At 36.3% G+C, this 104144-nt stretch overlaps 2 protein-coding genes and 1 long non-coding RNA gene across 5 annotated transcripts; 2 read left to right on the forward strand and 1 right to left on the reverse strand.

Moving 5' to 3' along the window:
- Positions 1-7387: 7387 nt before the first annotated feature.
- LOC109112372 (serine-rich coiled-coil domain-containing protein 2-like) lies at positions 7388-70903 on the reverse strand. 3 transcript variants are annotated; one of them, XM_042767366.1, is made up of 12 exons: positions 70482-70902; positions 52425-53819; positions 51815-51999; positions 36445-36544; positions 34821-34932; positions 33566-33722; positions 28774-28854; positions 26701-26787; positions 22245-22355; positions 16411-16498; positions 14704-14743; positions 8565-9117 (listed from the first exon to the last, which is right to left on the reverse strand). In XM_042767366.1, the coding sequence occupies exons 2-12, from the start codon at positions 53782-53784 to the stop codon at positions 8991-8993; spliced, it is 2448 nt and encodes an 815-aa protein (XP_042623300.1). In that variant the 5' UTR covers positions 53785-53819; positions 70482-70902; the 3' UTR covers positions 8565-8990. The 3 variants fall into 3 exon arrangements, with proteins under 3 accessions (XP_042623299.1, XP_042623298.1, XP_042623300.1); XM_042767365.1 differs by lacking the exons at positions 14704-14743; positions 16411-16498 and having other exon boundaries at positions 7388-9117; positions 51815-51915; positions 51997-51999; positions 70482-70903; XM_042767364.1 differs by lacking the exons at positions 14704-14743; positions 16411-16498 and having other exon boundaries at positions 7388-9117; positions 70482-70901.
- A 1005-nt stretch (positions 70904-71908) lies between these two features.
- LOC109064447 (protein PAT1 homolog 2-like) lies at positions 71909-85325 on the forward strand. The gene is made up of 19 exons (XM_042767367.1): positions 71909-72065; positions 72957-73113; positions 73380-73645; positions 73728-73793; positions 73868-73921; positions 74005-74164; positions 74273-74349; positions 74462-74607; positions 74871-74945; positions 75018-75141; positions 75376-75496; positions 75595-75692; positions 75770-75823; positions 78194-78336; positions 78420-78576; positions 78651-78791; positions 78917-79014; positions 79486-79626; positions 84707-85325. The coding sequence occupies exons 1-19, from the start codon at positions 72045-72047 to the stop codon at positions 84738-84740; spliced, it is 2133 nt and encodes a 710-aa protein (XP_042623301.1). The 5' UTR covers positions 71909-72044; the 3' UTR covers positions 84741-85325.
- A 16381-nt stretch (positions 85326-101706) lies between these two features.
- Positions 101707-103249, forward strand: LOC122147104. The gene is made up of 3 exons (XR_006161419.1): positions 101707-102675; positions 102770-102808; positions 102911-103249. It is a non-coding gene; the product is annotated as an uncharacterized LOC122147104 (long non-coding RNA).
- Positions 103250-104144: the final 895 nt, after the last annotated feature.

The raw sequence follows: 104144 nt of genomic DNA on the forward strand, positions 1-104144 counted from the left end.
GACAGCTGTTGGAAAACTCGCATTGAAATTCAGATATCAATTTCATGCCATTTGAATTTCTCTTTTATAATATTACAAATGGCATGAGAGGCATGCTATGTCGAATTGCATGGGACAGGCTTGCCTTTTGATGTAAATGTTCACAGTAAACTGCAACAGGTGGTAAGTCTGGCTTCAGCATGTGTATGAATTTTCAGAACAGTGTCATATAACCATATAAAAGCACCACAGCTTGGAGAACCCCCTTCACTCTCTAAGGCGTACTATTTGAGAATTAGTCTGCACTTTGAAATTTTTTTTTTTTTTTTTACCTATATTTTGAATTATGCATTGTGTTATGATTTAAAGTTAAAGAAAATGTCCATCAACTTAGTGTTAGTCCATAAAAAGTTGCCTAATGAATGTGCTTTCCAGTTATGCATACTGCTTTTTTCCAAGTCATTCAAATAAAAGTAATGATATCCCTATTTTTCTAAGCCTGATTTAGAATGCATTCAGATTTCTGTAAAACCCATACAATTTAAGAAAACTTAACAAAAGTAAAGCAAGTGATCATTTGTATAATTTAGATACCATCAGGGAGGTTCTTTGCCTCCATGTTGTGCATAAAATAAATAAATAATAATAAATAAATAAATCTAATCTGGTATTAGGCACAAGTGGTTGAATATTTGCTCATTTGAAAAGAAGGGGGAAAAAAACATAATTCAGGGGAAAATGCCATTATCGCGTGTTGTTTTGTTGTAAATAAATTGGTAATTTTATCAGAATCAGAATCAGAATTTTTTGCCAAGGGATTATTTTTTTTTTTTAGGAGCTCTTGGAATAAACAAAAATACAGACATATATGACATGAGAACAGAAAGCACGTTTAAATAAGTAAGACTAGGGGAAAAAACAAACAATAAATAAATAAATAAATAAATAAATAAATAATGTGGTATACATCTGGACCAGAAGATTTATATAGAGATTTGTGGGATTTACTGTATATACAGCTGTATTAATAAAAATATGTATATGTATTTATATGTACCATATATATGTCTTAATTTTACTTTACTAATGTTACTTTATTGACTTCTAGTTACTGTTATACAAAAGCAATATCACTTTGGCAATTGTGCTGTTGGTCCCAATAAAAGCACTGCATTGATTGCCTAGGGCTGAATCACACCCATTGGTAATCTTTTGTCATTTTGGGGTGAACTATCCCTTTAAAAACATACAGGGCAAGTAGTGTAGTCCTATTCTGAAGGAAATGTGTGCCATTGATACACTGGTGATTTTTTTTTCTATTTCAATACTCACTTTATCTTTCCCCACTAACTTGATTTTCTCTTTGTATTTGTTGTTCAATTCTGTTCCAGACAGAGGCAGAAGATGAATGGAAAGGAAATTATGATGCTTTAATAGCAACTTCTAGCTATATATATATATATATATATATATATATATATATATATATATATATATATATATATATATATATATATATATATATATATATATATATGCAAATTATTATTAATATTATTTTTTTATTTATTTTTTTTACTTTAGCTGTCTTGCTTGCTTTGGTCATTTTAGTTGAATTCAAGCAGAAGTATGGTTTCCTTATTAAGCATTATATGTGAAACCATGAGCCCCTGTCATACTCCCTTTTCTCTACCGTAACTCCACACTCCTGTGTTAGATGCCCTGAGTCGGCAAATGGGTGTGAGAGCAGTTTCAAAGATTGAATATGCAAATGCTAATGCCAGAAATGGCTTTGGTATGCACCAGATTGAGTGGGTGGAACTCGACACCAGACAGCTGCAACAGTTCTTCCTCCACCTACAAATGAAATTGTATATGCTTTATATGTTTGTCATTTTGCAGTGCTTAGGAAGGACAAAAGACACCATCTGCATGCACTTCAGCAAACAATATGGAATAAAGGTCTGTGATGTGAGCTACTGTATGTGAATGCTTGACAAATGCTTGAGATTAATTCAGATTTATTTTCTTGAATTTAATATTGTAAGAAGGGCTGTGGAACATAGGAGGAATCTCCATTTTCATGTAGATGGGTTTAAGATAATAATGCCAGCAAACACAGAGATATGAAGCTTCACTGGCTTTTATTTGTCAGATCTCATGCTTTTAGGAGCACCATGCTTTACAGCTTGCTTTCCCATCTTGTGCACAATTTGCTCACTTCTTACACATACTCACGCCTTATAAATAATTTCACAGTTACATCACCCAAAACAACACATATGAACAATAACAAATTTACCCAATTTATATAAACATAAATTAATCATACACAAATCAATCTCAGAATATTATAGGCATTATCAAAAGTCGAGAATTTTGAGATCTCAAAGTCGGGTTAAATAGAAAATTCACCCTATTTAATAAATGCATGTGTGATGTTATTTTGACATGTTAACGTGTTTCATTAAAGACCTTGTAAAGTAAAATAATCTGGTACACTCTGATGAAAAGATGTTGCTCTGTTTCATTGTGACTTTAAAGAGCATGACAAATTGATACAAGACTAACTAGCAATTTGTTTGTTTTTCTTAATAATCACACCAAGGATAATAACTATAAAGTTATAATCATTCCAATTCTGTGAGAATATGGATGTTTACACCACTATAACAAATAAAACCAGAGAGAATATTGTTGTAATCAATTACAAAATTATATTTTTTTTTCCTGGTGATGAACAATAAAAACAATGACAACCAATCAGACTTCAAAGAACTCAGGCAATTAAAGCAGCAGAAGCCATGACTAACGTGCATGCTCATAATAAGCCAAACATTAGCAAGCATTGATGTGGGCATTAATATATAATTGTCGTTTTAGTTTTTTTATAGTTATCTTTCTTGGAGTAAACGTCTGCCTTCACTTGTAACTTTGAATCGCTCTGTGCTTGGTTGATAGTTGTGATACACATTCATTGTTTGATTAATAAAACTAATATTCAGTCCTCCAGATATTGGAACATACTCTGCATTGATCATAGTTCTGTGAAGTGCTATTTGAAACCAGGAAACACAGATATAAACACATATTTGGACAAAAAAAGATTGCAGTAGCTTTTGATGCTGTCTTTATTTAGAGCTCTTGGAGCGATGTAAGCACATGAAAACATCTCTCATTTCTACATTTAAAGTGCATATTTGAACAAGGGGTTTTCTTTTAGCAGTAACATACACACACACTTGAAACTACACAAATAAATAAGTTTGAACAGAGGTTTACATTAAAAGGCAGTGCAGTTTTTCATACAGTTACAGTGTTGCACAAATTAAGTAAACAGATGGTATACAACATAAAGAACAATAAAACATTACTAAAAGATCAAATAAATGTTTTCATTATGCATTAATATGTTGCTGCATCTGATACTATATATCTGATACTAAAGGAGGACATACAGTAATGACACAGTGATATTGTTCCTTAAATGTTTGCATGCGTCAGCTGAGACAAAAGAAATCAGAATTTGAAACCCTCATCTCCCCATTAAACTAGTTTATTATAGGTGCAGGTACCGCCACAAAAGACAAAAAACAAGTATTATATAGCTACAAATCAAAGTTTCAAGTAATCTACATATTCAAAAGATGGTGAGGCCACAGAAGCACTTTAACGTTTTTGCACTTTAAGACATAAAATATATTGTCAGCCATAGACATTAGTCTCTAGTTCCTAAACCTTTATACCGATGTAAAGACAGTAGTGTACCACATAACATTTCTTGGATTTGTTTCAGACCTGCTCCAGCTTGTTCCTGTGAGATTCTGGCCCACTCCTGCAAAGCTGATGTAAAATTTTGACCTGCTCCCACCCGTAAAAGCCTGCAGGCAGAGGTGGGATTTTTCAGTCCAGCTCCTGCCCGCTTTGGCTTAGCTGGATGAAACTATTCTCTGAACACACACAGCATCACACCGTGTTGCATTCAACCTGTTTATCTACTGTTAGATGCAAAAATTAACTGGAGTATTAGGAGTGGAGACAAGAAAAGAGGATGGACATAAGAGTGAGTCAAACTCTGGTTGTTTGCGTATTGAGCCTTCCTTTACCCACCACATCACCACAGCAATGTAACTGAAAATTCCTAAACGAAATTTCTATAGTTCCAGCAGACTATTGGAGTGCAAACACTCTTCAAAAAGTATTTGGGGACTTGAGCCACATTTAAAAATGTATGAATGTCATTGCATTAGGTTATAAAATATTTGCACAAGTATACAATCCAAGCAAAATGTTCAAAATATATATAAGAGGTTTTAAATGAAAAGACAATAGACAGTTTTACAAAATTAAAATGGCTGGCAAACTTTGGAACAATGTACCACACTTGCATTACACACTTCACTAAGACACTTGTGTGAACATTAATTGTGTAGAAAAGAAAAGCACAACATTGCAAATTATACCAGTCAGTCATTTTAGGTTCAATAACATTTATCCATTATACTTTAATGATATTCATAATCAACGAAGCTTTGCAGCTACTTGCTTCCTGTTTATGTAGGAAAAGACTGCTATGTATATTGCTGGATGCTTTTTGTATATGAAACTACAAGAAGCTAGAGTGTTTGCTTGAGCCTTCAGTAAGAGCTCTACTCTCCTCCATCAACAGAGACTCCGATCATCTTCACTCCAAAGCACTCCAACGAAAACCTCATCTCAGGCAGGGTTCGTCAGAAGAGATATTGTCTACTCGCTCAAATATATACTCTCTCCAGCAATAGCTGAGACCTTGAGCAATGGGACAGTTTTGTGAGGTTGAGTGTACATTGAAGAGGATTTAGAGATTAGGGTGAGGGTTTGGCGTTAAACTAGCTATTGCGTCAGGTTTCTCTTTTAAGGATTTGTATCATTAAAACCCTTTTAACATCAACAGTATCTAATGCAATGTGGATGCCATCTCGGCAGCTTCATTAAATTACATCTGCAAGCATGTTGAAGTGGCAAAGGATGGATGAGATAAATGAAATAAGATGAACTGAGATGCAGGGATAAACAGTTTGACTTGTGTAGAAAGCTGTCGCACCGATTGAAGGGCCTGACGGATTCAAACCAGATAAGTCAGCGTATGCGCTAACCATATCTTGCAATGTTTGCTAAGGAAATCAGACAACATGAATCTTGTTGTGAATAGATGTAGGAAAAAAGTAGGGACATTTTATCTATCAGAAGATTGAACTACAAGAGTAGAGAAGGTGGGGGATGTTTCCCCTTTCCAAACTGTGTGGAAGTAGATACTGTGAGGAAAGGGGAATTGCTCAGTTGAACCTAGCTAAACAATTACTTTTAAAATAAATTCTATAAATAATTATTTTTCCTAATTTTTAAAAAAAAAAAAAAAAAAAAAAAAAAAAAGGCTTAAAAGAAACTGATGAGTGTAGTACTGAATTATAATCAGGTATGGCCTGGATGTAACAAGAGGCCAGGTAGTATGAGCTGCGCACCTAAACCTGGCCTCAAGAGGCGCACTAGTGACTGACGATAGAGGCTGCAATCTTCAGGGTCCTGGTTATCGCGTCCACCTCCTGTGTTGGCTGTTGCCGGTTCAAGCTCCACTCAGAGTGGGTGAAGAAGAACTGGTTGCATTGGTGCCATGACCCGGATGGGAGTGAAGTTTAGTGTAACAGAGGCCAGCTAGTAAGAGCTGCACCTCATAATAAATTAGGTTCTTGGTTCTATTATTTGCAATCAGGCACTGCTCTTGAATCACTATGTGTAACTGTGCGTTTTATTTTGCCAAAATGCAAAAATGTGCACAAAATATTCTTTGATTCCTGCGAGTCACGATCAAGCACAGTTCACATTGACTATACCAAGTAGGACATATATATATATATATATATATATATATATATATATATATATATATATATATATATATATAATACAGAAGAAAAACAGGGATCTTGCAAAATGTTATTACAATATAAAATAAAGGTTTCTATTTTAATATCCTTTAAAATATAATTTATTTCTGTGATGCAAAGCTGAATTTCCATCAGCCATTACTCCAGTATAAAGTGTCACATGATCCTTAAGAAATCATTTTAATATGCTGATTTATTATTAGAATTATCAATGTTGTCAGCAGTTGTGCTGCCAAATATTTTTCTGAAAACTGCAATACTTTTTTCAGGATTCTTTGATCAATAAAAAGTTAAAAATAACAGCATTTATTCAAACTATAAATATTTTCTAACAATATAAATCTTTGCTATCACTTCTTAAAAATTTAACACATCCTTGCTGAATAAAAGTTTTAATTTCTTAAAAAAAAAAAAAAAAAAAAGAAAGAATAAAAATTTACTGACCCCAAACTTTTGAACGGTATTGTATATTGTTAGAAAAGATTTCTATTTGAAATAAATGCTCTTCTTTATAACTTTTTATTCATCAAAGAATCCTGAAAAAAGTATCACAGGTTCCAAAAAAACATTAAAGGGTTAGTTCAGCCAAAAATTAAAATTATGTCATTAATGACTCACCCTCATGTCGTTCCAAACCCGTAAGACATCCGTTCATCTTCGGAACACAGTTTAAGATATTTTAGATTTAGTCCAAGAGCTTTCTGTCCCTCCATTGAGAATGTATGTACGGTATACTGTCCATGTCCAGAAAGGTAATAAAAACATCATCAAAGTAGTCCATGTGACATCAGAGGGTCCGTTAGAATTTATTGAAGCATCCATCAAAGTAGTCTTTTTTTCATAAGATGGTAAGTTATATTTTTTTGAAGCATCCAACAACATTTTGGTCTGTTGTGAACGTGACTGCTGTGACAGTTGACGTACGACGCTGCTGACGTGTTTTCCGGTGCGCCCAATAACAAAGAAAACACGTCAGCAGCGTCGTACGTCAGCGGCGTCACTACAGTGTTGTGAACGCGCTCACAAAAGACCCGGAAGAGAAGAAAAAGCAGAATAAAGTCGTAATTTTTGTTATTTTTGGACCAAAATGTATTTTCGATGCTTCTATAAATTCCAACGAACCCTCTGATGTCACATGGACTACTTTGATGATGTTTTTATTACCTTTCTGGACATGGACAGTATACCGTACATACATTTTCAATGGAGGTTCTGAAGATGAACGGAGGTCTTACGGGTTTGGAACGACATGAGGGTGAGTCATTAATGACATAATTTTAATTTTTGGCTGAACTAACCCTTTAAGCAACACAACAGTTTCCAGCACTGATAATAAATCAGCATATTAGAATAATTTCTGAAGGATCATGCGACACTGAAGACTGGATTAATGATGCTGAAAATTCAGCTTTGCATCACAGGAATATATTAGATTTTAATGTATATTAAAATAGATTTTTATTTTACATCATAATAATATTTCACAATATTGCATTTTTTCCTGTATTCCTGTACCAAATATATGCAGCCTTGATGAGCATAAGAAACTCCTTTAAAAAACATTAAAAATCGTTCTGATTCCAAACTTTTGAACGGTAGTGTATTCATTCCTTTCAAACAATGCTAGTCCTAACGATGTCCCTGTCCCTTATAGGTCTCTCTTCCTAACACTTAAATCTAAAGAATGTTGTCCAGAACCAACAATAAAAAAACATCCTACTTAGTGAAATCACTCTTATTGTAAAGTAACCATGTCAATCACTTTAAACTTCCTCACTGTATAGGCCAATGTTCCTCACAGCCAGGTTTTTTTTTTGTTTTTTTTTCATTTTACAGTATGTTCACAGTCTTACAACTTTCTGGTGTTAAGACTGACTTGGCTTCCAGAACTTGCTTTTATTAGGTATGGTGTTGGGAGGCCAATTCAAACAGGTCACAACTGTCATGCTATTGGCAAAGAACAAAGGTACAAAGAGAGATGGGTAGAGAAGCAATTGGAAGAGATGACTCCTCTGAAAATCTCAGTGGGCACCCTTTATAATGGCCTATGTGGTGCACATAATGTGGTAGTAGTTAAGAAAGGAAAATGCAAGTCTCTCTCAACAGGATCAATGAGAGCAATACAAAAAAATTATGTGGGAGTAATAACAATACTCTGCTTGGTTTTGGTCATTATCCTAGAGAAGTGGTGCCTTGCTAACTATCAAAGGAGTAATATCTTATGCAAGATGCATAGGTACAAGGTAGACAATAGTGTCTCTTACAACTTAAGTGCATTATGTTGTGTTTTGTTTTGTACATGGTAAGCATAACTGGCAAAATACTTGACTGGTGCCTTACAAGCAGGGCCTTAAGGAGCAGCTTTTCTACACTCTGGTGGGATGCCCCCAAGCCCTGCTTAACTAATCTAGAATTGTGGAAGCATACGAGAAGGCAGAGAGGGGGAGGTTGTTGTTTGACCTTGTTGAGTAGCAGGGTTTGTGAGAGAAGAAAGTGTCTTTGGCTTAGGAAGGCGGGAATGTTTGGGCTGGAGGGGGGCACTGGTTCTGGGCAAATTGCTCTGTATCTTTCTGAGCAATAAAGACTGTCTGCACCCTTGATTTTGTTGGTTAAATATTGGTGCAGTAGTGCTGTGCATGGTAGTTTCTCGGGCTGGGTTGTTGCAAGGTATTCCAGGAGCTGTTAAAGGTTGATGTCTTGTTCTGGATAGACCTGGGGCTCCAAACCTACCCAGGGCTACTTTGAACATACTGACCTGCTGTACTTCCTGGGGCTTGATGAATGTTGAAGCTCTCTTAACATAAGTTTGTGGCTGTAAGGTTGAAAAATTGCTTCTTCTCAAAGGAATTTTTTGTATACCTTTCTCTAGCTTACAGTAAAAGCTAGCAGAAACTGGTGGACTTGCTGGCTCATTGATTTTAAGCTGGCTTCGAATGAGACCAAGCTCAGCAGGATCAGTGCTTTGAAAAGTTCTTGAAGAGGAGGCAGAAGAGCTATCAGCAGATATAGTTACTGTCGGTACAGAACAGTTTGGGGCAGATTCAACAGCGATGGAACATTGTAGGTCTGGGAAGCAGGACCGGGGCGTCAGTGGGTGGTGACTAGGCTCGGCATCCAAACCGTCACAAGGGGCCTCTGAAGAGGTTGGACTTGACAGTCCTTCATGATTGTGGAGCTTGTTTGGTAAGAATCTGGGAGTCTGAGGTATTTGAAGCTATTGGAGAAAAAAAAGTAATTATTAAACATTTGTTTGCTCTCATTTCAGAATGATCATGTTTGGGTGATTTTTCAATTACTGGATTGATCTGTTTGATAAAAAAAAAAAAAAAAAAAAAAAAAAAAAAGAAATTGTGTCTGGGTATACAAGACACTAGAGGTCAACCTATTTTTCCTGATACCAATAACTAAAATTGCTAAATTAATCAAAAGAAAATGTTTAATTAAATCAATAATATAAACAAAAGCTTTCCACTTAATGAAAAATGGTGTTGAACTTTATCAGACAATTAAAAGTAATGCCTTTACCATGAGAACGTTTAGTAATTATTAACTAAATTAAAAATTAATTAAAAAGCTATGCTTCATCACTCATCATTCATATATATAAGAAAGGAATTGCAAAAAGAGGAGAGAGGGGGAAATGGATAGAAATAAAATTAACTCAAGTATTGTCTTATTAAATGGCCTTCCTACCAAAAACTATATATATTTATAATATATATATATATAGTTTTTGGTTCCTTGCCACAGTCACCACTGGGTTGCTCACTGGGGGATTTAAGCATTATGAACTGATTTATAGCAGCTCTTTGATTAAACTACTTAGAGGTGGGCAATATAGCCAAAATCTTTACCACAGTATCTTACTATATACATGCCTTGGCTTTTCTCTGCTGATGTTTTAAATCCACTTTTTTTTGTGTACAAAACAAGTCATAAATCACAATTCATTGCAGACTCTGTAATCAGTTTTATTTTACCCCCAGAGGTAGAACCCACCAGTGCCGATGCACATAGGATATAAAAAGGGATATGAAGGATTATAAAGAAAAACTATAAACACTGATACTGATAATAAGAGTACAAAAAAGCAACTACAAGTGTTGATTAATCGTAAAAACCAATATATCGGTTGTGCTCTAATAGACACTATCCCCAGCAGCAGCCACACAACTTCAGACGAACCTGCTCTGGATGTTAACTCAGACTTGAGTGAGACTGAGTGAAGCATCCACACATGACAAGCTGTCTGAGAGGGCTTTGATCCTTACTGTTCTTGGCGAAGTGGAGCTCAGCCTCTCCACACTAATTAGCAATGATGCGGACTTACACGTGTGGTGGTGAGGTCACCGCCAAAGCAGTACATGTACTCAAGCACACTCTCAGACTGACAAACAAGAATGCAATTCAAGTTAACAACCTACGACTGGCACCAAAAAGTGTCTAGAATAGAGAAGCTTGCACTGTCACAAAGCAAAACATCCAAAATGGGACAAAGGCGTTTTTCTAAGGATGGTACATAGACAAATTTCTGCCTGCTTTTAATATTTCAAATTCAAGATCACAAGAAATGCACATGATATTGCTAGAGAAGCCAACCTATATATCTCAAAGTGAATTATTCTATGTGATGCAAGGCTTTGTGGTATGCAGGACACTGAGGTGTTGTAATATTGTTAGTAGCTCTGCCATTTCATTGGCCCTGGTAGATGATTTCCAGTGGGTGGCATTTACAGTATTTCATGTAAACAGAGCTTTAGGAATAGTCACCCGTGTCCCTTTATGTTATCCTCACACAAATACCTAGCAAAAGTTACCAGGATTGCATATTTTAAAAGACTGAAAGTATGATGTGAGTTAAAAGATTGCATATACTTTTATTTACACAAGGTTGGATCACACTAGTTTCACGTTAGCATGTAAGAGTTTTGGCTATTCTTTTGGAATACTGTGAGAGTTCAATATTTTATTTATTATTTGTTTATTCCGTGACCTGTGATCTGAAGGATGACTCAAAATCATTGTCTGAGGTAAATTATAGCATGCAATAGACTTTAATTTATGTATTCATTCTGATATACTGTTTTGGGGCTCAAGAAACATTTCCTATTATTATCAATGTTAAAAAAAAAAAAAAACAGATATGCTGCTTAATATGTTTTGTGGAAACCATGATACATTTTTTTATTTTTTTATTTTTTTTAATTTTTGTAACAATTTTACCCATGTATGACTCACTGACAATCTTCCCCTCTTGTGAGATGTTAATTATGGTCATCACACTGAGTTTAACTAGATCAGTCCATTCAAAAACAAATCATTAAGACTGGTTTTATGAACTGAATTAACTGATCCGCTAAAAAGATCTGACTCGGAAGAATGATTTGTTCACACAAAGCTATCATATAGGAACAGCATGAGGGTGAGTTAACAATGACAAAATGTACATTACTGGTCTAAAAAATGCTCACAGCAAATATCCATTATCTTCCCTACTTCATAAATGTCTGTATGCTAACTGCAACTTCATTTCCTGGTCCACAGCACCCTCTAATGGATATCACCTTCCATACAATGCAGTGTTGTGTGCTTGTTTTATTGACTGAGTCTCTCTCTTTGTTTGGTGCCAATTCCAAGCCCCAGACTTGGAAAATATAATCCTTTGAAGTTTTATCCAGAGCCTGTGGTTCAGAATGGACAAGACAAGACAGTGAGGGTTTTGTCTAGAGAGGTGAAGTCTCAGTCGGGCTAACCTGAGACCACCTGCAACCCCGTCAAAACTACAGAGAAAGTCTTAGCGGAGATGTGTGGGGCGCTCAGCTGTTCATACATAATTTATGACAGCTCAACAAGAATTAAAATAAAGCAGCTAAAAAAAGGTGACTTCTGGAGCAGAAGGAAGATGTGGAGGGAGGGATAAGGTAGACAGACAAAAGACAAAGAAGTAAAGAAAGAAGAGCAGAGAAGAGAAAAATGTAAGCACCTTTCAAAACTGATGCTAGGGGTGCTGTTGTGTCATGTACTTGCACCTACATTGACTCCAAATATGCATTTTAATAATAACCTATTACCACCTCCAGCTACATCAAGCATTTCAACTTATTATCTGAATTACAATAATGACTCTTTCTAAAGGTAGGGAGTCATGAGAAGCGTTAGTTTTATGTGACCGTTTGGTCTAAAAGAGGTTTTTACATTGCAATGAGGTGTGAAGAACAAACTGCAGAACATAAAAGCACATCACATAATTATGCCTAAAGGCCCATGTACTCTATGTTCCCTACTAAACAAAAAGAATGAGGGATGTGAGGGAAGATGTTGTATAATCAGGTATACAGTATTTATTACAATATGACCACTACCTGAAAAATGAAGAACTAAGTACTACATGAAGACAGAAGGGCTTTGATAAAAGTAATAAAGTTTTTATTAGGCAAAAAAACATGCCCCTTTAAAGTGGGATTTCAGCATATGGCAATATTTGAAAGTAAAATATGACATATATTTAATAAGGATTAATTTAGACTTTTCATATTTTACGTTCTTTTTTTTTTTTTTTTTTGGAAAGTCTATGTTCTTGCTGTTACTTTTGTTGGTTGCTCTGATTGGAACAATAACTTATCATTGTACCAGTCAATCTTAGCTGACTCGTAAGATGACAGAAAATTATTGTCCTACATAAAATCGTGTAGATACAAAAGTGTGTTGCTTATTTTGTAAGCATTTTAACATAATTAACACTTCAACTTAGAAATCTAAGCACAGCATTTTGTTTGATTTGTGTACCAGTGGTGTCAACAGGTCAACAGTACTCAAATAGTGAACAACTAGTGAGTGAAAATTATACAAAGACTTTAATAATTTTGCTGAAAATGTAATTTGTAAACTTGTCAGTGGCTGAGGTCCTCTTAATTTGGGAACGGCACAGGACAGTTGGTAAGCAAGGTTTGATATGTTGCCCCTTGAAGCGGCATGTCTTGTGGCATTGTTTGCAGACTGATAGGTTTGCAAGTTAACATTTTTTTTCTCTGAATCCCAAGTAATTTTATATTTTGCTTCAGTGCTGAATTTGCTACAGCATTGCTCTTTTTAGTGAGTTGAGGGCAAAGATATTGAAATCCACATCTTTTGTTGTGTCTACCATTTCTCATCACAGCTGGCTCACTGATTGTAACACTAGCCGAACTTCTGACATTTTGCACAATGCCTGCATCAAAATATTTTTTTTTGTATTATTATATTTTTTTTTTTACATTTTTTCCTAGTGCATTTTTCAGTACCTTGCTTTCCCAATTCACCCTTCGGTGGGAGTTTGATTGACAGACTATCTGACCAATCATGTCATACCTTGAGGTCTGACAGTCTAGGTGCAATGTTTGAAATGAATGTTGGAATTAATTCAGCATTTTCTTCACTTCTCCATTTATAATGGACATTCTGGTTCTTGGGCATACAGATCTTGGTCTGGATCTAGGCCTCAGGAGTTAAGGCCAATATTTGCTTCAGGTATTCATTAGGCACTGCATCTTGCACACAGTGTGCATGCTGTGAATTTCACTATAGCAAAAAGTTGGGCCGTTTCTTTAAAACCACTATAAGAAGAAGACGAAAATGTCAATAAAAACAACAGGAGACAAAGTTTGAAAACAACAAAAATGGACATGCCAGGAATTCAGAAGGTATCTTGATTAGTTCAAGTTTGAAACAAGTCTGAAAGAGTATAAATCAGCGATGGGCAACTCTGGTGCTGAAGGGACACTGTCCTGCAGAGTTTAGCTCCATTCTTTATCAAACACACTTGGCTGTACTTTTCAAATAATCCTGAAGATTATGGTTAGATGTTTCAGGTGTGTTTGAATAAGGATGAAGCTAACCTCTGCAGGACAATGTACAGTGGCAGAGTTGCCCATCCCTGGTATAAAGCAACTCACGACTGTCCTCTGCAGGGCACAAGTTCACGTTCAGTGAAGTATACTCAGATTATAATGCTTGACTGTGCATGAGATAGCAGATGTAAACACAAAGCATACCCCACATCATGTTAACATGACTTCACTTAAAAGTGAATAAAATTTTTGTAACTGTTTAACTATTATGTAATATTTATTTTGACTGCCGTGGGTGAAAATATATATTTTCTTTATATGCTCAATCAAAAAAAAAAAAAATAATAATAATAATGGTATATTGAAACTAAAATTTAATTGTACATGTTTCTGCCCATTACATTTTATATATTTATATTTTTTTAATGTGTCTATGAAAATGGTTATGTTTAGGTTTGGGGCTACAGTTAAGAATATAAAATATATTTATAAAAACGTAACTATACCAAAATATTTATGATAAAAAAAGATTTGTATATTTGTAAGATGTGTAATTTTTTACATTTCTATAGCTGCAAATATCTATCCAAATGTACAAAAAGTCTAAATGTTACATACTAAAACACCAGGCTGGGGACTCTAATATTGGTCTGGACCTTAGGGGTCTGGTACTGGTCTTGACTCCAACTCTTGAAGTAACAAAGGAAACTTGCAATACACAGATTTCACAAAGTTATAGGGGTTAGTCAAACAGTTAAAAGAAAATGAAAAACTGAGAGGACTTGAAAACGAAAGAGCATAAAAGAGAATAAAAGACAGAGAGAGGTTTAAAGAAACAATGAATGAAAAGATGAAAGTAGTGTGAACCTGTATGATGCAGATGGACAGTCCTCACTGTACAGAATAAGAGACCATGCAAACAGAAAGAAAAGAGGAAGGACTTTAGAGGATTTTAAAGACAGGCAGTACTATACCACGCAGTGTCTCTGAAGTAATGTACTAGATGCTCCACTCCTTTTGCCAGAGTTTGGGCAGTTTGGGAGAGGCAGAGGGAGAGAAACAATAAGGAAAAATCAGTCAGTGAAAGATTTAAACAGATCGCAGGGGCAGAACAGGAAGCTACCTCAACACACAAGACAACACAAAAGCATTTTTTTTTTTTACTATAACATTTATAAAAAAAAAAAAAAAAAATCTGAAACAGAATAACTGAACAGCCCCTAAAGCCATGACAATAATCTAAGCTTTGTCCATCACATGACATGAATTAAAGCAAAAATAAACATAAATAAATAAATAATAATAAATGCATTCAGGTCCATGCTCATTAGCATAACTAAAAACAGGCAGAATTTAGGTTCTATCTGGACAGCTCGATCTAAGCACAATGCCAAAGACAGACTGAATATGTGTCTTAAAGTCGAAGGGTTGACACCGCTCTCTGAGGGATCCCACATTAGATCCCACAGAGATCAAAAGCAGTCCTGTAATGCACTAACAGCTCTCTTTCCTAATACCAGTCTCCCACAGCTGCCTTCTGACAGTATAAGCAGTCATCCTGGCTGGACCACAGGTCACATGGACATTCACCAAAAAGCTTTGTGGGTAAGGACTTTAAAGTCAAATCTTGTTTATTAGATGATTAGTCTCAATGATGGCAGCTACTGTATGGTGGGTTACTATACAGCTGATCCTTTACTCATCCTCATGTTGTTCCAAAAAATAAATGCTTCCAAATCATTTATTTTTTCTGTTAGGCACAAAAGTAGATGTTTAGCAGAATGTCCAAGTTAAATGAGTACTGGGGCTGTCAAAATACAAAAAGCACAATAAAAGTATCACAAAAGTAGTCTATTTGACTCTACTCTTCTGAAGCCATGCCATGTATTTTATGAGGAACAGAGATTGAAGGTTTTTTTTTTATTTATTTTTTAACGAAAATTAATAGAAAATCTGCTGTAGCTCTCAAATCACAATTGTATTTGTGTACATTCAAACTTGATGTCTAAAGGTGAGTTTCATCAAGTTACATAATTGGTTTTCATGTCTCATGATCAAACATCTTGTGTCTAATGGATGCTATCGTCATCTAAATTTGACAGCAGCAGATGGCAACATTTTCAACAAATAAACACTTATGAACACTGTTCCTCAAAAAAAAAAAGCTATTGCATGACGGAAGGAAAATAGTGGAACGACATAAGGGAGAGTAAATGATGAGTTTTCAATTTTTGAGACAACTATTTATTCCTTACACCCACAGGATCTGACTCACAACTGCATATTTTCAATGAAAAAAAAAAAGGTGACAAAACTGGAAGACTCTATTGCTCTATTGAAATCAAATAGCTCAGATGTTCTAGGAAATTCGGCTGAGGGACAAAAACTACAGGAAAAATATTTATTTAATGTGAGTATGATGACTGTCTGGCTTTACAGAGAGTCATCATGAGAACAATACAGAAGAAAAACTAGAGGTCAGACTGTAAAACAAACAGACAGACAGGGCACATAAGGATGGTGAAACTAAAAGGAGTGGAAATGATGGACTGATTCTTCACTAGAATGTGATTGGATGGTGGATTTATGTTCATGACTCGGGGGCACAAGGGAGAGGCAGGCAGACATGCAGCAAGCACTGGGGCTAGTGCACAGACTGGTTCGCTTGGTTAAAGACTCACTCCGTCTGTGGTGACGTGGCGCGCATGGCCGCACACTCCCCCGCTGTGAGTGTTGCCAAGAGGAGAGGATAGGGCCAAGCAAAATGCCCTGTACAGAGGAAGAGAAAGAGAAAGGCTGATCCCACAGCACCACACACACACACACACACACACAAACGATACACACAATTAGATGGTCATTAATCTCTCAGTTCAAAATCTTTTAAAAAGTTGGAGCCACAATTACTCAGTAAGTTTGGTACATTTATGAAAAATCTGTTCTGTCAAATTAAGGGAATACTAGTCCCACATGGCCAGACTTTTAATTTTAGCATCCAAGCAAGGTCTACTTCTCAAATGATGACATATAAAGCCACCAACCACAACTACATTTGCATTTTTTTGAGACCTGCGGATGGTGCATGTACAACAGCGCATGCACGAGGTGAATGTTGAGACAGAGCGCAAGTAAAGTGGGTGGTTTTGCGCATGTGAAAAGATCATCCTTCCGCACTCATCCGCAGTTGAGTATATTTTAAAAGCTGTGCGGACGTGGCTGTGTGCGAGATGGAATGGTACACGGAAAGTGAAGTATACCTTGGCCTTTATTCCATGGTCATTTGTTACAGACAAGTTAAAACTAGCACAATATTTGACAGAATGGGAAAAAATTACGGTTATTTTGGTCAGTTACGGAATTATAGAATTACAGAATTATAAAATTTATTTTAATTAATTATCGATCGTTTGTTCGAGAGAGAGAAAAATTACAGTTGTGTGTGTGTGAATTACCTGCGTCTGTGCGTCTCTCTCTACAAACAATTAAGTTGTGAGTTTAGTTACTAAAACAGAGATTTTACCTCCTCGTTGCTGAGGAATATAACGCAGTGATCCAGTATCTAAGCCATTTTATTAATAAAAGGGGCAGCGTTGACAAGTTTATGTTGGCCTACTCCTCAACGTTTCTGTATTCTGCACAGTGGGATATCGCTCTCTCTCTTGCTCTCTGTGTGAGTGTTTGTGTGTGTCAATTAAAGCAGCGGTGCATTAATAAAGAACGGTAATCAAACTGGTTTGGAACTACCTGAGCATTAAACGGTTTTAATGCATACCTGCCAGCCAATCAGAATCAAGAATTCCAACAGACCATGGAATAAATGAAAGTAAAATATTCTAAGAACACAGCAGTGCATAGTATACCTGTTGTAGCGCATTGTTTACTTTAAGAGTACGTTATGTTTAATTTAAATGTAACACTTTTATTTTAATGAAAGACTACTGTATGTTTTATTTATTTTAAATTTAACAGTAATTTACTTTCAAATGCCCCAGTTTCTGAAGGGTTCAAGTTCAAGTTGCATTCTTCAAAATACCTGTAGTAGCACAGCAGTGCATACCTATTTACATTTAATTAAGATGTACTAGACTAGACTGTAATAAAAATAGTTGAGTTGGCCAGGTGCATACAATATTTATGGCAGGTTTTCATGAAAGTGTTGGTCAGTTTGTCTGCTTGACAATCACATTTTGCACTGCAGCAATAAAATTGAAGTGAGATAAACAAACTGAGAAATGTTTCTTTTTAGTTAAAACAGATGTTGCCAAAGTTCTCGTTTGGGGACATAATTTGAAGTTGGAAAAAGGTAATAAATTGCAATATATCCCAGAATATCGCAATATATTTAAAATCAGAATAATATTGTATCATAACACAAGTATCGTGATAACATCGTATCGTGGGGCCTCTGGTGATTTTCACCCCTACTGTGTATATGTAAATATAACTCTGCCAGTCCCAAGTAGTGTTGCTTTCGTCAACGAAAATTATGACTAAATATCGTCGTCAACGAACCTTTATCATGTGAAGAAAATGAGATGAGAAGCAATGTAAATGCTGGTCATGTGATGATGACTATAATTAAATGTATAATGCAATATCGTTGACGAATAAAAACGAGACTAACTGTGGTTTACAAAATAAAAACTATGCTAAAATGTATCTTCATTTTCGTTGACCAAAACAAGATGAAACTAAATGTTTTAACGTTATTACGTCTTGTTTAGTCGTTATTATTATTATTTTGCAGTATTTCTGTTTCCTGTGTCTCACTGCACAGACACGACCGACGTCACTTCCTCAAGTCCCACTGGCACCATTATTTAGAAGATGACTGGCTCCGCTGACTGCAAGCGCACCTTCCCAAACGGACGAGGCTTTTCTACTTGTTGCATTCGCCGTTGTACAATTCTTTGAAACGACAGGGGAGCGACGAGGAGTAATTGTCCTCTAAAATCGTCGGGAACCACCAGTGAGAAGTCATTTGCCAGTACAAGTTTTGTGATGAATGAGTTGATGAATTAATAATTTCTTTATGCACAAACAATCTTAAACTATTGGCTGTATTACGCATCAAACACAAGACAACTTTAAGCAAATAGTGTATAATTAATATCTAAATAAATTCTAATTCTATTTTATACAATAAAAATAAAACATACTTCAAATAAGAAGCCTTGGACAAACTATGCAAACATTTTTTTTCCAAAAAAAGCATTTTCTGTCAAAAAGCACCTGATGGAGTTTGAACTTCACATTAAACTGCCTCTGTTTCACACAAACGCCGACACAGACGTGCATGTTCGGCTAGAATCGCCCTGAACTCGTGCATGTTCGGATGCGGAGCTATGCGGAAAGTTACAAAAAATGCCGTGCACTCCGCCATGCAAATAGTTTGCGCGCACTCAAAGCGAACTTCCAGCAACACCACGATGACGTCATATTTTCTGCGCTCACCCAAGCGAAATTGCGGACGCATCGAGTATAAATCAGTCTTGACACAGAGAAAGGGACCAATGGCCGGCCAGCCGGGGTTCGTCTTTGGGAGAAAAATTAGCAGATTATTATTATTATTATTATTATTATTATTATTTTATTGTTTTAATTTATTTTATTAAAATTTGTGTGTACTTCTAACATGTTTGGTTGGTAAAATAAATGTTGTAAATTCAAATCAGAGAGTCTTCCGTGTCTGTGTCCGTATATTATATTACAATAATATAATAAGATAACCTTGTTTGAAATGGGTTTGGTTAAAAGAAAATGTTGGTTTCGTCTATATTTCTAGGTACTTGTAAAAGTACCTAGAGTACAGCAAATTGGCGCAACTCCTGGGAGAATTCAATCATTATCATCTTGACATCCTCGGCATAAGTGAGGCCTGTTGGATGGCCAGTGGGAAGTTGATAACTGATGATAAGACCTATATATATCCTGACCATGCCCGCGACCATCTCCACATTGTGGGGATCGTCCTATCCCGCTGAGCAGCATCGAGCCTACTCTGTTGGCAAACCATCTTGGACAGATTCCACACAGCTGCAAGGCACGTATGTGAAGCTGACCTTCATCTATGTGCCAGCAGAAGATGCTCCATTGCAAATAATGACTCTTTTTACGATGACTTTCCTCATCATTGCAGGTGATCTCAACATTCAGATCAGCAAGGCAAGCCAAGCGTTCGATCATGTGATTGGCCCCCATGGTTTGGTGACCGAAACCAATGACAAGGGTATGAGACTCCTGACTTTTGTGCTGCACAAGGACTCGTGGCCAGGAACACATACTATCCTCACAAGCGGATCTACAAAGTTAAGTGAAAAGCCCCGGGTGCCCAAGAGGTGTGCAACGAGATCGACTATGTCTCCATCTCTAAGCGTTGGCACTTGTCCATCCTCCATGGACAAGTCCATGATGTGCGAAGTTATCGCGGTGCCGATGTTGCTACTGACTCCTGCTCGTCGCAACCTGCTGACTCTGATTAAAATGCTTGCCAGCCCATGGCTAGCAGCCTCAACTGTTTGATGTCATATGACTCCAAAACCTGGTTGTATTGCAGCAGTACAATGTCACCGTCCAGAATCGTTTCGACCTGGATTCCCACTGGGACTAATTCCGAGATGGTAACCGTTCCATCACTAATAGGTACAGGTAGGAGAAATGGGTCGATTTCCAACAGAAGATGACTGAAGACAGGACATCAACAGGTAGGCTAAGTATCACCAGTAGGTAGTTTGGTAGATAGCTCAGAAGGGAACAACAAGACCTGACAATGGGGAAGGGGTGAATGCTTAAATAGGAGTCTTTGAGTGGCTGGTGCAGGTGCGTATGATTAGAATTCGGGTGATTGAGAACAAGTGGGTGGAGCTGAGATGTCTGGTACAGAGGATGTGACTGACTCTGTGACACTTGTGTTGCTTGGTACCAACTACTGAAATGCTGGTATTGTGGCAATACTACTCTCAACAGACAATGTAAACATTCACAGCATAGCAATTCTCATTTTGCCTTATTTCAAAAACTTGTTTTATTTTGTTTAAAAAATGTAAAATCTCCTATAATGAATGAAAAATAAAACAACACATAGTATTTAGAATGACAACCAGAGGTTGACAATCAACATTTTCTGGAGGTTAAGCATGTCTTTTTCACTGACAATTTATTAAGAAAAAAGTTTTAGGCCTTATTTTGCATCCTCTTCGTTAAAAGTACCAACTATTACAAACACAAAGGAAATTAATTTACACTCATCACTGTGCCCATTGGGCTGTTTAGTTTGTCAGACGTCAATATTTTCCTTTGTCTTTGATCTGGGCCATCTGAAGGGTCTTTTCTGATGAATAAATGCATTTTTTCCCCGTTTTCCATGACCCTGTCAGTACAGAATCACAACCCACCAACTGAGATCCATTTAACTAGATGGATTTCCTCCAGAGCCAGCAAGAAATGTGTCACATCCTTCACACAATTCTGTTACCAAGACCACTGGCAGACTTTCTTAAGAGCCGTTGAAACAATAAGCACTTTTCCATCATCCAATGGTATTACCAATGGCACTTCTATTAGAACACATTTTGGTGCAGAACAAATACAAACTGTTCCATGCCTGGATTTTTCAGTATGGTCGACTAACCAGGAGAACCATGCTGGTGAACACAACAACCTTCCAATGGTCACTTTTCAGTTGCTAATATAACTTTCAAAAAGAAGTGATTATCAGTAGCATTCTGGAAACAAGTATATTTTTTGCAATTTGTTGCAATGATGCAGAAATCACACACCACAGCATTACAAGGATAGTTCACCCAAAAAATCTTCTTTCATGTTCCACTGAAGAAAGAGAGTCTTTCAGATTTAAAATGACATAAAGGTGAATAAATGATGACAGAATTCTCATATTTGAATGGAATATGACATTAGGAAAACCCTTCCATTACAGGCATGTGATCATTACATGATCATCATCATTATTAAAAATAGATATTTTAGCACATTAAAATATATATCTTATATTGTAAAAACACATACTGTCCTGTAAAAAATAAAAAGCAGCATTTAATAATCATGACAACAATATAATAATATATTATAATAAAGTACTATAGTATATTATAGTAAAGTATCAGGCATGTGATCAGCTAGAGACAAAAAAGAAGGAAAATCTGACCACGCCCAAAGCCACGCCCACAAGCCACACCCCCAGCACTCATTATTAAAAATATATATTTTAGCACATTAAAAGATATATCATATATTGTAAAAACATACTGTCCTGTAAAAAAAAGTAAAAAGCAACATTTAATAATCATGACTTTAATATTATTAAAGTACCTGCCAAAAGTTTGGAAATTACAATTATTAATGATTTTGAAGTAACCATCTTCTGCACATCAAGGCTGAATTTATTTGATCAAAAAAATAAAAAAAACAGTTACATGATACAAACATCACAATGTACCCAACTCTATAGTGATGAAACTGCCCTGAACATGTTTTCTATCTCTGTATATATACTCACATTATGTGCCTTCCACAAGGTTTGAGTATCCTTGTCTTGGTGCTCCAGTGACTCCTTGTTAACCTCTGAATCCTGCAAGCAGTGGAACTGCATATCCTCTTTTGGAGAAGACTATGAAAAATGTAAATAAAAATAAAATGCTGAAGTAATGCTATACTGTATATACAATTAATAGGGTAAACACTTTATAATAACTTTCATTAATAAATCGTTAATAAACATTATATAATATTTAATGGATCATTTGTTAATATATATTCAACATTTGTGAGATAATGTGTTTGTTAATGTTTGCTAATAAACTTATTAAACATTAGATAATGTTCAAACAAATCATTATTTCATGTAAGTTAAAATTAGGGCTGCCCTCGACTAAAGATTTGTCTGGTCGACTAGTAGTCGTACATTTTAAGCATTATACTGCGTTCCAAATTATTATGCAAGTGACATATCAATAGGATTTTGGTACAATAAAGAGTCAGATTTTTGTTTGTGTTGTTTTTCACATCTTTTTAGATAACTGGTATAAATCTCAGACGGATTACACAGTCCAAGAATATTTTTTATTATTATTATTATTTTTCAGATTTGAATTGTTTCATTTGAAAGTAGACATTTCACTCTCTATAGATATATTTTTCATGTCTGTAAGGCAATTTTACATGGAGTTTCGCGCTCAAGTTCACAGAGGCCGAGATGGCAGAAAGCGCATCCTGTCACTTTCATTATTTTACAAAAGCACAATATTTTGTTGTTACAGTGAGTGCACACAAATAAAAGTAGAGGCTTTACAGATTCAAAATATGTATTACTCTTCTCTGTATGATGGAGTATTTTGAGAGCAAGTGACTGCACCGGCACCTCCATTTATCATGCTGTGAGCATGCTACTGTTCAGACACTTTAACAGCGCACATTTTTCTAGGTTAACATTAGATTGAGCAGCCATGTGAAGTTGCTAATACTTACATATTTCAGACGATAAGCCTTTTGAGGTTGATGAATGATAGGTTTGCGTTTGTATGTAGGTTACTGTATTACCACAAAATCCAGCCATTAACGATCTGTCCGTCACAGACTGCGTTACCTCACCACTTCCTGTGGATTTTTTTTTTCTGCGACTAAGCAACTAATACAATTTTGGTCGACCAAGCTTCTTCTCGTCGACTAAAGGTTAGTCGACTATTAGGGGCAGCCCTAGTTAAAATGCTTACAAAAGTCAATAAATTTTTTATAAAAAAAATATTTTTTAAAAAATATTTGTTTTCCCTATTTATTTATGATTCAAGGAATATCCTGTTCAATGATATACTGAAGAGTAGTGTACTCTGAGTGTTTAGACAATAAAAACATTTTATTTTTTGCACCAAAATGACAATCTGTTGTCTTTAGCAAGCATTTAGCTGAACTTAACCAGCCACAATTTACACAAACCATGTTATAATTAGCTGGTTCAAACCCCATAAAGGTATTAGATGATTAGTAATGTTTTATAAACATTTAAAAATTATGAATAGTTTCAACTTTTGGCTACTGCAAAAACATGAACAAATGATTAATAAATGATTAGTAAAGGTGTGAATAGGGTAAATTCAGGTCTTTCAGGACACATTTTGGCATTGAGATGACTTTTCATAAAGGTACTAATGATTAGTAAACATTTATAAACATTCGCAAATGATGAATAGTTTCCACTTTATATTGGGTATTGCAAAAACATGAACAAACGACTAATAGATTATTTGTTAAGATGTGTAAATAGAGGTCTACACAACAAACAAAGACCAACAAATGAAGATCATATAAACATTTAAATTTACATTAAATAATCATATGTTAATCATTAAGTAATGTTGGGTAAGTTCATTAGTAAACATTAACAAGAACATTATCACATATTTCTAGCTATGTGAATATATATTAACTATTAATCTGTTAAGAATTATATGATGTTTGCTAATGATTTATAATTGAAAGTTATTATAAAGTGTCACAATTAACAGTATAATTAACAGCATACAAATGAAATACAGGTCTCATCACATCTGTTTGTTTTTCCAGGAACTTTCACAATAGATTACAACAACATTACAATACCCCAAAATCAAAATAAATAATTTTTTCTATTTAAGAAAATGAATCCTATTTTAACACAATTAAGCTGTTTTTGTATTGTGACAGCATGATTATTGCAACAATTATGGCAGTTAAACAAAAATGATGTAGCATTTAATCCTCTGGAGTCTAAGGGTATTTTTGGGGCCTGGAGAAGTTTTGTCATGCCCTGACATTTGTGCTTTTTTCAGTTTCTTATAAATATCTAAATGGCTAAAGTCTAATCTCACTGTAATCAGCACAAACTGGGCTATAATAATATGTGAGCAGCATGTATGTACATGATTGTGTTTTTGAGAAAAAAAAAATGTTATGCGTGGTTAGTGAAAAACTAAAAATGTTAAATCACTTGAATAAGGCAATAAAACACATACAGAAAATTGGTTCCCGGGACTTTTGAGAACTGGAGCTTGTAACCTTGAATTTTTTTTTCTAAATGATGTGAAAATCATCTTGTTTACTCACTTACAGAAAACAATATATTGATTTAAATTTTCTAAGACACTTTTTGTTGGTAAAAGTCATATGCGAGTAGGCGTCAACTATCATGAATTCACACCTGAGAAGACAAAGGCCTGCATAATGAGCTACATAATGAGCCATTCAGTCAGCTGTGTCACTGAGAGGGATGAGTTACAAGAAAGAATGTGAGGACAAAATAAATGTATATAATTTTATGTTTGTAGTTTATTTAGAATATATTTAATTATCCCACAACATAATTTAATACTCACTTGTGAGTGCAGTTAAACAGTTTATTAGGAACAATCAAAGCTGACTTTCAAACTGAATTTTTTGCATCATTACTCCAGTCACACAATCCTTCAGAAATCCTTTTAACAATCTGATTTTCTACAAAAAAACATTTATTATTATTATTATTATCATTATTATTATTATTATTATTAATGTTGAAAAGAGCTGAGAATATTTTTTTTCAGGTTTTTTAGGGGGGATAAATTGAAAGAATAGCATTGTTTGTTACATTTGGTACAGTTACATTTATTGGTACATTTATATTATTTACATCAAGCTTTTGAATGGTATAGTAGTGTATAATTGTTATTGAAACTTCATGATATTTCATTTGATTGTACATTTAGTGAGGAATTATAGTTTGGAAAAAGTCTTTGTAAAAAGTCTAACTAGTAAAATGTTTACACGTTATGTGAAAACTAGTACAAGTATATAAATAAATAAGAGACTTATTCATGTTTATGATCTCTGCTGAATAAAGTGCTTCATTCTTTTTTCTGAGGAAATCCAAATCTCAAATCCTCAACCACATCACATCTTTCTGGGGTGAATTATGTCTTATTCCTCTCATCGCGAAGCAAACAGTAAAATAAAAAAAAACTTGAAGAACAGTCTCGCTGCATTGTCTTCTGTTGTGTGGGCATATTCAAGCCGCGCGCTTCAGTGAAACATTATAATTTGAATAGCGCGCTCGGCGCGGGGCGTGGTCGCATTAGAAGATAATGAAGGGAGACGTGAAAAACGGACATCGCGTTGTTTTTATATGGATTACTTTATCACAGAATATTTGTTTACGGCAGCACTTGTTTAGTTTAAAAGTAGACATGTCAGGCTTTCTACAGATACCTCTCTCATGTCTCTGTGTTGAGTATTCACGGAGTTACAGTTCATTTTAATGACGTGTTTGTAAATGAAGATAAGCGCAGACCAAGGCTGCAGACAGCACTCCTGGTTTGTTATCTTTATTTTATAAGTGCACAAAGTTTTGTTGTTATTATGTCTGTATACAAAAAAAGTAGACCCTTTACAGATTCGATTGATGTATTGCTCTTATCTGTACGATCCAAACTGAAAGTGTAATTTAAGTTCTTTTTGGGGTTATCAGGAGAAAATACCCCAAAACGCGTATACGCGTTAATCGACTCCAGAGGGTTAAATACTATTAATATTAATAGATTATTTGTGGAGTATATGTGGTAGAATCTAATATCAATATGTGGTAAAATCTCTGACAATAATAGGAATTACAAAATAAAAATAAATAGAATAAAAGTGTGTTTAATGAAAATGTCACAATGCAAATAAATAATATTAATAATAATAATAATAATAATAATAATAATAATAATAATAATAATAATAATAATAATAATAATAATAATAATAATAATAATAATTACTTAAAAAAATAATAATAAATAAAAAATATTGGCCTAAAATATTGGCCCCATTTTACCACTTTTTTTCAAAACTACAGTTTTCTGAGTGATTTTTTTCTGCAGTGACTTTAGACTGGTGTCTTTGTGAATTTTGGTTGATGTTTGAAGTCATTTCTCTTAAGCAAATATTTAGACTATAATACATACGAGCTGCTGGGAAAGTTCAGCGATCATCCTGTCTTTGCTTCTGAGCTCATTTTTCAGTTCTTGAACCTCTTTCAGGAGAAGTGCCACCTAGAAAATAACAGAAGACAAGATGAACCTGTATCTTTTTTGCTCAATCAAAAGCGTTTTGCTTAGTCATATGCGGTCAGTTATTAGCCTAACATGGTTATTTAATATTACTATTTGTTTTTGTTTTGAGGTGAGTTGGCTCTGCTGTTGGTGCATTAAACTCAATTCAGGTTTATAATGTCATGTTAATAACGCATAACATACATATGTCAGCTCATTTAAATAAAGCTCTTGCTTATGTCAGAGCTGTTGGCATAAATGATTTTGCCTAATCAGATGTCCCAATTCTCATAAACATGGCCTCACTGTTACAAACAATGTTTCAAAACAGTTATCATTAACCTATACACATATTTGTTAATTGAAATAAAGCAAAAAAAAAGGAAATAAAGAAATAAAATACACAGATGAAAAACATAAATTAGAAATATTTACTAACTGAAATTAGTTTAAGTTAAAGCACTAAAATCACTAAATGTAAATAACAATAAAATTAAAAAAACACATAACAAATTTACAAAAAAATTAAAGATCAAAATGAAAACATAAATGAAAAATAAAAAAATTATCCTTCAAAATATTAAGAAAAACTAGAATAGCATATAAATAATACTAAAAACAACACTTTTATAATAAAATAAAATAGTTCTGTGCTAAATATGCGGAAAAGCCGATATGCTAATATCCATCTAAAACTACTTTATTAAATAATAACTCTCTTATTATTTAATATTTAGACTGAGAGAGTTAAAAATTGGATTACACATTGTGGAAAAAAAAGAAACAGTGACCAGATAAAATAATTTCCTTTCCAAAATGAATACATTTTAATATAAATATATGTTAATGAAAGCATATGTCCATTTGACAACTATCTTTCTCCATGTGTTTAAAAAAAAAAAAAAAGGTCCCTTTTATATTAGATGTCTAACTACTATGTATACAGTATTATTGTGTACAGCTTATTATGTTGTATTGCAAATCACTCTTGCGTCTATTGAAATGGGATACAGGTAAGGTTAAGGACACCTTTAGTTGGATAGTCAGGATTAAGGGTGGGTTACAGGGTAAAAATTGGTTCAAAACTGTAATTACATGCAGATATTTAAAAAATGTACAATATAAAAACAAGTATGTATGTAATAAGTACTTTGTATCAAATGATTAATGCCAATGTTAGTACATTATAGTAAAAGACAATATAAAGTGGGATATAAACTTTTTTTTTCCTGAAACACAGAATTAATGTGACAGAGTCATGTCTTTCAAAAAACTGAGCAGCATCTCACATGAACCAGGTTTAAAAAGATTCAAACCACATAATTAGATTGGGTCCCACTTTATATTAAGTCGCCTTAACTACTATTTACTTATACTTATACTTTTGTACTTATATTTTAAAAATACCTCCATGTAATTACATCTGTAATTAATTTCTGTAATTACATTTATAATTACACTGTTGACCCATTCCTTACACCTTAACGCACCCTTACCATACCACCAAACCTGTCCCTAACCTTGCCCGTATTCCACCTTAGTAGCAGCAAAAGTGTTTGCAATACAATGTGAACACAATAAGTATATTGTACTTATTTTTTTATGTAAGTACATAGTAGTTAAGGCCACTTAATATAAAGTGGGACCTTAGATTGCACTCCACAGGCTTGCATGATGACAGAACATCATAGTTTATTTCCGCTATCTTCAAAATCTTACAGGGACAGTGTGAAATACCCTAAGTATCATTCTTCATATTTTCTCTAATAAATTGAATAAGAAGTACTGCTTTGCATTTTTGTGGATGAAAAGATAATATAACAGAGCTAGACGGACCTGGACAATTATTATTATGCTCAAAAATGTAAATATGAAATATGGCTTCAAACACATTGTTACCCTTTTACAAACCCCACTTGAAAAAGTAAAATGTCTGAGATATAAGGAAGAACAAGAACTTTAAATAAGACAGTCACAATCTCTTACCTTCTGATCAAGTAAAGACTGGTCATTGGATTGTGGTGTATGAGCCTCTAAAGTATCTTCAACTGAACCATCTGTCTCCATCTAGAACAAACCACATAACAAAATCAATCTTGTAGTTCTGCAGTTGAGCCATATGTTATATTGTTAAAGTTCCTCAGGGTATAGAGAAGGTTACACCTTTTTTGCTCCACTGACTGCCATTCATTTGTATGTGAATAATTGAAGTCCAGAAATACAAGCTAATACAAAGTTCTGCACTCTCACCTGCATCTCTGCACCCCCTGAATTAGACACTGTGACACAGAATAGCAAACCAGCCAGAAGTTAACAAGAGCAGGATACAGCTCCATAAGATGCATTTACTCTAACAGCAGTTTTATCACTGGAGACACAGTGTCATTGTGCTGCTGGCTGCTACTAGTCGTTCTACACTCCCTTTGCCATTCACCAACTCCACCAATGAGTGTAAATGCCCTTTAGATAGCATGCTGGGCCATGCAGATCCATGCCCTAGCAATTAGCGCACATGTTCCGCCATACTGTGATGCCTGTATCATTTGTAGGCCCCATTACTCCATGATTTTCTCACCAATTATTTCCTTTCTTCTCTCTATTACCCTCTCATTTCAAGTCAACATGAAATCATAAGGCCAAAAAATATATGCATGCATACATTTTTTATCTACCAATAAAAGAGACACAAATGGTCCATTATTACTCTGTTTCATTGTAATGCAGCTCTTGAGAGAAACATTGAAAAGTTCTTTGAAAAGAGAAACCCAAGAAATGAGCTGTATTGTAATATGAATATATTATCAGGGTCTTTTTCTTACACTGGACTGCTGTATTTTTATCCAACAATCAAACAAAAACTAAGGAACTTACTTGTTTGGAAAAAATCTCAGATTATTATTATAATTTTTTTTAATCATGTAGTATACATACAGTATAGCACTGATGTCCCTCGGATGACCCGAGTTCAAGTAAGAGCTTGAGATCCTTTCCCTCTCCAATTGATTTCTGTCTCTATCTATCTCTATCCATTGTCACTCTCAAAGTATTTAAATACAAAATAAAATAGTATTTAAAAAAAATTGTAAAAGTTAAATTGAGTGCAACAGAATGGAAAATAACTCGGGGGAATCAAGACACCAAAAGTTGACACATCATCTTAAAAATGCAGTGTTTGTGGAGCAATACCCTGAATAAACACATGCAGACGTTATATCTGCATTTGTACATAGACCAACAAGTACTACATATTGGGATTTTCCAATTTTAGAGTGCTGACATTCAAACAGTTGCTAGTTAGTAGACTTACAACTTAACCTCAATAATTGACTAGTAGGTTGTTGGACAGTATTCAGATAACACCAAAGCTTTTAGGAAAGCAAGTCTAAGAATACAGGTCTTAGAAAGCGATTGAAAATTGATTGAAAAATGTGTTGAAAAACACAAGACGCTGGCAGTGGAATGGAGAAAAAAAAAACAATGTTATAAGACACAAGTCAAACTTCTTTAAACTTAAGAGCCATGTTTTATAATGTTGTTTCATGTGTGAGACACTACAGTCAGATGCATTCACATGTTTACATAGAAAAAAAGAATGTAAATGCAGCATAGTGGATTGCAAAAACCTGTAAAGAACTATTACTGCTTGTCTGATATCTCATGTTTGGATGATGGTGACAAGCTGAAAGATGCTGAAATTTTCTTTATTTTTTAGAAAAAGCATTTAATAATACTACTGGTGTTATATGTTTTGTCATTTTGACAAATTGATAGTCTACATTTTGGCTTAGAAATATTTAGCATTTTTCTTATTTTATTTTATTTCTGAACAAAGGTTTAAGACAAGTTTGTACAATAGTTACCTACATAATTCATGTATCTTTCCCGCAAAGTGAAGTAGCTTTACATTTAAACAGTGTCGACCACTTTCATGTGTGGTGCACTTGGAATAGGACATTAAACAGATGGTTTTGCAAGTTTTTAATAAAGAGAATGTTACTTGAATCATGTTGTGGTCACGTTTTTAAGTTGACTAGTTAAAAAGGTTGCCTGGCTTTTTCTTGTAGCATTTTCTTGTTGCTATTTGCACTAACTGCACTAATTTAAATGGTTAGCTAGGCATGGTTAGCTAACCCCTCCTCATCCTGATTTTTAGAGATGACAAGAGGGACTATGACTGGAACTCGAGGGTCTTGGTTACTTGTGTTCAAACACAAGTTTACAAAAAGTGTTCCTGTCGCTTCATATAACCCAGATTGCACGTCTGATGGCAGATGGAGTATTCTGACGACGACTTTCATACCTTTTATGGACCTTGACACTGCTATTTACTTGGCAGTCTATGGGACAGTCTCAAGCCTCCAAGTTTTCATCTAAAATATCTTAAATTGTGTTCCGAAGACAAACAAAGCTTTTACAGGTTTGGAACGACATGGGGGTAAAGTGATTAATGACAAAATTTTCATTTTGGGGTGGAGTATCCCTTTAATACTGCTTCTACTGGAGCATACAAAAGATTACGGCTTTTGAGATTGTATATTGACTTCGGTTCCTGTCATCACACTTTTTAATCACTCAAATAATAAAGCAGCAGAAAATCAATAAATTTTTCTATAATAACAGGGGACCATTATCTTGTTTAGCATCAAACCAATTATCACCCATTGAAGAAAAAAAAAGAAAAGAAAAAAAAGATTGTTTTTCTGTCTTGACGCAGATCATATGAAAAAATCGATGCTGTAGACACTGATATTGATATTTGTCAGCAAAGAAGAATAATTGTGCTGGGGGAATGATGTTTTGTTTTGTTTTTTTGTTTTTTTATATTGCATGAAAATTGCATTTCTGAACACAACATACACAGCATTCATCCAGACCATCAAGTCAAATATTATTTGTGCATTCCTGAAAAATGATGAGGATCTGAGCTCATAAATCATAAGAGTCACATTACACTCGCATTAATTTAGAGCATGACTTGACTGTGTAATTAAAACCTGTTGATGGCTCAGGCGAAGTTAATCACAGCAGCTAAATAAATGTGCTGACAATTAAAAGTAGATGATCAAATAAGTTACATTACATTACAGCACACTGGAAAAGATTCAATTACAATTTAATTGGGAAAGTTTAAATTATCTTATCTTAAATTTTCCTTTAAATTAAGGTAATATGAGCTGAACTGACAAGATTTATAATGAAATAACAGAATGACTAAGTTTGTACTTCTGTTCTCTTGCGATGTTACACTTAAGGAGACACAAGGTTATTTGCATTATAGTGTTTTCTTAGACAAAATTAGTTCACTTGATTTAATGTGAGGTGCAAAGATCATGACTGTTCTAATGAAGGTTCTAATCAGACCCTTGGGCCCCTTGCTTCTCACGCTGTGATAAAAAGCTAGTGACATTTTGGTAAATAATTCTGTTTTAAAACACATGACTATCATCATATGACACTATTGAAATCAGATTGTACTGTCCCTAGCCTCCACAATGTCAGTTGTGTTTTGATTGATATTGTGTGTGTTAGCCATGTTTTGGCATTTTGCCGCTTAGAACAAGAAAACAGTTTAACCTGGTTGATAAAAGCTATTTTTGACAAAGTAATATTATCAACCAAAGACGCATTATGTTCAACAATTTTAACTAAACCAAATTGTTTATGCTTGTAAAGCTGCTCTCTTACAGTATTGTCATTTCCACTTATATAGTAATAGCATAAGAATCACTGGGCTTATTTCTTTTCCACTTTTCTAAGCCAATTTATGCAGTTAATAAAGCTGAAAGTTGTAGGGTTGCTTTTGTTTTGCTGTTTTTCCTAGCAAGATCTGGCAACACTGTCTCTTTAGACGCTCAACCACTGATCAAACTCACCTGCCTGTAACTTTCTAGAAAGCCATAAACACCTTGATTAGCTTTGGTGTTTGAGGCTAGAGCTGCCCACCCTTGCTTTAGACATAAGACTACAGGGCTGAAGAAAGGCAATGAATAATGTGCAAAATATGAGAGACACATCTCTAATATGCATGTAAATATATGTCATGTCCTGAGATGTATTACTGCACCTGGTGATGTCTGAGTTTCTGGTGTTATTGTTTCTCTCTGTTTCCATGGTTTTCAGTGTGCTACCGCTTGTACAGACACTGATTGTTGACCTGCTACTAAATTGTTCACCTCCTGCGCATGTATGACCAAAATAAAAAATGCACTGGGTAAATACGTTTATTTGCACACCGACATGGTTGACAGCTGTCAATGCACAATCACCTTTTTAGATTGGCAAGCTGTAATACTGTATTGGATTTTCATTCATACTGAAAGCACAAATCTAGGCTATGCACTACTAGATTCAGAGCAAGATGGAAAACTGTGACATTTCATTCATTAATGCACTTCACTTGGCAACACTAAAACCTGCAGCACACATAGTTACTTGCTCGCAACCCACCAAAATAACAGCTTGCTGAGTTTAGATTTGAAAATGATTAAAATTAATAAAAATATTGAAAGAAAAAAGAAACGGAAGAAAATGACGATTTACACTGTATTTTTATGTGTACCATAAAATAATTGTATTTTTATTTATCACTCATATTTATTTTAAAATAGAATAGTATTATTGCACTTTATTTATTATTTAATTTATTATTTAAATAAACAAATTGTAATAAAGTGCAGTTAGAGCAACAAACCAAATCTCCAGGTGCTCTCATGAGAACCAGCCTTAAAACCTATGTGCATCCCTGGTTATATATGCAAAGCATTCGTTTGTGTCTGACCTGAAACAGTGTCTTCAGTTGAAGCAGCTGTTCTTTGACAGAAGAGCAGTCTTGAGCCATGTTTTTCAGAGTCAAATCATCCAGTGTCACATGGTTTGACTTTGACCTCTCCAGTCCCTGTTCCTTACTCCCGTCAAACGACTGCAAAATGCCACTTCTGTAGGTCAGACAGAAAGAAAGCGATCATAGAACATGTACCAGGTCAGCCAGAGGCCTGCAGAATAAAACTTTAGACAGGTCAACAATACTGAGTTGTCCAATGACAGCAATGTAATCCAGAATCCACCTCGATATATATAGGAGGTCTGCCAACATGGCTTTGAGAATGAAGCGATAGAGACAAAGGACAGTTGTGTTCAGTCAAGTTTAAAGTTCTCATGTGCAATGACTTTTCGGTGTCTATGATTATTCATGTTCGGATTTGATACAATATGTCAATTTAGACATGCAGCAAAGAGACAAATCTGCCTTTTAAATCATATGAAACAGACACAGATGCACTTCTGGAGACTAAAGGCTGAAAACTGGAAAAATGTCAGAACAAAGACAGTTAAAAACTGCCTTCAGAATATGGGTATTCATTCTAAAAAAACATTTGATTATCTTTTTTAAGGTTAACTTTAGCCACAATCTGTTTATCTGCATATTGGACTCAAAAATGGAAAGAGCTGACTAACGTTACGCAATGCATAGGGTCGGTGCATTGGTTTTTGTCAAACCCATACTCATTGAAAAAGCGTGCCTTTAGTGACAAGTTCTGCAAAATGATATTCTGTTGATTCTTGCTGATGAATATGCTGACTATGTGATGCAAACGTCAAAATATATTAGTCATACATTATGGTAAAAGTGTTTTGTGGTCATAACATAGGAGCTATGCAAAAATAAGTCTTTATTGATCCATAATAAATAATCCGTGTGAAAAGGAAAGAATGTTGTTGGTGTTTTACTACTACTACTTCAACTGGAAACTGCAGTGAATTGTTTATATAGGTATGTTTTAAAAGGCACATTTTGCCAATCCCTAAACACTCATTTCCAGGGTAAGTAGATTTCGCACAAAAAAAAAAAAAAAAAAAAAAAGCTGTGAAGTCGACCAGATTTTATGATAAACACATTAGTCCAGCTCTGTGGGACTAAGGGTAGCACTACCCTGAAAAATATGACAATGTATTGGTCTTACAAACTGCAATGAGCACTGACAAAATGTACAAAAATTTCACCAAATGTCAATATGCATGAACAAAAAGGTCACCTGTTTTCACAGCGGAACTGATCATGGCTGCCCCAGTATTGCTGTCGTCTCCTCCTCTGAGTTGGCCAGCTGTCTTTTTCAGAGCATTCATAAGGTGATGTCCAGTCAGTGTCTACAACAGATAAGTATATCAGGAACCAGTTTGTTAGAGTTTTTGTGAGGTTGCTTACTGGCCCATGTCAAACCCCCCTCTCTATGATATTCAGGTCTCATATGTATTGTGCCCTTCCTGTGATACAAGACTAAGGAATTTATTTGATTGTTTTATCATTAACCAAGTCTAAGTCTAAGACAACAATAATAATGACAAACAGCAGAATAAATAAGACATTCTATAAGGAAATACTGTACTGTATGGCATTCATTGGGTCAAACTATCAATGGTACAGACATAATTTGATATAATTTATTAACTTAAAAAATAACCTTAAAGGGACAGTTCAGCCGTCAAGTTGTTACTAATCTGTATGCATTTCTTCCTCTGCTAAATACAAATAAATATTTTCTCAAAATATGTGTAACCAAACAGTTGATGGTCCCTGCTGACCTCCATATATTACTTATTTTGTTTCATATAATGGAAGTCAATGGGAGCCATTAACTGTTTGGTCACCCATATTCTTCAAAATATCTTCTTTTAAGTTCTTCTTTTATGAAATGCATACAGGTTTGGAACAAATTGAGGGTGAGTAAATGATGACAGAATTTTTTTCATTTCTGGCTAAACTATCCCTTTTAGGAGAAAATAAGGACAGATTCACAAGTGAATTTACACTCCTACACCGTCAGAACTTCTGACAGCTCTGTATTCATTATTCAGATACTGCAGAAAAAAGGCTCTAGTAAAAGCTCACACCTGAACCTGATATCTAAAACTCCACTCGAGAATGACATCAAACTCTGTCTCTCCCTCATATAAAGATACCACAGTGATGGCATATAGCACAACGTTTGCTGAGAACTTGCTCCGAAAGTATTGAGTCAGTTTCCCTATATTTACATGTACTTAATTTAACATTATAAAAATCTGAATTTACATACAGTAGTGAAGAAATGTCCCTTTTCAGGATAAACATTTTTTTGTAAAAAAAAATAAAAAAAAAATGCTTTGCCTATCTTTACTGAAATGGTTTAAACAAATGTTCTTCATAACTGTTCAATGAACCATAAACAATTATTCCTCATGCAGCTGTGGAACAGTCCTTAGGACACAAAAGGTTTTGGCATAATAGGACATTAAAGAGACCTTTCTACTGACTCTGAAAAACACCAGAAGAAAGATGTCCAGGGTCCCTGCTCACCTGTGTGAACATGCATTAGCCTGCTGCAGTGAGGCATAAAGAGTGCAGATATGGCCAGAGCAATAAACTGCAATGTCCGTAATGTAAGACGCCTAAGTCAGTGCTACAGGGAGACTGGAAGGACAACTGATCATTCTTGCAGACATGTAACACTGTGTCCTCCCAGATCTGATCAAGAACTTGCAAAGTGGCTTTGGTGGTAGAGTGGGGTAACATCTCACAGCAGGAACTGGCAAATCTGAATACCATTATAATGTATTATAAATACGGGCTTCATAGAAAGTGTTACCAGATGTTTTTGCAGAGTTTATATCATCACTCACCACTGTCTAAGGATGCATCTCCAGACAAGTCCAAATCCAACATGAGGTCATCTTCCTCCAGGTCACATGACTCAACATTCTCCAGGTTGTTGAGAATGTCTTAAATGTAATATGTAAAAAGAGAGTTAAGCCAGGATCTATGCTATATGACAGCAGACCTCAGTCTAACAATTTCAAACAAGTTTTTGTAAAGAAGCAGGTTAAATTCTTTAAGACAAATGTCTTATATTTGAGAAAATTATTCTCTACTTCGGTATGAAAAAAGTGGGATTTTTTCTTTTTAATTCCCAGAGCTGCAACACAAACTATTTCAGTGTGGAATGACATACAACAATTTCTTCAGGAAAAATAGGTAAATAAATATATAAAACAAAACAAAACAAAACAAAACTTCTGTCTTCTAGAGATTTTTTTTTTTAACAAACATTTTCTTATATACAAAATTAATAAAAAATTAATTTGGAATTGGCAAGTGAAAATAATTTGAACTGTTGAATATCCAAGAGGGCGGCGCGTCCACATGCAGCGGCTTCTCTCTGTCCCAGCAGAACGGTGTTTTCGTGTTTTTTGTCTTGTGAATCGCAGTGTTTTTGTACGTCGTCATCGCGTCTACCTGTCTTTAAGCACGCATACAGTCGTGAGTTTCTGCTGGATGTCGGCAGAACCGCATTTTTAGAGTTAAACTCCGCACACGCGGAACAGCTGCAGGCCCTCGGTCTGCTCCGGAGGCCTACATCATCACCGACCCCCACTGCTGCATCTTGCCCACAGCAGAGGCGTTACAAGCGGCGTGAAAGGAAGCAGAAGAGGGGTAAGCGCAGAGGTATCCGGGCTAGGCTAACGGCTAACCCACACAAGCCATCTATCCCCACCATCGTACTGGATAACGTACGCTCTTTGGACAATAAACTGGACTACATCCGATTACTGCGTTCAACTCAAAGGACTGTAAGAGACTGTTGTGTTTTTGTGTTCACGGAAACATGGCTTAGCAACAGCATTCCGGACTGCGCTATTCAGCTCGACCAGCTGACGTGCTATCGAGCAGACAGGCTTTGTGTTTACATCAATGATGCGTGGTGCCGCGATGCTGTTGTGATCTGCAAACACTGTTCACCCCTGGTGGAATATATGATTATTAAGTGCCGGCTGTTCTATCTGCCGAGGGAATATACTGCCATACTGCTCGTTTCGGTTTACATTCTCCCAAACAACAACAACAGCAACAGGAACGATGCACTAAATGAACTGCACCAGCACATCAGTGAGCAGCAGACAGCACACCCTGATGCTTTTCTCATCATAGCTGGGGATTTCAACCATGCTGACTTAAAGAGTGTGTTTCCAAAAATACACCAACACATTAATTTTCCAACAAGAGGTAAAAACTTAGACTTTGTTTACACCACACAGAGAGGAGCTTACAAGTTCCTGGATGTGCACATCACAGAGGACCTCTCCTGGACCGACAACACTGCAGCACTGGCCAAGAAATCACAACAGCGTCTCTACTTCCTCCTCAACCTGAGGAGAGACAGAGGCCCACCCCCCATCATGTACACCTTCTACAGAGGCACCATCGAGAGCATTCTGACTAGCTGCATCACTGTGTGGTATGGGGCCTGCAACGCGTCCTGCCGGAAGACTCTGCAATGCATAGTGAGAGCAGCTGAGAAGATCATTGGTGTCTCTCTCCCCTCCCTCCAGGACATTTACGGAACCCGTCTCACTCGCATAACCCCCGGGATCGCAGGTGATCCCACCCACCCGTAACACATTTTCTTCAGTCTGCTGCCATCAGGGAGGAGACTGCGGAGTCTCCAGGCCAGGACCAGCAGACTGAAGGACAGCTTCATCCATCAGGCCGTCAGGAAGCTGAACTTGCCCCCCCCCCACGGTCCCTCTTCTGCCGCAGTCAACACTGAACTATGAACCCCCGCCCAGATCCCACATCCCCAGGTCCTTCCATCCCCCCTTCCACTAACATACGATGACATGCACCAGTCACTTTGTGCAGCATTGGTCTGCTCACTACCTCATTCACCATGGAACTGACGTCATTCTAACACCTCATCAGTCAGTTTAAATAAAATAACTGCTCTTGAGCCCTTTTGTCACTTTAATCAGACTGAATAAGCTTTTTTTTGCACTAAAAATATTTTTATCTGCACTGTTTGTTCACTGGTTTGTACTACTATATGTGCCTTGCGCTGCTTTATTTAACTTTATTTTTATTATATGTCTTTTTTACATTCCCTTATTGTATAGTTATATCTTATATTTCATATTTGATCTAGATTTTTAGGCTCTATTGTTAGTGTTATCTGTATGCAGCGGGGGTCTGAGAGTAACGCAATTCCGATTCTCTGTATGTATGTACTGTACATGTGGAAGAATTGACAATAAAGCAGACTTGACTTGACTTGACTGTTAAAATGGTCAGTGGCATTGATTGGTTTTCTCTGTACACAATGATTGTAAGTTCACTATTTTGAAAACATTAATTTTGCTCAATTTACAAGAACAAATGCATATGTAACAGTTTGCACTTCCTTCATCCCTAAACCATCCTTACAACATAGAAACGAAAACAACAACAAATCGCTTTTTCAGGAATAGGGGTGTAGAAGATGCCCTTTAGCTAAAAGAAGAGAAAAACAAATTTAAAAGATAAGGATGGGTAATTTCAGGATGAGAAGGCAATGGGCAGAGTAGACTTCTCTGAAGGAGAAAGGAAGACAACTGATGTGTATTCAAGCAAGGAACAGTTCTCATATGGTGGACTTCCATTAAATGACTTTTCCCCATGACTGGCTATCTACTCACGGCATGATAATATTTGCAAATTCAGAGGGTAAAAGACGATTTCAAAAACGTAGGATAAAATGAGAGGTTTCTTGGAGTAGGCTGACTGTTTTTGGTTTATTGAAATATTTTGACAAAGCAAAAAAAGGCCACCAAGGACCAAAGTCAACAAGCAGCTTGACTTTAATTCTTTGTTTTATAGTCTTGGCCAGTGAAATACAGCCATATCACTGTCTGATGATATGATGCTAAGTATTGTTAGGTTAATCACTAGCACCTGAGTAACAGTTTTGAGGTAACCAGTCTTCACAGTCACACAGCCTATACAGTAAATAGACCTACTTTTTAAGTGTGAGATTTAAACTGTGCAAGTCAATAAAAGTGGGCAGCTCTGACAAAACTTCCGCATGACCACTTGCACATACACAGATTTACTTTTACATTTAGTAATTTTGCAGACGCTTTTATCCAAAGCAACTTACAATTGGGGGATAACATGAAGTGATTCTTCTTAAAGAGGCAAACAGATACAGGAAGTGCTTGTAATACCAAGTTTAAGACATTGTTCAAATAAGTACAAGCTAGAAAGAGAAGTAATAAATAAAGAGAAAGACTTTTTTTATGATGGTGAAATCAAGTAGCTTCGGAAGAGATGAGTTTTCAGCTGTCGTTTGAAAATTGTCAGGGATTCCGCATAACGGATAGGGGTGGGAAGATCATTCCACCAGCCAGGAATGGTGAACGAGAATGTTCTGGAAAGTGATTTTGAGCCTCTCTGTGTTGGTACCACGAGGCGTCACTCACTTGCAGATTTCAGACTTCTGGAGGGGATGTAGATTCGTAGTAGTGAGTGGAAGTAGGCGGGTGCTGAGCCTGTGGCTGTTCTATATGCAAGCATCAATGTCTTGAACTTGAACTTGATGCGAGCCGCAATCAGTAGCCAGTGCAAGGAGATAAAGAGAGGTGTAACATGGGCTCTTTTGGGCTCGTTGAAGACCATTCGTGCTACTGCATTCTGAATCATTTGTAGAGGTTTGATTGTGCTTGATGAAAGTCCACCCAAAAGAGCATTGCAGTAGTCCTGTCTAGAAATGACAAGGGCCTGGACAAAAAGTTGTGCCACATGCTCTGTTAGAAAAGGCCTGATCTTTCTGATGTTGTGCAATTCAAACCTGCAAGATCGAGCAGTCTTTGAAATGTGGTCTTTGAAGGTCAGCTGGTCATCAAAGGTTACACCAAGATTTCTGACTGAAGTTGATGGGGTAAGAACCTAGCTGGATGGAGAAATCATACTGTAGAGTTGGAGTGGCAGGGAAGACAAGAAGCTCAGTCTTTGCCAGGTTGAGCTGTAGGTAATATTATTTTCATCCATGCCGAGATGTCCGCCAGGCAGCCTGAGATCCGTGCAGCTACAGTTGGAACATCTGGTTGAAATGAAAGATAGAGCTCTGTATCATCAGCATAGCAATGGTAGGAGAAGCCATGTGCCTGTATGATGGGACCCAGTGATGTCGTGTATACGGAGAAGAGGAGGGGTCCAAGAACTGATCCCTGAGGAACCAGTGACAAGTTGATGCGCTTTGGATACCTCCCCTCCCCAAGCCACCCTGAATGACCTACCAGTGAGATAGGATTCAAACCAGCGAAGTGGAATCCCTGTGATGCCCAGTGATGGAAGGGCAGACAGGAGGATCTGATGATTGACAGTGTCAAAAGCAGCAGACAGATCCAGCAGAATAAGAACTGATGATTTGGAATTTTGCAATCCGCAGGGCTTTCGTGGCTGACAGTAGTGCAGTCTCAGTTGAATGGCCACTCCTTAAACCAGGCTGGTTAGCATCCAGTTTGTTGTTCTGTGAGAGAAACAATGATATCTGGTTGAAAAAAACTCTTTCAAGGGTTTTCGCTATGAATGGAAGGAGAGAGACAGGTCTGTAGCTATCTGTAAGTGAAGTGCTTAATGTAGGTTTCTTGAGCAGTGGGATTACCCGAGCCTCCTTGAATGTAATTCTGTGAGGAGAGACATGTTGATAATGTGTGTGAGTGCTGGTAAAAGTGTAGGAGAGATTGCTTGGAGGAGGTGTGAGGGGATTGGGTCTAGAGGGCTGCCTCAGTGAGGGGACAGAAGGAGAAGATGGGAGTTTTAGCGTTGGGTGTGGTTGGTTTGAGGTCCTGTGTGTGTTGGGCTGAGAACTGACTACTGATTGTTTTGACTACTGATTATTCTGGTTTTGTCTGTGAAGAATGTGGCGAATCATCAGCTGTTAGGCCATCCTTAAAAATATTTTGGTTTGCAGTAACAGTAAAAAAAAATAAAAAAAGGGGGTCGGTAGGTAGGTCTAATTTTTTTATTTTTTTTTTCAAGTTTCAATGTAAAAAAAAAAGTTACAACATGGCTGTGTTTACGATTAGAAATGTCAACAACAACAAAAAAAATCGCATACGTAGGCGATTCTAGCCCGAATCTGTATCTGTATGCATGAGACTGTCTGAATACCGGGAGAATTCATATTTCTGTTGTAAAAAGAGAAACGTTGTGCAGAAGTATTATTTGCTGTTATGCGTGTGTGTCCGAAGCTGCAATTGCTGTGTGATGCGTGTTCCAAAAAAAATAAAATAAAAACCTGTATGCGCTCCGAGAGAAGGCCTTTAAAATCAGTTATGTTCGTTTTCGAAACTTGTGTTAGTTGGTCCAATCGATTCGTGCAATAGATTTTCTAACATAAAGTGACAGCTCCATAAGAAAAGGTTCCAACCAGCAGCTAGCTGTCATTGTAAGCCTATAGCACAACTCCATGTATTGCCTACTCCTTGGTAATGACCATTAATAATTTCGAATAATAATTTCGCCTGTGTTACGCGGACTTCTTTCATTTATACTTCCGAAAGCGTACGCTGATGGTCCGCTCTGCAACAAATATGTAAACAAACAATTGGCCAGAATTATTGCACATCTGGCTGTCTTTATTTTCTTTTATTGACGGATTGCACAGGTTCGAGTAGCAATGGGCTTGTTCATACTGCCTGCACATGTGCAATTGTGCTTTTGAAGCCTATTGTCCGCGCGGTCATAAAAAATGGGAGGCACATGGTCGTCCGCTCAGAACCTCCGCGCACACTCTCTGATGACGATTTTTACGTCACACGCACCATAGCGGACACAAGCGGACTCTCGGATGCAGAAAGTATAACAAAGGCTTAAGGCTACGTCTACATTCGAAAAATTTAAAATGCATTCCTTGTGTTGTTGGGTGGTGGAGTCTCATTTTGAAATTTCAATTTAAAAGAAACCACTTTGATTTGTGGGTCAAATTGTAGCACGTCCTCAATAGTTTGAGTTTCCTCCACCATCATTCCAGAACTTTTTGCCAAGTTAAAGCGGTGTCAAGCTGTTTTAATGATTTTTTAGATGTATTATGGTGCCCGAACCCGTATGACTTTGAACAGTGACCGCAAACATTTTGTTTACTGCAGCCGCAGCCATCATTACCAAGCGCGAACCGTTGACTCTGACAGTGAATGAGAGTATGAGACGAAGCGAACGCACAGGCCATAGTGTGACATCCGTTAACCAATAGTGTAAACATAGATGACGTCATTGGTTTTTATTTAAAAGAAAGAACGTAGCCTTCGTTTGTATGTAGGCCTAGGCAATTTATATATTTACAATACTTACTAAAATATAATTAATATTATTTTATTGCTTTTGTATTAGCTGTTTGAAGAGTAAAAAAAAAAAATTGGTCAGTCTTAACGCAAATATACAACCGGCAAGTCGGTCGGACTAAAAGCAAAAAAAAATAAAAAACTGAGTCGGTCCTAAATTGACAGGGTCGGTCGGGTTACGGCAAACAAGAATATTTTTAAGGATGGCCTTATAGAAGTGGTGGGAGGTGGCGGAGGGGGACAGAGGAGAGAATTAAATTTTTTGAAGAGATTACGTGTGTTTGGGGCGCTGTTGATCTTGTTGTGGAAGTATGAAGATTTGGCAGTATGGACTTCAGCAGAGAAAGATGAAAGCAAAGACTGAAACATCCTCAGGTCTGCTGCCCTGAGTTTGATCCGATGGTCACGAAGAACATCGGATAACCAGGGGTTAGAAGGGACAGCCTGTGCTGGCCTGGAGGAGAGAGGAAAAATGTCATCTAGACAAGAGGTTAAAGTAGAGCAGATAAACAGATAAACAAGGCAGCACCGCTGTGCTTAAAGTGTGAATCACACAAGTTACTGTAAATGTAAATTTCACTTCAGACGTACTGCACAACTGAGAGGATGAACGCTCGCATTTTGTTCTACAGTATTTTTTGCCAGTAAGAACAGATGCAAAAAAAGAAAATCTGACCTTGGCAGTAGAAACTAAATAACAATGTATTAGGGAGTGATCATTATTTGCGGTCTCTCTTTTCTCTAGCTCTCAGAGCAGCCTCTTTTCCTCTGCCCAAGACATAGACATTGCTCCTGAATGAGCTTTACTGTCTGCTCCATTTTTGGCCTTTCTCTTCCATCAGACAGTAATTTGCTATTTAATGGTGCTCTTTTTCATTAAGACAACAAAAGACCATTTCTTATACAGCCTCCAAGCCTTCATGGAGCTACAGCCTTTCAAACATGGTCCAGATATGTCCGGCTCTATTCAAACAGATACAATTGTCAAGCTCGCTGCTTACACCAAGGAAGCTTGCTTTTCAGGGCATGCTTTTTTATAAATAAACCATTTATTTATTTGTCTCACCAACCAGTAAGATATGAAATACTGTATGCTTCAAAATAAAAAATAAATACAAAAATTTAGAAATAAAAAAGTAACTGTATCTAATTAAGAATTTGTATATCTAATAATCAAGCAATGAAGACAATGGAAATAAGTTAAACAGTGTTATTTTGCATTTGATGACCTTTTTCAATTTGTTCATTTAATTTTAATTTGTACAATCATTTTTCTATCAAAAAATCCTTTCCATTTTATTTTTATAATCCCAACCTTTCTCGAAATACAAGAAAGGAATGTGTTCAAAAGCATTCGTTTTTGCTGCGGAATCTATATTGTTATCAAGAACTGTAAAACTGTGTATCAATTTTGAAATTTTTGTATTGTAATGATTGCAATTTAAGATGATAGCTGTGTTTTGAAAGATGGTAACTTGTTTTTAACTGAGCTGGTGCAATGTGGTAGACTACCATACTACCATAAAATACCAATTTATGGTCATTTAACCATCCTATTTGCATAATTCCTTTAGTGAACTGAAGGTCACCCCAAGAGACTTTACAACAGGCCCTTATGTGGCAGTTAAGGTTTACATGAGAAACACATCTTCTAAACCTTCCCTTTGGATTTCTTGACATTGGTGTGCTTTTGAAAAAATTTTTAAGTAGTTATACTGTTATGAGTCCCAGCAGCAAAGCGGAACAAAGCAGAAAATAATACACAGCTGAAAGATTACCACAGAGAAAGGGGAAAAAAGGGTTTTGAGAAGTAGATTTTAGAAGCAGTGGGAGTAGAAGAGAAAGTCACTAATCAGTATTTCAGAAGGATTCGTGTCTCAGTGGCGTGTGACCATCTGAACACACTGTATTGAAAATCTGTACAACTCTAGGCAGTAGTTATAGGGAGGGAGACAAAAAAATAAAGGTGTAAAAAACAAACAAACAAAACTAAGTTGACTTAATGTCTGTTGTATTTAGTTCATCTGTTTTTGTTAGTTTGTTAGAGCACCAGACAAACAGTTAGCAAATTAATGAAGAACAGAACCTCAACTAAACAGAACCTCCCTTGTGACAAGGTCTATTGGTTTACAATTACAAGGGATTGCTATGACTGTGAAAACTCTTAATTAAAACATTAGCTCACTTGAAAATAATTTACTGTACTTACTTATTCCAAAACTGTTATTTCTTAATTTTGAAGAACGGTACTGTTTGCTCTTGTCCATACAATTACAATACAGGTAGGTCATAACACTTCATGTTTCATAAGAGCACCAATGAAAGTATTATTAAAGTAGTCTATTCAACTAAAATAAATTTAAATAAGGGATAATGTACATCAGCCAGTCATTATAACAAAGACAGGATGAATAAGGTCTTGTATCACCCTAAAGGTTTCAAAAACTAGTTTTGTAATCACCAATACACAGTAATTCTGCTTTAAAAAGGCAATGTGCCTTTTTGTGTTCCTGTTGTCCCATGAAATGGATTAAATAGTGGATTAAATTTTTTATATATATATGTGTGTGTGTGTGTGTGTGTGTGTGTGTGTGTGTGTGTGTGGGCACAATGCGGTAAACAGCAGGACTGGAATTGGAGAAATCTTGTGAAACTAAGCACTAGTTCAGTGTACACCATGACAGCTCTGCTGGGGCGGCACTTTGTTGTGATGCACTAGGCAGCTGCCGATATTGCTTATGGCATAGCCTTTTGTTCTTCCATGCAAAAAAAAGAGAGAAGTCATGTAGGTCATTCACACTGCTCTTTTCCATAAAATAGATGCAAACTGCGACTTAAGGCTGTTAAGCTCTAAAGACTACCATTTCAAATAGGGTTCAGAATGACATGACAAATAATTTTTTACTTTGGGTAAAGTATTCCATTAATAGAACAAATATATATATTTCTGCATTGTCTTCATAAATTGTGGCACATCCTCCCTATTTGCTGTATTTATAGTGAGTGTTACTCAGTCTAAGTTAAATTGTTGCTTATCGGAACTTGTGAAATTACTGTACAATGCACAGTTCCCTTTGTTCAGCTCTGTCAGGTCCCTAATGCCCCGTAAATATTGATAATCTAGCACTGTTCGAGAGGCTGGTGTTTCTTTGAGCCTCAAGCCTAGAGTCAAAGCAACTCAACCAAAGCAACTTAAAAGATGACCTCATTTTACTACCTAATGAACAAACCAGAAAGACCTCACAATGGAAGAAACAGTCCAGCCCTAAAGAAATAAGACCCACATACAGTAGAAGACTTAAAAATGACTTTTGCGCCTTAAAGATGTCCTGTAAACAGACTTGCATTCACATTTCTGCCCACTCTCTCCAATTTTAAAAGAGCTTCAAATAGGTCTAAGATGATCTAATATATGTTTTATATATTATATATATATATATATATATATATATATATATATATATATATATATATATATGTGTATAATATATAAATGTAGATTCCCGTATCAAATGAGAATCATTAAAACTCCCAAATATATTTTGAAACAAATGTTGTGTTACAGATTGTGTTTTGTTCAAGTTAATTAAATCAATAGTTTTTCGATAGAATAAAGAGAAAGTAAAATTATGGTATTTGGGAAAAAAGCGATCTCAGAATGTCACGACTAACCAATCAGAATCAAGTATTCCACAGAGCCATATAATAATATAATTGATTAAGTTTGGGTGTAGAGAAACAATTATACTTTAAAACATTATAATATTCAAATTAAATTTAAATTATTGGTTAAATTATTGGCTTATTATGGCATCATCTTCAAGCATTTTAAGAAGCTTTTAGAATCTGCAATACATATTACTTTAGCTACATTATTTGCATCAATACTGGAGGCCCCATGCTGATTAGCCTTTTGACCCGAGTGTGGGGTAAAAGGCCCCCCTCGCCACCTCATACATGTAAATTACTTTTATCATTTATTTCCTCACTGTTTTTCTCTCCTAAAATCATGCAGAAGCAGTGAAAAGCTTCCTTGAGGCTTTTTGCCCTGTTATACCCTAAAACTCTTATACAATGGAAGAAAAGTAACTTAGTTACACCTTTTGTAATGTTGTTAACAATTAAAATACAACACTGTAGCAAACTTGCAGATTCTTCTGGGAACAGTTATAGATTAGGTTTTGCCTTCAGAAAAAAAAAAAGACAGAGAGAAACTTATCTTAATGGATTCAGTACCATAATGTGGACCCTCAAGTGACGTTTGGCAGGGAAAAACAACAGACGGTCCTGGAGAACTAGGGAGATGCATCAAACTTCTAAACAGCCCAAATGACTATACTATGTTGAGAAAGTAGCAATGAAATCCCACATGACAAGAGTGAAAGTGAGAAGAGACCAAAAGAGAGAATAAGAAAGCAAAAGAAAGAGTTATATATTATGTATAATCTCAGTGTCTCTCTTGCAAACTACAATCTTGTAGCAATTCACCATGTTGGAAAAATTCTGCACTCTACTGGAGCACTGTCTTATCTGACCTGTTAGTTATTTTATCTATTCAGGTTCGAGGGGATCAGGTTTGCTGACTGTTAATTTGATCCCCCTTTTTAACATTTATTAATTACAACACCAATGTTTAGACATGTCCTATAGGAAAATCAAAACATTTCCAGTGAATTTTCCCAGAAGATAAAGACCGTACATTTAAAATACATCCTCTATGAATTTATTTTTACATTTATGGGTACACTATTACATGGCTTCCAATAAATTAAGCTGGTTTGGACACAGTGTCTCCGACACATAACTCTTGAACAAATTTGCATGACTTAAATGTCCTGCACTCAGCATAACTCAGTCAGAGAGCAGGTGCAGACACACAGCACACTGGGTCAACTAAACTGTCTGAAGAAGTACTCATAAGCGGTGGGGAGGAAATCATCCTTTCTGACTCAGCCAATCAGAGGAGGAGTGCTGATATCTGAGCGTGACAGACGTTCTGGCAGAGAGAGGGAGCAGAACAGATTTCTCTCGCTTGGTTGCATCCTGAGACACTTCGGTGCCTTGGTTTAACATTTGCCGCAGTGTGTGTGTGTGCTATTTACTGTATTTGCTAATTAACTTTTGTTTGACCAAGGTTTCTCCAAAAATGGCTTGTTTCATCAGATAAATTATAAGTCTATTTTGTTGAAATGGGATATTAGTGTCACAACGAGCTGTTTACAAACACACTCGTAGACAAAGATAAGAGTTAAACACTCTATAATAATCCACACATGCTAAATGCAACATAGAAACAGGCAATCCAACACAACCGCTTAATTGTGTTCATAATCAAGCTCTTGAAAACGATTAAATCTCAAACTTTTGGGGAAAATGTTTAAAGAATCACTGAAACATACAAAACTGCCAAATTTTCTGTCAAGCTGTTTTGAAACGAGATGTAAAAAGTACTATACAAATAAATGTTTTGTATGAAAATAATGTTATTGATATAATATCTAAGATAAAGGCCCCAAAATTACTAAATAAATAGGCCTAAATCATTTTTTAACAGATTGTTTTTTTTTTTTATCAATTTTTATCAAACATGATAAACTGATTTGAAAGTACATGAGAGGAGTGGATACTGTCAACTGCTTACAACACCTTGGGATTTTTCATCCTAATTTACACCTTCACAGTGGCCACAACATTGAATTGTCATGAATTTGTCTGTATTTTATCACATCTGATGATATAACATGGCAGAGTGGTGAAGTGAAAGAGGTGACATCCAATTAATCTGTAATACGCAATGCCCAGACGCACAGTGTCTGTATTTTTAGGGAAAAAATCAGGCAAAAATGAAAATTCTCTCCCCATTTTTTCACCTTCATTTTACGCCAGGTTTCCGCATCAATGACATGACATGGACATCAAACCTGGCACAATGCAAACAAATATTTGACTCCTATTGTAGAGGAGAAACAGTGAATAAGAAATTGAAATTGGGTCTATTCCTCCATATCGTATGAAATCTTAAGACTTAACAATAGTGCATGAGTCATACAAGCACCTTTATGATACATTAATCTGCAAACCCCATTCCCCATTTTATTTTATGAAAAAGATCAGCTGAAAAACATTTTTAAAAACAGTTCCTTGTGTGTTTTACAGAAAAAAAGAAAGCCATATGTGTTTGGAACATCACAAGGGTGAGTAAAAGCACTATTCCTGTGGGATGTTCTGTAAAATTTGCTTATTAAAATGGAAGTCGCATTCTTCAGAGTGAATATTTATGAGTTTCCAGTGCCCCCCTGTGGTCCCTGAAGGTACTACAGAAGCTGCACAGCACTACTTCAGCTGCTGTGTTCTGCAGGTTACCTTAAGAAATGGATTTGACGTTCATCAGACCAGAGAATTTTGTTTCCCACAGTCTGAGAGTCTTTCAGGTGCTTTTCTGCTAATTTTGAGGCTCTCGACTGGCCACTTTGCCTCAAGGCCCAGATTGGCAAAGTGTTGCAGTAGTGCAATTTATACACATGGTCTCAGGTTCTTGGTCAACACACTTACCAAGGGTCTTTTGCAGTGATTGCTCACTTTGGTGAGGAAGATTCCTGGTTGTTCCAAAATTCATTTCATTAAGAATTATGGAGGCCACTGTGCTCTTGGGAACCTTCAATTAAACAGAAATGTTTCAGTAGCGTTTCCCAGATCTGTGCCCCCAGATGGCTTGGTTTTTACTATGATATGTATTTTCAGCTGTTAGATCTTATATAGACAGGTATGTACCTTTCTAAATTATGTCCAGTTAGCAGCATATCTGCCACAGGTGGACTTCACTGAGACAGTACAAAGAGCTCAAAGATGATCCAGAGAAATGGAATGCACCTGTGTTAAAGTGTTGAAGCAAGGGGTCTGAATACTTATGTCAATGTGATTTTTCAGTTATGTCTGTAACTTTAACAGTCCGATTGTTTGGTGTTTTAAGAACAACTATCCTAACGAATATTACTGCGTACACAAAGCATAGCAAGACTTCATCAGCGAAGAACAATAGTGGGAAAAAATTTAAAATGAATGATAGGGACTGTCAAATACCAAGACGGACTGTGTCCAAACAGCATGGAACCATTGAAGCAAAAGTGAAAGCAAACCTCAATATTCACCTTGAAGACCCTGTTTCCATAAAAACGGACCACAGAGTGCTTTACAAAGCCCACGTCCATGAAAGAGCTGCAACTGCTAAAACATTCTTTTGTTGTTTGATTAGAGACAAAGACAGCAGCAGGTATATGATGTCACTTCAAGAGGTAATGCACAGATCCAGCATCTACAACTGTTAGTGTTTACGCTCACTCATATAACTGGACTCACTGGACTTTTGGTCTCATAATTAGAAACTGCTACTAATCTAAGGGTGAGCGATATGACAAAAATCCTTTACTACAAAGAAATAAGGCTGTCACAATACCAAAATTAACAATGATTTTGACGAAATCTTGTGAATTCAGCAATAAGCCATGAAAGAGAACTGGAATTCGATAAAGTGACTTCATAATTCTTAATATCACCATAAAACGAATTACTTTTGACTTCACTTGACAACTACAACATTATTCACACATAAATTTAAATATACTATATAGGCCTACAGCAAATCTCAACTGGTTGATCATTTATAATGTTGCCACATGGAAACTATCCAATTGCCCTGCTCTTATGTGGACTTTAAGGCAATTTCTAAATTTCTGTAAATCTGCTTTGAAACAATATTTTGTAAAAAGCACTATACAAATAAAACTGGCTTCAGTTATATGTTTCATACAGTACAGCTTATATGCAGTAGTTTCTGATTAAATCTGAAGGAAAGTAATAAAAATGATGATTTAGACTAAAAATAACATTTCAGTCTAAATGGCAAAAATCACAATAACCACATTATTTTTCTTCACTGGTACATAAGCTATATGTAATGTCATACACAATGCACATAAGTAACTAAACAAACATGCAGCATAAACTAAGCCCAAAAGTAGGCCTACATATCATCAAACCATGGCATTAAATATCCACAAGATGTCTCTGTCAGACCACTCAATTACGTGACGGTGATCAGAGCCAAATATTAATAACAAATATTATTTAGCAAAATGTATTACTATAATACATTAAAGTAGTGATATGAATACGCAAATGTTGTTTATCTCATCTTATATGTTCATGTTTACACAACAATCTATTTTACAAAACATAGGCATAGTTAGACTGATTAATTTAGAATCCAGCTTAAATACTTAAAGATAAATATCATTATAGGGAGAGGCAATTAACAAGCTATCATAGATGCAAAGGAGGATAAAGGCTAGCACTGTAAGCATAAATGCCGAGTCATTCTCTCGTCTGACTTTGCTTTCATCTCACTATTTACTGACGTCATGAAGCTGACAATCTGATCGTCTGCTTCCAGGGGAAAGACAAATGAATATCAGCAGGAGCCAATTTGGGGTAATTTCAGTATTATGATGAATAATCATAGATGCACCTGCAATAACTCAAATTGACACCCTTATCCAGGCAGTCCCTGGGCTATGAACACAAGACAGACTTCACTTTAACCACACAAAAAAATTAGCAGTGCTGTGCATTTCGGGAGCTTGCAAACAAGATTACAGAGAGTTGTCTAAAGGAGTGATTCTTCGCTGCAGGGGAGGTTGTTTCAGGAGCTTTACCAACAAGTTTAATAACCGCTACTAAAAATAAAAAAGAGATACAGTATGTGACCTCAATGTTTCTTTAATTATGAAGCTGTTTATAAAAAAAAAAAAAAAAAATATGTTGTTGTGGTACTTCTCTTTTATAAGTCACTTACGTCAACTCCTGCATTTAAAAAAAAAAAAAAAAAAGGTTTTGGACTCACCATGCTGTTAAGATCAGAGTCAAAGCTTCCACAGGGGAGTTCAGAGCTTCCCAGTGCCTCCATTCCCTCTTCGTCCCACATGTAAGTCCCTCCAGAGCTGTCTGAGGGTGATAGGTCCAAAGATGAGCCATGAGGAAAATGGCCTACAGGAGACAACATCTCATGCTCAAAGGCATCTTTACCAGCTGAAAGAAAGACAATAAGCTGTGTAAGAAAGTGGTAGAGAGATATATGTTTAAGTAATCTTAGTGACAGTATTACATCATGCTGCCTTCTAAGGTACCTGGTTTTGGCAAAAATCTAAGGAAGCATCAAATATATGCTTTGCAGAAATGCAATGCAGCATTACATGCAGTATTGAGAAATTCCAATAAAAATATACAAAGTATATATGTATAGTACATACTGAGAAAAGAGAATCTTTTGTGAGAGTTTTACAATTATTCAAATAATAATCACACTGACTTGTATTTAAGGGATTATGTAAAGTCAACCTGTCATTACTAAACCTTGACAGGATGATCAGGGGCCAGATTCATGATACATTCTTGAAAACAAATGCAGAAGTTGCTTTGAGGTGTAATGGAAATAGATTGATTCTCAGTCACACCTGTGAAGCCCATCCCTGCCCAGTCAATGGTTTCGGATAAGAAGGTGTGCAGGCTGGTCACTGATGATTCCTCATTGCACTTGGTAATTAGAGCGCTGTCATCTTTACATAGTCCTAAGTGGTCTAACCCCTCACTGTGGACAGGCAACAGCAGGGCCTCACCTCCATTCCCGAGATTATCAAAGTCATCCATGTACTCTTCACTAGTGTCATTGTGCTCCACAGAGGAGGACGATGATAGTGACATGTCCTCCAAGGAGGGGCCCAGACTCCCCTCAGCCTCCTTTTCTTCAAAAGAAGTCTCATTTGGGGTAGTTTCAATACTTTCAATGTTGCTACTTGGTTCTGAGCTGTTTTCTGCTATCTTTGTAGTGTCTTGGACATTTCCACTCAATTCTGCTTCTTTCTGGACAGTTCCAGGGAAAACAGTACGGGGATGTCTGGTTAGTGTTGGACGTGTAAGTCTATAACTGAGCACAGAAGGTTTGTTCCCTGAAAAGCTGGGTAAAAGGGATTTCTTTATTGTGTTCGTCTGCAAAAGATGACTGCTAGTAGTTACAGAATGCCTTGGCATTTCATTTTTACTTACTTTCTCTTTGGATAATACTGTGTTTGGCTTTATGAGGGATGATCTAGCCACTGGAGACTGTGCCAAAGGTCTGGGAAGTTCTTTAGCAAGCTCTGTAGCTTTGTTAAAGGAGAAGGAACGGGTAATAGGTGGGTTGCTGGAGCAAGCTACCCTTTTGGAGTGGGTGAAACTCTGAGAGCGCACTATACTCTCTGTAGAGGGAGACTTGATGCTGTCATTGGACAGTGATTGTTTGCTCTGCAGGGTTCTTTGTCGGGATACATGACCAACACCGTGCCCTGAGGAGCCACAACGCCCATTACCACCACTTACTCCATTCTGAGTAGCCATGTCATTATACAGGGGATTCCGTGTTGAGAGGCTTTTGGGAGTAGTCATGCGGAGAAAGGTTTTGCTAGGCTGAGGTATGCTCTTGGGACAACTAGTTTGTGAAGTGGGGACTGCACTTTTACATTTTGCTGCAGCTGTAGGGGAAGGCTTTTTAGTCACCATCACTGGGGACCGTGAATTTATAGTTACACTAGTCTCCTCATCCAAGCTGTCAGTGTGTTGCACTTTATTCCTAATGTCCTCTTCATCCTTTCTCCAATTTAGGGATTGCAGACGTGTTAAATTATTTTGCCTGCCTGGAGGTCGATCTTTAGACTCCGAGGAGGAAACCGGGAGGACAGATCTTTGGGAAAGGTTGGTCATGGTGGGGCCTGAAGGACGGGAAGCAAACTTGGGCAACCTGGAGACCATGTTGAGCTGTTTGACAGCCTTCCTTTCCATCAGCTAGGTTCACCACCATGGATGTGAATACAGAACTGCAAAAAAGAGAGAAAGAGAGGATGGAATATGAACCAAGCAATTTGCTTTCATGTTGTAGACCAGAGTTGTATTTTTATGTTCATGTAGTTATTTATTTTTGTAAAGTTCAGCTCCGACCCCTAATCAAACACAACCAAATCAGCTAATTAATTAAGATCTTCAGAAGCACATGATGTGTTCGATCAGGTAGGTAGATCTCTAGGAACAGGAATGGGCGGCAGTGGTGCAGCACATGGATATGCAGGGTATGCACATTGTATTATCACAATGAAGACTGACGGGCCCTTTCATATGATTTTACATGTATATTCTGTTCTACTCTGTGATTTAAAGTCACAGAAAAATCTTTTACATATATTCAAATTTGATAATGTGATTATCAAATTTGAATATAAGGGCCAATGACGTTTCGGCAAAGTATTTTCTTCAAGAATGTTTTCTTCAAGAAATCAACTAAATGTGGACCTCACACATAGCTTTGTTATGCCTTCAGAAGATTTTCAATCAGAGGTGATCAGAGTATGGACTTCTAGTATTGGTATCTATTCTCATCAGATATTATGTTCCTGCAGGAAACTCATTTTAAACCAGAATATGATAGATATAGGGGTAAATGAATCTGAGAAAGCAATCACACAATACAGTATAATTATTTTGCCAAAGCTTAGATCATTGTCTAGAAATTGGAGGGCTAATCCCTGTTTACTTAGAAATACAGTCTTTATTAAATATTTAAGCCAATAAATTAAGAGCTTTTAGAGTTTAATGATAAGCTTGATGCAATAGAACTGCTCTGGGATGCATTTAAGCAGAAAAACTGAGCATGTTCATCTGAAGAAAGAAAGTCATACATATGGGATGGCAAAAGGGTGAATAAATGTTTAGAGAATTTTAATTTTTTGGGTGAATTATCCAGCATTTAGTGTTACATCACTTTCTTTTTTTTTTTTTTTTTTTAAGAAATACACCCCTGTTCAGTTTATGGAGCTCTCTTCTAAAGAAAGACATACAAAATGTGCAGAGCAGTGGGGTGCCAGGACCAGAAGTGAGAACCACATTATTCGCTGTCCTCAGACTTCCCCTTGTTTGAATGGAACAGGCTAATTTACAGGCAAATGATATACAAGGACTTTAAAAAGTGTCTCTATATTTTTAACAAGGAGACATCACATGAGAGTTCCACCCTTCCAGGCAATACTCTGATTAAAATCAGAGAGGTGAAAGCCACATGTGCACTTGGATGAAGATTAACCTGATACAGGGGTACAAAGCATTGTACATTCATTATGTTACAAAAGTTCAAAAGCCCCGTCCATGTTAATGAATTCACTGGAGGGATAAAGCATGACCAAGTGGAGATATTGCCATATTGCCAAGAGTTGGTGTTAACAAAGTATCTATTCAGAAGCAATAAAGAGCAACATGCCCTGTGACTAAACTGAGATCCATCAGTACTGGAAACATGTTATGTTCAAGCCTCTAAAGGATGTTTATAGTTGCAATGAAAAGTCTATAATCTATTTTGGAATTTTTGATTTGACGCAATCTGACTAAACTACCAACACACAAATAACCAAAGAACTAAGTGACCCATAGATTTTAGTAACTTAAAGCATCCTTTAGCAGCAAAAAACTCCTCCAAATGTTTCCTGTAGCTGCTTATAACATTTGCATAACATCGAAGATTAATTTTGGACCTTTTCTCCCTACAAAACGGTTTCAGCTCATCAACATGTTTGGGTTGCACAGCCCTCTTCTGGTTATGCAGATCATTCTTGTATTGTTTAAATTTCTCATCAAGTAATCAACAGAAAAAGTACTATGGTATTACAAAGATCTTTGGGACATACCATGGTAAGTACCTTTAAAAATATCATGGTGCTTGAATTTTACAATCAGTCATTATTGGATTAAAGCTTTGACCTACACTAGCAGAGTTGAGATTTTAGGGTTGCTGAGCAAGCAACTTTATATGCCGCATTAATAGAGTGCTGCTGTAATGACTTATTTTTGTAGGCCAACAGAAGTTAGCATCGCCCTGGTTCCCTTGACAAAAACTAACAGAATTTTCCCATTGGCTCTTGGATTTTTGCAGAAAATATGCTCTGTCACCAACAAAGAATGCCTGTACCAATAAATGTACAGTCAAAAATTGCCTTTACCTGTTACTCTATTTGTTAAACAAAAAAAGCACCATTAAATAATGAATGGGTTCACACCCATCTTATTTAACTTAATAACAAATATGCCTGAAGAGTATATAAAAGCTGAGCTAAATTCAATAAAAAGTAAACCTACATATACCACAGTGTGCTCCAAATGTTTAAGAACCAAGTGGGTAATAATGCAAACTGCATCATCTGAATTCCGTTCTTGTCTGTAAGCAAACAGCCTTGGGTGTAATTTAAAATTCACCTCAGTTTTCAATAAAGACAAAATATTTCTCAAAACATTTAATTACAACTTATGTAAATGAAACAAAGCCTAAAACACTATTTCCAGTTGGGTAAGACCTCTGTGTTAATTGGGTAATCACCTTTTTTTTCTACAATCCAGGAACCATACGTGAATCCAATGAGCATTATTAATTTTTTTTTTTTCTCTCAAATAGAGATCATGATTCTGAACTTAACAAAACAATTTACTAGAGGTTGTGACAAAATATTTATTGCTGCAGTCTATTTAAAAGTAATTCATTAATTGGAATGATTTTTTTGAATGAATGAACAAATTAAATTAAATTAAATTAAATTAAATTAAATTAAATTAAATTAAATTAAATTAAATTAAATTAAATTAAATATTCAATGACTCACTCATAAACACTTGCTTCGATACTGGATGAATCAGCATTTTTGAACGAATCTCTAGAATGAATGATTCAATGACAAAAAGTTTTTAACAACTGACACAAACAATATTTGAAGTGCCAGTTACTTTCAAAGGGTAATTCGCTCTATTTTGATCGCTTCCGTAAAACATCAGTGTTTATATCTGAACTATAAACTTCTGTGTTTATAGCTGTGGATCATCAAGACAACAAAACTGTATTAAGAATCAAGTGTATGTAAACTTTTAAGCAGGGTCATTTTTATAAACTCAACTATTATTTTCTCTTGTGGACTATATGTAAACATCTTTTATGTGTAATACCATAATTAAGTCAGTAAAAAATAAAAAAATAACATGCATTTTTGTATGATCCCCTTATTTTGGTAAATACTGCAAAGTGTATGTAAAATTTTTGTGTATGTGCGTGTGCATGTGTAATTTTTTTTTAAAGAAGTCTCTTATGCTGATTTAATCAAAAATGCTATAATATTGTAATATTACATTGCATAAAATTATCACAATTTAAAATAACTGTTATTGTTTAATTATTACTAATGTTGAAACAGTTGTGATGTTTAATATTGTGGAAACTGTGACACGTACAACAAATATATTAAATATAGAAGAAAGAAGTATCAAGAAAGATTGAAACAGCCTACAAGACCACGTGACATGGGATACTGTCATGACAATTCCAGGAAGTTATTTTTGATCCTGCTGAGTCACTGAAAAGAGTGAAGCTGGATTGAAACCCACTGGACTGAACAATTTAAGATCTAACAGGATAGTCGATGCACCTTCTATAGCTATTTACTTAAGAAACACATTTGCTTCTCATCACTATTTGTATATGAACTGTATGTTGTGCTAACTGAGTGAATGTGTTTGCAGTAAAACTCCCAGACACACCTATGCTTACACATGACACATGAGGTGGTGCAAAAGGATGCGAGCATGAGAAATTACATATTGTCTGTAAAAGGCCAACAATAATAGACAGATTAGACAAAATGACAGACACATATAGATGTGACAGATATGACTCACTGATAAATGGCAACCCACACACATCTGTATCATTTCATAAAATTATTACAGGCCTATCACAGTGTGAGTAACTATATACAGTTGCTCACACTGGCTGAGAGTCTTTTCCAGCAGTGCGATATTCTAGTGTTAAAGGGGTCCTATTATGCTCTTTTACAAAGTCTTAATTTTGTTTCGGGGGTTTATTAGAACAGGCTCCATACTAGGTTGTTAAAAAAAAACACATTATTTTTCACATATTTTATATTATTACAATACCTCTCTCCCCAGTCTGGCATGAACAGCTCTAATAGTTTCTGTATCAAATGAAGGCCCGCCTTCTGGAATACGAAATGTGCTGTGATTGGTTAGCTGGGCCAGTGCGTGTTGTGAATGTGATTGGCACCACTCGGCACCTGGTCGGGAAATGTCATCCCCCTTACCATAGCTGTGAGCTTCAGTGTAAATACTGCGTCAAAATCAAATCAATTTGAGCACGATTTAAACCCAGATGATTGTAACCACTCGAAGTTCGTCTGCCTTGGGAAAGTTAGCGTGTCTCCGATATAGTGATAACACTTATGCCTTTTCTAGTGCAGCTCAAGATAACACTCGTTGCATTATTTGATTAATTTTATTCTGTTATTGTCCCATTCGTCAGTATTTGTGATATCACAAATCCTGGAAAATATGCGTTGTAGTCCAGACGGGTCGATCTTTGTATTTTGAAAAGTGATTTCTGTTAAATAAAATATCTCCTTTTGAAGAGGAATTTGATCTTTGCAATTTTGCAGGTCTTTATTATGCTCAAACTGTAACATACAGACTAACTAAGTTGAAAAAGTGAAAAAGCATAATTGGACCCCTTTAACAGAAATCTAACCATTTCACTGTTTGTATCACTCTCCTTGCAGTAGCTTATTTCTCACAGTGACTGTCCACTATAATTTTAAAAATGATACTGTTTTTGTGTCACGGAATGTAGTTTTAAGAGTTTTTTTAGGTGAGAATGTAGTGTTTAGACTTTAAATATGCGGTTTGTTAATAAAGATATGTTTACTTTTAGTTATTTGAATCATAAGAGCAGACACTTTACTGGGGATCAAATACTTATTTCACTCACTCAAATGCAAATCAATTTCTAACCTTAATATAATGTGTTTTTTTCTGGATTTTCTGGTTAATATTCTGTCTCTATCTGTTAAAATAAACCTACCATAAAAATGATAGACCCTTAATTTCTTTGTAAGTGGGCAAACTTCCAAAATCAGCAGGGGATCAAATAAATATTTTCCCCACTGTATTTGTTTTCATTTTTTATATTTATTTATTTATTTATTTTTTTTTGACTGTTGAAACTAAAATAAGTTGTCTTAATAAAATTGGTAAATTTAAAATACAGTGGTTAAATTTAAACTTTTTTTCTACTGCTCTTTAAGAAAGGTTATAAAAAAAAAAATAATTATCGATACCGAACAATATGAAACATTATATCGTAAGAAACCATTTAGCTATATCGCCCAGACCTATATGGCAGCCATGTCATGACGAGACTCTGGTGTGGGAACTATGGGCCAGGAAGGTACATATACTGTGGGACAGGGCTAGCGACCATTAAAACATGGTATGCTGGTGATCATGTTGGGCCAAGTTCCGTGGCCCCTGGAACTTGGTGCATGTAACTAAAATATTAGTTAACGGCACTAAAATAATGACTACATAAAGAACGTTTTCATTAAAAGAGAAAAATTCATGAAAAAAAATTAATAAGTAATGTAATCCTAGAGCCCTGCTAAAGATGCAAACACTGACAAATCATTACAGCTCTTTGTATAGATATGTGTCTCCACTGAACTGTCTGATATCATGTTGTAAAAGTCAACATATCTGATTCAGATCAGACATTATGCACCCCCAGCCTCCAAGAAAAAGAGGAAGTATACATCATCCCACAGTCACAAGATCATTATATCACACACTTAAAATTATTCCAGAGGTTGATTATCACATCATCTTCCAAAACTATTTATACTGAAGGTCATTAAGCAGTCGATTAGAAAAATATAATGCACAAAGCTACCGACTATTTATCGGATGGATGCATTAATTATGCCAGAATGTTCAGTTATAGTTGAACTACAATAAGGCACTGCAAAATGAGCATAAGATTATTCACTTTTTAATCAAATTGGGGCAAAGGAAAAATATCACTCTCATTTTCTCTATCAGCATACTAAGCACCACAGAAGCATTTAAACAATCTATGCTGACTTACCCTACAACAAAAACTGTACTGCTTCATTCTCATCACACACCTCTCTGGCCTTATCAAGCATCATAGAAAGACTTCAGATGACCCTACACCTTTGAAGAGATGATGCCAACTTGAATCAATATGCACAGCTGCCAAATTTTCTCTATATTGTAATCATTATGATCACACTTGTAATAATCGCTTTAATGAGCTTTTGCCTAAAATTAATTCATGTTAGCTAACTGTATGATTCTATTATCTTGAACTGTTAATTTGTGAAATGAACATTACTTGAACACATTTGCTTCTGCTTCGTAATGTAGACACATGCATTTTTCTGTAAAGCTGTTTTGAAACAATATGTATTTTTAAAAGGGCTATACAAAAAAAAAAAAAAAAAAAAGTGGTTTAGTCCATTGTAGCTGTAGCTTTTTGCAAGAATGTCACCAAATATTCAGAACTGGGGGGATTACTTATTTTATATTAAAGTCAACATGAAATGGAAGTTTCAGCTTACTTAGCTACCATGTTGTGATGTATTTCCAAGTGAAATTACTTATCGAACAAGAAAATGCATATATAGGGCAGGACATGATTTTATCCACCTGTTGTTGATTTAATTGTGAAATGTGAGCAGTGAGCATTGTGTATTGAACTGGAGGCATACATCTGCATGCAAATGGATTAACTGCAGCAAAGTCGTGCATACATCAGCAGAAACAAAATATGTAAAGATTAGTTGTTTACAATAAGATCAGTGACCTGCATTAAGAATATTTGATTTCATGTTGAATATCACATGAGCAAAAATGTGTTATATCATGGCTGTGATTCAGTTATATGAACAAGGAAACAGCTAATCACAGCTGTGCTGATAAATGGCCATAACAGCTTGGTAGTGGCTGTTAATGTGTAAAAAACTGAATTCAACATTAACAATTACTTTATTTCAACTTGAAGGGCTCTGATAACATATCTGTGAAAATAAAAGATGTTACAAAAGATTTTCAAAAGAGGAATGAAAATAAGTGCATGTAGGTGTGGTTAGCTAATATTTGTAACTGCCATCAAAGCTTGCTAATTAAAATAATATAACATGCATATAAATTGCAGCCTTTGCAATTTGTACTGGTAAGCCATTTTGTGATGTTGGCTTTATTCTGATCAATGGTGCAACCCTAAATTCAACTGACAAGAACATAAGTATGGAAAAAAGAGGGAGTCTCCCAAACAGCCATCTGGTGTGTGGAACTTCTTTTTTATACCACAGATTCAGGGTCTGCCATCGCTATAGTCCAAAAGATGCGTTCAAGCCTCGGTCACTAATTTGATACGTTAAAACTAAGAAAATTGCCTTGACTAATTTCTATGCTTTAATACGACCATTAAAAAAAAAAAAAAAAAAAAAAAAAAAAAAAAAAAAAGGAAGAAAGAAATTAAAGACTGTTGGAGGAAAAGTGAATGTTTTACTGTTCGGGGGCTATGCAGTAGTTTTATTTGCCTATACCTGCACCTCTTGGGCTGGTATACAGAAGACATGATAGGGTATAGACTGTTTTGAAAATCACTCCGACATCTCATATTTCATGATACAGTGTCAGGTCTAATGAAAATACTAAATATAAAAAGGTTAAGGCCCTTGCTGTAGTTATCTGATTGGTCCATCAAATGCTGGGAACACATGCAATATGTAAAGAACGCTTAAAAGCCACCTGCAGGCACTAGACACACCTTATTTTCCTTATTTTATGCTGCTACCTTTAGGGTTTGACTATTTCAAAGCACCTCATCTGAACAAATCACCTGAGAGTTCAGAATGGGACAACAAAGCTACATAAAGCAAAGTTTGCATAGTTTGTCTGAACTAAACAAACACCAAGTCACTGTGCAAATAATGCACACAAAATGAATGAGTCTGTAAACATTTCTGAAGATACAGCTGCAAGAACAAAATTATTAACCCGTATGGAATTACCTAGGTTTCTTTGATTATAAAACACTGATTGATTTTCATATAAGTCATAAATATAAACACAATCAGACTAAACTATTAACACACAAACAGGTTTTCCTTTTATTGAAGACATTAAGTGATCATTCAAAGTGCAACACTCTTAAAAATAAAGGTGAGGAAGAGAACATTTTTGTCTAAATGGTTCCATAAAGACCCTTTAACATCTAAAGAACCTTTCTAAAGAACATTGATTTTACTCCACATGTTTTTCTTCTCTAGTCACATTTGATCTTGCAAGTCTCCGTGAGATCTCATGTCACTGTGATATCGTTCCTACAATCAACAAGTGTGTTGTCTCGCGGTCTGGTCGAATCATCTAATGTGCACAGTCAGAGGATTTTAATTCTAAAAATCGGTTGAAACTCTCTTCATGTATGTGGTCTCCCATGGTTTTAAAATCGGTTAAGAATTGAAAATTGTCTAGTGTGACCCATGCCTAACTTAAACACTTGACACAGTTTTTGCAAAAGCTGTTAACTTACTTTTCCCCAGGATGCACTGTTAATGATTACCCAGTGTCTTCAATAAAGTACAATTGTTTGTTTGTTATTTGTTTTGCCATAATGTGTTTGGTTAGAATTGTGACTTAAAAGATCACAATGTATGACCAATCGATGAGAAAATCCAGGTAATTATATAGTGTTCACAAACTTTTTCTTGCAACTGTACATACTCTTGTGTAATCTGGATTTGGTAAAAACTTCTTAGGTTTTCCTGTTTAAATGTGAGTGAGATTTTTACATATATGCAAACAGCGACAAACGACCAAAAAAAAAAAAAAAAAAAACACAGCACACACACTGATCCCTATACTGTATTTGACTAATTCCAACAGGACCACCTCCTGAACTGAAGCTTTCAAGCATATTAGTCATATTAGAACGCATTTACGATGCAGGTCTTGATGGCCAATTTGTTGACTACATCTTCTTTTTTTAAAGTTACCTATACCTGATATCTGCATTTACACTATACACTTGGAGAAACATCCCAAAATAGACATAAAAGTTTACACCAGAAAGGATGTGTCTTTCTCTTTCTTTTCTTTTAAACGCCATACCAGCTTCTAAGGCTATATTCATGGCGAGAATAAAGTGCAATCAATCAAAGGAAGACTAGAAAAGATGTTTAACATTTATTTCCTCTAGAAATCTTAGGACCATGTTCGGATTCATTTGATTAAAAAATTTTCCAAAAGTATCAACGGAATAAAAAAGGTTTCTCACAGGGGCAGATGTAATACAATCTAGAAGGATATGTTTAATGGACAATGAATTCTGACAAAATGAACATTTTGGAGGATTTTCTCCTAAGAGTAAAAATTTATGTGTAATTTTTGAATGTCCTATTCTGCATCGTGTATAGATGACTTGATTCCAACGATTCTCAAAACAGAGGTTAAGTTTTTTCTTCACATCAGGATTTATTTCATGCAACTTATTATTTAGACATTGATCCCATTCTGATTGCCATTTATTTATGATCTATTCATTTATCGTTTGTTTTAAGTCTGTAAAAGGTATAGAACTATTTACTAATTCTGTGGATAGTGCTTCTTTTGCTGCACTGTCTGCTTTCTCATTTCCAGCAATTCTTGAGTGTCCAGGTACCCAGCAAAAGTAGATGCTAAAAGCTTTTGATTTGAGCATTGATAATTTAACGAAGATCTTGACTACTGTTGGATGATCAGTTTTCATACTTTCCAGTGAATCCAGGCATGATTTTGAGTCAGTCATTATTAAGAATTTCTTCTGTGAAGACGTTTCAATAAATTTTAAAGCCAGCAATAAAGCATTTGCTTCTGCTGTGAAGATTGAACTTTGATCTGGAATACGTATACCTTGATGAACTTCATTCGTTGCAAAAGCTGCCGCTACCTGGTTTCCAGATTTGGATCCATCTGTGTATATTAGAGTATACTGAGGATACATATCTCTTATTTCTAAAAATTGTAGCTGATAATCATTTGGATGCGTTTCCGATTTTTGATTCTTTGATAAATCCAACAAAATAAAGGGTTTTTTGATATCTCAAGGGGGAATTTTGCAAAAGTGGGTTTGTTCCAAGATGTTTAAATCTACTTTGAGATTTTCCAGATGAGGTTTTATACGTAGACCAAATGGACGAATATGATTTGGTTTTCTTTCATACATTATTGAATACTGGACTGTAAAAACTGCCGGATATGCTGGATTTCCTTTATTAGTTTTTAATTTGATTGCATATTGTAAGGCCAACTTTAATCGTCTGTTTTCCAAGGAAGGTTCATTGGCTTCTACATATAAACTTTGAATTGGTGATGTTCTATATGCTCCCAAAGCTAATCGTATGCCTTGATGATGTATAGTATCCAATGCTTGTATATATGATTTCCTGGCAGATCCATAAACAATACTCCCATAGTCCAGCTTCGATCGGATCAAAGTTCTATATAAGTTCATAAGTGATGTCATATCTGCTCCCCATTTAGTTTTGGGCCAAAACCTTTAAGATGTTCAGGCCTTTAGAACACTTCTTTTTAAGCATTTTAATATGTGGAATAAATGACAGCTTATTGTCAAAGATTATGCCAAGGAATTTAGTCTCCTTTGCGACTTCAATGGGAGTTCCATCCAAAAATAATTCTGGTTCATTATGCAATGAACGAAGTTGACAAAAATGCATACAGACAGTTTTTGTTTGTGAAAATTTAAAGCCATTCTGTATTGACCATGAGAGCATTTTATTTATTTTTAGTTGGATTTTTCGTTCAATAGTGTTTATATGCTTGCTTCTATAACAAATGCAGATGTCATCTACATATAAACTACAAAGAACATCTGAACCAATAACCGGAGCAATACTGTCTATTTTTATACTAAAAAGAGTTACTGATAAAATACTTCCTTGAGGTACTCCAAGTTCTTGTTTATGCGGGTCGGACACAGTATTGTCAACCTTAACTCTAAAGATTCTATTCAAAAGAAATCTTTCAATAAAAATTGGCAAACGACCTCTAAAATTTAGTCGATACAGATCCTTTAAGATTCCATACTTCCAAGTGGTATCATAGGCTTTTTCCAAGTCGAAAAAAACAGCTACAGCATGTTCTTTCTTAATAAACGCATCACGGATATAACTTTCAAGACTGACAAGGTGATCTATTGTACTTCGACCTTTCCTAAAACCACATTTAGCCTTACTTATAAGATGTTTGGATTCCAGGCACCAGACTAGACGATCATTTACCATCCTCTCCATAGTTTTACATAGACAACTGGTTAAAGCTATAGGTCGATAATTTATAGGATCACTATGGTCTTTTCCTGGTTTTGGGATAGGAATAATTTCAGCTTCAAGCCAAGAAGATGGGATATTTCCTGATATCCAAATAGAGTTAAAAGTTCCCAGAAGCTTCTTCAGAAAGAGGTGAGGTAAGTTCTTTATAAACTGATAATGAACTTTATCTGGTCCAACCGCTGTATCATGGGATTTCCTAATGGCTCGTTGTAGTTCTTCCATGGAAAAATTCTGATTGTATGGCTCTAAATTATTTGAAATAAAATTTATTTTCTCTTTCTCTTGTTGAATTTGGAATGTTCTAAAAGCAGGAGAACAGTTCTCAAAAGATGAATTCTTTTCAAAAGTTCTTGCTAGAATATTTGCAATATCTTGTTTTGAAGTCAATAGTAAATCATGTTGCTTGATGTGTTGTATTTGCGAACCAATGGTTTCACCCTTCATTTTCCGTATCAAGTTCCAGATTTTGGTTGATGGAGTATTAGGTGATATACTGGCAACAAAATTTCTCCAGCTTTCCTTCTTAACTTCATTGATAGTTCTTCTTGCTTTTGCTCTAGCAATTTTGAGTTTAATAAGATTTTCAGTTGATGGATGTTTGTAGAAATATCTTTCAGCTTTTTTCCTTTCTTTAATAATTTCTTTACATTTATCATCAAACCATGGGAGCTGTTTAGATTTTTTGTTTAATGATGTTTTTGGGACTGTATCATTTGCAATAGACATTAGTGTATCTGTAAAATTTTCCAAGGGGTCTGGCCTGTTCTCCACAAAATGTGTAAATCTCTCATAACATAGAGCTTGAAATTGATACCAGTTAGCTTTTTTGATTTTCCATCTTTGTGTTTTTGCTTCTTCTTCTTCTTCTTTTCCTTTAAAAGTAATGATTATTGGAAAATGGTCACTTCCACAAAGGTCATCCAATACTTTCCATGATAAATCTAAAAAAACTTCTGGTTGACATATTGTTAGGTCAATTGCAGAATAAGTTCCATGCCCTGGATGTAAATAAGTATTTGACCCATTATTTAAAAGACATAAGGTGTTATTATTTATAAAGTCTTCAATCTTCTTTCCTTTTGTATTGCAATGATCACTGCCCCACAGCAAGTTATGACTATTAAAATCTCCCATGAGTATAAAAGGAGATGGAAGTTGATTTACAAGATCATCCAAGTCTGTGCGCATCAAGTTTAAGTCTGGAGGAATATAAATGGAGCATATAGTAATGGTTTTCTGCAAAGTTAATCGTACTGCTGTCACTTGTAGTCTGCTATTAATACTGATAGGACTATGAATTACATTGTTTCTTACTAGTATTGCCGTACCACCAGAAGCTCGCTTGTCATTGGGACCAAAGGTGGCAAATACTGTAAAATTTTTAAAAGAAAAGTTACAATCAGTTGAGAGTTGTATCTCCTGAAGACATATTGCAAGGGGGTCAACAGTTGTAGTTAAACGCTGTAATTCTGTGAAGTTCACTCTGATCCCACGATAATTCCATTGGATGATAAACTCTTTCATTACCTATTAGGAAGAACAGGAACATTTGTCCTAACTTTTCCTTTTGGAGATGGGCTTCTACTATGATGCTCACTCTCTTTCATTTCCGCATCTTTTATTTGTCTTGTCTTTGATGTTTCTTCTTGAGGTACTTTGGATTGAGAGTTTGATTTCCTGTTGCTTTTACTTGTCCTCTGATTTTCTGTTTCTGAAATTTGGCTGAGGTTCGTGTCATTTGAGGGGACTTCGTTTTGTTTTTCTGTAATTTTTGCCCTTGAGGGAGTATTACTTAGGTTAACTATTTGAGGTTTATCTTTGTACATCCAAGTGATGTCTGTCTGGCAATCTACTGATCTCACAGATTTTCTTGCAGCAGAAGCAAATGTTTTATTCAGAGTAAAAAGTAGGTGTTATAGTCACTTGTTTCTTTCCTTCAATGTAACTGATCCTTTTTGTACATCTGATTTTTTGTATTTCCTTTTCTTTGATCCACATGGGACATTGTTTTGATGCAGCTGAATGATCACCTGTGCAGTTACAACATTTAGTTGGTTTCTCACAACTACCCTTGTCATGGCCTTCTTCTCCACAGTTACAACAGATGTGTTTGTTTTTACAACTATTAAATCTGTGTCCATATTTTTGACAATTGAAACACCTCAAAGGATTGGGTATATATAGGTCTACCGGAACACTTAGATACCCAATCTGAATTCTTTCTGGTAGGAGTGGTTTATTAAAAGTGATGATGTATGTATTGGTTTTAATCATTCTTTCTTCTCTTTTGATTATAATTCGTTTCACATTTGTTACTCCTTGAGTTTTAAGCTCATTTGTTATTTCTTCTTCATCTACATCATCCAGTTCTCTAGTACGAATTATTCCTTTACTATAGTTCAAAGTTGGGTGAGGGGATGTCTTTATCTGAACTCCTGCCAGCATATTGGCATGTAACAGGTTTTCAGCATTTGCCTTTTTACAGCATTCAACAAGAATTTGTCCCGAACGTAATTTTTTCCACTTCTTTAACAGTTCCTGCTATTCCTGCAATACCCTTTGTATGGCAAAAGGGGAGAGCTTGATAATTGGGATATCTGAAGAAATAGATTCAATAGCAATAAACTTTGGCCAATCATCATTACTCGACAGAGAAAAGCCTCTGTTTGGTGCACTGTTATCCGTATCTGGTTCCAAGAAACGTTTTTTTGAGTTGTGTTTTGTAGCCATATTTAAATGTTTAAATTTCATCATCTTTACTCCCCACCCACCTCGGAGCCCAAAAAAAAGGGATGCACAGCGCCGCGGATCTCCAGCAGATTATGCATCAGGGATATAAAAATGGTATACTCAAGCAAAGTAAGCTATCATTTGCTCAAATCACTTGATTGACCCTAAGCCAACGCCTTCTGGGGATATATATAACGAAAAGTCTTTCCCAGGGCATGCCTTGACCAGCCGATTGATTGGATCGAGCCATTCCAACCTCCCGTCTAGGTGAAGTAGGAGCCAAAGTACCGTGTTGAAATAATGGAAACCTCAGTAAACCACATTTCTCAGGGACCAGGATCTCTTCCTCCACCAACACGGGTCGCAACTCACAGCAAACGAGTTGTCCCATTTGGGATATTTAGGATCTGTTTACTTACAACTTCTTTCAGCATGATAATAGAATAGATCCACACAAGAATATAAGAATATGATTATAATTAAAAATAACTGTAACCCTAGTAAGGGGGGCTAAAGGGTTGTTCTCTCTTGCCCAAGGAGAAGACCCTAGCACTACGGAGGGAAGGAGCGTGCCACTGTTCCTTTCACGGGCTACCATAAAAAAATGGGTCCCGTGCCGTACCCGGGAAAGGATGTGTAAATGGCTCAATTTGCAATGGATGCAGACAATACACACTTCTGCTTGCTCAAAGGCTCAAAAGACATAAAACTTCAGCAAGAGTCTACTGGGTTGAGCCTTTGTCCTCCATTGAAAAGAGTCAGGTACTTTTACATGGCAGACACAAATCTATAACCTATATATATCTGATTAATTCCACATATAAATGAGGCCTGAAACCATTCTGAGATATTGGATACAAGGATATTTTTATCCATTGTTAATCTGAACCACAGCAAAAAAAACTGCAGGACTTTAGTAACTAGTATCAATTAAGCTTAACTAATTGGATAATCATATTAGAAAAAAAAGTGTCTAATCCCCTTCTTATCATGTGAGAGAGTAAGCAAAGGTCAGCATGGTCATTATTTGCATCATACAGGCTAGACTAAAAGTCATCTATAAGTAGGCTAACCTGCATTACGCAAGAGCTCATGGATCATTAATGATTATTAGAAATCATTATTGGCCTCACAGTTTTGGCTACATCAGTATTAGTCTTTTTGTAGCAAGGAGATGTCACATTACCCAAAGACCATCATCACCTGTGTCTGACCTTTAAGCCTTCAAAACACCACCAAAGTGTTCACATCATCTGCTTGATATGCTCTTATCACGTACAGACAAGAAGGCTGCATTGGAGAAATGCTGAAAAAACATGAATTGTTTTCGTTGTTGTTCTTTGGAACAATCAATAGACATAGCTATCATGGAAAATCCTTCAGAAGATGCCTTAAATTTCATGCACCCATTTAATCAGGGAAAAATAAGCATAAAAAATAGAATAAGACATCAAAACGTTTAATAAGAAATAACCTTGCAAAGAGATTTATATGTCTCAAACCTAAAGTTTGCAGCACCCAACTAAAAAAGGGATGGATAATTAAATTAAAATAGACTAAGACAAACGATTGAATTGCCAGACATGTGATATGATAAGTAATAGTTGGATACTCTGATAGACTAGGAGGGTCATTCTACAACTGTGGTCACATTTCCACCTGATATATATATATATATATATATATATATATATATATATATATATATAAATACATATACATATATGTATATATATGTATGTATATAATATATATATATATATATATATATATATATATATATATATATATATATACACATATACACATATACGTATATATATATATATATATATATATATATATATATATATATATATATATATATATATATATATTCATTTTTATATTTTCCACCAATTAAATAATTGTTAACTTTATCATTAATGGCCATCACATTATTTTTTAAGTGGTTTACATGATGTTCTTTTAGAACACAACATTTTTATTAACAACCTATCACAATAAACAGAACTGAGTAACTAGAGTAACTGAAAATGCACAATGATTATTTCAAAAGTATTTCACTCAAAACGTTTATATGTAAATTGTTAAATAATGTTTTACACATTTCACTTCATACTTATTTCATTTTGTCAAATACACTATATTTCACAACAAACTTTTCGTTTTTAACTTGCAAAATGTGCTTTACTGCATTATGAGAAAAATGCATATTTACAATCTCTTCATAAGTGACTTTCAATAATTAAATGAACACTTAAAAAAACAAAATTATTATTGTAAAATTAAATTAAACGCGCCTGTGTGTTCAAAAGCGAGTTTACATTTTAGTTTTTCTATATTAATATAAGTGACAGCATCTGCCACTGCTACTGTAGAACGACCCAGGATTGTAAACAAAGACAAAAGCACATCAACTCAAATGTTCAAACCACTACGAGCAAACTATAGTACTATCATAGATTAACGTAACGTAACAAGAACAACAGAAACATGTCACAGTCAGAAGGAAACCCACACCTTATCTGAACGGCCGCCTGTACGATTTCATCCGATTGAAGGAGAATATAGCTGGGCGTGGAAATCCACCACAGGAGTCAAGCCCGTTTACTGCCACTGTTAAAGCTTGACCTGATCCGACGCTTAGTCGATATATACAGTGACTAGCTCTGCTTGTCACATTCTATGTTATTGCGAAGCTATGTCCTGCCGGCTTGAGAGCATGTTGTGTGGAAACAGCTGACACCGACGTCAGCATTCCTCATACTGCGGGTATACCCGGAAATGGGCGTTGCTTAGCGGCGCGAACGTTCTTTCTGATTTGGGCCTGTCCCTATCATAAGAAGATGCCGCATTCGGCTGCAAGTACGCGCCCCCATCTTGCAACGATCAGCAAGGTAGTTGGTGGGGAAACAAAGCTTTTAGAAACTACGAATCCAGACAGTTACGCGTTAAACCAAGTGCTTCGCAAAATGATTCAGTACATCTAAACGCTGGAAACACCGAACACTGGCGACACTAGTGCTGTAAACACCGCACTCTGGTGGTCAAAAACGTGTAAATGCAACTGTTACACGGTCTAAAAATGTATAATGGCAGCTTACAAACTAATTCATGTTTTCACAAAATTGTAATCTATTATGTTAACTAAAAACTATTAAATATAAAGCGTCTGTACATACTGTGTTCTTTTATTAATTTAGTGCTGGTTTTATGTCGGCTAGCTATTTTTAGGGAGAGCTTGGCTAATCAGGCCAGTAAGAATCATTACTGTAGTTCACTCTTTATTATGCACATTGTTAAAACTAGCAGACAAAAGCAGTGTGAAATATATCGTTCCAGCGTTTATACATATATTTTGCTGAGAACTTCTTCGGCTTGGGAGTGCGGAAAGTACTCTTTCACATGGCACGAACTGCAGGAATCGAAAGGTAGCCTATTTACTGTCCCCCAGTGTATTTAATATTCTTGATTTGCTCAACTGCTTGCCATTTTTTTTTTATGTTGTTAGGATGACAAAAGGTGTAAAAAGTAACATTTTAGGCGGGTGATCTGCCCCAAGTCTGACAACGCTTGTCAATGTCAAAATAAGTGAGAGGACCATTCGAATCAAAGAAGGCATGGCTTTTATTTAACAGAAAATGAAACAAACTGTCCAAAACAGGAATAAAGTGTCCAAGGTGAAATTGTGTCCAAAATAAACAGGCTTAAATAGCTCTGGCTGTTTGGATGGAAAAATGACCTTTTCCAAAACAGAGCAAACATGCTTTAAATACAGTACGAACTGCATCGATTGCGCACTGACAGACAGAGAAACAAAATCACACACGGTCATACATTTTGTCCTGTGGGTGCCATCCACTAACAAGCCCAATACACAACTTTATTCTGGGCATAAACCCAAAATAAGCGGACTTGGCAACTATATGGTGGTTACGCCCTTGCGTAAAGCACCACCTCCAAACTCGCAGGTGTGTTCATTTCCAAACACTGATAAGCACGTGTAGCAGCTCTGGTTGTAGTAGACGTTCAGCGATTGTGGAAGCTTAATGAAATATTGTCCAAAATACTGATAATATTTAAATGGGTGATTCTGAACATCCCGTAAGTACATGAAGCAGTAACATTGTGAATGCGTGGCACATTTTGAGTTGGCGGAAAGAAGGAAAGCCCATGCCATGCAAATGGTTTAAATCATAAGTTTACGCATTCACACGTAATATTTTCGCTATCACTTTACAGTTAAGGTCCTATTATTTAGCGTTGTTTAATGCATTTACTTGCAATTAGTAAAAACGCACAATACATCTGTTACAGTGTTTACTACTGTTTGTTAACATTAGTTGATTAAATACAACAGTTGCTAGTCGATTAAATATTAACAGATACAACATTTTTAATAACGTGTTAATGTTGAAATTAACTGAGATTAAGTGTAGTTTGTTAACTAATGTAATTAGGTGATGTTAATGTATTAACCTTATTGAAAAGTGTTTTCACTTTCTTTGAATGCAATACAAGAAAAACAATCCTTAACTGGCACTGGTATTCAGCTTTATAGCTGATAAAAAGTAGGTGTTCATGTAAAGTTTTAGGTTAAAAGTTATGTATTTATAAGACTGTATATGTATAGGCTATATTTATAAAAGTGTATATGCTACTGGTTGTAATTTGTTTTTACCATTTATAATCACCTTTTTGCATTCTATTTGTACTTGCATTTATTCCTACAAAAACAAACTTGAAATCATTAAATACAAGAAGATTATATGCATGGTAATTAAATGGAAGTAACAAGGCTCAGATAAATGACGATTAATTTTAATAAAATTTTAAAATTAATGTGTTTTTAAATTTTCATATTAAATATTTTAATTTATTACATCTCTTAAAAGCTGTATTTGGAGTATATCATGTCCTGATGTATTTGCACGGACTTTAAGGTTATTGTTAGCAATGTTTTATAATACATTTTGTTTTTCTTTCTGTGTTCAGGAGAAGACTGGGGAATCTGTTCCTGATGCCAGCTGGCCAGAGAATGGGGATCAGTGGAGCGACAGTGGAGAAGAGGATGATGAATGGGGACTATTGCAGGCAATGGCTGCAGAGGATGAGGAGATTGACCTCTACAATGAGGAGACATTTGGCTTGGGTATTATTATATTATAAAATCTGTAAGCTTACTGGAATTGGATATCATGCACAAACTGTGACTGGATTGAAATCCAATATATGATTCGTTTAAAATTGAAGCTAAATGTCTGAAGCTGGAATTCTCCCATGTATTTCTTTTTCTGGGATGGGTAGAAATGAAAATTTGTTAGATGGATTTTAATCTCTTGAAGCATTATCACTACAGTTTTTTTTATTTTTTAAACTAACTCTCTAAAATGTCATTATGCAAACAAATGAACCCAGATGAAGCCACAAGTGGTGATAATCCAGATGCTGACCCTATGGATCTCCTGCTGCTGTGTAGTGATAACTCCCCAACACCACAGTCCTCACCACCTCCACCTCCCAGATCACCTTCCCCTCACAGTTCCTATTCACCCTCCAAACCAGGATCTCGCGTTTGGCCCCACACTCCAACGGGCTGGTCTCAAAGAGGAAGAGCAGGTCGAGGGCAGCTATTTGATGACCCGGCTGTGGTGAAGACTGTGGAAGGTCGACGGAGCCTAAAGGTTTACCTGCCTGATGTTATTTCAGAAATGTTGGTGGGGCCTTAATTTAAGTGCTAACCAGTACAATTTATTTTTCCCCTAGAGTCTTGATAGTGCCATTGTGGATTGCAGCCTCAGCTCCTACTGGGAGGACCTCAAGTCAAATACAGTGTGTTGTGTTCAATATTTTGCAATGTTTTGCTTTTTTGGTTTGTGTAATGTTTGCCACTGTCTTTCTCACAGTGGATGATAGCACTTCTTAATTCCAGCGGGCCACCTGCGGCATCTTTACTTCAGGTGCTCAAGCAAATCTCAAATGTCTGTCTTGCAGCTATACAACACAACCATCTGTTGATCACTTGGTTCTTTTTACCAACTAGGACCAGGCAATCTTGGGAGTCATTGACGGATCAAGACATGGCAGGGTCCCACCTGTTTCTCCAAACTTTCTGTCTCCTATGCAACATTTTTCTGCTAGCTGGGGCAGGAGAGGACTTTCTTTTGTTGGGTCCTTCAACCAGAGATGTCATTATCAGGTATGTATGGAGACTGTAAACATTTTACATTCTATAAATACGAGTGGCATTGGTCTATGCCAAAGTATCAGTGACTATGCAAGAATGTTGAATCTATCTGTTCTTATCTTAGGCACAAAAAATCCCATGGTTCCTTGCTCTCCCTTTCGTCCCCAAAGACTCTTTTCACCCCAGCAACAATACAACCAGGTGAAACCCCTTGTTCATACTGCTAATTCGGAAGGTACTGTTCCTGATTAAAGCCTTCTTGCTCCAGTAGCTTATATCCTATAGTAGCTTTTTTTTATTATTACTTTTTCAGCCTGGAGGTTTTCTGTCACCTTCCCGTCCTCCTCTCTCTACCCCATTGCCCCACACACCCAAACTCATGCATCATCAGTTTGGCACGGACTCCCCCAGGCCTGCTCCATTCTACAGCCCATCCACCAATATCATGCAGGGCTTCAGGTTAATGATCTACTTCATGAAGGAAAAGTGTATCCAGGATTAAATATGTATGCACCCTTATGATGTTCAGAACCCTTCTATGAAACACAAAGGAGATACTTTGAGAGAAATAAAAAACTTCAGATTTTTTCATGTTCTTAATGACAAGGAACTGGCTTAGCTTCAGGAGGGATGAAATTGTATATACCAAGTCATAAAATTGACTTTTCTAGTTACTGTATGGTCTGTTTCCACAATAGTTTTTTTCTTTGTCAACTTTTTAGAGCACCAGGTCCTGTTGCCCAGTTCCATCCCCAGCATAAGCGGCTTTTGAGTCAACGACAACAGAGACCTCACAGGTGTGGGCAAAGAGCATTGCCTTTACTTGGAAATGCAGGTTTTCTTTATCTGAATTTAAATGTAATTCACAGAAAGCCAGTGAGCTGGGACCCATATTCCCAGATCATGTCTGATAAAGAGAAGGAATGGATAATCAGGCTGCAGATGATTCAGCTACAGAGTGAAAATCCACATCTGGACGACTACTATTACCAGGTCTGTATCAGTCCTGAACTGCTTAGCCCTCCTAAGCAAGTTAAGTTTAACTGCTGTTTGATATCTGCTTTTTTTCACAACACGATCTAAGTGGCTGTGTTTGCTTTTGAATAGTAATTTTTTTTTTTTTTATTTAAATGTATCTGATCATTTTTGTTATTTTTTACAAATGTTTGAAAGATAAAATACAAAGAGAAACTGTTGGATGTCAAGCATAGTTGTTAATCTCTGCAGGAGTACTATCAGAGGATGGAAGCCAAACTTGCTGAAGAGGAGTTTTTGGGTGACCGATTAAAGAAAGAACCACCTAAACTCACAACCCCTTATGTTACCAAAACACTCTCATATATCCCAGGTGTGATGTGTTGAGCTTATGTAATACTCATTTATAAATTTACCCATTTTATAAATTTACAGTATGAAAAGTTGGCAGTAATTCTTGCATTGCTTCAGTTGTGCACATTGAAGGTTCGCTCGGGCAGGTTGCAGTGTCTTCTTGTTTCTCTCCTAGACGAGCAATTGATGCTGTTCATGCGAACACACCTGATGAGGTGAGAGTTGATTTCTTTGAGGCTACAAAAATAACTATAAAAAAAAAAATAAATCTAAAATGACTTTATTTGGGCAGGAGCACAAATACTCTAGACAACAAAGGTTGGAGGTGTTGAGCACTATTGAAAAGGTAGAGTAACCACTTTTTTATATTTGAATACAGTTACTTTTGAATCCTAAAGTGATTTTTAAATTGGGCTGTAAATTTACACTCTTATGGTGTCCTAACTAGACAAATTGTCACGCCAACCAACTTCCTTTCATTTGTTTACAGTAAGGTGCCTGCAACCAAAAAAAAAACCTAGCACTAGGGCTGCATCTTTTCATGTACTGTATCTGTGCCAAACCAAACGGCTCATCCTCTGTAGTCACCCCAGAGCCCAGCCCTAGGACCAAATGTCCAGTTTTCCCAGAATTAGTTCCTAACCCTCTGTAAAGAATGAACTGTAAAACACTGAAAAAGCGTTTTAATTTGTTGAAGGAAGGGGTGCAGACAGGACTGTAGCTAGGGGATACGGTCCTCTGCCCAGGTTGTTACTGTTGGCCTTGGTCGAAATCAAATCAAATTTTACCACTCATTGCATGCTGATTTGATCAACTGGAATAAAGTATTCAGTGTAGCAGTATATTTTTATTTTATTAATTTGCATGTTTGCAAACTCAAGGTCACTTTACAATATTATACAACCCAATCTCACTTCAATTCCTACATATTTCACTGTCACCATCGCCTACATTTACTTCAATATATTACAATTAAATCCTAATCTAATCATGACAAAACTATATATTGTTTGAAAGGTCTAAGACTCCTAAATAGATATTTGACCACTTTTTGTTAGAAATTATGTAGGAACAGTAATGGATTAATTTATGACGAGTGCACCTCAAAACATATGCATCATAACAGGAGTTCTGACGTTTTGCACAAATCTTCTTCGCTTCCTTTTCCCCTATCACATGTTTTAGTAACCATCATATATTTTATAGGATTTGAAAGCTTAAAACCTCCAAATTCATCCTGTGCAAACCATTTTGAAATCGGACACTGCGTTACCATGGAAATTGTACTTTAAATTATTTTAGAGGGCTCCTCCCCCTTGGGAGGTGTCATATTCCAAATATATTATGGTCTTTTAGAATCAAAACTTACATAATCTTGAAAAAATACATATTGTTGGAAAGGTCTGAGTCTCAAGATTCCATATTTTGTCATAAACATAATATTGAGAGAGAAATTGATACATTTGTTACAGAAAAATGCATCAAAAAAATTCAATGGCGTTTGTATGCACCCGGTGGCTGTTTGTGGTATAACGGCTAAACAAAATTGCATAGGAACCTACTTTTTTATATATATATATCAACTTCAAATTTGGAACACAACTTATTTAGACATAGGACTTTAATTTTATAGCAATTTTGGATTAAAACATATTTTATAAAATTTATTTTATATAAAATAAATAGTACAGTACATTTTCTTTACAGTAAATTTAAACTTCTATAACTTTTTTTATGCTTTAATTTTTTTAAATGATTTTACTTCTGCAATAATCTGCAGATTGTCTTCTTTAAAAAGAGACCAACGTTTGGTCTGTATTCAAAAGCGTTTATGAATTATAACAATTTAAGTTTGAATAGTGTACTTTAACGTCTATGTTCAAAAAGGGGGGAGGGGGGGCAGTTAAGAGGTTAATTTGTACGAAGTTGTATGACCTCACTCGTATTTATTTGTGCCATTTGCAAAAATAACGAACGTATTTTACAAGGGGGTAAATTTGTAGGAATTCATATGAATGACCAACCCTAAACCTACCCCTCACCGAAATTGTACAAAATCGTACGAGTAAGGTTATACAGATTCATACGAATAAGTCACCTCATAAAATATTTAAAAATTGGTTGTGAGATAGCGTTGTATTATATCAAGTAAACACGACAGTAGGCAAGATATCAGTACAGATGCACTGCGTGTAGATAACATCCATCACATGAAACGGCCCATAAAGTTCAGGAACAGAGAAACTACAATCAAAAAGATGTTTTAAGGTGTGTTTTGAAAGTATGTAATAATGAGAGGTTGAAAATGTGTTGGAATGGAATTTCGGAGGGGGAAATTGCAAAACTAATTTTGCATTTGCAAAAATGCAATTACAAATCAAATTAACATTTACATATGAAGTGTCAGTACAATGAGTTCTTGTATTAATATGCAGGGCTTGTTTTATGGAGGGCTTGGCTAAACATGGCCAAAAAGAAACTAACTACAACACTCTATTATACAAATGTCATTTAAAATGTTTACAAATTAATAAAACTAATATGAGATTCATAGGTTTACAGATTGCGCTCTGTCAGTGTCAATGGTCACAACATTACATTGCTTGGTTTACTGAAATCATGTGACTTTGGCAGTTTAAGTGTTCCACTGATTCGAAACCCAATAAGGTAACGGATATGACTGTGACTCTTTCTTCAACCTTTTTGCTTTTCACAGTTGTACAAAGTTTTGTTAGAAGTGGAAGAGGCAGACAAGATGAAGGCAACAGTGTCTGACAAAGATGAGGAAAAACGGTTGGTGCAGAACATTCAGAGGAAGGTGGAACAGCTTTACAATGAGCTGCGGTGCACTAATCTATTGTAAGAAACTCTTAACTTTCTGTTGTGAATGTACAGTGTTAAGATTCTGATCTCATATACTCCTATGGTGTTCCATATCCCAGGGACTCTGGAGATGAATTTCTTTCCTGTCTTCTAATATCAAAAGGAAAGAGGCTGCTGGCCAGACTCCTCCGCTTCCTGTCACATGATACATCTCTGCATATCCTAGGTGTGGTGACCAAACACCTTCCAGTATTGATGAGCAGAGATACAGATGAGGTCTGGAACATGTAATATTGTTTTATCTGTATAAATTTTGAATATGTGATCATCAAGCTTTAACCTCTTTGCAGGCTCTGCCTATTCTGTATCCATCTCTCCGTGCTGTGATTGATCGACTTGCATTCAGTCAGCTAATCAGAATTCTCAAAGAGTTCACCGCATCACTGCCTGACTCAAAAGACACATGTCTAACATTGGCCTGTCAAAATAAGGTCAGCTTTTACAGTTGTTTTTAAATTAAATTTGTTAGATAATATTTAAATGTTTGACCGCTTTAAATTTTCTCAGGTTTGCCTAGTGGTGGTATTGCTATCTTAAACTAACTTTTTGTTTGCAGTTTGGTCTGTCGCTGTTATATGCTCTGCTCTCGCAGGGAGAAAAGATTTTATCTTCTGACATTCCCATGGAGCCCAGCGTTGGAGATTCCGAGGCTTGGTATTGTTTGTGCTTGCTCTCAAATTATTTGAAACAACTACTGAAACATCTATTGCCGTCTGAGAGAGATTTAGCAGTTTTTCCATACAGACCCAAGTTTAAAGCATAAGTAACTGAACATCTAGAATTCTGTAGATATTCTATTGTTCATGTTTTTGTTTGTCACCCGAGAACCAGTAATATTTAAGATTTCTTCTTATAGAGTCTCATAGTTTTCAAATATTGTGAATGTCAGGTTGAAATCTGTGTTCAGTGAATGGCAACATATTTTTTTGTTGTTTTTATATTTTATTTATATATATATATATATATATATATATATATATATATATATATATATATATATATATATATATATATATATATATATATATATATATATAAATATAAATAAATAAATAATATTTATTTTTTATTTTTTTTGAATGGCATGTTAAAATGGCTTGTTGAACTTTTATGGCACCCATCCAGGACAAACACAGTATTCCATGTGGCCCGGCAGCTATCCCAGACGACTCTTGCTGAGCCACTTCTTCTGCCCTCCAACCTGCTAACACTGTTCTGTCGATATCTGGACAAGCGGACTGTACACCAACTAAAGAACAACTTGGAGTGAGTCCAAACACTGCACTCGGTACTCTGCACTTGGCATATCTCTTAGGACAGGGACGGCCATTGTCCTGCAGAGTTTAGCTCCAACCCTAATTAAACACACCTGTACCAGCTAATTAACCCTTATGCGGTGTTGGGGACGTTTTTGTCCACTAGGGGGTAATGTTGAGTCTTAATTTGGCCACAACTTTGGTGACCTTATTTTGACACACATTTTAAGAAAATGCTTTGAAAATTTTCAAAAACTCAACAATACACTGTGGGCAAATTCACTACCCTTTCGTTATGTTCGTGGATGAAAACAGCCAGTAAATTAAACTGCTGTAAAAATGTAGCAGATAAATATTTGTCAAACTTTTGCGTAAATCTATTAATCAGCCTCAATTCTGATCAAAACTACCAAATGTTTAAAAAAAAATCCAAGATTTTAACCCTTTAATTACCAAGTTCAAAAATGATGTAACTGATTTGGTGGGGGAAACACACAAAATGACTTGTTTTCAATATAAAAAGTGATTGTGGACTTTTTTTTCTTTTTTTTTCTTTTTTTTACCTTTTAATCACAGTCTTGGGCATGTCAAAGATTAGAAACAACAATGGCTTTGATGCATTGTTAGTTTTTGTGCAGCATTAGATTATTTTTTTTTTCTCCCTCATTTACTGTTCATGGCTGTTTTTGCCCCATTCACTTCCATTATAATGACATTTTTTTGATTGCAAAGCCATGACACCATATAATCATGCATTCTTGATTGTTGGTGGTTTGCCTGTTGGGAATAGGCAAAATTTGTAATTTTTATAGTTGATCACAAGGTGGGACTATTAACCCTTTAGACAAGCCTGTGCAAAAAAAAAAAAAAAGGTTAGTTTCTGGCTTATATATATATATAGCGTTATAATGGAGTATAACAGCAAATTATAGTGTGTGTGTGAGCGAGAGAGTGAGTGTGTGAGAGAGACACCTTTTCGCACTTACATTGATGTATCTGAGAAAATCTAAATATGTACCTTAGCTCTTTTAGAACTACATGAAGTAAACAATAACAAAATAAGTGTATTTATGCACCTGCTGCCTTTTGATATAGAGAAGTACAGACCAAACAAAAACAAGTGGATTTAAACACTTGCATGCCATCCTGCTGGTCATTTGATGGTGAGAAGAGCAGCAAGCAACATGAGAAAGGGCTTGACTTGTACTGAAGTTTTAGAAATGATTATGCAGCCTGACCCCTCCAGTGATCTGCAGGATGTATTGTCTTCTCCTTCTGACACCACAGACTCAGGAGAGTCAGATCCTAATTTTGTTGTGGCACCCTCATCATCCTCTCCAGCTTCCACTGAAGGCGAGGAGGATTCAGAGGATCCTGTATCTGGGTGGACTGGGAGGAATGGCAAAGTGTGGTTTTCCACCAACGTGGAGACAACTCACTTCCTTCAGCCTGCCAGAGGCGTGACTCCAGGGACTACGCGTTATGCCATTGCAAGGGTCCAGAAGTGTGTGTGAGAGTGAAAGACAGACCTTTGCGCACTTACCTTGATGCGTCTGAGAAAATCAAAATATGCACCTCAGCTCTCAGAACTACACGGAGTAAACAAAAACAAAGTAAGTGTTTTTAAGCACCTGCTGCCTTTTGATGGTGAGAAGTACGGATGGCCTATGTGTGAATTGCATGTCTTTTCTTGATGGTAAAGCCAGTTTAAAACCTTAAAATCCTTCCGTAATACACTTCAATTTTTTTCTGTAAAAAAATCTACTTTGCATCAGATTTATGAACATAATTTATTATGAACCAAGATGCAACAACAACTTCAAATAAACTGCAGCTCACTGGAGGGGTCAGGCTGCATAATCATTTCTAAAACTTTGGTACAAGTCAAGCCCTATATTTTCTCAAATACATCAAGGTAAGTGCGCAAAGGTCTCTCTCTCTCTCACACACACTATAATATGCTGTTATACTCCATATAACTCCATATACAAGCCAGAAACTAAGCTTTTTTTTTTTTTTGCACATGCATGTCTAACGGGTTAATGGTACCACTTAGTGATCAACTGTAAAAATTACAAATTTTACCTCTCCCCAACAGGAAAAACCATCAAGAATGCATGATTTTATGGTGTCATGGCTTTGCAATCAAAAAATTTAGTTATAATGGAAGTCAATGGGGCAAAAACAGCCATGAACAGTAAATGAGGGAGAAAAAAAATAATCTAATGCTGCACAAAAACTAAAAATGCATCAAAGCCAATGTTGTTACTAATCTTTGACATGCCCAAGATTGTGATAAAAGGTAAAAAAAAAAAAAAAAAAATCCGGTCCACAATCACTTTTTATATTGAAAATAAGTCATTTTGTGTCGTGTGTTTTTTTTTTTGTTTGTTTTTTTTGCCCCCAAAATCAGTTTGCAATTAATGAGTAAAAAACTTTTTTTTTTTTTTTTTTTTTTTTTTTTATATAAACATTTAGTAGTTTTGATTAGGGCTGTGGTTGATTTTAATATTTATGCACAAAAAAATTGAAAAAAATATTTATCTGATACATTTTTACAGCAGTTTAATTTAGTGGATGTTTTCATCCCAAACATAATGAAAGGGTAGTGAATTTGAACAACGCACAAGGGTTAAGGTCTTACTGGTCTTACTAGACATACTAGAAACTTCCAGGTAGGTGTTGTTGAGATAAGTTGGAGCTAAACTCTGCAGTACACCGGCCCTCAAGGAATGAGTTTGGAGACCCCTGCACTAGAATCTTTCAGGCAAGTTTGTTGGAGCTAAACTCTGCAGGACAATATTTCCCAAAACAGGGACTTTAATTGTTGCATTTTTTATTTATTTTTTTTGCTTGGTTCAGATCACTTTCACAAAGCAACATTTCAAAGCTTATTGATTTATGCAAGTTAGCGCAAGTAAAACATACTCTCATTGATCTGAGTGCACGTTTATGTTCTGGGATTCCTCTCATAGCAGTCTTCAATTGATGAAGTGATCAGCTGTCATTAGCAGCATTTTCTTATATAACCTGTCACACATGAGATGCTGCAAAATGTGCAAGACACAAGTGCAACTGTCAAATGTCCAACTGTCAAATTTGCATTATAATCAAAGAGACATTATGGGGATAATTTTCCTAAAAATAAAAATTCTGTAATTTACCCTCATGTTATTCCAAACCACCACCTCCTTTGCAGCACTGAGGTCCAAACAATGTTGAAGCCCACTGACATACTTTCAAAATATCATCTTTAGTGATCCATCTAAAAATGTTATGCAGGTTTGCAGCGATGTGATGGTAAGTAATGACAGTTTTAAATTTTGGGGAAACTGTCCTTTTAAAAAATGTTCTAGCTGTATAAGCAACTTTTAATTGTTTTATAAACTATTTTAAACATTATGCACTTTTTTTTTTTTTTTCCAAAGATAGTTATGCTTTGAAGAAATGTGCATAATATTTTGCTTGATGTGGGCTCAGAAGAGAAACCAAAAGCTTTTTTTTCTCTCTCTAACGGAAATCATGCCTTTTAAATTTGAATTTTGGTAATATTTAAGTAGAAAATTTGAATTTAGTTTTTCAGTCATTCTGACAGCCCTACAGACCAGTATGTGTCGCTTTAATTCTACCACAGAGATGCACTAAAAATGTGCATAAACCTTTTGCGCTGTATAAAAACATTTTTGCTTTAGTAATTTTTTATTTTTCTTTAGTAAAGCTAACAGACTCCATAGATCTGCAGCTACGTTTCTGTAATCATTGTTTTCAGATTTATCCACTCTGGAACCCGGTTTAAAAAAAAAAAAAAATTGCGGTTTCATGCTCCCAAAACACTGGGTCCATCTGAAGGAAACACCGGTATGATACCATTTTTTTATTTATTTTAACGTGTGTATATAGCTAAACAAGTCTCCGTGTAGACTGGAGGGCCGGTGTTCAAGAGAGTTTAGCTACAACTTGCTTTAACACACCTGCCTGAAAGTTTGTAGTTTGCCTATTAAGGCCTTGATTAGCTGGTTCAAGTGTGTTTAATTGGGATTGGAGCTAAACTTTGCAGGACGCGGCCCTCCAGGAACAGGATTGGGCACCCCTGGTTTATACTAAAGGTTTAATTTGACCCCAATTTAAAGGTTATTTCCCCCCTTTCAAGGTATATTTACAAAATGTAAAATAAGTCTCTGATGTGCCCAGAGTGGGTATGCTATATAGCTTGATGAAATTGCCACTTCTAGGGTATGAGCCAAAACACTGTTTTTGTGGTTGTCCCTTTAAATGCAAGTGAGCTGGTGCTCCCGCCTCCCTTTTCAAAAGAGGGTGGAGCTTCAAGATCTCATGCTCTGTCATACCAATGCTGGCCTTTGCAAATAAACATTCCACTATTAGTACAAATCTGTTATCTTTACAGAAAACGTACTGTTTAAAAGTCAGTCACCTGATTGTACTGTGCATAATAAATGCCCATTTATAAATTACATAGACGTGGAGCACAATGCAATAAAAATGATAGCTGGTCTCATGGTACCTTCACGTGCTATGACCAACTTTAAGTCCCACTTGTGATTGAGCTCGACAAATTCAAGCAGTTGACTTCACATTGCTTTCATATGCAATTTTTATGTTATGCATTTCCTTTGAAAATATAATGTAAGCACTGTGTTCTCAGCGACTTAGATGGAGGGAGTCTATGGAGACTCCTATGTTCATTGGTGCATCACAACACTTGTGTTCCTCTGGTGCTGACATTGTGTCTCCAGCAGCTACAGCAAGAAAACAATAGTGGACTGCTGCTTCTCACTCAGGGTTTGAGATTTTTAAAAAATGAGTGGGTGGATTTTTACCATTAAAGGCAGGTTGCTTTCACATGCTATGCAACTGTTCAAAGACCTTATAAAAGTGATTTTTGCGTAATAGGACCCCTTTAAATGAGGAGTAATATTCTTTAGTCACAATATTTAGATTTATTCAGTATATCAACCTGCACATGGCTTACTTGGCTTTATCTATACATGAAAATTACACACTTGACCTTTTTGTCAGATTTTTAAGGTGTGTTTTTTTTCTTTTCTTTTTTTTCTTTTTCCCGACTGCAGATCAGCTACAGGATATCTGGCTGTAGCATCGTGAATGAGCACTGACCCTATTATCTCTGTCCACACTTACCTGAAACACAGGACGACGCTAAGCCTGAAATTAACTGGATTTTGTGATGGACCATGTTCATCCAAGATTTCTGTATTTTTCCTGTCAACCTAAATTTCTTTCCTCCTAATTTGTCTTCTAGTTCTCTCAATCCTTACGTCCTATCAAGGCCAGATTTGCACCTAATTGGCAGTTAGCACTTTTTTGACATGGCTGATATTCAGTCATTAATCATTACCATATAAAGCCTCATTTGAAGCATGTCACATTGCAGATAAATCTGATCATGTTGGATTTGTGGTCTGCAGGTATTCAGATGAGCTGTTGGGGTTAATTTATTTATACAGTTGCACTAAAGGTGTTGGGTTTACTATGTCTTTCAAAGAAAGGTTCTTCGTGTTAATTTGAATACTTTAATCTTAATTTCAAAAGTATGCATGTTTGTGAAAAAAAATGTATGGTATGGTTTCATGTTTTATTTTTGTAATAGTTTGATCATTGTCATATCTAATATGTATTCATCACTATTGCAGAGCACATGCAAATTAAAAAATAAAAAATTGTAAAAAATATTCTGGAAGAACTGATTTACTCTAGATTATGATGACTAAAATGTGAAACCCAGTTTGTTTTTGGACCTTATCTTTTGATTTGTGTTAATCATAATACAGCATTGCCTTGAGAGCTTTTAGCATTTTTAAAAGCAATTTCGTAAGGGTATGTATGGATGGGTAGGTAGGTATGGACATTAAAAAAAGCCTCAGACCACATGAATAAGATGCTGGTAGCACAATCTGATAGCATTTTTCATGCACAATTTGATTTAAGCAAATTAGTGAATACCAAACACTGTACTGCTCTCAATCGATTTAATTATAATGGTACTGATACTGAGTTGTACAGTGTTCTAGACAATTCCTCTACCTGTCTAACAAAAAATGAAACATGGGTATAACCCATAAATAAACACATACATATACGTGTGTGTGTGTGTATGTATATGTGTGTGTGTGTATATATATACAGGTGCTGGTCATATAATTAGAATATCATCAAAAAGTTGATTTATTTCACTAATTCCATTCAAAAAGTGAAACTTGTATATTATATTTATTCATTACACACAGACTGATATATTTCAAATGTTTATTTCTTTTTAATTTTGATGTTTATAACTGACAACTAAGGAAAATCCCAAATTCAGTATCTCAGAAAATTAGAATATTGTGAAAAGGTTCAATATTGAAGAAACCTGGTGCCTCTAATCAGCTAATTAACTCAAAACACCTGCAAAAGCCTTTAAATGGTCTCTCAAGCTGTGTCCCAAACTTAAGTGCATAGACTCCGAAGTGCGCATTTGAAGTGCGATTGCGTCACAGCGTCACGACGTAAACTGTCCCAAAGTCTTTTTTTTTTTTTTTTTTTTTTTTTTTTATTAAATGAAAATAATTACAAACATACAAGGCATTAACCAGTTAAGCATATTCTCGTATACTACAGTAAAGATTGAGCAGAATCAACAATAACAATACCATACAAAACATACCTAAGATTATAGATACAGCTACAAACAAAACAAAAGCAGTAAAAAAATAAATAAATTAATTAATAAATAAACATAACAAATGAACAAAACTTAACGGGGCCATTTCAAATTAACTTAAATGTTTCAAGTAAAGCAAATAATTTAAGGGCTTTCCTTTCCTCCACAAGTTTAAGAGATTTACTTAGAAGATTCAACTCATTCCTCCAATGAGTCAAAGTAGGTTTGGTTTTATAATACCTGCATTTATGAATGAAAAACTTACCAAATAACAAAAGAGAATTAAGTACAAAGTCCACATTCTTATTTTCATCAAAAACACCAAAAATAATTGTCTTCACAGATAAAGAGAATACAATTTCCCTGGACATTAGCCAGCTCTGCATTTCTCTCCAAAAAAATTGGACTGGGTCACAGTAAAAAAAAAGGTGTTCTAACGATTCAATGTTTTCTACACAGAAGACACAATTATTTAGATCGAAATTGAATCTCAATCTCAAGAATTCGTTTGTTGGGTAAATTTCATTTAAGATTTTGAAGTTGACTTCTTTTACTTTAGGTGGGAGTGGAAATGAAATGTAATTTTTCCTTATTTTTCTTAATTTTTTCCACTTCAAAGTCCTTAAGTATGTAAAACCTTTTTATTGGGTTGGGATAATATTTTTTAATCAGAAGATTCTTAATAACTTTGTTGTTGCATTTAAAATCACAAAACCTTCGATGCAGAACTGACTAAGGACAGGGGAGACGGCAGAGTATCGAGTGTCTTCTCTAACCATTGCTCTCAAAGAACTTGGTATGGCTTTTAGAATTCTGTCATAATACTTAACATTACATTGAAGTTGGTATTTTTTTTACAAAATTCCTCATGTTGTAACATGTTTCCAGTCTCATCCATAAAATGTGCAACAGCCCAAATGCCCTTGGATCTCCATTCCTCTATATACACAGATTTTCTGCTGAGCCGTATGTACCTGTTATTCCAAACTGGAGTATTATGTGGCGTAAAATTATGGTTATAGATTAATTTCCAATAGAGAAGTACTTGCTGATGGAAAGCAGAGAGTTTAATCGGTAATGAGCTACATTTCAAAGTCACAGCGCAGGAGAAAGTCTATCCCACCCATTTTTTTTAAAATCATATTCGGGACAGTGAACCAAAAGGAATTTCTATTTGTCAGATAAGACTTTAACCACTTCAGCTTCAGGACACCATTCATAATATCAAAATCAATCGCATTCAACCCCCCGTCCTCATAGTTTTTAACCAAATCAATCTTTCTTATATATTGACATCTATTCCTCCATATAAATTTAAAATTAACAGTGTTTATCTTTTTAATCATTCTTGTTGAGATGGGTAATGAGAAAGCCGGGTAAATAAGTCTAGATAAAACTATCCATTTTCGATAATAACACTCTCCCAAAATTGAGACATCCCTCTGCAGCCACCTATTAAGAATAGACTTACATTTGTCCACATTGTTACAAACATTCATATTTTCAGTTGTTGCTTTATCTTTAGAGATAATAATCCCTAAATATTTAACTTCCTTTTTAATCTTTATGTTGTATAAGGAATGCGAATGATAATCATGTAATGCCAGAATTTCACATTTATTCATATTCAGCTGCAAACCAGATGCTTTTGAAAATTGATTAATAAATTGCAGTGCTAAGGGAATTTGCTCTTCATTTTTTTAGGAATAAAGTTGTGTCATCTGCTAGCTGACTTATTATAATTTGTCTGTCCATCATATTTAGACCTTCAATATGACTGGTTTTAATTAAAATAGCTAAAATTTCAGCGACCATTATGAACAGTAATGGTGAGCTACTACACCCCTGTCGAATTCCACTCCTAATCTCAAATCTAGAACAAGTGCCATGTCCTAAAGCAACAGAGCTATTAATTCCATTATATAACATTCCAATCATATCTATAAATTTTCTTCCAAAACCGAAATAATCTAAAGTCTTTAAAATAAAAGAGTGTTCAACAGAATCGAATGCTTTATAAAAATCTAGAAATAAAATAAACCCCCTTTCTTGAACCATCTGATTATAATCAAGCAAATCTAATACAAGTCTAATATTATTATGAATAAGCCTTCCTTTCAGAAAGCCAGATTGTGTCTCACTAATTATAGAAGAGATGCCTTCTTTTAGTCTTGCAGCAATCACTCCTGAAAGAATCTTATAATCTGTATTAAGTAAAGTGATTGGTCTAAGGTTGCCTAATATCCTTCTGTCTTTCCCAGCTTTAGGAATCAAGGTAATTAATCCTTGTTTCATGGTTGCCAATAATACTTTTTCCTCTACATTCTTTAATAGCTTTAAAAACTAGATTTCTTACATCCTTCCAGAAGAATTGATAAAAATTAGTTGTAAGTCCATCTGTCCCTGGGGATTTATTTAAGGCCATCTTAGAAATAACTGAATCCAGTTCCTCGATTTTAAAATCCGAGTCACATATATCCATAAAGGAGTCATCAATGCAAGATCTGGAGTTCTTAATCTTATCAAACAGAATGTTGGCATCTACTGCCGAATAACGAGAGGAATATAATTCAGAGTAGAATGAGAAAACCTCTTTTTCTATACTTCTAGCATCTTTATTTTCTATTCCATTAATTATTAGACTTGTAATAGAGTTTTTTATCTGTCTACTTTTTTCCAAATTGCTAAAGTATGCGGAGTTTTTTTCACCTGCTTCAATCCACTTTGCCCTTGATCTTATGAAGGCGCCCTGAGCTTTTTCAAGATAGAGATCATCTAATTTAACTTGTAACTCCATTAGTTTATTCTTCTCTTGAGAGTTTAATTCTACTTTACTACAGCACATATTTATTTCTCGAAGTAAATTGCTTTCATATTCCCTTTTTTTTCCCTGCTGAGTTTTTTTGCTAAATTTAATAGTAAATTGTCTTATCTTAAACTTAATAAATTCCCATCTACCCATATTATTTCTGAACGATTCATTATCTTCATTTTCTTTTATCAATTCTCTAATCTGAATAAAATAGTCTTCATTCTTTAGCAATCTGGCATTGAATTTCCAATACCCTTTATTCCTAACTTCTTTCACTGCGGGTCCTAAAACTAAATCTATGAAACAATGATCAGTCAAGGGTGCTTTAGAGATTCTAGAACGTAAAGTATTTCTTAGAATGTCATCACTCACCATCCAATAATCGATTCTGGACTTGTTACCCCCATTGGGTTTAAACCATGAGTAACTTTCAACATCTGGGTTGAGACACCTCCAAACATCAGTTAAATTATTATCTGTCGTAAAACTTTTAATAATCTCATTACAATTTGGTTTGCATAGTCTTGGAGGCATCCTGTCCACCCATTCATCCGGAGTCATGTTCCAGTCTCCTCCTACTAAAATATAGCTAGTGGGGTACCGCACTTTAAGCTCTGATATCACATTTGTTATTTTTTCCATGAGTTTCTTGTTTTGTCCGTCATTATTATATCCATAAATGTTTGTTATAAGAAACTGACTTTCTACCTTTAATACCACCGTTAGCCAGTGACCATCTCCATCGTTTCTATGCGTTATAATTTCTCCAGGGCATCTATTAAAGCAAATTGCCACACCTGCCGAGCGATTGGAGCCATGGTTAAATAAAATCTTGTCTCCCCATTGGTTAGTCCAAAAAGCAATGTCCACATCAGCCGAATGGGTCTCTTGCAAAAATAAACACTGAGATCTTTGCCCTTTACAAAATAAAAAAAGTGCTTTCCTTTTCACAATGTCTTTCAGGCCCCTAACGTTTAATGAACCAAAAGAAATGTTAACACTTTCCATGAACAGCAAACACAAAAAAAAAAGAAGTAAACAGTAAATGTAACCCTTGTTTACTCCGTCCAGTTAGTGATTTAACTTAAACCTTAATAGAGTTATAATGTCCCTTTACAAGTGTTTCCATTATATCACAGTCATATTTAATTACTTCACCCTTCATCTCCAATCCGACGTCCGTCTATGTATCCATGTGGACCCCGAAAAAAAGCCAGTTTTTCCAGCTCGCCTCGCTTGTTCAATTTGCGGCCACAAGCGTCTTCTCTCCTCCCAATCCTCCCGCGGCAACATTTCAGCAAAGCGGATGCCTTTATCCTTGCAGACCTGCGAGTTCTTGGTCCGACGCCAGATTTCTTCCTTCACCCATCTCTTTGCAAATAGAATGACAACGTGTCTGATCTTGTTATCCATCTTTCTCCCTGTTCTATGAACGACGTCAACTGCATCCTCCACCTTCGACTCAAGATCTGGTGCGATTTTCCGGAGGATTTCGGTGACTTGTTCTCGAATGTTCTCATCTCTTTTTTCTTCCAAACCTTTAATCTGCAGACACCACCTCATCCTGTATCTCTCTTGCTCTCTCACTCTATTTTTAAGATCGTCGTTATCCTTGCAAAGCTGGTCGTTTTGTTTCTTCAAATCTTCAACTTTCTTTTTTTGCATTCTTTCATTTCCTCCGCGTTGAACTGAACAGCTTTGGCTAAACTAGCAATCATGACGCTACTTTGTTTTGTCTGCTCCTTCAGATCAGCTAGTTGCACATCCACTCTTTTTTCAAGACCCAAAATTGCCTGTAAAATGGCGTTGTTGGAAACTTCACTATCCTCACCATCATCAGCTGGTTTGGGCTTTTTCTCTGCAGGATTTTTGACTGGCGTAGTTGGTAAGGAGTCGATAGTACGGTCCCTCTTGTTTAGCTGAGCGGTGTCCATAGCATAGTCGTGCTCCGTAACACAAGAGTCACCTTTCCCACCGACTTCCCGCGGAATATTCTTTTCTTTGGAGCCCTTTATGAATTTGGCCGGTTTAATTAGTTTCTGTGCATCCATGACACCTCTTTACAATGGACTTTCAACTACTTCAAACTAACTTTGGGACTAACTTGAACGAGTTCCGAAAAAAGCGACTGCTCAATTCGCCATCTTGCTGGAAGTCCCAACTGTCCCAAAGTCAGAATGCGCACTTCGAAGACCGCATTTAAAGTGCGAATGCGTCACCGCGGCTGACGAGTTTCGAAAGTGACTTCAAATGCGCCCTTCATTTCCCATGAAAATGAAGTGTACATCTTATGGACACCCTACCCTATCCCAGAATCACTTGCGTGCATATGACGAAGGTGTTTATATTCAGAGGCAGGTGAGAGTTCTGTGGAGGACTTCACATTGAAATGTAAGTATTGTGGTTTCATTTACTCAAATACCTAGCGAAAGTGATTAAAGGCAGGTTTTTTTTTTTTTTTTACATAAAGCCCACAAACAATAAGACAGCCACTATATAAGGCAATGGTCTTTCCGTTTGTTGTGTTTCTGTAGTGCAGTCATGCAAGAGATGTCTACAAATGTTTTAACCAAACTTAAGCACTTCAGTATTTTGTATGCATGTCCTGGTGTCATATTTTCTAATGTTAAGATTGCAAACCTGTCTTTTTTCATAAGTGTTTCCATTTTCTTTTGTTTTAATACTATTCTGGAGAAAGTGAGCATGTGTTTTTGTTGTTAACAGGCAAGGTTTATTTGTGAAGTATCCCTCACCAGACAGGTGAGGGAGCGAGTGGACAGGGAGGACATCAAACTCAAACAAATACATTCTTCATTAGCCAAGAGAAAACAGTGGGGGAAAAATGAGTACATTACAGTTTTTCCAATACATTTTTTAAATGTCATATTGTCAATGAAACAACCTAATTTCTGTAGTTTATTTTTGTGACGCAAGTTAAAAATGAAATGCATAAATTGTAGCCTATACATTATTCATTTTTTGTAATTTATTCGTAAATAAGCCTGAGTACTTTCTGTACATTTTGTATTTTTGTTTTGCATATTCACATGTGTAAATAAAAGAAAAGTGCTTATGTACATTAATTTTTTTTTTTTTAATGTAGCTTATTTTTTTTCCACAAAACATTCTTTTATATGTTTATTTGTTTGTCCTGTAAATACTTTTTTTACACATTAAAACAAATTGTTCTATACATAATAGAAAGTACTTTTTACAACCATTTACAACATAGCTTAGTGTTTAACATCAGAAAAACAGCATCAGTTTGAGCCCGGCCCTGCCTCCATGTGTTCTGGGGTCTTCAGGAGGTCAATCTCTTGGTGAATGGCCAGCACCTCCGACTCGGAGGACGATGCGGTGACAATGGAACGAGGGACATGTCAAACACTCTGGAGACCATCTGTATGATGTACCACTAGCAGACAGAAGAGAAACACCAGGGTCTGGATCATGGCACACCATCACTGTTGCAGTTCACTTCCCAGTAGATCCAGCAGCACAGTCAGGGTCTCCCTGCTCAGAACAAACCATTAAACACCTGTCCAGCGCTGCCACATTCAGCTCTATCCTGTCCAGCGCTGCCACATTCAGCTCTATCCTGCAGTACAGGGGTCTGGTCTGATTTAGGGAAAGAAGGAAAAGAGAAATTGTTTAGAGCTATGGCAACGTAATTAGTACAAGAAATATTGACATACTTTAGTAAACTACTTTTAGTAACTACCAATAACATATTGGGGAAAAACTACTAGTCATATTTACAACTTTAGCTGAAGGGATAGTTCACCCAAAAAAATAAATTACAAACCTGGTACAACTGAAGGGTGAGTAAATGATAACAGAATTTTCATTTATGGCTGAACTATCCTTTAAGTAAAAGTATTATCTTGCATACTCTAATATACTTAAGGTATTGAGAGTAAAGGTATGTGCAGTATTGTCTTGAAAAAAATAATTTGTCGGGATGGTTTTACATTAATAATACTGCTGCACTTCTATGTATGTTGCAGTTTTACTTCTAAATATGTTCAAAGTTATTAAATTTAAAGTTGCTGGACATTAAGCTGTACTATGCTCTATTTTTTTAAATACAGTTTTATTTTTATGGTTAACTGCCTAAAAAAATACGGGTTGCAAACCTGTCTACATATGGTCAAGGCAATAAACTACATAAAATTGCACCTTTGTAAGATATCTGTCAGCATTTGAACTGCTATGTGTGTATTTTGTAGTTTTTCGTATGTATCATTACATTATTCAAGTAAGCTCCAAGCCAGTACCTGCATTCAATGTTGTAATCCGACAAAGGACGCAGCAAACCAGTGTAGTTTACCTGGCCTCGGTCTTGGCTAAGCCTGAGGTTCATCACCGTCTCCTCCATTATGAGTAAATCATAAAAACAAAAACGATCAATTCTGGCTCCACCTATCCTGCAGGACTGTCCTCTCGTCAGAGCTCTTCTCGCAACGTTGCTATGCGACAGAGCGCTAATCGGAAACACCTGGTGACGGAATTAGGAAATCCTGTGAAGGCGGAGCATCTCACGCACTTCGGAGGACCCTTCGTGCACTTTGGAGGTCTGGTCTTCGAAGTCCGTGGCCTTCGAAGTGTGCACACTCAACTTTGGGACACAGCTTCAGTCTAGTTCTGTAGGCTACACAATCATGGGGAAGACTGCTGACTTGACAGTTGTCCAAAAGACAACTATTGACACCTTGCACAAGGAGGGCAAGACACAAAAGGTCATTGCAAAAGAGGCTGGCTGTTCACAGAGCTCTGTGTCCAAGAACATTAATAGAGAGGCAAAGGGAAGGAAAAGATGTGGTAGAAAAAAAGTGTACAAGCAATAGGGATAACCGCACCTTGGAGAGGATTGTGAAACAAAACCCATTCAAAAATGTGGGGGAGATTCACAAAGAGTGGACTGCAGCTGGAGTCTGTGCTTCAAGAACCACTACACAAAGACGTATGCAAGACATGGGTTTCAGCTGTCGCATTCCTTGTGTCAAGCCACTCTTGAACAACAGACAGCGTCAGAAGCGTCTCGCTTCAAAAAGGACTGGACTGCTGCTGAGTGGTCCAAAGTTATGTTCTCTGATGAAAGTAAATTTAGCATTTCCTTTGAAATCAGGGTCCCAGAGTCTAGAGGAAGAGAGGAGAGGCACACAATCCACGTTGCTTGAGGTCCAGTGTAAAGTTTTCACAGTCAGTGATGGTTTGGGGTGCCATGTTATCTGCTGGTGTTGGTCCACTGTGTTTTCTGAGGTCCAAGGTCAACGCAGCCGTATACCAGGAAGTTTTAGAGCACTTCATGCTTCCTGCTGCTGTCCAACTTTATGGAGATGCAGATTTCATTTTCCAACAGGACTTGGCACCTGCACACAATGCCAAAGCTACCAGTACCTGGTTTAAGGACCGTGGTATCCCTGTTCTTAATTGGCCAGCAAACTCGCCTGACCTTAAACCCATAGAAAATCTATGGGGTATTGTGAAGAGGAAGATGCGATATGCCAGACCCAAGAATGCAGAAGAGCTGAAGGCCACTATCAGAGCAACCTGGGCTCTCATAACACCTGAGCAGTGCCACAGACTGATCGACTCCATGCCATGCTGCATTGCTGCAGTAATTCAGGCAAAAGGAGCCCCAAATAAATATTGAGTGCTGTACATGCTCATACTTTTCATGTTCATACTTTTCAGTTGGCCAAGATTTCTAAAAATCCTTTCTTTGTATTGGTCTTAAGTAATATTCAAATTTTCTGAGATACTGAATTTGGGATTTTCCTTAGTTTCCAGTTATAATCAGTTACAAATTGATTTTTTTGCTATCAATTTGTGCTACCTATCTTTTTAATGGCAGGTAGCATAATCTGAGCGGGTAGCACAAATTGTCAGAACATCATGCTCACTGACATGCTAATGCACTAATCTCGGTCACGCACACACTTGTAAGAATTGTAAGATCAAATGCATAATAATAACAAAGGAACTAAATAAGAACGCTAAAATAAGTTCTAGGTTTGCAGTTATATATGAAGAGTTCAGATGCAAAAGCCTCTAAATGCCATCTAAACTTTTCTTCTTAAATGGTTATTTTCTCAGGCTCCTATGTTTATGTTCAGTTATTTTACTTTGATGGGAAAGAAAAGAAACTATTCAATGCCATTAAAGTGAAATTACTGAACGTACACATAGGAGCCTGATAAAAATGCTCATTCAAGAAGAAATTTTCAAACGGCACATTTTATATGAAGTAGCAATCAATTTACACTATTTAAAAATAATATTTTTTAAAATTTTCACATTCACTCTTATTCGTATTGTCTAATAGTCAAAGTTCATTTATGATTTACATGAATCATGATTGCATATTTTCAATTCAAAATGGCAAAATTTTATAAAAAGTTGAGTAGTTTGCATCACTAGATAGTCCATCAGTCTGTTGGTCGCTGAACATTTCTATCGTAAAACAGTTTTCTAATACAGTACTAACATCTTTCCACAAACTCTGTTGTGACAGTGACAGTAAGACCCGCCTTCTTTGATTTGAATGGGCATCTCAATCATTTTGACATTGATAAAACTCTGTTGGACCACTGAGGCAGACCAGCCTAAAAGTTTATCTTGTAAAACTTTTTATCATCTTAACAACAAACTGCTTTACTCATTCTTATACACAGGGTCTTATACTTTCTATCAGCTATGACTATTTTAGTCTTTCAAAGGACAAAAAGGGTAGAAAAACAGTAATAAAAATTAGACCTAAACGACATAGAATGCAGACCAGAAGTGAGGCCCTGTGTGGTCGCACACTTGGCACAGCCCTTGCAACAGTACTGATGTGACAAAACTACAGAATGTCTAATTTTATTATTAGCTGTTTCAAATAAAAGGACAGCACTTTTAGAGTTTCAATCCCTAATCTGATGTGCGGATAAGTATTGGGACAAATGAATTTAAAGCAACTGTAAAAGTTTGAAAGCTAATATTTAGTTGTGAATCCCTCACATGCAATCACAGCAGTGAGTCTGACACCCACAGACATCACCAGGCTCTTGGTTTCATCCACTGAGATGCTTTTCCCAACCTTTAATAAAGCCAATTTTAACTGTTGCTTGTTTTGGGTTGTTTCTGCCTCTAGTCTCCTCTTTAGCTGGTGAAAGTCATGTTCAATAGGATTTAAATCTGGAGATTGACTTGTGCAATCTAAGACCTTCAATTTCTTTGCCCTGATAAACTCCTTGACTAAACTATCAGGGTGATTGTGTCATTGTCCTGTTGCAATATGAAGCCCTTTCTGATGAGTCTTATGGCATTTTCTTGAACATTGGTAGCCAAGATGTTTTTGTACACTTCTGCATTCATTCTGCTATCACCATCATCCGTTAAGTCATCAATAAAGTTGAAAGAAGCCTGTTCCAGAGGCAGCCATGCATGCCCACGCCATGACATCACCTCCACAATGCTTTACATATGAGGTTGTATGCTTACAGATGTCTTAACTCCACAGCAGACAAAGCAATTTTGTCTTTACTGTTCCAGTATGTAGGGCACTGTATGTGTATAAAACTTATCATTTTTAATTATTCATCAAGAATATGATTCTTACAAAAGTCTTTTTGCTCAACTGAGACATGAAGCGGTCATCAGTCACATTCTAACTAACAGAACTCCTTTGTGTGTTTTAGTTTGTTTTGGGGCCGGGTCAGGCTGATGTAATTTGACATATGAGTGTATGTGTATCGGAAAAGAGTAGGCTCTGGGGTAAAGGTCAGGATTTTGGTCCTCTGTGTGGATTATTAGCCTGAAGTGAGACACTGAGGTTTTTTTGTTTTTGTTTTTTTGTTTCCTTTTGCTGCACCCACGTTTTTACTTTCTCATGAGCTGTTGAACTTAAGCTGTTTTCAGAAAGGAGAAGCTACATGTATCCAATGTGTATGCTTCTTGACAATTAAACTTCATTTGGATAATCTCAGTGTCTCCAATATAGCCTATGTTTAAAAGTTTGATTTGTTGTAGTAAATAATTTTGTCTCGTACATCTCATCAGTTAATCATAAACATACCTCTCTTTCATATGTAGCTTTGGAAAGTCTGATTCTTTTTTGAGAATTGATTCATCTTAAACAGACCCTGGAATCTGTTCAAGCCCCTATGTTTAATCTATTTATTTATTTGTTTGTTTCTTTCTTAGTGTGTCTTCACCTTACCTATATAAACTATATATTTCTATTTACTATACATGTTTTTACTTTTGATGTTGTCCTGATTGGGCTTTTTCATTCATTAATTTATTCAAACAGAAAATAAATAAAAAACATCTCTGTCCTCACAACTGTTTCATATAATATATCTTTAATATTGTTCTTTTGACTCTTCTAACTAAAACATGGTTTTTGGATCCATTTTGTGACAAATACATACATTTTGAAATATAGAATGAATGTTATAAGGATATAACTATATCGCCTATACCCTTAGCAAGGGGCTTATATTACAGGTTATAGAAAAATGCATTAGAAGACATTCTGTAATCATCCGGTACCATGAAATGTATTACAGTACCAACATATTACCTTTTCTATTTCCAAGGCTACAGCCATGATAATGTGCTTCTGGAAATGGCACTTCATATTACTTGCATTGAACAGAGTTGCTATTGCGTAATGTTATTGATTTGGAGCCGTGTGTGTTTGTGTATTGTGTTTCAAGTATATTAGCTTTGAGTGATAAAACTCATAGTTTGCAAAGTGTCTTGACTGTCAGCTAGTTTTATTGTTCATGTCTGCAAGTCAAACCTATAAACAGTGTCTCTTCAAACTCTGTGCCAGAAAAACTGCTTCTCAATATTATTAACTCGTCATTATCTTTAGGTCATGTCCCAGAAACATTCAAGCTGGTGGTTATTAAGCCTCTTATTAAGAAACCACAACTAGATCCTAGTGAACTGTCAAATTACAGACCCATTTCAAATCTTCCATTTATGTCTAAAATTTTAGAAAAAGTTGCGTCTGCTCAATTGTGCTCCTTCCTGCAAAAAAAAAAAAAAAAAAAAAAAGATCTCTGTGAAGAATTTAATTCGGGTTTCAAGGCCCCACCATAGCACAGAAACTGCACTTGTTAAAATTACAAATAACTTGCTTCTTGTGTCAGACCAAAGCTGCATCTCATTGCTAGTTTTACTTGATCTTAGTGCTGCGTTCGACACCATAGATCACGACATACTCCTAGATCGATTACAAAACTACACAGGTATTCAAGGGCAGGCTTTAAAATGGTTTAGATCCTACCTGTCCGATCGCTACCACTTTGTTTATTTAAATGGGGAGTCATCTCATTTATCACCATTAAAATATGGAGTGCCACAAGGATCTGTCCTAGGTTCTCTGCTATCTTCAATATACATGTTGCCCCTTGGTAATATTATTAGAAAATACGGGATTAGTTTCCACTGTTATGCTGATGATACTCAACCATATATCTCAACAAGACCAGATGAAACTTCTAAATTATCTAAGCTAACAGAGTGTGTTAAAAATGTAAAAGATTGGATGACCAACAATTTTATCCTATTAAATTCAGATAAGACAGAGATATTACTTATTGGACCAAAAAACATTACACAGAATCTCGTAGATCACAATTTGCAACTAGACAGATGAACAGTTACTTCCTATACAGTAAAAAATCTGTGCGTTATATTAGAAAGCAACTTGTCTTTTGAAAATCATATTTCCCATGTTACAAAAACAGCATTCTTCCATCTTAGAAACATTGCCAAGCTACGAAACATGTTACCTGTTTCTGATGGAGAAAAGCTAGTTCATGCATTCATGACCTCTAGACTGGACTATTGTAATGCACTGTTAGGTGGTTGTCCTGCATCTTCAATAAACAAGCTACAGGTAGTCCAAAATGTAGAGACTCGAGTCTTTACCAGGTCAAGAAAATATGATCATATTACTCCAATACTACAGTCTTTGCACTGGCTACCTATTAATATCTGATCATAGCCCAGTTACGTTCCAAATTGAAAGTGTTTTGCCAAAACGAAGTTATTTGTGGTGTTTCAATGTGGTTCTAATCAAATATTCAACTTTTATTTCATATTTAATTGGAAAAATAGTTTTTTGCGACTAATGACAATGGAGAGGTTTCAGATTCAATTTTGTGGGATACTTTTAAAGTCATACTGCGAGGCCATATCATATAATTTGAGTCGTCTAAAAAGTGGGCTTTAAATAGTAGGCTTCGGAAAATAGAGGAAACGTTGCCAGTACCCGAACAAGCATATAGAGTGTCACTCTCAAAGTTTGATTATAATAAAATCTTAAAATTAAAGTATGAGTATAATTCTATCCTAAATGGCCAAATAAGTAACCTTCTCCTCAAACTCAAGCAGAAGAATTTTGAGTTAGGGGATAAACCTGGAAGGTTGCTTGCAAGGCATCTGAGGGGAGAACAAGCTAAGAAGGCAATTTACATGATTAAATCAAAAACAGGCATTTTAATAACTAATCCTAATGAGATAAATGAATGTTTATTCTGAACTATATACTTCCAAAATTACAGATTCTGACCATAATTATGGTTTTTTCTAAATTAAGTCTTCCAAAATTTAGTGAATCCTCTAGGTCTTACCTAGAATCTGAACTCTCAATTAAAGATTTATTAAAGGCAATTCGGCCCTACTCCGGTGGTCGAGGCATCCACTTCAACGACAAAGGGGACCTGAGGATCTGGATGATAGAGAATGGGGGCCGTTCTGAATGCATTCTTGAGATTGTTGAAGGCTTCCTGGGCATTTGGGCTCCAGGACAGAGACTTGGGCTTACCATGCAGCATAGAGGTAAGGGGTGCGGTGTGTTGACTGAACTATTGAATGAATCTGTGACGAGTGGGGCGGGGCCGAGAGCCGTGGGAACGGAGCGAGGCCGGTGGAGTAATTGGAAATGAGCGACACCTGCTCCACTCACCAGTCTCGAGTCCCACGGAGGAGATTGGGAGGATACAAATGAGGAGTGACGACAGTGAAGGACGAGAGAGGACCGGGCCTGGGCTTTATTTTGGGTTTGGTTTTTGTTTGTGTGCGGCAGTCGCCCGTGAGGGGCTGTCGCGCTGTTTTGTGTTTATTTTGTCATTAAAGTTTTATTTGAGTGTCCGCCGGTTCCCGCCTCCTTCTTCCCGTGATTATGAAGTTTTTTATATCGTTACACTGGTGCCAAAACCCGGGAGGAAGGAGGGATGCGCTGCCGAAGATCCCTTGCCGCTGGGGTGAATCCGCGGTGCCATCGAGCAGGGCGTAGCAGTCTGGCGCCATGGACACTCGAGGTGGTGGGCTGGAGTGAGTTGCCGGGGACGGACGAATTCGCTGCCGGCCGCCCACGATGTGGAGGGACGGCTGGTGTCAGTGAGGGAGCGGAGGAGTCTGCGCCGTCCGCCAGGTGCCCGGAGCCTGCTGCCATCCGCCAAGGATGGGCAGGAGCAGGGAACGGGGGACTCCTGCCGGCTGCCCGAAACTGGAGGAGCTGTTGCCGTCCACCGAGCGGCGGAGGAGTGTCGTGCCGTCCACCGAGGGCCGTCCAGTGGCACCGCGGAGGAGTTCACACAGCTGGTGGAGGAACGAGCGGCTGCGTGTCTGGGAACCGGCACAATTTTTTTTTTTCTCTCTCCGGTCTTTCATCTCTTTCGCTCCTCATCCTTCCACCTCCTTTTCTCTCGCCTCGTCTGTCTGTCCTTACCCCAGGTTCCCGCAAGTCACCGTGTGCGGTCCCCCCCCGTAGGAGTGGGGGGAGTAGAGCGCAGTCTCAGGAGTACCCCCCGGCCTGCGAGGGGCGATGGGGTTATGTGACGAGTGGGGCGGGGCCGAGAGCCGTGGGAACGGAGCGAGGCCGGTGGAGTACTTGGAAATGAGCGACACCTGCTCCACTCACCGGTCTCGAGTCCCACGGAGGAGATTGGGAGGATACAAATGAGGAGCGACGAGAGAGGACCAGGCCTGGGCTTTATTTTGGGTTTGGTTTTTGTTTGTGAGCGGCAGTCGCCCGTGAGGGGCTGTCGCGCTGTTTTGTGTTTATTTTGTCATTAAAATTTTATTTGAGTGTCCGCCGGTTCCCGCCTCCTTCTTCCCGTGATTATGAAGTTTTTTTATATCATTACAGAATCTTCTATAGTAGTTGTCAAATCCTAGGAGTCGCTGCAGTTCCTTTACTGACTGTGGAAGTGGCCAGTGTTGGATGGCAGTGACTTCCGGGCTGATGTTGTCCCGAGGAACTGGACCGTGGAGCAATGGAACTTGCATTTCTCCAATTTCAACTACAGTTGGTACTTTCTGATTTGCTGAAGGACGTGCGTGACATGGTGGCGATGTACGGCCAGGTTCCGGGAGTAGATTAAGATGTCATCTATGTAGACCAGGGGTGCCCAACCCTGCTCCTGGCGATCGACTGTCCTGGATTGTTTAGCTCCAACCCTAATCAAACACACCTGAAGCAACTAATTAAGGTCTTCAGGCTCACTTAAAAATTAAAGGCAGGTGTGTTTGATTAGGGTTGAAGCTAAACAATCCAGGACAGTCGATCGCCAGGAGCGATGTAGACGATCACAAACTGATGGAGGAACTCCCGGAACACCTCGTTCAAGAAACACTGGAATATGGAAGGTGAGTTTGAAAGGCCATAGGACATGACCAGATATTCGTAGTGACCTGAGGGTGTGATGAACGCCGTCTTCCACTCATCACCTGCCCGGAAGGTTATACGAGCTCCACAGGTCCAGATTGGAGAATATGCCGGCTCCACGGATTTCCTCGAGGGTGGCTGGGACCAGGGAAAGTGGATATGGTAGCTTCACTATTTCTGCGTTCAGGACATGGTAGTCAATGCATGGCCTCAAGCCTCCATCCTTCTTACCCACGAAGAAGCTGGAAGCAGCAGGTGAAGTGGAGGGTTGAATGAATCCTTGTTGGAGAGCCTCCTGGATGTAGTCCTCCATTGCCTTGTGCTCCGGGATGGACAAAGGGTAGACTCTTCCTTTGGGAATTTGGCCCCAGGCAGCAGGACGATGGCACAGTTCCATGGCCGATGCAGTGTTAGACGGGTAGCAGCCTGCTTGCTAAAGACATCCTGGAATGCCTAAAATATTACCTTTATTTTAATCTGTTCAGTAAATTTTGGCAGTTTTTATCTATGCTGGCAAGTGATCATGGTGTAAGCAGAACAATCACATCTGGTGTACATTAAAGTCAAATAACCACCTAACATGAATTATAATTTTTTTATATATATATAATATACACCCATTCAAAAACAGAGGGTCAGCAATGTCATTGAAAGAGGTCAACATAATATTACTCTAGTAGCGATTCATGTAAACAGATATGAGTTGTATCTTATATGAATGTATACAGTCGGGAGAAAAAATGGATAGTCAAAAGATTGGGTCTGTGCATTAAGTCTTGTACACACATTTTCTGTGTATCTGTGCTTGATTCAGGAGATGGAGATATTCCACCCCATCCTGATATTCCAGGAGCTGAAGAGTCGAATCCATAATCCACTGACAAATACGGTACATGCATTTGTTGACACTGAATGTATCTACAGGTATGCAGTGTGTAAATATGCATATAGATATTCCTCACATTTCACCCTCTTTATTTAAGGAACGGGTGGTTATACCAAAGGAAGAGTACAACCAGAAGGTAAAAGAAATGTTCAAAACGTTGATGTTTATGTGAATGGGCCCCTCTCCTCACATTCCAGCTGTCACCTCATTTGACAACACTCTGGATGCTTCCTCCCAGGCCCCTGTCTCTGTGCCTGATGTGTCTACTGTTTTTTGAGGTGCTGCCTCACCCATATTCCCTCAGCCTGAGCTGCCCACTTTAAAGCAGCAGCCAGCACCACCACAACAGATCCACATCCAGCAGCACCTCCAGTTCCACTTCCTCCCAGACAGGTAAAATCCTAATAGATGCTCACTTGTGATTACACATTATGTTGACTGGCAACTAATAACAGCTATACTATTTGAACTATATTCATTTTCAGAATAATTTCTTATTCTCATTATCATAAATATGTAACTATTTGAATATCAATTATTTACCACAATTACTGACTTTTAATACTTAAAGGTACAATATGTAAATTTATCCAAAAACCACTAGAACAGTGTTATATATTTTGCTGACTTGTGTACTTACACTATCCCAAATATTTAGAAGAATGTTTAAATCCAGACAAATAAGCAATTTTAACAAGTGACACGGACCGTGTCCATAGTGTCATTGTGTTGCCTGTCAATGACATCATAACCCCTCGATTTCTGGTTTTGTAGAAAACATGCAAACACTAAAGGCACTTTAATATGTTGTGCGTTTCAATAGACCGAAGACGACCACGCAGAATAGCATAATAACAGAAATTTCAAATGTATCTAGTATGATAAAACAGCACTGCTTTTTTCCCAACATACGCAAGTAAGAAAGGAGTGGAAGTGGTCGACTGTTGCATAATAAAAGCTCCGCTGCTTTTGAGCCATGTGTCATGCTCGTTCAGCAGCCTCGTTTCACTTTGATGGCTTTTAGCCTCACCCTGTTTCATACTACTACATTCTGCCCGAGTCCCGTCAGATTGCATCGGCTGTGGGGATGAAGACGACATCTCCAATAATTCCACACTGAGTCACGGCGTCATCAAACTATGCCTTTGTTAATTTGTTTGCTTTGAATACGTGCTCTAGCGGCGAAAGATTACATGTTGTGGGTTTAAATGCACAGCTTAATGCTTATTGTATTTTCTATCAAAATAAAACAAACAAAAATAATCTAAAAATGTACATTTGGCATAATTCCTAAACTTTGTGAACGTTAACGTTGGCTTTTTTTACAGAAATGAAAGGCAAATTGAATGGATTCTTTGGAAATGCATACCAAAATATGGATAACGTGTATAGACATTTAACATTAATAAAACTTAAATCAAATGAATAATAGCAATGTGTCACTTTTTCCAACTCATGCCTCTGTTCCTCTT

The sequence above is a fragment of the Cyprinus carpio genome, chromosome A12 (assembly GCF_018340385.1).
Source record: "Cyprinus carpio isolate SPL01 chromosome A12, ASM1834038v1, whole genome shotgun sequence".
Taxonomy (NCBI): Eukaryota; Metazoa; Chordata; class Actinopteri; order Cypriniformes; family Cyprinidae; genus Cyprinus; species Cyprinus carpio.

Bases quoted from the DNA above. Each gene is read 5' to 3' on its own strand.
- LOC109112372 (XM_042767364.1), bottom strand. From the start codon at position 53,784: ATGGAAAGGAAGGCTGTCAAACAGCTCAACATGGTCTCCAGGTTGCCC. The intron at 26,788-28,773 runs GTAAGAGATTGT...GTTATTTTCTAG, and splicing joins AGTCTTTACTTGATCAGAAG to GTGGCACTTCTCCTGAAAGA. The intron at 9,118-22,244 runs GTGAGTATATAT...TTTCTCCAATAG, and splicing joins CCTTGTGGAAGGCACATAAT to CTTCAAATACCTCAGACTCC.
- LOC109064447 (XM_042767367.1), top strand. From the start codon at position 72,045: ATGGGTGATTCTGAACATCCC. The intron at 72,066-72,956 runs GTAAGTACATGA...TTCTGTGTTCAG, and splicing joins TGGGTGATTCTGAACATCCC to GAGAAGACTGGGGAATCTGT. The intron at 78,337-78,419 runs GTAAGAAACTCT...TCCATATCCCAG, and splicing joins CTGCGGTGCACTAATCTATT to GGACTCTGGAGATGAATTTC.